General features: G+C 40.8%; 5 protein-coding genes across 8 annotated transcripts; 1 reads left to right on the forward strand and 4 right to left on the reverse strand.

The window, feature by feature from the left end:
• Nucleotides 1–8715: 8715 nt before the first annotated feature.
• LOC124286637 lies at nt 8716–25025 on the reverse strand. 3 transcript variants are annotated; one of them, XM_046723031.1, is made up of 6 exons: nt 24925–25025; nt 15671–16430; nt 13604–14089; nt 13127–13285; nt 12421–12497; nt 8716–8853 (listed from the first exon to the last, which is right to left on the reverse strand). In XM_046723031.1, the coding sequence occupies exons 3-6, from the start codon at nt 13800–13802 to the stop codon at nt 8761–8763; spliced, it is 528 nt and encodes a 175-aa protein (XP_046578987.1). In that variant the 5' UTR covers nt 13803–14089; nt 15671–16430; nt 24925–25025; the 3' UTR covers nt 8716–8760. The 3 variants fall into 3 exon arrangements, with proteins under 3 accessions (XP_046578987.1, XP_046578988.1, XP_046578986.1); XM_046723032.1 differs by lacking the exon at nt 24925–25025 and adding an exon at nt 19143–19184; XM_046723030.1 differs by lacking the exon at nt 24925–25025 and adding an exon at nt 18912–19111.
• Nucleotides 19174–44520, forward strand: LOC124286638 (probable 39S ribosomal protein L23, mitochondrial). Its single transcript, XM_046723034.1, has 5 exons — nt 19174–19262; nt 20809–20958; nt 33871–33953; nt 42531–42607; nt 44046–44520. Exons 1-5 carry the CDS (start codon nt 19228–19230, stop codon nt 44199–44201), a joined length of 501 nt encoding a protein of 166 aa, XP_046578990.1. The 5' UTR covers nt 19174–19227; the 3' UTR covers nt 44202–44520.
• Nucleotides 44521–53329: 8809 nt separating this feature from the next.
• LOC124286639 (DDB1- and CUL4-associated factor 6-like) lies at nt 53330–86520 on the reverse strand. The gene is made up of 18 exons (XM_046723035.1): nt 86328–86520; nt 84932–84993; nt 81454–81546; nt 79035–79112; nt 78133–78237; nt 76249–76362; nt 75756–75891; nt 75509–75666; nt 74556–74600; nt 73840–73993; nt 71830–73473; nt 71279–71295; nt 70019–70163; nt 69010–69137; nt 62110–62266; nt 61875–61963; nt 61411–61519; nt 53330–53730 (listed from the first exon to the last, which is right to left on the reverse strand). Exons 1-18 carry the CDS (start codon nt 86395–86397, stop codon nt 53672–53674), a joined length of 3363 nt encoding a protein of 1120 aa, XP_046578991.1. The 5' UTR covers nt 86398–86520; the 3' UTR covers nt 53330–53671.
• Nucleotides 86521–90669: 4149 nt separating this feature from the next.
• LOC124286641 lies at nt 90670–98270 on the reverse strand. Its single transcript, XM_046723038.1, has 7 exons — nt 97851–98270; nt 95010–95222; nt 94760–94853; nt 93810–93909; nt 93263–93385; nt 92680–92809; nt 90670–92217 (listed from the first exon to the last, which is right to left on the reverse strand). The coding sequence occupies exons 1-6, from the start codon at nt 98148–98150 to the stop codon at nt 92800–92802; spliced, it is 840 nt and encodes a 279-aa protein (XP_046578994.1). The 5' UTR covers nt 98151–98270; the 3' UTR covers nt 90670–92217; nt 92680–92799.
• A 28753-nt stretch (nt 98271–127023) lies between these two features.
• On the reverse strand, nt 127024–133072 carry LOC124286640 (carbohydrate-responsive element-binding protein-like). Of its 2 annotated transcripts, none has more exons than XM_046723036.1 (7): nt 131744–133072; nt 130601–130894; nt 129629–129707; nt 129381–129480; nt 128836–128965; nt 128404–128533; nt 127024–128152 (listed from the first exon to the last, which is right to left on the reverse strand). In XM_046723036.1, the coding sequence occupies exons 1-7, from the start codon at nt 131834–131836 to the stop codon at nt 128046–128048; spliced, it is 933 nt and encodes a 310-aa protein (XP_046578992.1). In that variant the 5' UTR covers nt 131837–133072; the 3' UTR covers nt 127024–128045. The 2 variants fall into 2 exon arrangements, with proteins under 2 accessions (XP_046578992.1, XP_046578993.1); XM_046723037.1 differs by lacking the exon at nt 131744–133072 and adding an exon at nt 131142–131276.
• Between the last annotated feature and the right edge of the window lie 11107 nt (nt 133073–144179).

The following is a 144179-nucleotide window of genomic DNA, read 5'->3' on the forward strand; positions in this document are numbered from 1 at the left end:
TGTAAAACTACCAGCTTACAACTGACATCACCCCCATTAGTTTGAGTGAGTGAGTGAGTGAGTGAGTGAGTGAGTATGCTTTTACGCCGCTTTTAGCAATATTCAAGCAATATCACGACAGGGGACACAGAAATAGGCTTCACACATTGTACCCAACTAGGGAATCGAACCCGGGTCTTCAGTGTGATGAGCGGACACTCTAACCATTAGGCTACCCCACCACCCATCATTATTTTGAAATCCTATAACGTTTCCTAACTTTCCTAGCAGTTGTTTTAGTCCTAACCTTTATTGTTTCTAGCACGTCAAGCAAGGACAAGCAGCACGAACCTAAATCTCTTCCCACTACCATAGTTATCATTGCAATTTAATTGTAACAGCAAATAGCAAAAACATCTGTGAACATAAAACTATTTACACATAAAATGTAATTTTGACATCAGACAAACATTCTGGTGATTAATGTGATCAATTCCGTAGGGGAAGTCATTTCCTCACTGATGATTCAGGAAGCAAGTTAATATTGTTTATTTATGTTCCGCAGTTGATTATTCCAGAGTAAGGAAACAAATACTTGCAACTGTACTACAATTTCCCAACAAACCAGGAAGTTGATGAGGAAATATAGCAAACTCATCAAAATCAGATATTTGGAAATGAAGATTGGAGGACACCTCTATAGGAGGATGTGTTGGGGGAATTTCTACACAGCCAACCAGCTATGAGGATTCTCTATTCTCAGCACAAGCAAATAAAACATTCCGAACAGCCTATCAAATTATCTGTACCCCGAGAGGGTTTTCTTATGTTGAAATTGAAATTTCTGCACTGATATGGAAAAGAACTGAAGTTCAATTATTTTGGAAAGCTGATTTGCTTCAGAATCCAGACATGCTTCATTCATATTGAGCTGTCAAAGGCCACTCTGATCTGATCTGATCTTGATGCATACAGGTATCACATCGAAGGAAAGACATCTGATCTTAATGAGATTTGGAAAACAGACGATTCAAATTACGGACCACGTTGGCCCCAGAAACGTCTGTCAGTACTGATGCCATTGAGAATGTTGACTGTAGATCAAAGCTGCAGTGGATCCCAGAGAAGTATAAAGCCTGAGATGTGTTGCCATGGAAACTGGTCCTTTCTCAATCAAGCTCTGAATCACTATCACTAACAATACTTTCCTGAAAGAAAGAATAGAGTGAATTGATACACACTCCACTCACATACTGGTACTAATAATTAATATCAATTCTTGTTATATTTGATGATTTTATGAAGTGAAAAATAATACAGATTGTACATGATGGACTGCTGGGATGGAGACAGGACAGTAGTGAACTTCTAGAAACTAGACCAAAATTTAGTTTAAATAGTCATTAATGACAGTCCTACCATATGGACATCAATACTGCAAGACATATAAAGTATTGGGCATTTACTGAATAATTAAGTCATGATGATACATTATATAAAATATGTCATTGTTGGAAATTTCAAATGTACGGTGTTCAAGGCCATCAATACACAGTTATGCCCCTTTAACTGTGCCTCCATCTTAGCTTTGTCCATCTGAGTACATCATACAGATTCTTGCCATTATCTTTGAATCAGTGTTATGTGGCAGTGTAGATTATTGTGAGATTGTTTGTAGTTGTTGTTGTAAGGGCCAGCAAATTACTGAAGTGCTGGTAAAATATGTGGTGATGGTAATTTACAGTTATTGGCCTGAAAATATTGCCCAAAAACAGACTAGAAGACCTACAAGTATTTGGCACAGACTTGATGATATGATTAAGTATATTCCTTCCTGATTTTACAAAAGAATCATTTTCCAATTCATTTTAAAAGAAGTCATTTTATGGTTACGTGGAGGTAACTTATATTTTACTCAATACAAGACCAATGAATAGGAAGAAGTTTTAATGCTTTGTTTTACCTATTGCATTGAATAATACCAGAAACTACAATGTTAAAATATCTCTGATTTCTTAAAAAATGTAATTTTCTCAATAAAATTGATATTTTTATACTTATCCTGACTCATGCTTAATTGCTTGTCTTCTTCCTCTTGTGAACATAGTGGAACACTTGTATCTCCTTATTGAAGCTCCCTTCAATAAAACGTACGTAAAATCACTAATCACTACTCACCAAGAGTTATCCCTCCTTCCTGTTTTGGAGGGAACTGGCGCCACTGTTCCCCCACATGCTTCACTCTCTCCTGAATATGAGCCCGACACTTGAATTTGCAGGGAAATCCAAAGTGTCTAGTGGGGAGGTTGGGAGGGCTTACCTCATGAGTCAGGATAAGTATAAAAATATCAATTTTATTCAGAAAATTACATATTTTTCCTTATCCTGACTCATGCTTAATTGCTTGTAGAATCCGACGGAAAAGGTGGTGGGAAAAGCACTTTAAGATTTATTTAGTGAATTTTACGTCAATATATACCCCCCTACGGGAACTTCATCATGGCACTGTATTACTGCTAAACTCTGCTGCTGTTTAGCAATCGTGTTCTTTCAGCTGCCTTTAGATGGGGGACCACAATTGTTAACTTTTGGTCCTACTTCTGTTAACATTACAATGTGGATTGAGCGACTCCATGTGGAGAAGCGACCCTTGCTGTATGAGTAAACTTACAAGTACTGGGTTTATCACTTATGCTAGTCTTGAGACGTGCATTGAGACTTAAGCAGAACTCTGCTGAGTGTAGGCTTGATAAGTCATGTGATAAGAAAGCGAGACTACGTCTCATCTTCTGTGGGGAACTGTCAACTGTTGTGCAAAAACCAGTGGGCCGAAATGGTGAATGCCTGAGACGTCCTCAATGGCGATATCTCTCAAGTAGTGGTTTGCAAACACCATGTCCGATTTCCAGAAGCAGCCCTCCATGATCGTGGTAAGCGAGCAATTCCCATGTAGAGCGAGTGTTGACGCCAGCACTCTAATTTCGTGTGGGTTGGAGGCTCTTGGAGGATCGAGTCCTGCTGCTTTGTAGGCCCGTAGTATGACAGTTCTTATCCAGATAGATATCGTAGTGCGGGAGACTTCCGTCGGTGTCGCTGTTGATATCGGGACGAAAAGTCGTTTAAACTTGCGTCTCCTCATTCTGGATCGATGTAGATAAACTTTCAATGCTCTCACTGGGCACAAGGATAAGTCAAGTGTATCATGTGGTCCGAGTACGGAGGATAATGCTGGGACGTGGAATTGTCTGTCCGGTTGACCTGGCAGTTGATTCTTAGTGATAAAATCCCATCGCAGTCCCATATGCACTGTGTTTTGATTTTCATCAAAGCGCGTTCTCTCGTAATCTAGAGCATGAATTTCCGACATCCTGGCTGCTGTTGCTAGGGCTAGCAGGAACAGCGTTTTCTGTGTCAAGAATTTGAAGGATGTCGTCTCTAATGGTTCGTAGACGTCACTTGTGAGATGTCTGAGAATGATATTGAGGTCCCATGACGGAGCTTGAAATCTCTGTTTTTGGTCCTCCAATTTATAAGAGCGTAACAAGGCCAGTAATTCTGGTACTTTCGTTAGCTTGGCACCCATCCTCATAGTGATAACTGAGCTCAATGCCGCTAGGTACGTTGAGAGTGTAGACCCTTTAAGTCGCTTTGTTTGCCGTAGGTGACAAAGATAGTCCGCCACTTGAGGATGTGTTGCTTTTCTAGCTGAAAATCCAGCTGCGCCACTTGTCGTCGTACAAGTTGCGTGTAGAATTGCGTAAAGCAAGCGTGACTGCTTTCGCCGCTCTGGCAGAGTACCCTCTTTTGTTTAAACATGCCTTGATACAGTCCACACGTGAAGTTGGAATGCCCTTGGGTTGCCGTGCGCCTGCTTTGTGTGAGGATGTACTAGTAGATTTGACCGCTCTGGTAGTTGCAGTATTGGTGGTCCGAGTTCTTGTATGAGAATGGGGAACCACATTCTCTCTGGCCAGTAGGGCTGACCAAAATCAGTTGGAGGTTCCTTGTCTGGCTGATTTTTGTAACACCCTCGGTAGTAGCGCTGGCGGTGGAAACGCTGCGACGCGCGTTTAGGCCTTCCCAGGATATGCTGAGAGCCTCCGCTGCCCACGCTCGTGGATCTGGGACTGGAGAGACGAATGTTGTTAGCTGATTGTTGAAGCGTGTGGCGAATAGGTCTATCAACGGAGCTCCTATTTCCTTGATGATCTGTGTGAAGATCCCTGGATGGAGCATCCATTCCGTCGGCGATGGTTGAGTTGGACGGGAGAGTGCGTCTGCTAAGACATTCTTGGCTCCTGGAATGTGACATGCTCTTACGTGGATGTTCAGATCATCGATTAGGTCGAACAGTTGAAAGCAGAGTTCCAGTAGGTTCAATGATCTGGTTGAGCCTTGCTTGTTTATATAAAACGCCACTGTAGAGTTGTCTGTGTGTACCATGAGATGCGCATTCTGTAGAATGGTGCTCCAATGGAGTATGGCGTTGATGACTGCTTTCATCTCCAGCATGTTGATGCGCAGACTTCTCTCTTCCTGGTTCCATATCCCGGCTGCCACCTAGTTGTCGAGATGTGCTCCCCAACCTTGGAGTGACGCGTCCACGTATAGATGGGTCTTGAACTCCGGCTCTGCTAAATAGATGCCTTCGCAAACATTCGACCTCCGGGTCCACCATAGTAGATGAGGTCTGAGGTAATTCGGGAGACCGAAGGGTTCTAGGTCGTCAAGATGAGCGTTGATGAGGACCTGTAACGGGCGTAGCTGTAGTCTGCCTCTGGCTGTCATGTCTTGTGCGGACGTGAGGAGACTCAACAGACTCTGCCAATGTCGTAGTGGCAACGGAGAGAGTAAGGCTTGAGGGATTGTCTGTTGAATCTTGAGCCATCGGTCCTCTGGCACGACAATACGGTTCTGTGTCGTGAGAAATCTGATGCCTAGAAACTGCAGGTCCTGTGTAGGTTCTAGGTCCAACTTGAGTAGATTCACTAACCATCCTAGCTGAGTGAGTAGATCGATGGTGAAATTCAACTGTAGTCTGAGACGCTCTGGATCTTGATCTACTTGAATCCCGTTGTCGAGGTAGAATGCACTGCGTAGCCCTCGATGATGTAGATATGTGACTATGGGTTTTGTTACTCTTGTAAACAACCATGGGGCCGTTGATATTCCAAATGGCAGGACCTTCCATTGGTAATGTAGCCCGTCCAGTGTAAATCTGAGGTACTTTCTCGAGTCGGGATGGATAGGGATATGCAGGTAGGCATCCTGTAGATCTATGCTGGCCATGGATTAGTTGAGGTAGATGTATCATGCGGAACGTGGGAGGTCTGCGTGAGATAATCCCTGTTGAACGTGCTCATATTGTAGATGAGTCGGAACTTTTCTTTGGAGTTTTTCTTTGGAACCAGGAAAACTGGGGAGTAGAAACCTGGTGTGATGTTGACTGGATCCACGATTTCTATGGCCCGCTTGGTTAGAAGAGATGAGACGGCCTCTCGTAACTGCTCTATCTGATGTGTCTTGAAGTCGAACTTGTGAGGGTTGACTGTAAGCGGTGGAGCGGCCCGTAGTTGAATGCGATATCTGTGTCTTAGGATGGATCTTGCAGTATTCCCCAGTTTTCCCAGTGTAGTTGTAGACGTCCACCCACTTGGGAAGGTTGTACAGGAACGGCTGGGGGTGGAAGACTCCAGTCGTTCCGAACCCGTCTTTCATCGTCGATAATCCCTGGAGCCTCTGGGTGCCCTGCCTCGTCCGGATCTTGCTCTGTAGTTGCCGGTAGGGCGGCGAAAAGAGTCCTTCCCGCCTCTGGAGCTAGCCACTTTCTTGTCCCGTGCCCTCTGTATTCCAGGAAACTTGGATCTTCCTGAGTAACGCTGGGATGTTTGCCTGATGACGCTGGCCAGAGTGTCTATGGACTTGATCATTAGGACTTCTCTTGAATCTTTGGTAACTTCCTTAGCAACCTTGTCGATTTCTCCAGCGAAGATGGAAGGAGTTGACCACGGGGCTGTGTAGAGTGACTTGGTAAACTGTTCACTCCAACTGCAGGAGGCGAGGAGACCTTGTCGACGAGCCAGTGTTAGCGCTGCGGAGATAGATGAGAGGTGGTCTGTCATGAACTGATGGTCCTTCTTCTGCATAAGGAGGGCCGAATAAATCATTCTATCTTCTTCCTCAGTGGAGTCTCGAAACTTGGCGATGAGCGTTTCGTTGACTGCCCGAGATCTGTTGAGGCCGAAGAACATCCGTCTGGTCATAGTTTCCACTTGAGCCAGCTTCCTGTCCTCAATCTTGTAAGACTTGGCCTTGGCATCGCTAATGACCTTGAAGTTCTCGTCTATGTCCTGAGCTTTAAGGAAAGGATCCATGTTATGGGAGGAGAACTTCCTGGCGTTGAACTGTGGTAGGTGCGGCGCCTGGGCTTTAGTGGCTGTCTTGAAGGCTGCGTCCAGGTTCTGTGGAACCGCTGCGATGGGATCAATCGGGGGCAGAGTGAGCGTGTCGACATCATCCTCTCTCATAAGATAGGTGTGAGCCGGATTATCGTCTTTCGATGGTGAAGCCAAGTCCAATCCATTAGCCATCCAGTAACGTATTTCAGAGTCAGAAAAGATGATGCCGCCATCATGCTCAGTGACAGGAGTGCTGAGTAAGGGACGTTGATACCCCTCCGATGGTGAACGAGGTGGAGTCCTACGTGACTGTGGTGACCTAGGTGGAGATCTGCGTGGAGACCTGCGCGGAGACTTGTGGGGCGAACGTCGTGGTGACCTTCGTGGAGACCTGCACGGAGACCTGCGTGGGGATCTGCGTGGAGATCGGCGTGGAGACCGGCGTGGTGAATGGCCCGGCGATCTGTGCCTGTAGCGTGACCTGCACGGAGATGAGCGAATGTGGGTTCGCGAAGGTCCTGGTGAATCCCTCGTCGCTCTGTGGGATGCAGATGTCTTGGATACTGTTGCTGAAGTCCTTCACGAAGGCCTTCGCGAACGCTGATCATCTGAATCCGCATCTGGGTATTGGTGACTGGTCCTTCGCGAACGCCTTCGCGAAGGCTTGTTGTCCAATCCAGAGTCCGGGGATGAGCGATTCCTCCTTCACGAAAGCCTTCGCGAACGTTGATCGTCCGAGTCCGAAGCAGGAGGGGATCTTGTTGGCCTTCGCGAACGCCTTCGCGGATACTGATCGTCCGAGTCCTCCGCAGGGGATGGTTGAGACGACCTTCGTGCAGGCTGGTCCGGGAGTGCAGTTCTGTTGGCAGAAGTCACGTTGATGGCAGGCCCCTCAGGGATGATGTCTGCGTTGGAGCCTTCGCGAAGGCTCGGGACCTGGGCTGGCTGTGACTTCTTTTCCAGGCCGTAACGTTCTTCCATCAGCTCCATGATCTGCTTGGAGAACTGCTGCATAAAGTCGCCCGGGTTGAAGGTCTGCGGTGGTACTGGCGCTGCCCTTCCTGCGGTGATGGCGACGGGGCCCACTGGACGGTATCTGTCGTCAGCGTTGATACCTCGGGTTGAGAAGAAATCTGTGCTGAAGTCACCGTAGCTGAGACCGGTCGTTTCTTGCGATGAACCTCTGGGATGATGATCGGCTGATCATCATACAGACCCTGTTCTGTCAAGGGAACAATCTCGGCCGAGAAAGTTCTGGTTGTCTGCGCTGACTTCCCCTTGGTGGTGGACGCTGCCTTGGGGGTGCGGAGTCTGCGCTGGGTGGTTGACGATCTTCGAGTCTTAGACTGTGACGACGGGATGTCTGGAGAAGCAGGTCTCTTCTTGGAGGTGGTGGACTTCGTCCCACACCTCTCCTCCGAGGGAAACTCCAGCGGAACACCAGACGGTAGGGGGTCGTCAGACAGCAGTTGACTGGTGAGGGACTCAGCTGAATTATCCATGACTGGATCAACCCTTCTCGACCTATCTGCAGCACGTCTCAGGACGCAAAAAAGGTATTTATTAAATGCACAAGTAGATAAATGCTTGCAATAATTGCAGCGTGAGCTGAAAGAACATTGTACCGTGCAGCTAGGGCATATTAGGTGCGGGTCAGCAGCAGAGAAACGTAACTTACATTTGGAACAGATTTTCATGAACGTAAACTACTGAACAAACACGGACTACACCGTGAATAAACAGTGCTAAATACGATAAAATATCAAATCATATTGATGAAGGATACTAGCTAAACCTCTATAATAAACTAATAGAGGTAACTAACTAAGTAATGAAAGGATATAGTGCCGTAAGGAGACACAGGCGCTCTCACAACCTGCTCACTGGGCGAAGAAGGAGAGAGTGAAGCATGTGGGGGAACAGTGGCGCCAGTTCCCGCCAAAACAGGAAGGAGGGATAACTCTTGGTGAGTAGTGATTAGTGATTTTACATACGTTTTATTGGAGGGAGCTTCAATAAGGAGATACAAGTGTTCCACTATGTTCGCAAGAGGAAGAAGACAAGCAATTAAGCATGAGTCAGGATAAGGAAAAATTATAATCTTTTAAAGAATCCCTGTTTTGAACAAAATACATTGTTTCCCAATATGCCAATGAAGGACACATGTTTTAGAATCCTGGATAAATCTCTGAGAGAGGAACCACGTGAATGTTTCGGCCTTACCCATCCTCCCTGGTCCACGATCCAGGACGCGCATCTCTCCGTCACATACTTCAGTGTCAGGTCCTTCAGCTGGTTTGCCATCTTGCTTCCCACACCAGCCACCTTCAACGCACTCTTTGTGGCATGGAACACCAGCGCCATCTGGTTCCAGTTGACTTCATCACCTACTGACTGCCGGAAGCGTTGTGCAAAACTTCTGGTACACTGTCTGCCTCACTGCACCATCGATGAATTCATTAGCGTGATCATCAATCTAGAGAAATGTGCAAAGTTTGTTTTCAGAAATAATCATTTTTAAGTTCAACATATACATACATGTACTGTAAACGTATTATATATCGCGCAGGTCTTATTTTCATGCAAAATATTTTACTACGAAAATTTATACACAGCGAATAAACCTTTCATCCATTCATTATTTTATTTGCAGGGATTAAGATTACCATGTGTACAGTACAACCAGAAATTATTGAGAATTTAAGATTGTAATTTTTTTTTTTCACTAATTACTCACATATTAAATGTGAATATTAGCAGAACATAACTCCAGATTCAAAGACAGATGAACAGTTAGTATTTTGTCAAGTCACCATGGGCAGCAATGCAGGCTTCAATGCGGTGGGGCATACTATTGATCAAAGAAGTTAGAATGTCGTGGTCCATGCTGTCCCAATATCGGACCACCTCTTCTTTCATTTCAGCAATATTTGTCAGATTTTTCTTATTGACACTTTCCTTCATAAGTCCCCAAACATTTTCTATTGGATTTAGGTCAGGGCTATAGCTTGGCCAATCTAATAATGTCATATTTTGGGTCCGAAACCAGGCCTGTGAATGCTTTGAACGATGTTTTGGGTCGTTGTCCTGCTGGAAAATCCAAAAATTTCCATAAAACACATGAGCAGATGGAAGTAAATGTCCCTCGAGAATATCTGTGTACCGCTCACTGTTCATATTCCCTTCAAATACACAGAGGGGTGTTGCCCCTAACACAGATATGCCACCCCATACGTTAAATTTTGGACTGTACTTTGGGCGCTGATAGAAAGGTTTTTCTGTTTGTTTGGTCCGGAATTTCTGTGTATTAGGAAACAGCCACACAGAACTTTCATCTGAGAAAATCACATTGTCCCAGTTAAAATTTCTATGCTGTAAGCACCAGTTCAACCTTCGCTCTTTTTGTTCAGGTTTCATGATCGGTGATGGAATTCCTCGACTTTTCTGCGAACCCATTGCATGCAGCTCAGTTCTAATTGTCTCCTTACAGACAGCCACAGTTCCTCTATCAATCATAACCAGCCTTAAGTTTTCTAAACTCCTTCATTTGTTTTTTAGAAACAAGAATACCAAGCCGCCTCCTGTCACCGACAGTCAATTTTCTGGGCCTACCTGTGCCTCCCTGGTGCTCAATGCCATATCCATTTGCAATATTTTTCCAAACACGATAAACAGTGGACAAAGGGATGCCTGTTCTACTTGAAATCACTTTAGCTGATCTGATGTCCTTGTTATAATACTCTAAAATCAACTTCCTCTTCTCTAAATCATCCATACTGAGGATCACTGAAAATGTTGTCTGCTAGCAAGTAAACAAAGGGGGATAACTCTTCACAAACTAATGAAAAAGGATTAACGGAGTTGTCTCTCTTGAATGAAACCAAGCACTTGATAGCTGGTCAAGGTTGTTTATACTAGGAATCCAATTACACATATTCCTAAAATTCTCAATAATTTCTGGTCATACTATATTTGAGCCAGAAATAGCAATCAGCTGTGCACACGTATCCCGGCGATCAAGTTCAAACATGCACAATAATATATCGGGACGAATATAGTATATATATATAGCTCATGGGGTATACTTGGGGACCTGTTGTATCTGTGATCCCCAAGGGGTGTCATGTTGCTAGGAGACAAGTTTGGGTTACTAAGGACCTGTTGTGTCTGTGATCCCCATGGGGTGTCATGTTGCTAGGAGACAAGCATGGAGTACTGGGGATTTGTTGTATCTGTGATCCCATGGGGTGTCATGTTGCTAGGAGACAAGCATGGTGTACTGGGGACCTGTTGTATCTGTGATCCCATGGGGTGTCATGTTGCTAGGAGACAAGCATGGTGTACTGGGGATCTGTTGTGTCTGTGATCCCCATGGGGTGTCATGTTGCCAGGAAACAAGCATGGAGTACTGGGGACCTGTTGTGTCTGTGATCCCATGGGGTGTCATGTTGCTAGGAGACAAGCTTGGTGTACTGGGGACCTGTTGTATCTGTGATCCCATGGGGTGTCATGTTGCTAGGAGACAAGCATGGTGTACTGGGGACCTGTTGTGTCTGTGATCCCTGTTGTGTCTGATCCCATGGGTTGTCATGTTGCCAGGAGACAAGCTTGGTGTACTGGGGATCTGTTGTATCTGTGATCCCATGGGGTGTCATGTTGCTAGGAGACAAGCTTGGTGTACTGGGGACCTGTTGTATCTGTGATCCCATGGGGTGTCATGTTGCTAGGAGACAAGCATGGTGTACTGGGGATCTGTTGTGTCTGTGATCCCATGGGGTGTCATGTTGCTAGGAGACAAGCTTGGTGTACTGGGGACCTGTTGTGTCTGTGATCCCATGGGGTGTCATGTTGCTAGGAGACAAGCTTGGTGTACTGGGGACCTGTTGTGTCTGTGATCTGTGATCCCATGGGGTGTCTGTGTTGTGTAGGAGACAAGCATGGTGTACTGGGGACCTGTTGTGTCTGTGATACCATGGGGTGTCATGTTGCTAGGAGACAAGCTTGGTGTACTGGGGACCTGTTGTGTCTGTGATCCCCATGGGGTGTCATGTTGCTAGGAGACTAGCTTGGTGTACTGGGGACCTGTTGTATCTGTGATCCCATGGGGTGTCATGTTGCTAGGAGACAAGCTTGGTGTACTGGGGACCTGTTGTATCTGTGATCCCATGGGGTGTCATGTTGCTAGGAGACAAGCTTGGTGTACTGGGGACCTGTTGTGTCTGTGATCCCATGGGGTGTCATGTTGCCAGGAGACAAGCATGGTGTACTGGGGACCTGTTGTGTCTGTGATCCCATGGGGTGTCATGTTGCTAGGAGACAAAGCATGAGATGTCATGCTAGGAGACAAGCTTGGTGGGGACCTGTTGTGTCTGTGATCCCATGGGGTGTCATGTTGCTAGGAGAGCTGTTGTGTGGGATCTGTTGTATCTGTGATCCCATGGGATGTCATGTTGCTAGGAGACAAGCTTGGTGTACTGGGGACCTGTTGTATCTGTGATCCCATGGGGTGTCATGTTGCTAGGAGACAAGCATGGTGTACTGGGGACCTGTTGTGTCTGTGATCCCATGGGGATGTCATGTTGCTAGGAGACAAGCTTGGTGTACTGGGGACCTGTTGTGTCTGTGATCCCATGGGGTGTCATGTTGCTAGGAGACAAGCATGGTGTACTGGGGATCTGTTGTGTCTGTGATCCCATGGGGTGTCATGTTGCTAGGAGACTAGCTTGGTGTACTGGGGACCTGTTGTGTCTGTGATCCCATGGGGTGTCATGTTGCTAGGAGACAAGCATGGTGTACTGGGGATCTGTTGTATCTGTGATCCCATGGGATGTCATGTTGCTAGGAGACAAGCTTGGTGTACTGGGGACCTGTTGTGTCTGTGATCCCATGGGGTGTCATGTTGCTAGGAGACAAGCTTGGTGTACTGGGGACCTGTTGTATCTGTGATCCCATGAGATGTCACGTTGCTAGGAGACAAGCTTGGTGTACTGGGGACCTGTTGTGTCTGTGATCCCATGGGGTGTCGTGTTGCTAGGAGACTCACGTTGTGTGACATCCGGTCTCCTCCTTCCCTCAGACACTCCAGGATCTGCCGCTCCAATGTTGACAGCCTCACGTCTCCTGTAACCACCATGACAACAGAAACTCTAAACAACTGGCCAAGGCACAAATACATCATCAGGATGGAACCCGATCAACCAATCTTTGGGTGCATATATGTGTTTGGTTACATTCAGTTTGCTGATATTCACATTAAATCCCATTAGAATCCTATTGTGACTTCATCAATTGTTAGCCGCCTCCGTGGTGTAGTGGTTAGTGCATCCGCCCTGAGAGTGGAAGGTCACAGGTTTGATTCCCACCTGGCGCTCGGCATGAATGGGTGCAACAAGGACTGGTCTGCTCGGAGTCTGAGTATACTGTGTCTGAGTGGGGTATTCAACAACTCTTATGATCTTCATTACCTAATACAGATCAGCTTCATAACAAAATACAGCACAGCATGGCCAGGATATTTGTCACTATTTTGAAAGAAGCAGCTGAACAGTTAAAACTTCAACATATATGTTTCAGGTCATCAAGCATCCGACAGTCATCTTTTTGTTTCTCATAAATAAAGAGGTAAATTAATTTTTAGGGTATTTTTTAACAATTTTTTTTTTTTTAAAAGAACCCCTAGATGATCAACTTGTCGGTCCCCAAAAGTGGGGTTGCACACTAAAAACAAAAAAACTCCACAAAAGCCTCACCTCTGCCTGGTGCACCCCCTACAGCACCCTCTGCTTCTTGTGACCGATGAGACTCGCTCTCTGATGACAAGTTGTCACCAATCTCTATCAGCTTCTTCACAATCTTGTCTATAGCCTCATCCTTGTCAGCGGGCGAGTCAGTCGGAGAGTCAACATCGTCTGAAACAATATCACAAAAACTGATACTTCTCTTCAATTCACCAATACCCAAACTAGGCTAAAGCTATGGAAAATAGTTTACACTGATATGATTTTTCTGTACACACATATAAATTGTTGGTACATGGTCATCACTGTGTGTCCATCAGTCCATTATCATGTCGTCACAATAACAAATACTGGTCCACTTTATTGAAATTTTGTGCCTTTGCCTAAACTTCCACCATAACAAAATTAGTGACACTTCAATTTTCAAAACAAATTTCAAACCCCGTACATCCTTGTACACCAGAAGAAGCTATACAGATGGATTCTCACCCATTTCATCTTGCGGGCCCGCGTTACCGTCAATTTCAATAGAAGTTTGTGGCAGAATCTTCATCTTTTCATGGGTGTGTGTAGTCACATGACACTCCCACAATCCATCATCGGCGATTGTCACACATTTCCTATCTATGTCAACACTGGATTCAATTACGGCACCTTCTAAACATGAAGGTGGATTTGGAGGTGCCATATTTGGGAATAAACCTTTGTCACCGTGGGCACCATAAACACGGATTGTTCTTGGTGCCGAGTGATCTGTACTCTGCGATACCAAATAATCAGTCCTTGTTTGTCGCTGACCTGCAGAGTCTCCATGCTTGATGCCATGAGCTTTCTTGTCTTTTGATTCCGGTGTTTTTGAACTGCTTCTTGACCTATGGCCTCCCTCCGCTGCCAGGTTTCTGTCTGGTGTTGATATGCTCCGTGAGTAGGACCGCTCTCGTTCACTGGAATCTACTGGTTCAGCAGACTTTGATTCTGGTAAAGAGATACGCATCGTAGAGACATGATACTTGTTATCATTGTTAAACAGGTCCTGAAAGTATCACAAAGTAAATCTGACGTATAAACACATTCTAAGATTTACAAAAGTCTAGAAAAAGAATCTTACCATGATCTCAACCTTTGCTGATTGATGCACGTCAAAATATATAAGAAACAGACACATTTGTGCATGCTAGAATGTAAACAAACATGAATAAAGGAAAAAATAATTTGTTCTCTAGGCTTATGAGAATATCCATCTACAAATTTTGAAATGTACTTCTTGGGGCAAGCAGGCAGAGGGGTAGCCTAGTGGTTAAAGCGTTTGCTTGTCATGCTGAAGGCCTGGGTTCGATTCTCCACATGGGTACAATGGGTGAAGCCCATTTCTGGTGTCGCCCGCCGTGATATTGCTGGAATATTGCTAAAAGCAGCATAAAACCAACTCACTCACTGTCCTGGGGCAAGTGTGTCCACTAACTGGTACCAAGTCTAATTTTCACTCTAGCCATTTCATGTCCATGTCTATGCCAAATAGTCACAGTCCAAACACAGAACATTTTACAACATCATCATGGTTCTGATAACATGGTTGCTGCTATGGTCGGAGCATTGTCTGTAAAATTTACAGAGAAATTATTTTTAAAATGAAGTCATAATTTGGTACTCTCCTGATTCAGGAAGATGCTTGTCATGTCGCTGATCCTCTGAAAATATTTTACTTGAAGTAAATAAACAATGACCCAATATCCTGGTGTGCTGAGCCAACTATAATGAGCTACATGAGGGCAGTCCGTGAAGGATCACGTCAACACGATCAAGGCTGAGACAAACCAGCGGTTGATAACATGAGCATCCATCAACACCACTGGTATAACAAGTGTTTGTCACTAATATGGCAATGTCCCCCGTCGCTAAAGAATGGAATATTTATAACATATTTACTACTTTATATTTTTTGGTCACATACAAGATGCCTGAAATGACTGGTGTCTCCATAATCACTCAATGTTGGCCGTTGACAAAAATGAAGACATTGGGTGCAATATTTTATGAGATATCATGTTAACAAGAATCGGGACGTACGGATGCCGTTGAATGCATAGTCCCCCATTCTGCGTTGGGGTGGGGGACAACAACACAGAAACAAGTGAGTGAGCATGGTTTTACAACGCTTTTAGCAATATTCCAGCAATATCACAGTGGGGGACACCAGAAATGGGCTTCACACATTTTACCCATGTGGGGAATCGAACCCCGGCCTTTGGCATGATGATCAAATACTTTAACCACTAGGCTACCCCACTGCCCCTACAGAAACAAAACAAGGTGACCAGTTCTTAATTAATATGTCTTTAACAACAAGAATGTGATACAGGTCCATACTTCTGATAAAGAAAAGTACATCCTGGTGCATTGTAAGTCGGGTTTAGATAAAATAATTACGTTCTAATAAACACCTATATTTGGAACAAAAAGTTTTGGAGGTCAGCAAGTTAGAAAAATAAATTGGTACAACTGTAATTCCTTTTAACTTGAAATATATAATAATTGTGAAGCATAATATTCGCGTACCTGTTATATAACTCTTCTTCGTCTTCCTAAAAGACTTCGTATGGAATCAAAGAATTTTTTCCCTGCTGAATTTCTTCTAGAAGAGGATGAATGGCTGTCATGATGTGAAGACTTATCATCTGGAATATCCAACGTGTCACCTTTAGCACGCCGATCACTGGTAGATGATATGTGTGAGTCAATATGTATGTGAGTGTTTTTCTCATGTGAAATGTTCATATCAGGTGAATCGTGCACTTCCTTTTTATTCTTTCTTTTAATCTTCTTCCTTTTGTCCTGTCTTTGACTCATAAATATTTACATCTTCATCTCCGGATCTACGGTCCCGATGGATTGCATGCATTAATCTTTCTGTGGCTCGTTTGAAAAAACTTTTCTTTTTTCGTTGTTGGGAACTGTCATCATGGGGTTCATCCAAATCTGTGTCAGGAGAGGAATACCCATGACCGATTTTTTTCGTTCCTCTTTTATTTTTGTTTTGTGAGTCCTTTTCTACTTTGAAACTAGAAGGCATGGTTTTGGAACGTCCAATGCCATTCCGAGAACCATGCAAGTCATCCTGATTTTCATCCTCATCCTCACCTGCCTTTGAAGCAGCCTTGTAGCTCTCACTTCTCCCATACTTCGAGTGATTCGGTTCTGTGTCTTTCAACTTCCTCTTCAGGTATTCTTCCAGGATTCTCTTGGCATCCTGGTACACCTCCTCACTTGTGGGTTTTGTATGGCGATGACTGTGATCCGACATTCTGTGTCTTTTTTCCTACAAATACACACAAAGCAACACTGAAAGGGTGATTGATAGCCTTTTTGAATCATCTGATGTCAAAAGATGGAAGTATTTCTGTAATCATAATAACACAAATAAGATTCTGTCCAACAAATCCTCAGGATCCACAGGATGGTAGAGCTCGGACAAATGGGGTCCTGCTTTATACATTTGCTATGCATAAGACTGATACTAGAATGGTAACAAAAATTAGTTCACTGAGTTAACATCTAGTCCTGCTTGAATGACTTGAATTAAATTTGAAAGCATGGAGTACTGAAGAATTCTAGCACTCAAATGTTACTTATCATTAAGGACTGCCAGTACGGGATCTTTCATTGCCCTCAGCAGAATTCAGTAGTCATAGGCCAGTGGACAAGCAATAGTTTGGAGGACTGCGGTATCATCTCCTCATTTAATAATTTATAGCAAATATCTCTGCCAGATGAATATATTGTCTTGCTGAAGTGACTTCAAAGATTTTTAATTATTGATTATATACTACAAAAAATATTTGGATTAAATACAAATATCTTAAATTTTGGAATAAGATTTAGAAAAACTGAAAAGTGTTGAAACTACTGTAAATAATACACTCACCAGTAAATGCCATACAATATTATTGGTAAAGTACACACAACATAGGTACCACTGTACTCTCTACTTTTGTTGATTCTTTTTTAAATCAAGAACGATTCCCATCAAAGCCATATTCACTCTTTACTATGATAACATTTCGCCAAACTAATTCAACAGCTTGTTTTCCAGATATGACTGACAATCTCAGTCACATTGAAATTCTTTGTTATCTCTCACAAAAGACTTCATTTGTCCATGAATTATTAACTCAAACGGTTGGAGAAGCAGATAAACAATAACTATTAATATAGTCCCAGAAATAACATAGGTAGCACCAACTCCGCAGGATTGGAAAGATCATAACACTGTCTATAGAATGTCTATATTATGGACCGCCCCCGTGGTGTAGTGGTTAGAGAGTCCGCCCGGAGAGCGGAAGGTTGCTGGTGCGATCCCCGACCGCATCATACCAAAAGACGTTAAAATATGGTACTTGTTGGTCCCGGCCTGGCGCTCGGCATTAATGGGTACAACAAGCACTGGTCGGCTCGGAGTCAGTATAATGTGTCTGAGTGGGGTATTCATGCTTCACTGCGGCATGGTATCTCAGTGGGCTAGCACTATAAAACCAGCTTCAGTCTGGCCACACATACACATACACACGCATGCACTTCGTCATATGAGTGAAATATTCTCATGCAATTTCACCTCACCTATGTTATGTGAGCCATCCAACATGTCCAAGCAACATAAAGTGGGGACGGAGACTGTATAGACTTACCTTTGTGTATGAGTGGTTAAAGATTAAAATATACACCTCTTTCTTTCAATAACTGAAATGTGACAAAAGCCATTTATAACACCAAACAAGTACCCAGTGAGAAAATGATGTGCAAATGTGTGTATTATATGAATCTTGGTACCATCCCATTTGTTTTGACACTCTTCATTGTTTAAAACATTTGCTGATCTGTCTAGAAAAATCAACCTTTAGCATTGTACTTACTTCATTCATTTTATGATATGGTGAGCACAAATTGATTGTATCTTGTTGACATATTAGACTGTGACAGTGACAGAAACAATAGTTTCAAAGTTGTCAGGGAATGTGGTGATACTGAAGTACAAGTGAACCCCTACATGTCTAAACCTCTGACTGACAATAAGTTGGAGGATCCTTTCACAGAATTGCAATTTAATGTAATCCAAACCACAACATCCAGTTGCAGTCTTGAAATAGTACTAGAAAAATACATCAATGTGTCACAGACTCTGTCAATTCATGTCACTTGTTAATTTGTTACAATTCATAATACAAACAGCTCAGTGATTTATGATACCTGGACTGACTGCTGGTCACCCTTATACATTAACCTACTGCAGGTGCACATAGTGTTTATTGATGATGGCACAGGTAAGACAAATACTGTTCTTGTTAATTGGTACTAATTGGCAAAAAGATCAAATCAATGTAATCTTTATAACAGTAAAAGTCAAGGATGGAGAAGGTTTCTAACACTAAAAAAGGTAAATCGTTTACAATGTTAAAGATATCTAACTGATGTTAACAGGCGACAAATTGAGGTCAGTTCCCAAGCCCGTAAAAAAACTAATTTTCTGGATCTGTCACAGGCAAACAAACCTCTAGATTTACTTATCATTTACTTTAAATCATTGCAACCCTTACAAAGGCTAAAATAGTGAAAACACTCTTCATCGTGTTCAAAATTGTTGGATTGATTCAGGTAATCACCATAGACATTATTTTACATGTAATTTCAGATACACAGGCTCATGGGACATGGATTTAGTTTCCACTTGAATTGTGAATTGAATTGAACTGTCAAAGATAAGAGACTATTACAGTAAACTAACCCTCTGTTGTTATAACCTTACCGGTCTCAGTCATTCAGTGATCAGTGATGATAAAACATCTAAGTACTGTACAATTACAGTCAAGATATTTTTGCTCATTATTGACTCATTAAATAATAATTTCAAATGCATTAACAATGTCCTTTGCTCGCATTCTTCTATCAGACAAGAACTAAATCGGCGACAACATACAATGCCATCATCGTCATGATAATCATCATTCAAAATATACAAATCTACGTCGTGACTCACATAACGGGGGAAATCCTTCTAAATCAGGAAATGACATGTGACCTTCACCTAGGAACTTATTTATCTCCAGAACGGAAAACCCAAAATGGCGTCGTCCATAAGAGGGGTAGGACGATTAATGTAAGTCGATGAAACAACACCCATTTTCTTCTTTTAGTCTATTAATAGCGTACTGATTTTCTGACACGTAATTTCCCCTACGTATTAGAACATGAAGGAGTCTATGACTGTTGTCGGGCTGTCTTGGTAACTACAGATAAGATTCCACGTGATGACACAACACTAACACGCGTTTGGGGGGTAGGGGTATTCTTTGAGGTTCAATGACATACGCGTATTCCGTCACGTATGCTGAGTCTATATCTAGGTTCTACATCAGATCTTAGTTTATTCTGAAAGTTTATCCTCTATGCCATGGACCTATCGAACTGTGTAACCCGTGATAGCAAATGTCAAAACATAAACATCTGATAAACAATGTTAAGTTGTTTACTCAATTTTAGTGAGTAAATATTCCAACTTTTAAATGGAAGTCTCATGAGTGTCTACACTAGATACAAACTGCATTCAATGTGATGATACTAGATGCAAGGCCTATCGCAGCCAAGTAAAATAAATTATGCATTCCATGTGAATGATAACTGGTCAGATAAAATCTGTGAAGGGCATTTAGAAGTGGAATGCAAATTTTATGGATTTCAGCTTCTTTATTGTGAATAACACAATGTTTCAGAATGTATGCTTGCTCCTTCATCAGGGGAGGTCAGATAACTTGCGATTGCAAGATCCACGTGAATGGATTCAGGAGCTAGTGTAGGTTTACCAAATGAAATACCTGAAAATATAGGGCATATAATTATAAGGACCACCACAATCCCCTGAATTTTAAACACTGGTTTTTGACAAAGACCTCTTGACTTTCATGATATAATAGAATATATATGTATATACTGTTGATCATGAAATAAACATATGAGCATCCCATGCATTAGTGAAGGGATGCATTATTATATCGACATAAGTGTATCAGAGTATACCATGGTGTAACAGATTTTGTGCTTTTCATGAAGTTTTGCATCAAGCGTGGTCAGTTTGTGTACACGTGTTATGGCAGTCATCATTTGCATATGACATTAAAAATGATCTCATAATTACAAGCAAAATGCTGGTCACCATGGGGTGAAACTGTCCTATAAACATCAGTTTGCAAAATCATTTGGAACCTGGACAATCATTTTTGCAACCCCTAAATTGCCCCTGCCCCAGCTGTTTAAATATATATCGTTTGAAGTAATGTTAATAAACTACATTTTTTATTTCAATTTTTAGTGGATTTCTATATATTTTGCTCAGACAGCACCATGCTACATCATGATTACTTAGGCATGATAGAGTGTTACGTCTGTGAGGTCGCTCTATGCAATAAACAAGAAGTTGTTATCCATAAAGATGTATGCTTCGTTACTGAATCACCAACTTCCAAAATGTGATCAAACAATTAGTCATGTGATAGTTTTGAATCAGGGTAACTGATATAGATTTATAAGAAGAAATAACATAAGGAAAATATAAAAGATCTTATCTTCTCGACCTAGTTGCTCAATTTTGAAAAAACATTCATTATCTTTTTGATTGCCATTTGTGGTGATATGACTTCTTCTTCTAGACCATTATGGAAGAGGCGCATACCTCGGACACCTGTTTACTGGAAAGGAAATCCTCAGCATAGAGTGTTTCTACCTCAGTTCTGGATGAAGCTCATCAATCCAGAACGGAAGACACCCCCACACCTGGCACAGTTTGAAGTGCATCCACAGTAAGTCAGTTCCCATGAAGTCTGTAGATCATGTTATCAGCAAGACACATTGAGTTTACTTAAGAACAATTAACTTGTGTCTTGAAATATTAATATACATATTCCTTCTTAGTGGAAATTCAGTGGTTCATAGTACCCTGAGGTTTGCTGTATTTGAAACTAGGGACTCCCAAGTCTTAGACCTTAAACCATGGGGTTACGACAACCATCCTTTTACTTTCACATTTGATTTAAATCACTTCATTTACATGGAAAGCATGATGCACCAACCTGTGAAAATAATAGTGGTCACCTGAAAATATTGAACAAAGGATACATTTTACACGGGGCAATGTTTCCTTGCGTCCTTGCACATATATGGAGGTCAGTAATTGAAGGAGGGGCACACTTGTCACATAAGATCCAAACAAGTATTTGAGTAAGTTATTTTATAGATTAACATGATTAAGAACACAGAAGTGATGTGATTCAAGTGAAGTGAATGACCTATATGATTTTTCTAAATACATGTTGAGTGTTCCAATGCTTCTCAGAATCAGACATTTCTTTTTTCCAGGGTCTGTCAGGGCTTAATTTAGGCATATAAAACATGAACCAGTTCAGCCTAATACCATGATTACTTACAAGTGCAACTTACTATTTATGTTTCCATACATAATTTTGTGTTTGACTAACACTTACTTGTTCCATACAGCATGCATGTGATATGTGCATGTGATATGTGTAATTGCTAATGCTTTCTTTGGGTTTAACATGATCAAACTGTGGGTACTTCAGTATTATGTGCACATGGTCCTATTATGTTTTACGGAAGTCTTAGTGTATTTCAGCAAACAGCCTAGGTTCCTAGTTTGTGTTGATGCTTCATCCATCTCATATGTAAGGGATTGAAATGATGGCGCTTTTGGCACCCATGTCAAAAATAAGCAGTTGTCAATAAAGATACTTTTAACAATTCCGACAAAGAGTTTAGTTAGAGATACATCAGGCCTAAAAAAAATGTTGTGGTTCTGATTACCCGCCTGACTCTTGAATTCTGGTGCCGACCCTATTTTTTTTAAGCGTAATGAATAAAATAAGCTTTCAGATACCATTGGTTTTTCCCAGCACCAACAGACATCAGTCATTCTGATAGAGAAAGTCAATATGATGGCCACAAGCTTATGTGAATAAACAATTACACATTGATAAATGTTTTGTTATTTTGTACTTTACTTCTAAAAAATAAAAAATTTTAAATTCATAGGTACCCTAAATTTCAAAGAACCACAACATTTTTTTTATTTGGCCACATGTGAAAGTCATAACTCCACGGGTAGTAGCAGTTGCCTGGTTTGTGGAGTAATGCTTGTGACCTAGATAATTAGGAGAGTTCTAGAATTACACAAACTGAAACTAGGAAATAGTACAGCTGGATAATGTAGTAGCCTTTAGGATGACCAAGACACAAGGGAAACCTCCTACAAATCTAGAGACAAAGTTGAAGAGCAGTCTTCGAGCAGTAGTGATCATATTCATAAGTGATGACACCGAGTTGTGATTAAGTGCTGTTCTCGTGCGTCATCTGTGAATGAATTTTGCCCCTGTATCAGGGTATTCAGATCATCCAACTAATGATAGATGTACTGTAATATGTGATTGTTGTCACTCATGGCAGTGTCACAGAAGTACTGTGGACGTTAATACTAACTGCATTGCAAATGAAGACTTTCATCTGAGATCTGATATTAATATTTATTAGGGCATGGCCCCTTGATTCAGGCTTGACACATTTACAGGACCAGGGTGCGACCTGGTTTGGGCTGGTGACTCAGACAATCTACAGCACTGTTAGTAATACAGTACCACATATTCATCAAATGTACATAATGCATCTGGTTTACAGTGGTATCAGATTATTCTAGATCTCTGTCAACACCAGACCAAGTTGCCATCCTGAATTTATTGGTTCTATTAAATGTTAAAATGACATTGTAGTAGTTTGTGCTTGTGTAACAATATTATTACTATTGTTGAAGTCATGAGTCATTAAGAATGGGTTGCACATTTGATCAAATATTAAATATACTTCTGTCAATGAATAGGTAAATATTATTGATATTAAGAACTACTTTTTGTATTATTGGAAAGAAATATCTTCTGTCATCCATGTACATATAATGACACCATTAGACACGACTACTGCTGTACTTTCATAACTCACGACCACTGTCGATACCAGATGAAACAGTCAGTCCTATACTAATCGTTTATTATATCACCCATGTACATATTGTGACATCATAGGTCACAATTACTGCATTATTTCATAACTCAGGACCACTGTCTATACCAGACTAAACGTTTAGTCATATACTATCCAGTTTATACACATTTCTCTCTGTATCTATGTTCCCTATCTAGAGGGTGTATGAGTCACATGACTGACCAATGACCGGTGGTAATGGCCATCAGTAATGACCCCAGAGCTGATATTTACCTAAGCCTGTTATGAATGCTAAGTCCCTCAAGCTGAAGCTTATGACCCCAGAGAGAGTGTTACATGCTTGAAGAATTGTTAAGTGGGTCTGGAGGGCTTGCAACAACACTGGGAGCAGGCTCACAAGTATTTGGTTATTTCATTACATACAGCTTAACCTTGTTCAGTCAAAATGTCCATCAGTATGCTTGTACATCTATAGAGGAGGGCTGGCCATGGTGTGTTGTGGAAGTAGTATAACTGACTGACTGACTGAGTTTGGTTTTACGCCGCTTTTAGCAATATTCCAGCAATATCACGGCGGTGGACACCAGAAATGGGCTTCACTCATTGTACCCATGTGGGGATTCGAACCCAGGTCTTCGGGGTGACGAGCCAACGCTTTAACCACTAGACTCCCCCACCGCCCCAGTAGTATAACTACTTCTGTTGCAAATTTCGGACTGGGAATCTGGTGTGAGAAATTGTTTGCAGAACTCAACTGACAGTTGTGAAGAAAATATATTCTGTTGGTTTGAGATGGATTTCATGACAGAATAAGTTTCAAACATATTGACTGTTTGCTAACAAATATCTATTATTGTCTTTTCTTATAAACTTAAGTACATGAATCACAGGGTATGGAGGCAATTATTCATCTGTGGCAGAGACCAGGCCCCATAATGGGCATAACAATGTAGAAGGTATTTGGTTCAAGTTCATTAAAATTGATTGAGGGTTTGCTGGTGACATACTTATTTTATGCAGTTTAAGAGTAGTTTGAAATCTTTCATCTTCAGAGCCAAATTGACCTTTGCTAGATTTGATGCTATGAAAACCATGAGATATACAAACCATTTAACATGATGCTGACCTGGCACTAGAATGATAAGTTTATGTCGTAATTGGTGCAGCCACTATCTTTTGATATATCAATAAACAGGGTTATGATGATTTGTTGGGACATAACTGTAGAATCTAGCGGCTCCCAGGTTTAGGCCAAGGGTTAAGTGATGTAACTGTAGAATCCGTCTGTAAAATATTGTCCTTTTCAGGGGTGGAAATAACTTTAAAATTGCTAGTGTACTCCGGTATAGTGGCACATGTAAAATCACTTGCCCTGAAAATTTTTTTCCACTATACCGGCCGTTTTCTTGTTGATTTTTAAAATAAACAACATAATTAACATTGGAATATCAACTGGACACAGGTACAGTGTGATATACAAATATGCTTGCCCGACAGAAAAAAACACTGGACTCAGGCGTCGGGCAATGGGTTATTTCCATCCCTGCTTTTTCCTTTTATATTTGACATACTTTTGTATAAGTGAGATGCAAATATAAAGGTTGAGTCAATAATTGTCAGTCATACAAAATGTGACCATGAATTTCCATACCAGTTTTACAAAAGTGTAGTAACTTCAAGTTTGTAAATAGGATGCCAGCATACTTCATCCTTTAAGATTCATATAACCATGGTAACTAAGATATTGAAGAGAACAGTACCTTTGTGGTATCAGCAGCCATGTCTGTTGAATGAGGTTATCACGATATCTTTCAATCCTTGTTTCTCTGTGTAATGTTTATTAATATACCTGTAGCAACCTTACATGTTTAGCTGTTCCACCTAGGTCTACATGTGGAGGGCTATTTATAGATCCAGTTTCCCCAAACCTATCCCAGACACACATGATGATTCCTGCATCAAAATAACAATGAGATTATGAGGAAGTATTTACATAGAGGAACGGCCTCCTTGGAATATACAATATATCACTGAAATGTCTGACCTTGACTGTATGCTAATACGTTACCTACTTGCCTTAGTCACTCTATTATGGCTTAACTCAAGAAAAGTGTAAAAAAATAATTCAATCACTGATAGTCCATAATTTCTTTCAACTCAGTTATTCTGTTTATGTGTTAAATGTCATCTGTCATCTACCCATGGATCCATATACACACCCATTCAACTACCAAACCATCTGGCCTTTCTTTTTGAGGCATGGTTGCCAAATCATCTCATGTGCTGTAAGTCCGTGCAGAGTTCCCTCCCTTGGACACACCAGACACCTAAGATGCATGTTTCAGTCCCAGTTTGCTGTTGTTACATTTCTGGGGTTGTCAGCATCATACATATTCTTCAGATTTCCATTACTTTGGGCCTTCCTTCCATATGATTAGGCTGATGTGCTGAGATATAACTGTAATACTGACCAGTGTGGTGTTAAACCCTGCCCAACCTATCCATTATACCACGCATGCATCTACCCATCCTCTAAGCCACCCATGCATCTACCCATCCACTCAAACACGTGTGTATCTACCCATCCACTCAACCACCTGTGTATCTACCCATCCACTTTACCACCCGTGTATCTATCCATCCACTCAACCACCTGTGTATCTACCCATCCACTCAACCACCTGTGTATCTACCCATCCACTCAACCACCCATGTATCTACCCATCCACTCAACCACCCATGAATCTACCCAACAACTCAACCACCCATGTATCTACCCATCCACTCAACCACCTGTGTATCTACCCATCCACTCAACCACCCATTTATCTACCCATCCACTCAACCACCCATGTATCTACCCATCCACTCAACCACCAATTTATCTACCCATCCACTCAACCACCCATGTATCTACCCAACAACTCAACCACCCATGTATCTACCCATCCACTCAACCACCTGTGTATCTACCCATCCACTCAACCACCCATTTATCTACCCATCCACTCAACCACCCATGTATCTACCCATCCACTCAACCACCCGTGTATCTACCCATCCACTCAACCACCCGTGTATCTACCCATCCACTCAACCACCCATGTATCTACCCATCCACTCAACCACCCATGCATCTACCCATCCACTCAACCACCCATTTATCTACCCATCCACTCAACCACCCATGTATCTACCCATCCACTCAACCACCTGTGTACCTACCCATCCACTCAACCACCCATGTATCTACCCATCCACTCAACCACCCATGTATCTACCCCTCCACTCAACCACCTGTGTATCTACCCATCCACTCAACCACCCATTTATCTACCCATCCACTCAACCACCCATGTATCTATACCCATCCACTCAACCACCCATTTATCTACCCATCCACTCAATCACCCATGTATATGTACCCATCCACTCAACCACCTGTTTATCTACCCGTCCACTCAACCACCTGTGTATCTACCCATCCACTCAACCACCCATGTATCTACCCATCCACTCAACCACCTGTGTATCTACCCATCCACTCAACCACCCGTGTATCTACCCCTCCACTCAACCACCCATGTATCTACCCATCCACTCAACCACTTGTTTATGTACCCATCCACTCAACCACCTGTGTATCTACCCATTAACTCAACCACCTGTGTATCTACCCCTCCACTCAACCACCCATGCATCTACGCATCCACTCAACCACCTGTGTACCTACCCATCCACTCAACCACCCATGTATCTACCCATCCACTCAACCACCCATGTATCTACCCATCCACTCAACCACCCATTTATCTACCCATCCACTCAACCACCCATGTATCTATACCCATCCACTCAACCACCCATGCATCTACCCATCCACTCAACCACCTGTGTATCTACCCATCCACTCAACCACCCATTTATCTACCCATCCACTCAACCACCCATGTATATGTACCCATCCACTCAACCACCTGTTTATCTACCCATCCACTCAACCACCTGTGTATCTACCCATCCACTCAACCACCCATGCATCTACCCATCCACTCAACCACCCATGTATCTACCCATCCACTCAACCACCTGTTTATCTACCCCTCCAGTCAACCACCTGTGTATCTACCCATTCACTCAACCACCTGTGTATCTACCCCTCCAGTCAACCACCCATGTATCTACCCATCCACTCAACCACCTGTTTATCTACCCATCCAGTCAACCACCTGTGTATCTACCCATTCACTCAACCACCTGTGTATCTACACATTCACTCAACCACCCGTGTATCTACCCATCCACTCAACCACCCATGTATCTACCCAACAACTCAACCACCCATGTATCTACCCATCCACTCAACCTTCCATGTATCTACCCATCCACTCAACCAACCATGTATCTACCCATCCACTCAACCACCCATGTATCTACCCATCTACTCACCCACCCATGTATCAACCCATCTATCCCACATTCTTAGTCTTCATTGAGCCATCCATCTACCCACCCATTCAACCTTTGATCCATTAAATTAAGAGATTAAATATCAACCATAAGTACATTAGTAACTCAGAGCTCAGAAGAGTATGTGTAACGTTTCATTGCACGTTGAAATCATCTTTGTTATCTGAAATATGTTGATCTAGTTTCTGCATCAGGTGCCGTATGACTCAGCATCTGTGCGTGCAGCATGTTCCTGGTGTCCATCCCTGTCCACTGTGTTCCCTGTCTACAGCCTTGTTCATGTGTCACCACCAGTGCTGTATACAGCTATCTCTTGTTTAGGGTGTGATCTAAGCTTCCTTTGAATATGTTTGTTTTTTCAAATACAAGGTGGAAGTGCATGTATGTTTTGTTTACTCATAAGTGAGTTAACTAATTTCAGTAGTTTATACTGACTGACTGACTGATTGAGTTTGGTTTTACGCCGCTTTTAGCAATATTCCAGCAACATCACAGCGGGGAACACCAGAAATGGGCTTCACACATTGTACCCATGTGGGGAATCGAACCCGGGTCTTTGGCGTGACGAGCCAACACTTTAACCACTGGGCTACCCCACTGCCCCTAGTTTATACACCCTAATGTAGGACAATATAGACAGGGACAGCTTAACTTGTCTGTGAGTGAGTATGGTTTTATGCTGCTTTTAGTAATATTCCAGCAAATATCATGGCGAGGGACACCAGAAATGAACTTGTCTGTGAACATGTTGAAGATACAGATGTTATAGTTTAAGCCAGTATATATCTGGCATGTTTAAGTGGATAAGCCCTTTTTCAACTTAAGTGTTTTGTTTCAAATGTTAAATTATACAACTATTTTTTATTGTTGATCTGAGCATGATAATGTCAATAATGTTATTAATTATGTCAATTAGAAATGAAAAGAGAAAAATGTTAAGATGATGAAAATAATATCAACTGATATACAATGTACAGTATAGATAAACACAAACTGTTTGGATGAACAACTTCTTTATTCAGGTGATGTGACGTGTTGATGCAGATTCTAGTCTTGTTGTCAATAACGTATGTATCGAAACATCACATCACCTGAATAAAGATGTTGTTCATCCATAGTTTGTCCTCATCTGACTCTCCAACTTCTGAAAATGCCACTCAAAGAAATGTACAGTCTACATAATAATGATAATTGATAATAGTTGTTTGACTAGAAGGCATTATAGGCTGAACCAGCTTTAATGCGACAGGAGACTATACAGTACATTTGAACTAACATTATCTAAGCAGGTAGTGGTTACTGCAGTTTGTGAGTTTTGTTTCATATCTATATCTCATCATTCAAAACAAAGTTGTGTGCATGTTTTTATTGCCTGATTTTGTGTTGGGGTTGGTTGAGTCTGTATATCGGCAAATACAAAGTTATCACCATGGTGACATAATTTGATTATTAATTACCAAATATGTGGGAAAGTTGCTAGTCTAGTAACACAGATCCTTGGAATAAGGTGGTTTGACTATGTCACTGTCAATCCAGATATATTATTCAAATTAGTTGATTTATATTCCTCCTGTATAGAAGGATGTTGTTGATACTTGACAGTACCTGTGAGATACCACATGCCACACCCATATCTGGAGTGAGTATTACAGCTGATGACAGCTTGGTGTTGAGCTAGGCCTATACTTAGTGGCCATATCATTACTCATGTTTACATGACTGTGTACAAGTAGAGCTGGACGTCAACCGTGTGAAGTCATCCTGTATTTAAGTTCCTCCATCTAGTTGTGAATTTCGTAGGAGTAACTACTAGTAACTAGTGTTGTCAAGGATAAATAGGAAGGAATTCCAAGTCATCATGACTAAGATGAAAGCTCTAACATGTTTTCCTGTCCATGCCACTATGCAGGGATAGAAATGTAATACATTTTAAATGTAACCTAGATAATGAACCATTTCTAATCTTTAATGTTTGTTCTCACAATATCACTATCATTTTATATTTGTAAATCTCAGGTATATTAAGTCATACTGTGAATGAGATGTATTCATTTGTTTACTCGCCATGTTTGTCCAGTTAACTGTGGGAAAGAACATTTTTGACTCACTTAATGCACATAGAATGAGAAACACTGTCAAAGTACTTGTTCTAACAGATTATAGGATTTCTGAATGAGTTATTTAGCTATCAGTGACTAAGTTTAACCTCTCTATTATGATTTTAGCTATTGACACTTTTATACAAGTATTTGAGAACTCAGCTATGTTTAAGATGATTTAAATACAAATAGGACTATAAGCATAACTAACTTCACAATAAGTTTATGTAAGTTGAGCCAACACATCTGGTCAGTTTTTAATTTGTTGGTCAATAAACTGAATTACATCAATCAGCATAAACGTCACAGTAAAAAGGGCAGCTATTTACAACTGATGTAATCTTGATATTGTCTACTCTTCTACATGATTTATATCTTGAGATATGAATTTACAAAAAATTCTAATTCAACATCCTAAAAAAACAGTGTACAATATGAAAGAAATATGTTATGGTTAATGAAGACTTTTAGAATAAAAGAAAAGTTTCATTGTTAATAGTGGTCCTCAGTTGAAAGAAATGTATCATGGTGATTAAAGGTTCACAGTTTAAAAGAATATATCTTGATTAAAAAAAGCCCTTGGTATAAATCTCGACATTTGCCACTTAACGTTACCTTCTTGTAGTTGATGACCATTGTGTAATGCTTGTTCTGGGAAGTAGCCACAGTCTGACTTCGATTCCGTGACGCATCTTCATTCATCATTGTCAGCCTTCTTCGATTCTTTATGGCAGAGATATCCAAACAACTCAAAGAAAATCCAAGCTCTGAAGCTAACACTGCTAGGACAAATCCAGATACGTTTTACTGTTGTCTGTAACGTTCGACGACGGCACCTGTAATGTCCATACCTGGAGGTGTCTGCAATGTTAACCGACTTTTAGTGCCAACGTCAATGCCAGTGATTCCGGCCAGTTCAGGTCACCACCCTGGAAAATACCATGTTCGAGAAATTGACACAAATTATCATGCCTCTGACATACAGTTTCTTTGTGTTCTGTACAATCCCAGTTTTAGTGATAACCCGTTCAAGCTGATATAATCCCCCTGACTACTATGTAATTACATTACTGGGCAGTTTGGGCTTATGTAATGGAGTTTTGCCACATGCACGGACCATTGATTGGTGATGGGAGTTCTCTGCCCTTATTCTGACCTCTCCATAGTTAAAGGTAGAGATGTCTTGCATGAATTCCAGGATCTCATCTCGTGTGGTTGGAACTGGTGTTAGGTGGTAACAGCTGGTGTTAGGTTCGGATTAGTAATGAAATCCAATTATCACATGTCATTGTGTCCTGACTCGAGGAAATGAAACCACGGAGAAAGCATTTCATGCAATTAACTTCGTTTCTGTTACATGCCTGGAAGTATCAGAATTAATGTCATACATCTTATGAAATAACCAATCATGGATGTCCCTGTTCAACTGATGCTGTATGACGGACAAATGTCTGACAGCTTTAATCAGGACAGTTTATGTTTTACACTTGTTCAGCATGATCTGTGTATGGACTTAATGTAACTTAGTTTTGGCTTCAGGCTGTATGGTTGTGGTTAATGGTGGCAAGCTAATTCAATCCAAATGTTATCATAACAGTTAATATGGTCTGGGTGTTTTGTTTGGCATCTTTGTCATATTTGATGAACATTCATGGGCGGATCCAGAGGGGGTAGCAGGGGTGCGCAGCTCCCATTTTGTCCTGAAAGTTTATTAAATGACCATTGAAACTCGGATGAAAATGAAGTGTGCACCCCCCTTTTCTCAGGACTGTGCCCCCCCCCTTTTTTTTTTTCCGAAAAAGCTGTAATAGCCCCTGACATTGCTCTTAAAAGCTATTTACTAAAGCTTAGATTAGATACATTATCATCATTTGTTTTAGGCAGTTTTCTTGTGTAACATAGGAATTGGAGTTCTATTGGTGGCTTAAGCTGGAAACATTATTAATATACTTGACTGGTTTGTCATACTCATTGTCTGCATAGGACAAGGGTGGCCTTGTGGATTAGGCTTTGAGGTTTGTTGTACAGAGTTGTGTCCCTTAGTTGTGGCATGATCTGCTTGTAAAGAGCATGACTATTTACTATGGTCTGTGGTCTGAGAGAACTATGATCTGTGAGTTCAATAAATATTGATCGCTTCTGAAAGATGTATCACATACACTTTAAGATGCCCCCTCCTCCAATAATCACTAAGTCCAGAGAGTTCTTGGACATGAAACTGTGAATACAGGTATTAAAACTTACTTTTGAAAATTTCTTGATGATTACAGAAAATATTTTGTTTGCTTGGGTGAATAAAGAATAAAAGAGTTTTGTACTGGTTTTCTTCTTTTGGTGTCAGGTAAGATGCAAATGTTTAAATTTATTCAATTATCAGCTTAAGTTAATAGACATATTTGGAAAAGAGCCCTTCTGAAAAAAAAATTCACAGTTTTTACTACATCTCTATCACTCTCTACTCATAGCTGACCTAGATATTAATGCTTGATCCTTGCAGAACGAACAGAATTATTTTTCATTGTAGGTTTATTTCCTACTGTTTTATAATGTAAGATGACAGTGTATAAATCTGACAACCATTGAGTTGTTATGAGGACCCGAGCTCAGTACTAGTGCTTCTTATTAGCAGCTCAGGTGCGACAGTGAAGGCATCATTAACACCTGGTCAGGTAATTTGTTAACGAAGTAGGAAGCGCATCAGGTGTGTAATGGGAACTGGGAGTCAGGTTGCAGCATTGGAGGATCATTGTCTAGGTGTCAGAAGAAATATGTTGGGCTTTCATTTTGCGTTCAATTGTTTGAATAACAGTTGTTATGTTGTCTTCTCTGGTAACTTTTCTGATAAATCACATAATTTATTAGCATCTGTATAGATAAAAGTATTTATGTAGCAGCAGGGGCATAAGATTGGTTGGGCTTAAAAGCTGGAAGTGGTGAGAGTTTCTTTCAACAAAGAAAGAAATGTATCTTATGTTGCCTTCTCTGGGAACATTGATGGTTATGGTGGATCAGTGGTATTTTCAGTTTACCGATTTGTCAAAACCTGGTTATCAACCACTTAACATTGATAATATAATGCTAATCATGTACTTTATTATCATCTATATTGGTAAAAATATTTATTCTTTAGCAGCTGGGGTAAAAGATTGGTTATGCTTAAAAACTGAATGAGGTGAGAATTTCTTTTAAACGGAAGAATGTATCTACTTTCTCTGCTTCCAAACTGATAAAGGAGTGGAAATTCCAGGTCTCCAGTAAGCAGGTTGTGAGAAGTGACTCAGTGAGATCGGCTAGAGAGGCTCAGTGCTCACATCGTTGCTTACAATACCAATGCTATTATTTACAGGCCGCTGGTGTTAATCCACACACGCACACACACACACCTGCACACAAATTCATGCATTCACACATACAATAAAGAAGTCAAGAATTGCAAGTATGGCATTGTACAAGACGAAGAAGAAACTCACTATTTATTAACATAGGATTACATTGTCTGCTTAATTAGCAATGTAAATAGGGTAATTTAATCTGAAATGCCCTTCTATAAACTTACAAGGCTGATAAATTGCTAGTATGTAGAGATCCTATCAAACACGCACTGTGTCAACTGTGTCAGTTTACAGAGCCAGTGAAGGATTGCTTTGTTTGTTTGTGTGTTAAATAATCTGGGCCACCCAGTCTAGTGACTGACATCATGAGCATTGAACTATGAAATTAGGATACAATGACATGTGTCAACCAAGTCGGCAAGCCTGACCACCCAATCCTGTTATCACTTCTTTTGACAAGCATGTGTTGCTGAAGACAAATTCCGACCTGGGTACCGATCCACAAAGCGTTCGTAACGTTACGACCTGACGTAACTCTATAGTATATCATAGGCTTACGAATGTCGTAGCGCTACGAACGTTTTTGTGGATCGGGACCCAGGATCTTTATGGGTTGTCTGTGTAAGAATGCTCACTAAACAGTATTGTACTATAGAGGGCAGATAATGCTTATATAGGGTGGGATACATTACATATGATGTTAGATCCCAGCGTGCTATACTGTGTCAGGAGATATATATTTGTCCTGTGTTTCGTCATGAGATAATCTGATAACATGTTGACCAGTTGATCTGTGCCATTTCAGGATGAGTATTCTGGACATCAAGCAGTACCTGGAGAAGATCTACAATGTCCCTGTGATGTGTGTTAGAACAGCAGTCAAACAAGGTGAGTCGAGTTCATTTAAGGATAAGCGGATAGCGCCAAGTTGAGATGAAAAGTGTTTTGCATGCCACATTTCATTTTGATAAATTAGATGCCATTTGCCTACTGAGGCTTGCTGCTTGGCTTTTCTTCAAGACCCAGGTAGCCTTGTGGTTGAAGTTTCTGTCTGTGGCGACAGGTGTGGTGCAGTGGTGCGCATGTGCTTATAGTGGAAGGTTGGTGCTTTGATAGTACTTGTTGGTACCCTGCCTGGTGCTTGACAGTAAGGGAATATAGCCAGGACTGGTCAGTACTTGTTGGTACCCTGCCTGGTGCTTGACAGTAAGGGAATATAGCCAGGACTGGTCAGTACTTGTTGGTACCCTGCCTGGTGCTTGACAGTAAGGGAATATAGCCAGGACTGGTCAGTACTTGTTGGTACCCTGCCTGGTGCTTGACTGTAAGGGAATATAGCCAGGACTGGTCAGTACTTGTTGGTACCCTGCCTGGTGCTTGATTGTAAGGGAATATAGCCAGGACTGGTCAGTACTTGTTGGTACCCTGCCTGGTGCTTGACAGTAAGGGAATATAGCCAGGACTGGTCAGTACTTGTTGGTACCCTGCCTGGTGCTTGACTGTAAGGGAATATAGCCAGGACTGGTCAGTACTTGTTGGTACCCTGCCTGGTGCTTGACTGTAAGGGAATATAGCCAGGACTGGTCAGTACTTGTTGGTACCCTGCCTGGTGCTTGACAGTAAGGGAATATAGCCAGGACTGGTCAGTACTTGTTGGTACCCTGCCTGGTGCTTGACAGTAAGGGGAATATAGCCAGGACTGGTCAGTACTTGTTGGTACCCTGCCTGGTGCTTGACAGTAAGGGAATATAGCCAGGACTGGTCAGTACTTGTTGGTACCCTGCCTGGTGCTTGACTGTAAGGGAATATAGCCAGGACTGGTCAGTACTTGTTGGTACCCTGCCTGGTGCTTGACAGTAAGGGAATATAGCCAGGACTGGTCAGTACTTGTTGGTACCCTGCCTGGTGCTTGACAGTAAGGGAATATAGCCAGGACTGGTCAGTACTTGTTGGTACCTTGCCTGGTGCTTGACAGTAAGGGAATATAGCCAGGACTGGTCAGTACTTGTTGGTACCCTGCCTGGTGCTTGACAGTAAGGGAATATAGCCAGGACTGGTCAGTACTTGTTGGTACCCTGCCTGGTGCTTGACAGTAAGGGAATATAGCCAGGACTGGTCAGTACTTGTTGGTACCCTGCCTGGTGCTTGACAGTAAGGGAATATAGCCAGGACTGGTCAGTACTTGTTGGTACCCTGCCTGGTGCTTGACAGTAAGGGAGTATAGCCAGGCCTGGTCAGCTCTGAGTCGGTATGCTTTGGAGGGAGGGTATGGGGTGGACTGCAGACATGTGGCTGCAGCAATAATATGACATTGCTGCTGTAAATATTCTGCTTAAAATGGCAAAAGAATAATGCTGTTGTGATATGACTGGAAAGTTGCTAGCTTAAAGGTCACATAAACCCTAGAGGGGTACAAATACATAAATCACTAACTGTCATCGTTATAAATGAAACCCGTCATTAAAACTACTCATTTCGACCTTTAATTGACTTAAATCGACCTTTTTTGACAACAGTGCACAGTTCTCACCCATGAGCGAAATTTCAACCAATCAAAGGTAGCCTCTGTGGCGTCATATGAGGAATAGTTTTGAGAGCCGATGCAGAATTCATCTACATTTTTAGGGGTAAATTATCGTGTTTACAGGCTTGTATAAACCTGAAATCGTGACAATTGTTGTGGAAAATGAAAGCTATATGTTCTCACAATCTACTGTCATTTAATTTTGTCTCCTGCTTTGCCTAGTTTCCGAGTTACAACTTGTTTTCATAGGCGATTCTGTCAAAATCGATTGGTGTCGATTAGGCCCTATTTGTATAATGACTGATCCAAATTGATCCCATTTCTGTGTTGTTTTACCTCGATATTTAATCATGTCATGTAAAATCTGTTTGTATTCTCAAAACAGTGTCGGCCCATAAGTTTTCACATGCAATACAGCAATTAATACTCCCTCGTTGTAACCCGTGTTAGGTGGTATAAACCTACACATGTTATTTGTCATCATTCACTTGATGGTCAGTTAATGAATATATAACAGGTATAATTAGTGGTAACACACTTAGATTACCCGACAAAGGTTCCCATTTGGCATTTCTTGTGTCTGGAGTAAATATTCAACATTATAAACATCGATCAAAGGATTAACCGATAACCGCTGATTGATTAATTACTTTTATCTTACACAGCGGAATTGTCAAAGGTAGTGTTTATGTATGTAGATTTACTAATCTATACTGAATACACTCTGTCGTGTCGGGTGTCTGCGTAAAAACAACGTCCTTCTTTCAAAGGATTAACTGGCAATACATTGATTGATTGCCCATTATTGGCTAACTAAATTACTGTTTTTAAAGAAAGGCAGACATTATGCAATTAGTTGCCAGGTGTGCTATCTTGGGTGACCAATGAGACTATACACCAATACCTGAAAAGATTTATCACTTTTTCAGTATATTAAACTGTTAAAAGACATTTGGAACAGTTTGTGGATATTGATGGATACATTCCTCGAACAAGGTAATGGCCTGATATTGTTCCTATAACTTTAATCTGTTTTAATTTTAATATTTGCATTTTGTATTTATTCATTTGTCGTAGCATTCAACAGAATCATTGTTTTAGCCCGTGAAGTGTAATAGGACAGACAACATGCACTAGGGTGTGTGTCGCGAATTATGATTCACATTGGCAAACTATAAAATGTCTAGATATTACAGTTCTGTTATAAATTCACTATAAGTATCAGCAGATCGTCTGCTTTTAATTTAGTTTCAAAATGCATACAAGTGTGATAATAAACTAATTAGGATTATAAGACCAAATATAAAGGCGCACATTGACTAGTATCTACATACTGGTGAGTGGACATTAACCATGTGAATGTAGCAAAGAAATTTATCGGCGCAGTATTGTGACTTCAAGCCCCCACCTGCGGCTTCCGTGGAAGAAATCGTTATGTTATAAGTTGTGTCATTGCAAAATCCGTTTGGTTATGATTCCAATACATATTTAACAACGGTAGAAAGTAGTCTTGATTTTCTAGCAGTGAAAACAAACTATAATCTCATTAATTCTAACAGATTCTTTTATTTTTAAAAATGGTGAAACCCTGTCGGGAACATCCGCCAGTCTGAGGATAAATGGTATTTAGGTTTGTTTTCACCGAGGTTACAAAATCAAAACTACTTTCTACTGAGTAATAAAATATGTATTTTATTGATGGCCAATAGGATTTTTGCATGACTTATAAGCATATATCATAACAATTTCTCTCGTGGCAGCGAGGTGGGTGTCAATATAATACTACTTACAATATTATTGTTGCCGACCACAACCTCACTTCCGGGGAAGAAATCGTTATGTTACAAGTTGTGTCATAGAAAATCTTTATGGTCATCAATCATATGCATATTTTACTAAAACTAGTAAGTAGTTTTGATTCTTTAACTTCCGTGAAGCGATCTGAACACAAGTAAGATATCGTTTCAGGCTTCCACAGCTAAAGCACTCACAAACATAACCCATTTAGCTTACGAACTGCGGGGTCCTGTGGAAATCTGTGCATGGGGACACCATCGCCCGACCCTAGGAGACAATTGGCGACAAAGCAGCGATTCGGCATGTAAGTGCGTTGATGTCGAGAAATCATCAAAATGATGGCGTGCTACACATTTTCTATACAACTAACTGAAAATCGTTCCTCATATGGCGTCACTGCAGTGCTCTGGCGACAGAGTTAGCGTAACCTGTCTGTGGTTTAAGTTGGAGCGAGAGGGAAGCGAGGCGACTTTTGGCCACTTTTAATCGCTCGGTATTAATTAACCACAAGTTTTTAAAGAATAAATTTGGTGTTCCGCATAAGACTAACCACAAATCTTTCATATGTAATAGTTAAAAGAGTAACAAAAACAAAGTTTAGTGGTTCTAGCTTAATATGATATTGCTTCAGTGATATAGCTAGAATATTGCTTCAGTGATATAGCTAGAATATTGCTTCAGTGATATGGCTAGAATATTGCTTCAGTGATATGGCTAGAATATTGCTTCAGTGATATGGCTAGAATATTGCTTCAGTGATATAGCTAGAATATTGCTTCAGTGATATAGCTAGAATATTGCTTCAGTGATATAGCTAGAATATTGCTTCAGTGATATAGCTAGAATATTGCTTCAGTAATATAGCTAGAATATTGCTATATTCCAAATTTTATCACAAAAACAGATATTCATATTTCAATTTCTGTTCTTCTTATGTGGAATCACCTATCTGTAGACCATGTAATACCAGCCCACCTGATGCCATTCAGACCAACTTGCTCTGTGTTCTTCCTCACTCTGCATCAGCCAATCGATGGCTGGTTATGTAAGGATGGCAGCGAGTCCAGTCTGGTCAATACGCTGTATAATTCACTACGAGCTGGGACCTAAGTAGGTGAAAGATGGACTGATTCACCTGGAACCTATATATTGATCTCAGTGGCAGGAGAAAGTGCAATCACTGGTTGTGTGGTCACAGGTGATGAGATCTCAGTGAGTGCGGCATTGATGGAGGTTCACAACAATAGATGCAGGACAGTACACACCGCTACAGAGAATGGCTTGTGTAAACCTCAGATTCTAGTCAATATGTTTTAGATTACGAACAAGAGGATTCACTATATGTTATTTGTCAGGGGATAGATACATTTGTTTGGAACAACTGCTGAGTGGTGTCATCGAGTTTGAAAATAGAAAATTATGATTGTGTCACGTTTTATCATGTGATATTGTAGGTTATTGATTATGAGCATGATATGTAATGTGTTATGAAACGTAATGCACTGAAAGATCAGTGAATAATGATACATACGTATGCTATTGACAGGTTAGTGTGGTTTGTTAGAAGCTTCAGGGATGTACTAACACAGGCATGGAAACAGATCCCTCACTTCCTCACTTGCCAAAACTTGTAAAAAGACTCAGGTGGCTATGTCCAATGGACACTGATTTTCAGTATCTATTGTTGACTTATTGTTTCAAAAATGATAACAATTACCTCTAGTTTCTCCAGATTCTGTATTGAAGTCGGACCTGATTGTCAGTTGACATGGGTGAAGCCATGTTTGTTTGTGAACACTGAAAGTCGTGCCCACTTGTGCACCTTAATGAGTATATGACCCCAACAGGTGCTGTTTTCATCTCATGGTTTACCCTGCTGAGAAACCTAATTAAATAATATATGTTTACTAGCAATATTCAAGCTACATTGAGTAAAAAATGTGAGGCTAAGTGCTTGAACAGCATGGACATTCAGTGACCAGGGGGTTGATAACATGGGCATATAGTCACCAGGGGGTTGATAACATGGGCATACAGTCACCAGGGGGTTGATTACATGGACATTCAGTGACCAGGGGGTTGATAACATGGACATTCAGTGACCAGGGGTTGATAACATGGACATTCAGTCACCAGGGGGTTGATAACATGGGCATTCAGTCACCAGGGGGTTGATAACATGGACATTCAGTGACCAGGGGGTTGATAACATGGACATTCAGTGACCAGGGGGTTGATAACATGGACATTCAGTGACCAGGGGGTTGATAACATGGACATTCAGTGACCAGGGGGTTGATAACATGGACATTCAGTGACCAGGGGGTTGATAACATGGACATTCAGTGACCAGGGGGTTGATAACATGGACATTCAGTGACCAGGGGGTTGATAACATGGACATTCAGTGACCAGGGGGTTGATAACATGGACATTCAGTCACCAGGGGGTTGATAACATGGACATTCAGTCACCAGGGGGTTGATAACATGGGCATTCAGTCACCAGGGGGATTGATTCAACATGGATAACATTCAGTGACCAGGGGTTGATAACATGGACATTCAGTCACCAGGGGGTTGATAACATGGACATTCAGTCACCAGGGGGTTGATAACATGGACATTCAGTGACCAGGGGGTTGATAACATGGACATTCAGTGACCAGGGGGTTGATAACATGGGCATTCAGTCACCAGGGGGTTGATAACATGGACATTCAGTGACCAGGGGTTGATAACATGGACATTCAGTCACCAGGGGGTTGATAACATGGGCATTCAGTCACCTGGGGGTTGATAACATGGACATTCAGTCACCAGGGGTTGATAACATGGACATTCAGTGACCAGGGGGTTGATAACATGGGCATTCAGTCACCTGGGGGTTGATAACATGGACATTCAGTCACCAGGGGGTTGATAACATGGGCATTCAGTCACCTGGGGGTTGATAACATGGACATTCAGTGACCAGGGGGTTGATAACATGGACATTCAGTGACCAGGGGGTTGATAACATGGGACATTCAGTGACCAGGGGGTTGATAACATGGACATTCAGTGACCAGGGGGTGACCAGGGTTGATAACATGGACATTCAGTCACCAGGGTTGATAACATGGACATTCAGTCACCAGGGGGTTGATAACATGGACATACAGTCACCAGGGGTTGATAACATGGGCATTCAGTCACCAGGGGTTGATAACATGGACATTCAGTCACCAGGGGTTGATAACATGGACATTCAGTCACCAGGGGTTGATAACATGGGACATTCAGTCACCAGGGGGTTGATAACATGGACATTCAGTCACCAGGGGGTTGATAACATGGACATTCAGTGACCAGGGGTTGATAACATGGACATTCAGTGACCAGGGGGTTGATAACATGGACATTCAGTCACCAGGGGGTTGATAACATGGACATTCAGTGACCAGGGGTTGATAACATGGACATTCAGTCACCAGAATTTGGGGGTTGATAACATGGACATTCAGTGACCAGGGGTTGATAACATGGGCATTCAGTCACCAGACCAGGGGTTGATAACATGGACATTCAGTCACCAGTTGGGGTTGGGATAACATGGACATTCAGTCACCAGGGGTTGATAACATGGACATTCAGTCACCAGGGGTTGATAACATGGACATTCAGTCACCAGGGGTTGATAACATGGACACAGGGTTGATACCAGGCATTCAGGTTGATAACATGGACATTCAGTCACCAGGGGTTGATAACATGGACATTCAGTCACCAGGGGTTGATAACATGGACATTCAGTCACCAGGGGTTGATAACATGGACATTCAGTCACCAGGGGGTTGATAACATGGACATTCAGTCACCAGGGGTTGATAACATGGACATTCAGTGACCAGGGGTTGATAACATGGACATTCAGTCACCAGGGGGTTGATAACATGGACATTCAGTCACCTGGGGGTTGATAACATGGACATTCAGTCACCAGGGGGTTGATAACATGGACATTCAGTCACCAGGGGGTTGATAACATGGACATACAGTCACCAGGGGTTGATAACACATTCAGTCACCAGGGGTTGATAACATGGACATTCAGTCACCAGGGGTTGATAACATGGACATTCAGTCACCAGGGGTTGATAACATGGGCATTCAGTCACCAGGGGTTGATAACATGGACATTCAGTGCGACCAGGGGTTGATAACATGGACATTCAGTCACCAGGGGTTGATAACATGGACATACAGTCACCAGGGGTTGATAACATGGACATACAGTCACCAGGGGGTTGACATACATAACATGGACATTCAGTCACCAGGGGTTGATAACATGGACATTCAGCACCATGATAACATTGACATACACCTGACATTCAGGGGTTGATCATGGACCAGATACATGCACCACCAGGGGGTTGATAACATGGACATTCAGTCACCAGGGGGTTGATAACATGGTCACCAGGGGTTGATAACATGGACATTCCAGTCACCAGGGGTTGATAACATGGTCACCAGGGGGTTGATAACATGATAACATGGACATTCAGTCACCATTCAGTCACCAGGGGTTGATAACATGGACATTCAGTCACCAGGGGTTGATAACATGGACATTCAGTCACCAAGGGGTTGATAACATGGACATTCAGTCACCAGGGGGTTGATAACATCACCAGGGGTTGATAACATGGACATTCAGTCACCAGGGGTTGATAACATCACCAGGGGGACATTCAGTCACCAGGAGGGTTGATAACATGGGCACACCCAGGGGTTGATAACATGGACATTCAGTCACCAGGGGTTGATAACATGGACAATACAGTCACCAGTCAGGGTTGATAACATGGAACATACAGTCACCAGGGGTTGATAGTCATGATATTATGGACATACAGTCACCAGGAGGGTTGATAACATGAACATAGTCACCAGAGGGTTGATAGCATGAACATACAGTCACCAGGGTGTTGATAACATGAACATAGTGTCAAGAGAGGGTTGATAGTATGGAAATACAGTCACCAGAGGGTTGACAGCATGAACATACAGTCACCAGAGGGTTGATAACATGAACATAGTCACCAGATGGTTGATAGCATGAACATACAGTCACCAGGGTGTTTTCTTGTACTACAGGAGAGGACATCAAGCACCCATCCAAGGGCAATGTTGTGGCTCGCGAGGATGACACCAAGGTAGCATATGTACAGCTGGTGAGTGAAGATCTTACAAGTCACACCAGATTAATAGATAACTGGTTTACACTGATTTCTTCAGATCATAAAGCATAAAAACATTGAATATGATAAAAAATAAACTTAAAGTCATTGGTTTTATTTTGCCAATGCAGTAAACCTTTTGAACATGGTACATATAACTGGTTTAGTTATTTATACTGTAACTTACAATAGGTAACACAAAGAGACAAGTTATTCTGGCATCATATTTAGCCACAGTTTTGAAAAACAAAACAATAATCTGAAAGTCCTCTTATTGACCACACATCATCGGTTCCCAATTGCGCAGATCGATGCTCATGCTGTTGATCACTGAATTGTCTGGTTCAAACTCGATTATTTACAGACCGCCGCCATATAGCTGGATTATTGCTGACTGCGGCGTAAAACTGAAAACTCACTCACTCACTCTTACTGACCACATTTTTGTAAAACAGTGTTATTAACTGTTGCATGGATTACCAAGGATGTCAACATCTACATAGAATCCAGCAGCGTAACATAGTGCATATTCACAACTAAAAGTACATAATTTCAATATTTTGTCATATTTCCTTGGCTGAAATGCCTGAACAGGTCCCCATGCATGTTAAATCTTATCAACCAGGAATGAAGTCATTCCATGATCTGGGTCATCATAGTTATTGTCAGTTTTAAAAAGTGCAATAGACATGATAGAGGCTGCACACAAGTCACAACTTTGATCTTCCTGATGGTAGACTCAGGTTTACACATTAACAAGACAATGATCCCAGGGCATTTCAGGCAAGGCCATCTTGGTTGTGGTGTTATAGCACTGGAGCTAAGTAGAGTGCTGTAATGAAGTCCATTGTCGTCCTGGTGGGTGTAATTACACTAACATTGTTTGTATGGTTGACCAGTGGGAGGAGTGATGGCTGATACTGCCGTCTGTGTCCTCAGTATCCTGTAGGGACCATCTACACAGTGATCAGGCCGATCCATTGTATTCCATACTGCTGAGTAAGGGATAATTTAATTACATTTCCTTACTTTGGTGGGTGCTCAACGTTTATATGCTGCTGCTATTTTGAGATAGATATTCTCTGGTAGTGGTACACAAAACTAATTTATAAGTACTGAACAACAACAATTAGGGATCATGAGTATATTGTTGATATGTTTATGAAGTTGTGTGTTCAATCTTCATGGCAAATATATCCCCAGAAAAAATCGAAATGATTCCATCAGTTTTTGTATAGTGAATGTACCATATTTTCTACCCACGGATAAGGCATATCATCCCTGACAGAGATTCAGTATTCAGTATTTATAGTTATTTTGTGCATTAAAAATTTTGCATATTCCTTCAGCTCACTCAGGTATATGAACAGGTGATAACAAACTTAATGTTTTGATCACATTTTTCAATTTTCCGTAATTTTGTGTCTTACAGGGAGATGGTTACACATTTGAGTTCCCAGACCTCTTTGTCGATTCGAAACCTCCAACAGAGAAAGAAGTGGATGAATTCAAGCAGACAAAACGAGACCAAGAAGTAATGGAACGGAAGTACTGGGACAGAGCCAGTTTACCCCCTTGGTTCAGATAACAACATGAACCGGATGTATGTGTGTGTGTGTTCATAGATGACTGTGTAGTGAGCGGAGACTGAACCCAGATCTGTCCTGTGATCGCAGGGTTCAGATGGCAAGGACTGAACGAGGTCAGCGGCTCCTATCTCAGGACTGAATGCTCGGTTCAGATCTGCCAGAATGAACCAGAATGAACCAGAATAGCTGGACATTCATGTGACAAATGTGTTGGCATGGTTCATCACGAGCTGCATATATCCAGTCTCTGCAGCAGGTGCACCTGATGTTGTCTCCTGCATGTATCATTCATGTAAATAATACATTCTGTAAACAGTGCCATGGTGTTGTTATTGTGTACAGTGAAACTTGGTGAAGTCATCTTAATAATTTCAGGTTTAGCCACAACAAAATATCTTCTTTTTAAAGTAATAGGGAAGCTTTTAAATATTGTATTTAAAGTGCACAAACTGTTCAAGACATGTGGAAAATACAGTCTATGGATATGATTCACATAAAGCATGGATGTTGGGTTGCTCTCAGTATAGAGTGTACTTCATCAAGTAAAGAAAGGACCATGCATGTTAATTGTTTTGGTCCTAGGTACTTGGCAACGGGAAAATTATGAAAGGCCGGGTCTTTGATAGTGTTCAGGCTGGATGAGTGAGTGAGTGAGTTTTTATGCTGCTTTCAGCAAAATTCAAACAATATCATGATCGGGGACACCAGAAATGGGCTTCACACGTTGTACCCATATGGGGAATTGAACCCGGGTCTTCTGCATGATGAGCAAACGCTTTAACCACTAAAGCTAACCCATCGCCCTGTTCTGGTATTAAAACCCTTCCGATACTAATAGTGCCGTAAAGGAACTACTTGTATTGTTTCTCTACAGTTGTCTGACCGCCTCCGTGGTGTAGTGGTTAGAGTGTCCCCTCGAGCGGAAGGTCACGGGCTCAATCCCCGACCGCGTCATATTAAAAGACGTTAAAATATGGTACTTGTTGGTCCCTGCCTGACGCTCGGCATTAATGGGTACAACAAGGACTGGTCGGCTCGGAGTCAGTATATAATGTGTCTGAGTGGGGTATTCATGCTTCACTGCCGCATGGTATCTCAGTGGGCTAGCACTATAAAACCAGCTTCAGTCTGGGCTAGTACAAGCAGCCGCACATACACATACACATGCATGCACGTCGTCATATGAGCGAAATATTCTCAAGTACGACGTAAAACCCAATTTCACCTCACCTACAGTTGTCTTTGTCATCTTTGTAAAATAGTGGATAAAGTTATTGACAACATAACCATTATTGTGCCATCAGTGTTTAAGCTAGCAACATATATAACTTGAAATATACTGATATTGGATTATAAATGCAGAATTTGCCACAACAAGAGTCTGAAACTACTGATATTCAAAAATACAATGACTTCAAGATGGACTGAACTGTGAAACTCAACAGGTACTGTATCACAAGACAAGATGTTCAGTTTCTCACTGTGGAATAACTTGGCTGAGAAACAAGTTGACCCAAGCAACTAGCATGTCAGATGGTGGTGAGACATTGTCAAAACTTTACTGTTTTGTACATACTATAATCCTCCATCAACCATGCATACACATGGCTCCGTTGAATTATGTCTATTTTCTGATTAGGCTAATTGATGAGGTCATGTACAAATCAAAGGCATCCAGTGCCAGCAAGGTCTGAGTACAGGGCTCCCACAGGTCAGGGAAAAGTCAGGGAAATTTGGCTTTTCTCTGAAAGTCAGGGAAAAGTCAGGGAATTTTTATATGTTTTCAAAAGTCAGGGAATAGTCAGGAAATTTGGGGTTTAAGTCAGGGAAATTTAGGGTTTTGGTCAGGGAAAAATAAGACTCAGAATGTCGCTAATCAGGTATGGTAGTAGTCAAAGTCAAAGATGCTTATTGTACTTAAGGCCCCCGGCCCATATACAGGCAATACAAGTATACATACAGCACATGTTACAGACATTTCATGAAATAAATTACAGTTCAGATAAAGCCCTAGATAAAGTTACATAAAGCCCTAGATTACATATTACATTTTCATTTTTGGAGGATAGAATGGAAACGAAGTCACTTGAAGGATATTTTTAAAGATAATCATGTGGCATGTATTGTTTTCTTAAATCATCATAATGTGAATTTCATCTTCTACAGCCGGGTTACATAACAGACATATTCTTCCATGAAGCACAATCGGTTGGATTTGTGAATCAAACAATATGAAACATATTTTCTGGGTTAAAATTCCAAAATTCTGGAAAACTGACATAAATTTAATAAGAGCCTTCTTAGCATGTGATTTCAGATTTATAACACTCTTTTTATCCCCCGGCATGTAATGCAGGCGAGGGGGATATAGTCAATGCCTTGTCCGTCTCTCTGTCCGTCCGTAATCATTTTGTTTCCGGAGCATAACTCGAAAATGGTTCAATATTTTCAACAAACCATGCAGATATATCAAACAGAACCTAAAGTGGTGCCATTTGCTATTTACAGATTTTTGGAATTTTTTATTTTTCTTGGTTGCCATGGCAATGTTTTGGACTGAGTCTCAAAAGGGAGTGGATACCTTTCAACAAAACTTGGCAGATATATCAAACAGAACCTAAAGTGGTGCCTGTTGCTGTTTACAGATTTTTGTCATATCTATTTTTCTTGGTTTCCATGGAAACGTTTTGGACTTTGTCTAAAAAAATGAAGTTCAACTTTAAGTAACTGTCAGATGATTTGCTCTTTCATATTTGTAGGGACCCGGGGGGATTTGTCATCTTCTGATGACTCTTGTTTAGTATGGGAAAACACTAGTCCGAGATAGGCATAGTGATTAACAATAGATAATTGTTTGCCATTCAAAAAACATGTTTCTTTATAGGCAACGGATCCACCTCTTCTTAAGTTATCTGTGTTAATAGATAATTTTCCATTCATTTGTATACCGTTCCAAAATATTATAAATAGTATGATGGCTGATGGTGGTTTCTTGCAAATTGTGAAAGCCCATTTTGGCCAAAAATACCCATATAAGTTTCATTGTTAAAGTTTCATTGTTAAACAGCATAGGTTTATAATATGACCTATGTTCTGACATTTGCTGTTTATTCACAAAATTGAAAGTGGTTTAATGGTGTTCATAATCTAGTTGTCATGGTTGTACTGAATGTAAAGTTACATCTTGCATGTATATTCTTTCCAAATATGCCTTTGATAATTACAACATTTTGTGATAATGAAGAAATGTGTTGACTTTGAATGAAACAATTCAATTAAATCATTAGTTTCACATTTATGTTCTTTGTCAAAAACCTTTAATATAAAATACAAAGTTTTCAGATGATATATTACTGACTTCACCTTAGAATATATATTTGATGGTCACGCTCAAATGTATCTAATAGTATTATGTGACATTGTGGCAGGAGAGTCAAGGAAAAATTTCTTCATCACAAATATCAATGTTTTGGTTAATGTAATATAAATTAAAAAGTATTGTGTGTATTTATGATATGTGTGAAGGAAATATCTTAACAGGGTGGTTAGGACTGACTGAAAGGGAGGAAGGAGGCCAGTTTTTACACTTAAATGGTCAGGGAAAAATCTATACTTGTCAGGGAAAAGTCAGGGTAAGTCATCAAACTTTGGCCTGCCATGCCTGTGGGAACCCTGGAGTATACACCTTACCATTTCCCTGACATTGGAGCAATGTAGATGCCAGAAGAGAAACACATGTTGCATGAGGAATATTGCTGATGTGGTCAGAGTGCTCATTTGTCGGTGCACTGTTTCCCTGTTGCTGGAACTAGGCTGTAGTTATACATAATGATGGCACCACAAAGTTCAATATGTATTCATGGATTGATTTTCTTGGTTTTGTTTTATTTGTTTTTAGGCCAGACCAATTTTATTTCTTGTTTTACGGATCCACAGGTTGTATTTTTTCAAGAATAAGAAAAAAAAATACAAATTTTTTTCCCCGCTCAAGAAATAAAATGCTAATGTTTTTATTGGACAAAAATGTAAACATACAAGAAAATTTGTCTTTCATTTTTTTTGCCCCATGTACACTTGACAAAAATTTGTAAAACAAAAAATAAAATTGGTCTGACCTTAACGCTGCAAAAGCATTAATTCAACTATATTCCAGCTATATAGCAGTGGTCTGTAAATAATTAAATCTGGACCAGGCAATCCAGTGATCAACACCTTGACCATTGATCTACGCAATTGGGATATGATGACGTTTCAACCAAGTCAGCGTGTATGACCATAAAAATCCAATTTGTCGCCTCTTACAAAAAAGCATGGGTTGCTGATGACCAATTCTAACCCACATCATCTTAGGTTTCCCGGAAATGAAGAACACTTGTGACGTACTGATGATGGTGGTGGGAAGATTTCCCACAAACAAGGGCAGAGTAAGTAAGAGAAGATAACGTTTCCAACATGACAACACAACTGACTTTCATGATGTTTATATTTAATGTCATCAACATTATCACACAAAAATAGCTGGTATTATTCGGCTCATGATGTAGCATCTGTATCATGCATAAACCAAATGTTTTATTTTGCATAAAATCACAGTATATTTACAAAATAAATAATGTACAAAAGGATCCTACACACGACAGTCGCCAGTACCGTCTTCAGTTAGTGTCTTATATGTCACGTCCATGTACTTCACACATGCTGGGATAGCTGGAGATGAGGCCAAACCTACATACATCATTTTCCATTTAAAAGAAAAACTGAGATATTAATCACATACTTTCAGAGAACCCGGAGTTCCCTTTGCAGTCACTCAATATTGATCTGTGGTCTATCATCATAAAATTGTTTGGTTGATGAACACTTCTATCAAATATTTATCTTTTTCCTTTCACATACATAATAACAACTAAATACTGTCCAATGTTGAAAGCCAACTCCATTCCAAAGAGTAAATTTGATAAAATAAGATCAAAACATTTGTTAATAGACATTTCACCCATATTTTACAACCCTATTGGTGTCAGTTCTGTGAATGCTTCCAAAGGCATCTGAACTGTTCAAACTGTAGTATTCTTGAGTGGGATGACAGAACAGATAGGCATTTGTAAGATCAAAAGCAACAACAACTGAGCTTTCATTTTATTCATGGTTTCATTAAGATCAAGCATTGGTTGTGTTAAGCACTGGGACCTGCCCATTCTTGTTATTGCTGCAATATGAAACATCTCTTCAAATGTCTAAAAGTATACATTTTTTGCTTCAACACCCTACACAGGGATTTATCTTAGTGTTCCTGGAGGCCAAAATTATGTCACAAATCTAAAAGCTCTGTAAAACTCCCAAATTATACTCTTTCAGCTCAAGTTATCAATCATATGTTATGATATTTTGTATGTTTGCAAATGTCACATGGCCAACAAAGGTGTCATAACATATTACATAATCACTTGTGAGGAAATACTGAAATGTACATCTCCATTTGAACTTGAATACTTCCCTTTTACCAATTTACTACATTGGAAACTTGACTAAAAATTCTAGATACATCCCTGATCATCAATTAAAATGAATCTCCTACCCTATGCCAGATTGCAAATAGAATCTATTGAAGTATGTTTTAAGTGCAGCTAGTATCAAGCCACAACAGTTTATATTTGAGACCTCATCTTCACCTGCCACACACGTTGTTAATACACACTACAGAGCTGACATCATTCCATAGACAGGTGAGAAATCTACAAAAATAAATACAAATGATAATCCCAAACTCCACAGAAACTCTAACTGAAAGACTCTCCTCTGGGTCTACCAATGATTGTAAGCTTTATCATTGTAATTCAAGGCAATAAATATTGGCATATTTAATACATCACAAAAGCAAAATCTCCATTTTGAAATACAGTTTGCATTTACAAAAGTGAAAAGTGTTTTTTAAACTATGAAAATGGACTATGAACTATGATGACATCAGCTGATTTGATCGAACTGTAATCGTAAATGCATTTGGTAACTAGAATTCCTGTTTGTAAGATACAGACTTGTTGTTAAACATCAGCTTAAGCATTGAAGGCTGTTTAACCTTTGTGGTAGTGTGCAATCTCCTTATAATCAGATCTTTGTCTTTGGTTTTGCTACGAACTGCATGAAGAACTAAGGGGCACCTATTTAGGAGGTTGCATCAGGGAACCTTAAGTGAACTTTCACAGCCTAATTTTAACAAACGATTCATTGTTTCTTGGGTCAATTAAAAGACAACTTTCTAAAATGACTCCGCATTTCTTGGCCACCTCAATTTGGAAATTTTGATTTGTGGCATAATAATGAAACCGTGCATGCCATGACAATTCTACATAGTACTCTCTCTTGGGAGGGTGTGCCATGACAATTCTACATAGTACTCTCTCTTGGGAGGGTGTGCCATGGAGCACAGAAACACCTGGTCTGAAGAATGTCCACAACAATAGAATGGATGGCCATTGTGCCAGATTAGGCATTTGTAGCTTCAGCTCATTGTCAAGATACAGAAATTGTATATACTGGTCTGAATGCTTCACTCCCTCCTGAGGAGAATTTAGCCTTGTTGCTGGCTGCAGGACAAGAAAGTTCACCTGACACAGTCTGTTGTGGAGGTGTCCCTAGGTCTTTGCTGAGACAGGTTGAGTAAAATATCTGATTTAATGAAATTGTGGCAGTGAGTTAAATCCCACACACTGTGTATAACCCATTACAAAGTCACAATGTGCTTTGAGATGTACCTTTGTCAATAACATTCATGAAACAAGGAATATAAGGTCAAAACACACTTTAACAATCTAACCAAGCAACTTAAGTTTGGCAATTGATTCCGTTGTCAAACCTATAAAATATAATGTCACACCTTTGAAACAAAAATAACAATGACTACAGCATACACAGACACTAATCCACATAAGGGATTATTTTCCTGATAATATTAAGAACATGTCGAGTAAACAATCCACATCTTAAAGTAAGAAAATTAGCAGGTGAAGAAAACATTATCAAGACTTTCCTTGTGAACAACTGGTTTCTAAGGGGATCAAAATAAAACTGGTTAAAAAATTCATTGAAATGTAAAGATGGTGCTGATTTTAACCCAAGAGTTACCTGTCCTTGTCCAGTTTGCTGCGATACTACCTTATGAGGAAATACAAACCTAGCAACCTGATTGGCTAGAAGCTCATGACAAACATTCTTTTCATGGCCTTAATTTCAGCACCTTTTGTTGAAGACTTAAAGAATTGAGAGCCATTTTATCAAATAATGAGAACTGCATGGTACATATCCAATACATTTTGGCAATCCCTATTTAAAAATAACATTCCAATTTTGTCATAAACCTTACAGTGTAATTAACTTGATACTGCACCAACACAGGATTATCATCATTATAAAGCTAACCTAAACATGCAGTATTAATACCAGGATATATGCAAATATTATTCCACACAACAACACCTTGTCTATTACCTAACACTGTTATCTGAAACTATGATACCTATCTTAAATAAATACTTTGCAACACAGCATAATGTTCACAGTGTGGCCACCGATTAATGCCTTAGTGTTTATTTCACCTTCAAGAAGTGCAGAAAGTTTCAAAAATGTCAAACTGACGATGTAGTGCCTAGACCTCAGTTTACACATCTTTGTTTAATACCGCACTCAGCAATATTCAAATGATGTCAGATCATAAATCTTTGAGGCTGGACCAGACAACCACGTCATCGATACTGTAAGCAACGATCCCAGTCACAGAGTATGATGACATACTATCGGCCAAATGACCCAGTCTAACAATCCATTTGGTCACCTCTTGTGACCAGCATAGATTGTTGAGGGTCTGGTCTAAGGAAGTGAGTGAGTTGTGTTTTATGCCGCTTTTAGCAACATTCCAGCAAAATCACGGCAGGGGACACCAAAAATGGGCTTCACACATTGTACCCATGTGGGGAATGGAACCCAGGCTTTCGGCATAACGAGCAAAAGCTTTAACAAATAGGCTACCCCACTGCCCCTGTTCTAAGGAAGAATACTTGAGGGTGAACAATAATTAATTCAAGGATCCAACCAGACTAGCATCGGTTTGTTTAGCAAATTTCAGTATTTCATACTGACACTGAACAACGAAAATGCCCACTTCAACAGTTGGGATCCATTGAAAATATGTTGTACATGGTATGGTTCATTAGGATTATGAGACATCCATACAACATTCTTAATCAATAGTATTACCTGCTAGTTTCATGACAAACAGTTTTGTATTTCACTTTGTAAGAATTTGTTCTTTAATGAAAATCATAACAAAGTTTTAAATAACTGCAAAATAACAACACAACCCTTCATTATATACAGACTACTCGTCAAAGAGACTGACTGGATATCAACAGTTGTCTGCACATGCTACATATATAGGAAATGGGTTTCATGCACTAACATGGTTTCCCTATTGCACAACTTGTGGAGATCATATGTTCTAGTCTTTATTTGTGTTACAATAATATTGCGTATCACGGAAAACATAAAGTAAAGTTTCACAGAACAAAGTCTACAGCGATTTCACAGTTTTAAGCACAGAGAGAAACATGCAGTTAAAGTCTCTTCTACTGTTCGATCTGAAACCTTTAAAACATAAATAATTTGATATACATCCTGCAACAGTATAATATATTTTCAAACATATCTACATCCCTTTATACTGTTTAAAAAATATCAGTCTCAGATTGATGTATGGTCAATTTCAGTCCAAGACATTCTTTTGTTTCTGAAAATGTTTGACCTTTGTTTGGCATTGAGAAAATACCATTCACATTATCACCATTATAAGACCTACAAAAACAAACAAAGGTATTTTTCTGACGTCTGTCAGTACCAGACTAAATTTGCAGTATCTATTTACTATGTAAATTTACCAGCAAGTAAATGTATCAGGACCGTTCTCTAAACCAGATTATAATTTCGGTCCATGAGTCCAGTTCAGAAGATCCCAGTGAACAGCAGTCTGAGAGGAAAAGACCCCATCATGAATTACATATGAGCTACCCTGGTCTGTCATGAAACTCAGTTGCTGTCAAGCAGTATTGTCCATCATATTATCACTGATTTTTGGTTATCAATATTCACCATTACTTCATCCATTGAGTGCATGTCACTTCTATCATGTGTCTGTCATATTAACCAACTGACAAACAGTTGATGACTGAACTTACAGACTGATGTGTATTTTAGATCTCTAGCATATTTACACAACATTAGAATGAACATGATGAAATATGATTTTGGCAACATACTGTCCTCCAATAAAAATAGAGGGCATGCTACTCTGGAAGAGGCTCTCACAGGAAGAAATAAATATCTGATGGGAAAAAAATGATAAAAAAAGAAATAGAGCATCAGGAATATTTGTTTTAAAGTGTTGCTTGGTGCTTAATAAAAGAGGCAGCTCCTTTGTCTAATCACTGTCACTTGAACTCTCTCTGTTAGCAGCATCGCGGTTACCTCCCCTGTTTCCTGCAACCAAGCAAGTTGAATGTCTTGAATGATGGTATGTATTACCGAATGCAACAGTAAACACAAAACTAACAAACTAAAAAGATGTAATATTTTTAGTAGAATTGTTATTTTATACTTATCCTGACTCATGATCTTTGCTTATCTCCCTTTTCCATGCGAATGGTAGTGGAATACTTGAATCCTTTGTAGTTCCCTGAAGCGGATGTAAAAATACACTCACCCACGAGTTACCTCCCTTTTCCCGCGCAAACAGTCATGTGACCAGCCTTACTTGTCACTCTCTCCTGATTTTCTGCCCATTCACCTGGATCTACTGTGAAATCCGAAGTGTTTCCAGCGGGGAAGTTGGGAGGGCTTTTCCTCATGAGTCAGGATAAGTATAAAATATCAATTTTTCTTAAAAAATTACATATTTTTCCTTATCCTGACTCATGATCTTTTGCTTATAGAATCCTACGGATTGGTGGTGGTTTAAGCCACTTCCTGGATTCAACAGCTGTCCATAGATACGTCCTGTATCCCCCCCATGGGAACTGCGTAACGGCATTTCCTAGATCCTTTTCTTCAAACTTCCGTTATAACTCGGGGGGCCACAATCTTGTCTTACTTCTCTCTCAAACAAGTGAATCTTGTAGATTCATGTGGCTTAAGATATACTAGTTTCTTCTTTTTACTAGTTATCTATAACAACCCATAGATTATGATAAGATCGTTACCATAAATGAGTTGCGACCCCTTTACGTACAGGTAAGATCTTTACCCGTACAGAGTCTTAATCACTCATGCTAGCCTAGTCTAGACTGTGCGCATGGACTTTCAAACTAGAACATTTTCCATAGTAAAAGTTATCAACAAGTCAACGTGATAAAGGGGGAGATTTCAACTCAGCCTTTGAGGAACTGTTAGTTGCTGTTCTACAACAAGAGGCCCAAACTGGTGAATGCTGGAGACGTGTTCGGTGGCTATGTCTTGGAGGTAGTGGTTGGCAAACACTGTATCTGACTTCCAGAAGCAGCCCTCCATAATTGATGATATAGAGCAATTTCCATGTAGAGCGAGTGTTGAAGCCAGTGCTCTGACTTCGTGTGGGTTGGAAGCTCATGGAGATTCTAATCCTGCTGCTTTGTAGGCTCTCATCCAAAACGATATTGTCGTTCTTGAGACCTCCACTCATGTCTCCGTCGACAAGGGGATGAATAGGCGTTTGAACTTTCTTCTCCTTGTTTTAGTCTTTTGAAGATATATCTTCAAGGCTCTGACAGGACACAAGGATAAGTCCTGGGTGTCCTCTGGTCAAAGGATCATAGATAGCGCTGGCACATGGGACTGTCTATCTGGTTGACCAGGTCGTTGATTCTTTGCAATAAAGTCCCATCTAAGTCCTAGATGTACTGCAGCATGGTGCCCCATGTTGAATCTAGTTTGTTCAAAGTCCAGCGCATGTATCTCAGACATACAAGCTGCCGTGGCTAGGGCAAGTAGGAACAGAGTTTTCTGTGTGAGTAGCTCGAAGGTAGTCTGTTCTAGAGGTTCGTAGGCATCGCTCATGAGATGACGTAGAATTACATTCAGATCCCAGGCTGGTGCTCTGAATTTCTTTTGCTGGTCCTCCAGTTTAAAACATCGCAGCAGAGCTAGTAATTCTGGTACTTTCGTCAATTTGATGCCTGACTTCATAGTGACGACTGTGCTGATGGCTGCCAGATATGTGGATAATGTCGAACCTTTCAGATGTCTTGTATATCTAAGGTGACATAGATATTCCGCCACTTGAGGATGAGAAGCTTTCATAGCTGTGAAGCCCTTCCGCCTTGCATATTGTTCAAATTTCTGCCATTTGTCATCATACAAATTGCGAGTAGATCTGCGTAACGCAAAAGTTACTGCTTTCGCTGCTCTGGCGGAGTATCCTCTATTCTTCAGACAGGTTTTGATACGGTCCACACGTGTAGCTGGAACAATGTTGGGTTCCTGTGGACTTGCTTGGTGTGCGGATGTCTGAGTAGGTTCGGCCATTCTGGTAGTTTGAGGGTTGGACTTCCGAGATCTTCTGTTAGGTCTAGGAACCAGACTCTCGCTGGTCAATAGGGGGCGCGACCAAAGTCAGTTGTAGCGCTTGTGTCTGTTTGATCTTCAACAGTACTTTCGGTAGATCACAGGTGGAAACGCGTATGCGTTTAGTCCTTCCCATGTATGCTCAGTGCATCTGTTGCCCAGGCTTGGGGGTCTGGTACTGGTGAGACAAACGTATGTAGTTGTTTGTTGAACCTCGTGGCAAACAGGTCTATGCATGGGGATCCTATTTCCCTTATAATGAGCCGGAACGCTTCTGGATGGAGCATCCATTCCGTGGGTGACGGATGAAGTGGTTGGGAAAGAGCGTCTGCTAGTACGTTCTTGGCTCCCGGTATGTGACACGCCTTTATCCACATGTTTGCATCCTCTGTGATGTTGAACAACTGGAATGTGAGCTTCAGTAGGCTTGACCTTGTTGATCCTTGCCCATTTATGGAGAATGCCACTGTAGAGTTGTCCGTGTGGACCATCAGCATTCTGTTGCTCAGCGAACTCAACCATAGTTGTACGGCGTTGATCACAGCTTTCATTTCCAGCAGATTGATGTGAAGATGCTGTTCTGCTTTTGACCACTTCCCTGACGCAACTTGGTTGTTGACATGTGCACCCCATCCCTGTTGCGATGCATCTGCGTAAAGATGTGTGTCGAAGGCCAGCTCTTGAAAATAGGTCCCTCCGCAGATGTTACATTTTGAGATTTTCTGGTAACGAGATAGGGTCGACGCTGTCCAGATATTTTGCCAGGAATCATTGCAATGGACGTAGTTGTAACCTTCCTGTGTGAGTCAAGTCCTCTGCTGAGGTTAGTAGACCGAGCAGACATTGCCATGTTCGTAGTGTTAACGGAGAGATGACTGCTTGAGGAATCATGGATTGTATTTTGACCCAATGATCTTCTGGGGTCACAATTCGATTCTGTGTTGTGATGAATCTTATCACCAGGAATTGCAGATCTTGTGTTGGTTCCAACTCTGACTTCATCAGGTTCACTAGCCATCCTAGTTGAGTGAGCAACTTGATTGTGAAGTTCAGCCGATATCTGAGTTGATTGGCACTTTGATGAACCTGTATGCCGTCGTCCAGGTAAAAGGCATTGCGTAGACCTCGATGATGTAGGTAGGCGACTATGGGCTTGGTTATTTGTGTGAATAACCATGGAGCGGACGATATTCCAAACGGTAGGACGTTCCATTGGAAGTGCTGACCTCTCATAAGGAATCGTAGATATTTTCTTGATTCCGGATGCATGGGGATGTGTAGATATGCATCCTGGAGGTCTATGCTGGCCATATAATCTGCTGAACGAATTAGTTGAGGTAGGTGGATCATTCTGAACCTTTCCGGTTTGAGTAGATAGTCTTGGTTGAATTTCCACATGTTGTAAATTAACCTGAATTTCTCTTTGGAATTCTTTTTGGGTACTAGGTAAATTAGTAGAAGCCTGGCGTGAGATGATGTTGATCTATTCTCTCTACCGCATTCTTGGTTAGAAGCGAGTTGATGGCTTCTTGTAGCTTGTCTGCTTGCTCGTCTGCATAGTTGAAGACCATCGGTCTGAAGGTTAACGGTGGTGCGGCCTTGAGCTGTACCCTTCTCGCAGTACTTGTCAGACGTAGTCGTCCTCAAGTATTCCCCAATTTTCCCAGTACCTTTGTAGATGTCCACTCACTGTCGATGGTTGTACAGGAACGGCTGGGGGTGGAAGCATCCAGTCGTTCCGAACCCCAATTTCAACGTCTAGCTCCTCTGAAACCTCTGGGAGTACGTCCTCTCCCTGAGTTTCCTCTGAAGTTTCTGGATGGGCGACGAAAAGAGCTTTTCCCGCCTCTGAAGCTGGAGTATTTCTTCTCCTTAGCCTTCTGGATAGCGGAATATTTTGACTTGCTGTTGTACTTCTGTGAAGTATGATGAATGATGTAGGCTAGAGTATCTATAGACTTGATCATCATGACTTCCCTTGAGTCCTGAGTAGCTTCCTTAGCTGCATCATCTACTGTAAACGTACTTATTTTCGCGTGGTGCAATTTTCGCGGAATTGACAGTTTAGACTACATCGTGCGGTCAATTATTCGCGCAATCAGTAATTGCCGGAACTGCCAGCTGTCTCTTTGGCCGCCACTAAAAGCAGTGAAAACAAACAGAGTGGCTTAACCTGTCAGGCGGCGTTTATTGCTTACTCACAGGAAATCCCTATCTGTGCGATATACTAGTACACAGTAATCCGTTTACTCACGGAAGAGATGAAAAACACATCAGTCTTATGTTCCGAATTCTGACGATCTGACGAATTAACTTCTACTGAATATGAAGCTCTTTGTGATTTCAAACAAACCGGGTTGTTGTGAATGAGATGATTGAGTGTTAAGTGACTATTCGCTTCATGATGTACTGGTAAATAAAACCTTAATGAATAAATAAAATACTGCTGTATTATTTCTTTCCGAGTCGTTTCATGGTAATCTGTTTTGTATCAAACCATCTGTCATGTGACCAATTTCCATGGCGGCCACAACACACATTGCTGTTTTCGCTAATTCGGCGATGGGATTTGACTCATTATCTAATTAATTATTTGGGAAATCCATTAGTTAAGTATGATCCTTTATGCTACTATCAGTCGTCATTTTAAGATTTCCGTAGATTTCTGTCTTCAAACTTGATGTGTTATGGTAACAACTCAGGGGCGAGCATGGCTAGACTGAATGAATGACAGGTTTATTCGCAGTGTATAAATTTTCGCGCTAAAATGTTTTGAGCGAAAATAAAACCTGCGCGAAATATAATACGTTTACAGAATCTCACCTCCGAACATGGTAGGCGCCGCCCAAGGAGCTCTAAGTAGCGGTTGGATAAATCTGTCACTCAAGGAACACAATGCCAGTAGACCCTGTCCCTGTCACAAGGTGAGACCCGCCGACGTTGAGGCCAAATGATCCGATATGAAGTATTGGTCCTTCTTCTGAGTGAACAGAGCAGATAATATCATTCTATCTTCTTCCGAGTGGGGTTCTGGAACTTGTTAATCAATGCCTCATTGATTGCTCTGGACCTCGCTAATCTGAAGAAGGATCTCCTCGTCGCGTTATCAAGTTGGGCCAACTTTTTATCCTCCACCTTGTAAAACTTGTTCCAAGAGTCGTTGACCAGTTATAAATTCTCATCTAAGTCCGGCGCTCTCATGAAGGGGTCCATGTGATGTAAGGGGAATTTCCTCGCATTAAATGCTGGCAGATGTTGATTCTGGAATCTAGTAGCTTTGGCAAAAGATATGCGTAGGTTCGAAGGCATCTTGGATATTGGCTCAATAGTAGGAATAGTCACCCAGTCGAAGTCGTCCTTGCACATCTTGTATGTGTAAGCTATCAGATAGTTCTTGTTCCGTAGAACTATGCCTTCGCAAATCCTCCTTCTGCGAACCTTCCTTTTGCGAATCTATCTTCTGCGAACCTCTATCTCGTGATCCATCCTTTCACGAACGTCTGTCTCGTGATCAATCCCTTTGCGAGCCTCTGTCTCGTGATCCATCCCTTCGCGAACTTATCTCTCGCGAACCTAGCCTTCACGAACTTCCTTCTCATGAACCTTCGTGAACCTTCTGTTCGTGTGAGAGCTGCGGGATGTAGATCTGGAACGGCTGGCTCTTGGAGATGGATTCCTAGGCGTTCTCAAACGTTGAGGGTTCGCAGACGAAGTTCTCTTAGAGTTAGTAGCCTTCGCGAACCTTCCATCCTGTTCCATGATGACAGGGTCGTCCAATTGTGATGACCTTCTCGAACGTACACGTTCGCCAATGTTGTTTGCAGATGTAGATCTGTGAGGCGTATCAGGTTCGCGCAGGTCTGAGGGTTTGCGAACGTTGTCGGTTGATGTGAGATTCTGTCGTGCCTTCGCTTCCTCATCAAACTGTCGTTCCATCATGGCCATCAATTTGGGTAGTAAATTGCCTCATGAAATCGCCTGGATTGAAGTTCTGAGTTGACTGGAACTGATTCGTTATTGATGAAGCGGACGCGAACGCTGATGTGTTGTGTGCTTCAACTTCACTGCGTTGAGAAGTTGGTGGTTGGTCGTCAAACAGCTGGCCCACTGTTGTAGTTGCAGGAGATGATCTAGTAGTCGTGGAGGTTGACTGCGTCGCCGATCTAGTAGGTACTTCAGGCAGAAGTAACGGTGGTTCATCAAACACGTCTGCCTCATGCGGTAGGATGATCTCCTCATTAAACGACCTCTGATGAGTTGACTTGCTAGGTCGTGTTGATTTCGACGCTGACCTAGTTATAGATGCCCTTTTCTGCATTCTGGCGTAGTCTTTTTCTTACTCTGAGAGGGCATCAACTCCGTCGTAGCAGACCTCTTTTTCGCCCCCGTAACAGACGACTGCCCCTGCAACGTACTCAACATAGCACCAGAATTATGTATTTCTGCAGTAGCAAACAACCTACGGATACCGGCTTGATCTCCAAGTTTATCAACCGTGACTTGTGATGACTTCCTCACCCGATCCATGGCACGTCTATAGGTATAAGACAAATATTGATTAAATTGCAAACTTGATAAACCAATGCAATATGTACAATGTAAGGTGGAAGAAAATGGCTTAATGCACTATGGGCTTTGGGGGTGAGGGTCAGCCACTGATAGCCGGTGCCTGCAAACAAAGCAATATCATGAAATGTAAACAAGTTACATTACGATGAAAAATGTGTCACAAATTACAATAATTTCTTCAAATTGTATACAAATAATACATGATAGTTATAGCCAAATACCATACACAGCGTAATTTTGATAAATAGGATCTAAATATAAAGGCCTCCAGTGCTCGCCCAACCATCTGCTTGGGCGAAAAGGGAGAGAGTGACAAGTAAGGTTGGTCACATGACTGTTTGCGCAGGAAAAGGGAGGTAACTCGTGGGTGAGTGTATTCTTACGTCCGCTTCAGGGAACGACAAAGGATTCAAGTGTTCCACTACCATTCGCATGGAAAAGGAAGATAAGCAAAGATCATGGGTCAGGATAAGGAAAAATACTTAATTTAAGACTATGGACTGCAGATCCTTCATGGGGTATGAATATACTCCAGCACAGCCAGGACCTTGAGATGTGCAATACAGCAATTATTGTTATTAACAAAATACTGTAATCTTATGAGTCTCACATTAATAAATAGGAAGGTTACAGACAACCCAAAGTGAATATTCAGTTAACAAAATTAGAATTTTTTTAAAGCCCCATTCAAGCTCTCAATGCTGGGACATAATTTCCAGAATTCTTGAATTACCTGCTTAAATCTGAAAACAAGTTAGTGAAAGATGTAACTATATTTGAGAAAAAACCCTTTGCTCTAATGTCAACTGTCGAGTACTAAAGCACACTTTTGCCATTAACTATAATAGATAAAGTACAAGGATTCTTGCAGACAGATCAAAGGGAAGGTAATTTGAAAAGTAATGACGAAGAACCCAAACTGTACATTATGTAAGATGAAGTACTGTCGGCCCCTTTGATCTTTAAGAGAACCATCTTGGAATTAAGAGTAAACAAAAACTTTCTATGCACGTGTGAGACAATTTTTTCCCTGAGTAAATATTGGACACCGACCTCCTGCTCGGATCTGGTTAAGAGACGCTAGAACACGGAGCATGAAGGCAGCAGGAACGGTGATGGTGTCTCGTGTCTCCTCCAGCATGATCTCATTGCGTCTCTGGATCTGTCGTATGAATACATATGTTCATTGCAGACTAATAATGACAATATCAGGTGTTCCTTGACCTCTTTTGAGTAGTATAGATGATAGTATAGAAAGGTTCTTTGTCTGAACAGCCATTATGTGAGGATCACCCAGTAATTGGTGGTGGACAAGAGAAAATGATCCACATATCAAACCAAGACCATATTACTTGGATCATCACATTGTTGTCACGTTCAGTCTTACTACAACACATCCTGCATCATCATGCTCATATAAAATGTATTTATTCACTTTTCACAGATCTGTCACCCAAGGAAAGACGTATATACCCAGTTGAAAATGTTATCTGATGATTTCAAGGATGATTCCCTACCTCATGAGCCTTTTCCTCATCAAACGCTGGCTCTGTTTCCATTGGAGACCAAACCTTCACATCATAGTCTATTCCACTTGATGCCAGAACTAGGAAGGAATAGAACAGTTAAATATTACCAAAGAGAAATCATAGTCAGAAAGAACATAATAAGATGGCAAGTTCACTTCCATGAGAATATTCCTGTTTTGTTTATCAGTTTGTTTCTCACTATCTAAACGATGTGATAACATACTTGGATCATACGGATGAGGCTGCAAGCAGTTGACAACATGGCGATCTGCCTCCAGGAGCATCACAAGAGCCGACGTGTGTCGGTCCCACACAAATATGTGTCCACAGTCCGACCCACTCATCACAAAGTCCTCACCCCAGAAGTTAGCTTCCTTGATCTGTAAGGAAACCAATCACATTACACAGCATCCCTCCCGTTGACTATGTGTTCCCTAAGTGATTTTGTATTTTCACTCAAAGATTTGAGTGGAATTCATAATCAAAAGAAGGGAAAACAACAATCAAACTTACTTTTGTTTCCCTATGGCTGTAACCTTTTTTAGACAAAAGAAATGCAATTATGTAGATAGAATCACAATATAATCAACATGTACCGGTAACTTTTTAAGTAAAATTTATATTTTATACTTATCCTGACTCATGATCTTTTGCTTATCTCCCTTTCCCTTGCGAATGGTAGTGGAACACTTGAATCCTTTGTAGTTCCCTGAAGCGGACGTAAAAATACACTCACCCATGAGTTACTTCCCTTTTCCGTGCAAACAGTCATGTGACCAGCCTTACTTGTCACTCTCTCCTGATTTTTCTGCCATGCACCTGGATCTACTGTGAAATCCGAAGTGTTTTCAGCAGGGAGGTTGGGAGGGCTTCTCCTCATGAGTCAGGATAAGTATAAAATATCAATTTTACTTAAAAACTTAGATATTTTTCCTTATCCTGACTCATGACCTTTTGCTAATAGAATCCTACGGATTGGTGGTGGGTCAAGCCACTTCCTGGATTCATCAGCTGTCCATAGATACGTCCTGTATCTCCCCCCATGGAAACTGCGTAACGACATTTCCTAGATCCTATTCTTCAAACTTCCGGGGGGACCACTACCTTGTCTTACTTCTCTCTCAGACAAGTGAATCTTGTAGATTCATGTGGCTTAAGATATACTAGTATCTTCTTTTTACTAGTTATCTATAACAACCCATAGATTATGATAAGATCGTTATCATAAATGAGTTGCGACCCCTTTACGTACAGGTAAGATCTTTACCCGTACAGAGTCTTAATCACTCATGCTAGCCTAGTCTAGGATGTGCCCATGGACTTTCAAACTAGAACATTTTCCATAGTAAAAGTTATCAACAAGTCAACGTGATAAAGGGGGAGATTTCAACTCAGCGCCTTTGAGGAACTGTTAGTTGTTGTTCTACAACAAGAGGCCCAAACTGGTGAATGCCGGAGACGTCTTCAGTGGCTATGTCTTGGAGGTAGTGGTTGGCAAACACCGTATCTGACTTCCAGAAGCAGCCCTCCATAATCGATGATATAGAGCAATTTCCATGCAGAGCCAGTGTTGAAGCTAGTGCTCTGACTTCGTGTGTGTTGGAAGCTCTTGTAGGTTCTAATCCTGCTGCTTTGTAGCTCTTAGTATAACGGCTCTCATCCAAAACGATATTGTCGTTCTTGAGACTTCCACTGATGTCTCCGTCGACAAGGGGATGAATAGGCGCTTGAATTTTCTTCTCCTTGTTTTAGTCTTTTGAAGATATATCTTCAAGGCTCTGACAGGACACAAGGATAAGTCCTGGGTGTCCTCTGGTCCGAGGATCATAGATAGCACTGGCACATGGAACTGTCTAGCTGGCTGACCAGGTAGTTGTATCTCAGACATACAAGCTGACGTGGCTAGGGCAAGTAGGAACAGAGTTTTCTGTGTGAGTAGCTCGAAGGTAGTCTGTTCTAGAGGTTCATAGGCATCGCTCATGAGATGACGTAGAATTACATTCAGATCCCAGGCTGGTGTATCTTAATTTCTTTTGCTGGTCCTCCAGTTTAAAACATCGCAGCAGAGCTAGTAATTCTGGTACTTTCGTCAATTTGATGCCTGACTTCATAGTGATGACTGTGCGGATGGCTGCCAGATATGTGGATAATGTCGGACCTTTCAGATGTCTTGTATATCTCAGGTGACATAGATATTCTGCCACTTGAGGATGAGAAGCTTTCATAGCTGTGAAGCCCTTCCGCCTTGCATATTGTTCAAATTTCTTCCATTTGTCACCATACAAATTGTGAGTACATCTGCGTAACGTTAAGGTTACTGCTTTCGCTGCTCTGGCGGAGTATCCTCTTTTCTTCAGCCAGGTTTTGATACGGTCCACACGTGTAGCTGGAACAATGTTGGGTTCCTGTGGACTTGCTTGGTGTGCGGATGTCTGAGTAGGTTCGGCCATTCTGGTAGTTTGAGGGTTGGACTTCCGAGATCTTCTATTAGGTCTAGGAACCAGACTCTCGCTGGCCAATAGGGCGCGACCAAAGTCAGTTGTAGCGCTTGTGTCTGTTTGATCTTCAACAGTACTTTCGGTAGTAAGATCGGAGGTGGAAACGCGTAAGCGTTTAGTCCTTCCAATGATATGCTCACCTTACGGATAGACGCCGTTCTTGTGATAAAAGCCTTAAGATTCGTACGGACATTTAAGACGTGTATCACATCGTAGAGAGGTACCGGACAAAGGAGGCTGAGTAAAAGCCGGAGATCGATAGGCCTGCGAACCTAGAGCTACAAGAGTCTGGCAACCTAATGCTGACCCTATCCCTGTGAAAGACAGTCAGCTCAGGATCCGCTGACATTGCGTGAATGTCGCTGACTCATCTGCCAGACTTTACCGTCACAAGGAAAGCTGCCTTCCAATTTAACAGCTGGAGAGGGAGCCGACAAATCGAAAAAGAGAGGGCCGGGGCATCCAATTAAGAACGATTGACAAGTCCCACTGGGGACTAATCAGGCGGACAGCCGGTCGGATTCTGACGCTGCACAATGGGGGTGGTACCCTGAGAGTACACCATCGGCAGGTGTGTGAAAAGCAGAAATAGACGTGGAGTAGCATCTGATAGAAGAAGCGGCAAAGCCGGCTTCTCATCTAGATTGCAAAAACCCAATACTCTGACTAAATCTGTAGAAAAAGGGATCGAGAATCCCTCTGCCGACACACAAGCATGCACAACAGGCCCATCTGCCCCCACACTGAACATTTGTCGAATCCCTCCGCGAAGCCAGAAATTGTCTGCAACTAGTGCAGGAATTCTGTTCGCTTGGAGGCGATTCCGGACAGTGGCCAAGCCACCCACTGAATCCTGGGATTCGGGTGGGGCGCTCCGCTTGGGATAGCAGATTCGGTTCAAAGGGTCATCGAACAGGAGGCTGAGTCAGCAACCTGATGATTACCGTAAACCGGATTTGCGCTGACCAAAGAAGTACAAGGAGTACAAGTAGTCGAGCTGCGAGAGAACCCTGGGAATCAGGTGTGTCGGTGGAAACACCCACAGAACCCTCTCCGCCCAATCAAGCTTCGGATCCGGAATCTGGGAGCAAAGACCGGTATTTGGTTTCTCACCCCAGAGTCAAACAGATCCACCCGTAACAACCCGTATAACCGGGAGGCAAACCTGAATATTCCCCATTCCAGCATCCACTCGTGATGGGCTAGTACACACCGTGAGAGTGCATCTGCACGAACATTGTCTACCCCCAGGAGATAAACAGTGAGTTTGATTTTACGCCGCTTTAAGCAATGTACCAGTAACATCACAGCGGGGGGACACCAGATATGGGTTTCATACATGGTACCCATGTTGGGAATCGAACCCGGGTCTTCAGTGTGACGAGCGGACGCTGTAACCACTAGGCTATCCCACGGCCCCTAGGAGAGCATATGGCAAACTGGACTCACCAGAGCAGAAACTGTCATGCCTCCTGCAGGAGAGACAGCGTACCGTCCTGCCTCAGGCCATTGCCATCTGATTGTCTATATATAGACGAACCACACGGCTTCAAACCTGGTCCACAAAGTGTTCGAATACCAGCCTGACTGCTCCCAATTTCAGAAAGTGAGGTCGCCCAGAACCCTGCCCCAGCTCTAGAGGCATCCCATCCGTTTGACTCATGATCAATGGCGTCGGGTCTCCCGGGGAACCCCCTGGGTAGATTCCCCCGGCGTGTGTCCACTTCAAGTGAGGAACCAACCACTCTGAATGTGGAAAACGCTCTCGCAACTCTCCGAGTGAGACCACAGCTGTGCTAACGCCTACTGTAAAGGTCGCATCCTCGGACATGCACGCCAGATAATGACCACTGTCGCCATGTTGCCTAGCAACTGGAGCCATGTCCGTGTCGATGCCACGGGGAACTCAAGAGATTGCAAAGCAACCCTTCTGAACCCTGGTAAGGCGGTTTGGAGACGGGGATACCATGCTACGCCATGTCCCGAATCTCTCTCCCAAGAAAACCAGTCTGTGTAGACACCAGTTCTGATTTCTTGAGATTGATAATCCAATCCAATCCCGCTTGGTGAGAACACTCATCACGGAAAGGATTGCGTGGCAAGCGCTCTGAGTAGCCAGTCGACTAGATACAGTGACAACACTTGCCCTGTGCCCCGGCGACCTGCGTTATAATAACATGAGTTTGGTGAACGCCCTTGGTGATGCCGAAGGGGAGCACACAAACCTGATAACACTTCCTGTCGAAGGAAAAAACCTGAGGTATTTCCTGAACTCGGGGAGCATCGGGTTATGACGGTACACGTCCTTGAGGTCGATTGAGCCTCTACAGATGAGATCACTGATCTTAGTGTCTCCATCTTGAAAGACGGAACCTCTATCATGTCGTTCTGCCCTAAGATTAGTATAGGTTTGAACTCTCCATCCTTCTTGGTACCCAGGAAATAGGTGGAGTAAAACCCCGCATTTTCCTGCCCCATAGGAACACCTGGATGGCTGCCTCGTCCAGCAACGACTGGAATTCGGCACAGAGTGTATCAGAACCCAGGGATTTGCTGTGACTTTCTCCCACTCCCTTAGGAATGTGGAAAGCCAACCGCCGACAGGGACGCCGGTCAGAAGGCAGTGGATCCCAACGGTCAGCAGTGTGTCGACTGCTTGCGCTGGGTCCCCTGCGGGATGGCTCGAATTGGAGGATTGCTCCAACAAGGGCGTCGAGTCCTTGAAGGTGCCTACTGCCTCGCGGCCTCTCGTACCACTGTCAATGCCCCAGGAAACAACAGGGTAGAACCCATCCGGTAGTGCAGTGACATGACGCATGTTGCGTAACCAGCGAAAACTGAGCAATAGGCAGTCAGAGTCGGCACTCGCTATCTGGCTAACACATGAACCTGATAGCACCATGCGCCAGATGTGAGTGGACATCCGTCAGTTGCCACACTGGTGTGGCGTATGACGTGTCATCCGGTGGGCAGTGACATGGGTGCCTGTTTTCGTAACCAGCGAAAACTGAGCAACAGGCAGCAGCCAGAGTCGGCGCTCATCCTTGCCTAGTCGAAACTAGGAAGTGCCCCGACGAACCTGACCGCACAGATGCAGTTAACTACCACGGGGGGTCCGTAAACCCCTCCTCCCCCATCAGGTACCAGTGATTGAGCTCTGGGAGGTCAAATCAAGTCCGATTACTTAAGAGGAGAGGGGCACCAGGTCGGGGCACCAGGCGAACTCAGGTCGAGACCCGAGTCGCCGGGAACCTGTGCCGGACCTGAACCAGAGGCCAGGCCCGCATGAGGTCCCCCAGACAACCCATCACCGGAGCCGTAGCTCGGATCAGAGTGCCCAGGGGGAGGAGCAATCCCCGAGCCTAGCCTGCGTACTGTATAGAGAATGAGCAAAACAAAGGTGATACGAAACGACCACGATTACGAACTCACTCAATGATGACTTACCGTAATTTCGCTGAAAACGAGACTATTAGGGCAAGCCTACTATATAATATGAAAACATTATATAGAAACTCCCTACCATAGAGTAAGCCTAGAGCTAACAATAATATAGGAAGGGAGAAGAAGCGTGTGGTCCGCCATCTTGCCTGTCACATGGCAGGAAAACAGACGACCCACCAGCAAAGTTACAACAATTCATGAATGAAAATACCTACATATGAATTCCATCTAACGCCCGTGAGTAAATAAAGGAACCATACATACAGTATTTGATTCTTATCACTCATCTTCGTAGGGACAGGGAAAGATTCCTGAGAAAGAACACACGCACGTCTTTCCTGAGAAACGACAGCATGAAAAGTGAGGTACGAAGTAGATGGCGAACGCCATTTTTTGTTTTGTAAATATTTATTATTTAAATATTGTTACAAATGTCGTAGGATTTTAAAATGGACATCCGCTAAATATAAAGGATATCTACGGTATACAGGACTCCAGTGCTCGCCTAACCATCCGCTAGGCTTGGGCGAAAAGGGAGAGAGTGACTAGTAAGGCTGGTCACATGACTGTTTGCGCGGGAAAAGGGAGATAACTTGTGGGTGAGTGTATTTTTACGTCCGCTTTGGGAACTACAAGGGATTCAAGTGTTCCACTACCATTCGCAAGGGAAAGGGAGAAAAGCAAAAGATCATGAGTCAGGATAAGGAAAAATTTGAACATTTTTAGTGAGTGAATATCGTTTAACTTCACTTTTAGCAATATTCCAGCATATCATGGCGAGGGACACCAGAAATGGGCATCACACATTAAACCCAGGTCTTCAGTGTGACGAACAGACACTCTAACCATTAGGCCATCCCACTGCCCCTGAACATTTTTATGAATAATTATTCAAAATTTCACAAAGAGTGCAAAGAAATCGCAGCAGTAAATAAAAGTACAGAACATATAAAATCTGAAACTTAGTAAACAATCTGCACTTTCACAGGTTTGTAATTACTTCGTCCCATTCAACTGACAGACCAAACAACAAGATGTAAAATACTGAACAAAATTTACATCAACATCAACTGACCAAAGGCAACTGATTAGAAAAGATCTATAAAGAAGTAAATAGAAAAGCCTGTGGAAGAAATACGTGTTGGACACTTCCACATTACATTGAACAGTGAAAATGGTACCATTGTTCTGGCGTTTCTGTGTCCGCGGAACTTGATCTTCGTCTTGGGCTGGAAGACATGCTTCATCTCCTGCTGCTCCTTCTCCTCCTGCCTCTTCGCCCGTCTGCATGGCGCGCTCATCATCGTCTCTGCAACACACAATACCTGTGAGCACCTTTCAATCCTGCAGGTGGACATGCCACTTCTGGTAGCTTAAGTCTGAAGTGGCTCAAATTTGCTCATCAAGAATGAACTGTCTCTTAAACTCAAACATAGTACACAATACCTGTGAGCACCTTTCAATCCATTTCAGCTGTTTCAAATTGTAGCTGTAGGTGGACATGCCACTTCTGGTCCCTGTTCTATACCATTCTATCTAACTCTATCCTATCTAATTATCTCACTTTTTAATGTAAGGGTGTGCACACGACACCCAGGTGAGCACATGCTGCAGTTTGTAGTGTAAGTTGGGTCCATTAGGCATACTAAACACCTGTGAATGAAGGATCTAATTCCACATTTGGACCTAAAATGTTTCGAGGCTTTTCAAGACCATACCAGTACTTGTGGGTTTCAACTGTCTGTGTATATGTCCATACACACCAAAACTGTATTTTGGCTTTGTCTATATTCCATAAAATCTCAACTTGAATCTACTGCTATCTTAACTCTGTCAATATTCCATCTCGACTTGAATTCTTCCTTGGCTCTGTCTATACTCTCATCTCAACTTGAACCAATCCTAGGCTTCATCCATACAGTAATTCAACATAACCTACTCCTACATAACCATTACCCTACTCCTACATAACCATTACCCTACTCCTACATACCACTACCCTACTCCTACATAACCACTCCTATATTACCCTACTCCTACATAACCAGTACCCTACTCCTACATAACCATTACCCTACTCCTACTCCTACATAACAATTACCCTACTCCTACATAACCACTACTCCTACATAACCATTACCCTACTCCTACATAACCATTACCCTACTGTTAATGTCAATGATGATGTACCTGAGCAGCCTGGCCCTGCTCCTGTTGGGGAAGGGCCGTGGGTGGATGTCATCCTCCTCGCTGCTGGAGTCCAGATGTAGCCAGTCATCCTCCCGTGACCCGGTTCTCTGCTGACCTCGGCCAGATGCTGAACCACCACGACCAACTGACAAAAACAGAACCATTAATACTAGAACAAAGCATTATTACTGCAACAAGTGTTTACATTAATGGCTCTCATTTTCAAGGTTATGTACCGGTAACATCTTTCTATTTTCAAATTCATCATGTACCCGAATTTGACTCATGTCCCTATTCCATGTGTCATGCCTCCCCTCCCCTCTCAACCAGCCTTCCACCAACACAACTCTACCACCCCTACCTGCCAGATACACCAACCTGACTACCATCCCTACCTGCCTACCTCCCTTAGCTGTCTGACACCCACACCAGTCCTCCACCCCTACCTGCCTGACACCCCTACCAGTCCACCACCCCTACCTGCCTGACACCCCTACCAGTCCACCACCCCTACCTGCCTGACACCCCTACCAGTCCACCACCCCTACCTGCCTGACACCCCTACCAGTCCACCACCCCTACCTGCCTGACACCCACACCAATCCACCACCCCTACCTGCCTGACAACCCTACCTGCCGGATACACCAACCTGACTACCACCCCTACCAGTCCACCACCCCTACCTACCTGACACCCTACCTGCCTTACACCCCTACCTGCCTGACACCCCTACCAGTCTACTGTGCCTTCCTGCCTGATACCCCTACCAGTCCTACTGTGCCTTCCTGCCTGATACCCCTACCAATCCACCACACTCTACCTGCCTGACACCCCTACCAGTCCACCACCCCTACCTGCCTGACACCCCTACCAGTCTACCACCCCACCCCTACCTGCCTGACACCCCCTACCAGTCCACCATCACTACCTGCCTGACCCCTACCTGCCTGACACCCCCACCAGTCTACCACCCCTACCTGCCTGATACCCCTGTTTACTGTGCCCTACCTGCCTGATACCCCCTCCACCACCCCCTACCACCCACACCAAATCCACCCCTACCTGCCTGACACCTTCCAGTCTACCTGCCTGACACCCCTACCAGTCCACCATCACCTACCTGCCTGACACCCCTACCAGTCCACCACCCCACCTACCTGCCTGACACCCCTACCAGTCCACCACCCCTACCTGCCTGACACCCCTACCAGTCCACCACCCCTACCTGCCTGACACCCACACCAATCCACCACCCCTACCTGCCTGACAACCCTACCTGCCGGATACACCAACCTGACTACCACCCCTACCAGTCCACCACCCCTACCTGCCTGACACCTCTACCTGCCTTACAACCCTACCTGCCTGACACCCCTACCAGTCTACTGTGCCTTCCTGCCTGATACCCTTACCAATCCACCACACCCCTACCTGCCTGACACCCCTACCAGTCCACCACCCCTACCAGTCCACCACCCCTACCTGCCCACCACCCCTACCTGTCTACCATCCCTACCAGCCTGACACACCCCTACCTGCCTGCCTGATACCCCTACCAGTCCACCACCCCTACCTGCCTGACACCCCTTCCAGTCTACCATGCTTTTCTGCCTGACACCCCTACCAGTCCACCATCCCTACCTGCCCGATACCCCTACCAGTCCACCACCCCTACCAGTCCACCACCCCTACCTGCCTGACACCCCTACCAGTCCACGACCCCTACCTGCCTGACACCCCTACCAGTCCACCACCCCTACCTGCCTGACACCCCTACCAGTCCACCACCCCTACTAGTGTTCCACCCTACCTGCTGGCTGCCTGCCTGCAGATTCAACATGCTCCGCCCTGTCCGATCCCTGCCGGTCCTCACCGCTCTCACTCTCTGTGTAGGTGACCATCTCCTCACTCCCTCCACAGTCCACTATATCGTCCTGGTTACCACTGCTCTCATCCTTATCCTCTGACCCAGATTTACTCCCAACTTTACGCCGTGATTCAGCTCTGTCTTCCCCAGCACAAGCCCCTTCTGCTGCAGTCTCGGTTGGCACATCTGAAGATTCAGTCGCTTCAGCCTGGTGTTGCCGCTCCACGGACCTGCGGTCAAGTTCCGGGAGTAGAGATTGTGTGTTTGAGATGTCATCCTCATGACAAACTTCTGTAATATCAGATCTGGTATTCCGGGAGGAAGGGTCGATTTCCATTGCTTCTACTTGTTTGTTTAAAGATGAAGAACTAGAGTCATCAAGATCTATTCTGGATTCTGCATCTGAAGACGTTTTCAGTTCATCACGAATTGTTGAGGTAACTTCTAATACTGTAGCATCTATAGAATCTTGAGAGTTATCAACCCCTGATTCGGCTGGTGAGCTCCCATAGTTATCTCCCCCTGTTTGTCGAGTAATGGCTGATTCTCCAGTGCTTAGCCTATCGAATGGGGCAAATCCCACACGAATGGTACTGGCTGCCATTCCTTGGCTAGAATACTGAAGGCTTATGACAGGCTCAAGGAGTGTCTGGACGGATGAGGGAACTCCAGACCCCGAAATGTGGTCACTGTCAGATTGCCTTGTCGATGAAAGACTATTGGTGGGTATTGCACTTAGTGTTTGCTGCCTGATAGTGGCATGTGACTGAGATGTGAGGTCTGTTTGTTTGCTTGAACAGTCTGAAACTACACTGGAGGAATCACTCCTCACTGCTTGGGAGTTTGGTTCGTCTTCTGCTTGTTCCTTCAACTCAGCTGTCATGGATTCAGATTTGGAAGACAGAGATGCCGGATCACAGTCTGAGCTTCTCCGAAATATTTTAGAATCAACGTCTGCCCCTCCTGACGACCTGTCTGGTTCAATGCCTGCTGAAGAACCAGACCTGACAGAAGAAGAAAGGGTATCTGTTGTGGAAGAGGACCTCTCTGAAGGAGTGGACATGGGTTCGTCAGTGCTAGGACTAGAGTACATGCTGGTTGTGCTCGACTCCTCAACACTGTTTAAACGTTTTGGCCTCACTTTTATAGAAGAGTCTATGAGATCTGGGATACTAGGGCAGCTTTCTTGACTAGAAGATGGTTTTCTTGAACCCGGGTCCTCACTCTCACCCCCAGAGGCTCCCTCCACACCTGAATTAGTCCTTGAGGAAGTATTGACTTCTAGAGGACCTGACGAGGAAATACTCTGAGAGGATACTCGTTCACTTTCTGCCGCCTGGGACACAGACAAAGATTCCCCATCACTACTTTCTTGTGCCCCTGACACAGTTGATTCAGCTGCCTGTCCTTCACCTTGCTGTGACCTTGACATTCCTGGCTGAACTTGACCTTCTAATGGTTGACCTTGACCTGCTTCCTGTCCCCCTTCTGCCTGATCGTCATCACTGTTCCTCAATGTTCCATCCAACCACCTTGTCAGCATCTCAGACATCCTCTGCATGAGAGTGGCATGTGGACTTTGACGACCTGCAAATGACAGCATTATTATAAGACGGCAGTCTGTAAATAATCAAGTCTGAACCAGTGATTGACATCACCAGCATTGATCTACTCAAAAGGGAAATGATGACATGTATCAACATGCAGTAAGCCAGCGCAAGAGTCAATCAGCTGCCTCTTACTACAAGCATTGATTACTGAATCTTCCTATGCACTGACAGCAGTGAATGACATACATCAGTTTTATGCGAATATGGCCAATCTGAAAGACTGAACTTTTCCAACAATTCAGCTGTGAACAATCAACTAATGATGATAATGTGAAACTTTGTTTACTATGATACTACATGCAACCTTGCCCTTGGTGAAGACCTAGGGGGAATAACTCTGTACCAGTCTCATCCTGTATCCTCTCCCTCTCCGGCCTGGCGTTGGGTCCTGTGTCTGACCAGTCTCCCCTCAGTCTCAGTCTCTTGATGGGAGGCTGGCGGCTGGTTGTGTCACTTGATGTGGACTCAGACATGCCTCCTGAGGCTGACGAATCACCCTGAGAGGGCAGAAAGTAGATTGGTTAATTTTGACCTGATGTGTAGCAATGATGCTTTTGCGTATGATTTGCTCATCAACCTCCTGTGCATACATACAGCAACTTTGAGATGAGATGTGTCTATTGTATATGGCTGAAATATTGCTGACTAGTATAATTCAGAGTGAGTGAGTGAGTGAGTGAGTTTAGTTTTAACTCCGCACTCAGCAATATTCCAGCTATATGGTGGAGGTCTGTAAATAATTGAGTCTGGACCAGATAATCCAGTGATCAACAGCATGAGCATCGATCTAGGCAATAGGGATACCATGACATGTGTCAACCAAGTCAGCGAGCCTGACCGCCGGATACGCCTCATACGACAAGCATGGGTTATTGAAGGTCAATTCTAACCCAGATCTTCACAGGTCATAAATCATGATAAGACATTTAATTAACCAAGACACCAAACCAGACCACCCAATCCACTAATTTGCCTCCTACAACTAGCACTACTTAATCCCAAATTCCCATAGATTTTAAAAGATGGATGAAGCTTGTGAAGCATATAGTGAAGCTGTACCTGAGCAGACGCCAGTTTGGACAGCTCCTGTCTCCTCCTCTCATCCTGTGGAATACATTCATACAACTGTACTACTACAATTATGACAGTCATACTCATTCAGTTGAAATATATACTCTTTTGGACAGTCAGTTTTGTCTGAAATGATGTAAATATCAGTATAAACAGTGGTTTAGTATTGATGACGACGACAGACAATGCATGGTACAGTGTAACGAAGTACAACATCTACCCTTCCACTCAGCATGAGATAACCTGGATTCAAATACAACCATTTCAAACTGAATGGTATTGATGAGTGTGCTATCATGTTTATTGCAAGTATGAGGATCTCCATCATATTGATCCTCCAGGATGTGAATTACATCTCTTTTAGTTTTGATATCTGAAATGTGCTTAGTTGTTCATAATTATCTCCCCTTGACTATGCCCCAAATCTTTCCTGTAGCTTGGATGTTAATAATCATACATGTTTGTGAAGAACAACGTGAACATGGCAACAGTAAGCAAGGAATCAAAGGCCCACTTAGTTTGTTGATCATGATAAAGCGTATTATTAAATAGAGAGGTCCAACTGGTAAATAATTGCTTAGCGTCATTTACCAAATTTTCCTGGTTCTTTTGTAAATTTCTTGGAGTCTTTAAGATAAATTCAATCATGACTTGGAACGAGCTTATAGTGCTTATGAAATGAACCAGACAAAACCAACTTTGTGAAAAATATTGTTAATGAAAACAAGTGTTCCAGAATTATTTGTGTTCGATTATGAGAAAACATGATCGATTGCTTGGTCGTTTAGTCACTGCGACCATTCTTCAATTATTTCAATTAATCGGACCACCACTAACAAGCAAACATACATATCATATGCTTGAAAACAGGACAACAACAAAAATCAAACAATTCTCCATTTTTATTATCAATAAGTCTTTTTTTTATGTGTCATGCCTACCTGAGTGCTGAACAGGTAGATGTTCTCGGAGGAGTAGCTAACAAGGATGTCTTGACCAGCAGGGCTGTAGTTCAGGGATGTGATGCGGTATGCCTTGTGTTCTAGTGGGGCCATGAATCGACAGATCATCCCCGTTATACCGCGGCCAGTGTAGTTCCCTGAAACAAACACATTACTTCAGCTGTTGTTTCATCTAACCAGACAAACATGCAGTTGGTCAACAAGAGGTCTGTCATGTTCTACGTACCTGATGCTCTGGTTCCCATCATCCTCCTGTCAAACACTCGGACAGAGCTGTCAGAACAAGCCACTGCTAGGTGGTACGGAATAACGGGGTCAACAGCAAGGGAGGTAACTGCCTGCTTACAGTTGATGAGGATATCCTACAACCAGAGAGCATTTGGTTAAATCTAACAAAACTCTGTGTGCAAAATACAGAGGAGGTACCGGTAATCTGAATGGTTGAAGAGGATTATAAGGCTGTAATTGTTCTCAATCATCCTCTTGCTCTATTGTATCGGTATACTTCCAAAGTAGCATTGAACTGAGCTAACAGTCACACTGTTATTCAACCAGAAAGATATGTCATGTGTTTGTACATGCTTGCCCTTATATGGAGTCATTTAAAATAACAAACTGATGTAGACAGTTCTTACTGAGGACACAAACACTATATGTTTTAACATTTACAGGTGCAACTGGGCATTAGAAACTCTAAGGTTTTCATTTAAAGGACCCACATCTTTACAGCTTTCCTTGCTGCAGCTTGTCTTCATGCGGAGATCGAACCACCGCACCGTGCCGTCTTCACCACATGTCAGGAAGGTGGCCGCCTCGTTTGGCACCACCATCACCTGGACGAAACAAAACATCTCACTTTGATGACCTCCACCAACTGAACAGCAGGGAAACTGTTTTTAAGAATTTAAGATGTAACTTCTTACTTTTTATATAAATGTTGTTTAGTCCACCTACACCCCATATAAATACACAATGAGATTTAGAAAGTTGTCAAATGTAGCATATGATATATGTGGTAACTCTTTCTCAGTAAAATACGGATTCTAGTACTTTTATTAGGTTGATTCCCAACGATTATTCAAACCCACACTCTCAGTGTCATGTTTAATCCCAAATATAACATATGTTACACCACAGATATCTTTTGACAACTGCAGAAGTCAAAGTTGTCTTTAATCCAGCTGACATATTACTTGTAAATCAGACCATGGTATATCACTTTCAGAGGCTCTTGGCTTCCAATCACTGAATTCTCAATGAATCATTCTTCCAAATAAAAGCCATCTCTCACTGGTATATATTTTAGTCTGATCTGTTTTCTGTTATAAACATGTTAAAAATCAAAACTGAAATGTTTGTGTTTACATGAGGTGTCTGTCAAATATGTCGAAGTCATCTGATGAATAAAGAATTCCTTGGTTGGCAATTCATTCTTATTTTCCCTGACGCAATGTTTACATCCTGTTACTGACATACATTGCTGAACTGTACCAAAACCATCAACTCATTATGAAAACAAAATGAACTGTGATATGAATTATTCTATAACAATTCTCTGATCTTTGACAATATTTTCACACAGAAATTATCTCCCAGTCAATCTCAGACACTCTTCATCTCTTGCCTCTTTCCAATCTGAGCTAAAGACCTACTTATTTAATAGTGCCTTTCTAGAATGACTCTTAATACACACATATATGTGCGCTTAGAGCATGCATTGAGCATGGATTAATGCGCTATATAAATTCACTATTATTATTATTATTATTATCAAAATTATATTAAAAGAGAACAAGACCCACCTTCTGGGGGTCATTTACCATCCAAGGTCAAAAGGTCGACTTAACAACATTTGGACCATAATGACCTGTGATTAGGGCTATCATTATCGCTAGATCAAAAGAGTGAGTGAATGAGAGAGTTTAGTATTACGCCGCTTTTAGTTTGAGCAATATTCCAGCAATATCACGGCAGGGGGACACCAGAAATGGGCTTCACACATTGTACCCATGTGGGGAATCAAACCTGGGCCTTCTGTATGATGAGCAAGCGCTGTAACCACTAGGCTACCCCACTGCCCCTAGATCAAATGAATAAAATATCGGGGAAGAAATTATTGATAAAAAGTTCTGTACAACATGAGTGCCAACTAGCCCCAGCCAGATCCTTCCTTATTCAAGAAGATCAAAATGAAAGTGTCAAGAGTATGGTAAAGAAAATATCACTTGATGCATACTTCAATGAAATCTTATAAATAGATAGCATGTCATAAATGACTTTCAAAGTGTCACTTCATTAATATTTAAACAAATAAAACAGAAAACAGGGCAAACTTTATGCATACTCTGGTCTCTGCTAGCCTGGTAAACATGGTAAAGGTCATCATATCAGCTCTTACTTCCTTTGTCTGGATCTTATCTCAGATTATCTCCCCTTGACCATAACCTAATGCAATACACCCTGTGCTAACACAAGGAGAGAACTTTGCACTTGTATATCAGCTTATGATCAGCTTATGTAATGATAAAGGTCCTTTGACCCTCCAGACAGCAAATCAAAGTGGAACTTCTGACATCACGATATGTAAAGATCATTGAACTAACCTCGTATGTGGTTCCATTGTGACAGTCGAAGCGGTTCTTTCCATATGTGTCCTCCCGGTCGACCTCGGTAAAGAATACCCTCCCCACACCGGAGCAGGACACCACCTGGGAACACACACATGCATCTTAGGATAAATACAAACAGATATTAAACATGTCAAGCATCCACTGAACTGTGGTATTGATCCAAGGCTCTTATGTTTCAGTTAGCTAGTAAGTGAGTGAGTGAGTGAGTTTAGTTTTACACCGCACTCTGCAATATTCCAGCTATATGATGGCGGTCTGTAAATAATCGAGTCTGGACCAGACAATCCAGTGATCAAAGGCAAGCTAGTAAGTGAATGTTTTCAAGCCAAGGTCAATAAACCTACATCAGCAGAACTGAAGTGACCGAAAAGTCCATGCTGAAGTGACACGAAACCAGTGAGTGTCCATGATGTCACTTGAGGTAAGGACACAGTCAGCTGGGTGACTTGAGGGTATATAAGGATACACAGTCAGCTGGGTGACTTGAGGTATAAGGATACACAGTCATAGATAATGATGGGCACCTGAAATAGGCTTTAATGGGGCTTGATGGTTTCAAGAATATTTCACTTCTGTACATGATGTAACAGCAATGGATTCATGTGTATGTGACTGCTTGCATTTATCTGCTCTTACAGTTTTATAGTTCTAGCTCACTGAGGTACCATGTTGCAGTTTATGTGGATACCCCAGTCAGACACAGTATACTGACTCCGAGTCAGCCAGCCCTTGAACAAAATGCCAAACATCAGGCAGGGCATCAACAAGTACCATCTTTTTAAGTCTTGGTATGATGTGACCGGTGATACAACCACTGACATTCTACTCTCCAAGTGATTCTGTTAGTAATGATAAACTCTACATGCAATCCTCACATGTCGGTCCCTGGAGTTGGGCAGGAATTTGGCACTGAAAATGTTTGATCTGTGGCCTGACCGTATAGATACCACCGTCTGAAATACAGATACACACAGCCATGAGGGAAAACAATCTAAGCATTAGATCAAAAGGTGAGGTGAGGTGAAATTGGGTGAGGTGTGGTGAGGTGAAATTGAGAATACGTCATGGGCTTCATATTTGACGACATATGCACGGCATGTGTGTGTGTGTATGTGTAGGTGCGGCTGCTTGTACTAGCCCAGACTGAAGCTGGTTTTATAGTGCTAGCCCACTGAGATACCACGCCGCAGTGAAGCATGAATACCCCACTCAGACACATTATACTGACTCTGAGCCGACCAGTCCTTGTTGTACCCATTAATGCCGAACGCCAGGCAGGGACCAACAAGTACCATATTTTAACGTCTTTTGGTATGACGCGGTCTGGGATCGAACCCGCGACCTTCCACTCTTCAGGTGGACTCTCTAACCACTACATCACGGAGGCGGTCTTAGATCAAAAGACATCATATTATGGACTTAGTGTTTGTTGTCACAATCAGTCATTCTCAATGTTCTCTCTTCTCCTTGTTATACATATACATTGTATTCTTGCAACATACAGTTTTCTGGCATCATGTGTACATAAACAAGCCAACAATTCCTTTTGACACAGACTACAATATTACAAGCAGACGTCAAGTAATCGAGTGTTTACCACACAAACCAGTGGTAGACAGCATCAGTGAGGACAATCAGTTGGGAAACAAACAAGGAAAGAGGAGACGGCAGTGAAATCTCCACAGTGAAGACTACATACAAGACTTTGATTCCCAACATACATGTAACCTGACACAAATAACAATGACCTGGCTACAGGTGCTCCAGACCAGTGAAGGATATCGATTCAATGGAACATTGTCTTGTATCTCATCTTATGTAATGTATCTAGTGAAAACTGAGCCCATAAGGCAGTCCTCACCCTATAATGATAATAAGCCTATCAACCTCTACCCTACAATGATAATAAGCCTATCAACCTCTACCCTACAATGATAATAAGCCTATCAACCTCTACCCTACAATGATAATAAGCCTATCAACCGCTACCCTACAATGATAATAAGCCTATCAACCCCTACCCTACAATGATAATAAGCCTATCAACCTCTACCCTACAATGATAATAAGCCTATCAACTGCTACCCTACAATGATAATAAGCCTATCAACCTCTACCCTACAATGATAATAAGCCTATCAACCTCTACCCTACAATGATAATAAGCCTATCAACTGCTACCCTACAATGATAATAAGCCTATCAACCTCTACCCTACAATGATAATAAGCCTATCAACCTCTACCCTACAATGATAATAAGCCTATCAACCTCTACCCTACAATGATAATAAGCCTATCAACCTCTACCCTACAATGATAATAAGCCTATCAACCTCTACCCTACAATGATAATAAGCCTATCAACCTCTACCCTACAATGATAATAAGCCTATCAACTGCTACCCTACAATGATAATAAGCCTATCAACCTCTACCCTACAATGATAATAAGCCTATCATCAACCTCTACCCTACAATGATAATAAGCCTATCAACAACCTCACCCTACAATGATAATAAGCCTATCAACCTCTACCCTACAATGATAATAAGCCTATCAACCTCTACCCTACAATGATAATAAGCCTATCAACCTCTACCCTACAATGATAATAAGCCTATCAACCTCTACCCTACAATGATAATAAGCCTATCAACCTCTACCCTACAATGATAATAAGCCTATCAACCTCTACCCTACAATGATAACAAGCCTATCAACAATGATAATCTACCCTACAATGATAATAAGCCTATCAACCTCTACCCTACAATGATAATAAGCCTATCAACCTCTACCCTATAATGATAATAAGCCTATCAACCTCTACCCTACAATGATAATAAGCCTATCAACCTCTACCCTACAATGATAATAAGCCTATCAACCTCTACCCTACAATGATAATAAGCCTATCAACCTCTACCCTACAATGATAATAAGCCTATCAACCTCTACCCTATAATGATAGTTAGCATACATTCATGTATGGGGGTATAACAACATTAGTACTAAGATAATTTTGTGAAAAAGGAACCAGTGTCCCAATCCACAAAACGTTCATAGCGCTACGGCATTCGTAAGCCTATGATAAACTACTGATTACTACAGGTCGTAACATTACAAACGCCTTTGGATCGGGACCTGACTGTCAAGTTTACCATGGTTACAGCCCTTGGTCCACTTATACAAAACAATTTTAGTGCTACAATGATTGTAACTCCTATACTATAACCCAGATATACAACAGTGGCAGCACTAAGGTCATGTAGAGTACACCAGTTATCTCACCCTCTGTGTGAAGGGGTTGGTGATGACAAGATGCTGGTCATCTGACCCAGAGAGGAGATATTGACCCTGGTCATTCCAACAGATTGTATTAACCTGAAACAAACAGGCAAATAATATAAAATCAAACAAGAACATTTCATTAACATTTCAAACATGTGAACTAAATAGTGAGGAATGTTGCTTTGTGTCACAGTGAGCAGTTTTTCACACTCTCGGGTATACTAGTAGTTGAGAAAAAGACACAGACATGGGGTTTATTGACATGATATATCATGTTCATCTGGCTTTGACAACATGAACAACAAAATAGCCAAAAAATGTGAGTCAGGTATAAATTTTGACTGACTAAATGTCCATTTTTTGTGCCCTTCAGCCTCCTCTTGGCCACCATATTCATAACAAACACTTCCAAACGTAATGGATCTGTTTGATAGAGAGAAGGCAGGCATTGTTGGTAATTCAAATGTGAGTCAGCAATAAACAGTCAAGAGTGGATTAAGGTATATTTGTTTTCTCTGTAATCATGGTACAAGTATCAGAAACATATATATTACTTGACAAACACATCCCAAACAAAGGCACTATTCATTATTTAACAGACATTTGTAAGAATATTCCTGTTACTGGTATATATAACAGCAGCATTAAATAATCCAGTATGGACTACACAATCCAGTGATTAATATTATGAGCAATGATCCCTGCCATCAGGATGTGAATGACACACACTCAACTAGGTCACTCAGCAGGACCACCTGATCCACTTAGTCGCTGCTTACGGCCAGCATAGTTTCCTGTTCTATTATATAATCCTATAGGTGCACGTTGTACAGTGCCAGGAGCCATTGCAAGACATTCCCTGTTGTCATATTGGGTAACGTTGCTAAGTAACAATGTGTGCGTGTGTGTGTCTCTCTCTCTCTCTCTCTCTCTCTCTCTGTGCGTCTCTGTGTGTGCATGTGTGTGTGCACGTCTCTCTGTCTGTCTGTGTGTGTGTGTGCGTGCATCTGTGTGTGTGTGTGCGTGCGTGCGTCCGCGTGTGTGTGTTCGAACCCCCTGAACCCCTCTAGGGTCCGCCAAAGCTACTGCAGCTAAAACCCATCACTTCTCATCATATACCACATTACTTCAACCTTAAACCATGCAACACTTGTCTAGTTATAGGTTGTGGGCAAGTGGTGGAGGTCATCGCTACCACCCCCAGGGACCAAGTGGCACGATATTTTAATGTAGATTAGCCAACCAGTGAAACATTTGGATATAATAGACACATTGGACGGGCAGGGATTTTTTTTAATGGCTCATGGTATCCATGTACCCAGAAGTGATCAAAACTGTGCCAAAATGTGCATTGTAAATGGACATAATTCAGCACCTGATGACTGAAGGGCTGCATAACTCAGTGTACACATGTTACTATTTATATTACCATCATGTCATCTAATATCTATATCATATCATTTATATTGTGTATACCATATGTATATCATGTATCATTTATATCATGTATCATTTACATCATGTATGTCAACCATCCATGTCATCTATATCATGTGGGGTTTCAAGTGTGTATCATGTATATCATGTGGGTTTCATATATGTCATGTGTATCATTTATATCATGTCATGTCATCTTAATCATCATGTGTATCATGTACATCATATCATGTATCTATATTTGTATGATGTTTCTATCATTTATATCATGCAACCAGCATGCCATCTATATCATGTGGGTTTCAAGTGTGTACCATATATGTATAACATTCCATCATGTCATCTATATCATGTGGGTTTTAAGTGTGTATCATGTATATCATGTGTATCATTTATACCATGCAACCATCATGTCATCTATATCATGTGGGTTTCAAGTGTGTATCATGTATAACATGTGTATCATGTATATCATGTGCATATAGCTTGTATCATTTAAATCATGTGTACATGATACATGTATCATTTGTATGATTTCTATCAAGTGTATATTGTGTGTGTATCAAGTGTATAACATTATAGCATGTATACTGAGTCAAAAAAGAAACTTCACATTCTTTCTTCAGGGCACTATAAAAGAACAAGAGATGGTAAGATGGTTAAATTGTTATTATTTCATTGCTGAGATCTGTGTGATGTACTCGATACACTGACAGTGCCATAATCAGTTCCATTAGGCTACACGGCCGTTCCAAAACATGGGTATACAGAATGTCAAATCTAAGGGTAAACCTGGATTCATCGCTAAAACGACTTCGATTCCAGTCTCTCTGGGTAAGCGTTGGCGTTGATGAAAGCATCAATATTGCCCACCGATATGGACGTCGAGAATGGAGATTGGCAGCCATAACCGATTTGAATGGTCTGTGAGGACAGTCGACCTCTAAACATCTCAGCCCTGGTTCGTGTAGCCGGCAGAAAAAATCCTGCATGTTTCACGAAATAAATGCCTACATTCACGCACAATATTTTACCAGCGTGCGTTCATGTTGCACATTTGACAATCGTGGTTGTTTTTAATTCTTGCACCGATCGCGAGCATGTGATCGACTTTTGGTGTTCTGAGTCGAAAGATAGGGGGAACAAGTATCATCAACATTATTTTTCAAAACATTTTGTGAAGTTTCTTTTTGACTCAGTATATATTTCCCCAGAAAACTATAAATTATAAAGGAAACAATAATTCATAAAATAAAGTTTCTCTCAGCTAATTTGACTTCCAGCTAATTTGACTTGCGAATGATGATAACATGCTCTGAAATGCAAGGAAATTACATCTAAATTTCAAATTTTTACGGAGAGACCTTGCCACTTTCTGGCTCGGGCATGCACACGCATCTTCTGGCTATGTGTTTTAGGAACGCAAAGCTGTTATCGTAGCGCGAACACTGTATAATGATATAACAAGCTCAAAGGGACCACTAATTTTAGTTCATTATAACCGTAGCTCAGTATACACATTTCAAATAAAATGATACAGCAATTGGATGTGGCCCAAAACAAAAGTTCACATCTGTTATATCATTATAAGCATGTTCTTATGAACATAGTTCACTGTAAATTGAGTGGATATTGTGTGTATACCATCTATACCATCACTTGGTGTTTGGAAATTGTGCGCTATAAAAGATGACTTATTATTATTATTATTATTATCTATCCCAGTAGAATAGAGCAGAATCCTAGTGAGGAGATACCAGTGCTGGTTGGTCTACATATACTATATTATAGTCTCAATTTTTCAGTGTAAAACCAATCTGTACATGCTTAGCTTTAATTATTATGTTTGACTTAACAGCATTATTTGAAGAATTCAAACATAATTCTAAAAGCAAAAATCGAAACCTTGGCATCATTTTCATTTTATTCTGGATTTCAGACCTGTTTCACAAACCAATTGTATTGCAATGACTGTATTTAAGTTCTTAGTGCCATAACTACTTTGTGAAGCAGGGTCCTGTTTGTTTATATGAATACTTACACATCCACTGTGAACTTCTAGTCTTCTGTCCAACTTCAACCTTTGGATGAATTCCCGACTCCCTGTGGAAATACCAAAAACGAAGTAACAGACATTTTCAGCTGGAGATAGTATCATATCATATAATCAGTTAAAGACATCACTGCATTGCAACATTGTCGGGTATTGTCTTGGAACTGTATGTCAATAAAGAAATGCAGCTGCATGTGAAAACTTTATGGAAACATGTACCGATTAATGAGAAGAAACTTACATCTTATTCTTAACTTCAGAAATTACACAATGACCTGTAGAAAATATGTTTTTCTCTTTGATGAACATTTTAAATTTTAAGTGTATCATAATGCTAACATTCAATATGTAGTTAGATCATTGATAGAATTAAATGCTAACAATTTGACCTTTCTGCAAATCTGTTCACACTTTGAGTAATTTCCCTATCTGAGTGTATCATTTCTACAGTAGAGTGCATATCTGGATAATTTAATAGTGTCCAGCACAACACTCAACCACAAACTTAAAACAGCTTTACTATACAAAACAGCAGACATCCTTCAGAAGTAAATATTTCATTTGCATCTGACATATTTTAGTAATTCTTTGACAGGTTTAATGCTACTTTCATTGACATGTATAAACCATGATAGACTTGTGGTTGCGTACAAACATACATGAAATAACAAAGAACATTTACAGCTATTTTTTTAGTATACATGGTATAAGACAAAATATTATGGTTGTCAACTTCTTCTTCTTTATTGTAAACAAAACGTTTCTGGGCTTTTTCTTGCCCCTTCGTCAGGTGAAAAAGGGCATGAAATACCAACTTCTATATGCCTCTCAAGAACCTTATTTCACTGACCCTGGTCAACAGGGTTTATATACCTGATAAGTGTCTCATGAGTTTGGGATTGATGAAAATGAGCCCCCGTAACTATCATATATCATGAATGTGGATTCATTATTCCAAATCTGTTCAAAGTGTTAATCAACATCTAGATGATAATTCTTTGAAAACTAATAAACAGATTACAACATTCTTATGTCCACACAGATGGAAATATCATAAACACTATTCTCAACTTTGGCAGGAACATGGCACTTGGCATTTCAAAGGCCTATAAGATAACGCCTCACTGGCAACCTCCAACATTTACCCCATGGGAGGCACCAGCAAAGATAAACAAATGTCAAATTGGGAACATATTCTAACACCGCCAATATTGCCTGTAGTTGGGATAAAATCACACGACATATATGATGTTAAATTATTTACGAAATAGTCGTTGATATCAACTTAATATTACTACTGCAAACTTGAAAGTTAAAAGTTGCCACGATCAGCTGATCGAATGCGCATATGCCCTATTTGGGGGAAATGTCAATTTCGCCAAACCTCTTGCGACGTCGTAGAGTTTTGCTCTTGGTTCAAATCCATATGGTCTTCTCTGCAGTGATGGAAACATTCCAGCCGAAATTATTAGAAGTTGACTCGATATCCCTATCTCTCTTAACTGAGCAGTAAAAGGTCAAGTTCTTTTGTTAGCCAAAGATTCCAAATGAAAACATAGCGGCAGCCATTTTGAGGAAATTATCAAGGGCGGGTAACTCTGTCAAAACCAGAATCCTCGTTCCACTGTTAGCAATTTTACCAAACATCCTAAGGCAAGAAATATGAATGTAAATATACTCTCTCGTAGACTCAGCTTATGGTTTTGTATGCGTTAATTATTTACCGACCGCCCACCTATTTCCAGGGAACCCCACAAGTTAGAAATTAATTCTACATATATTATTGCAAGTGGGTATAACTAACATTTTATGACGCTTTTATCAATGACAGCACGATCTCTGTCAATGGATGACTTCCCCTTACTTCAGTATTGTTTGGTGGTTTGTCGAATACCAAATGTTTCTTGAAGGGACATTGTCGCCCTCACAATAGAAGCAAAAAGTGTCAAATTAACCAAAGTGCGACAACGTACCTTCTACGTTCCATAACTTATACGGAGGATAATATCTATATGTAAACAAAAGCATGTTATATCAGGGAGACTATATAAGGTTGTAGAGTATCCCTGGTTATATTCACCATTCAAGTTCTCTTGAAGGAAACCTAACAAAATTTAACTTTAGTTTTAACAATTCACGGATAATAAATTAAATGGGCATTTAAATTATTGTACAAATATATGACAGGGTTGTTTCGTAAAGGGATGGCATCCTCGATGGAAACCACCGATAGGTAAACCTACAACGGTGAGCTAATATCACTGTTTATATAAAGGGGTTCATGAGTGAGTTGAGTTTTACGCCGCTTTAGCAATATTCCAGCAATATCACTGCGGGGGACAACAGAAATGGGCTTCACACATTGTACCCATCTGGGGAATCGAACCCGCGTCGACGACTCATGAGGGCTCGTGAGAACACAGCTATAATTAACCTGACACGAAATTAAATTTAATACACAGTAAGTTCGTATTATGTGCAAGTAAACGTCATAAACAGTGGTTTCATATGCTTCATTTACTATGGCCAAATATCGTATGAATGCGCATTTGAAAATATAGAAAAATACGGAAAAGACAAAGCAGGTTATCATTTTTGCCTTTTCGTGTTTACATATCACATATTTAAATATATCTAAGAATGTGTATTAATAATTCATAAACTGATTATTCATAAAGGGTCTCGTGCCTTACGACTGTTCAGAAACCAGCGTGTCAGATTAACTTCGAATTTGGATGACCTCATCAGTTTGTGATATCGTAGACTGACTGACTGACTGAGTTGAGTTTTTACGCCGCTTTTAGCAATATTCCAGCAACATCACGGCGGGGGACACCAGAAATGGGCTTCACACATTGTGCCCATGTGGGGATTCGAACCCGGGTCATCGGCGTGACGAGCCAACGCTTTAACCATTAGGCTACCCCACCGCCCCCTGATATCGTAGAAGACAGGGACGATTCGTGATTATACGTGATATGACCTTTGGGTCCCATAGTACCTAACACGGTGTCTACCGTCAATATCCACACAATGTGACAATTTGCTATCGGATGCGTTAGATAAACTTTGTGCGAAGATGGTAAAAGAATTAAATTTATCATCAGGTTGGACATGTGAACAAAGTATATCATGTTGACTTTGTACAGACTTATCTTGAAGCAATCGTTCCATGCTGATTAATCGTCGTCTCGTTAAATAAAAATTCAAATAATCATCAGACGCGCACCTGCTTCTCATGCATGTAGAGCGTGCGCCTACTGGGTGAGTGAGTTGGGTTTTACGCCGCTTTCACCAATATTCTAGCAATATTACGGCAAGGTACCTAGGAAATGGACGCCACACGTTGTAACCATGTAAGGAATCGAACCCGGCCTTCATCGTGACCCACGACACATAACCACAAGGCTACACCACGAACCATTGAGCGAATGAGTGCTTTGAGTGAAAGGCGTACTCCCCAGTCTAGTGCCTAAACTCACTAACTCACTGATGCCTACATCCACTATAGATCATGACGTTGAAGTAAATGCCTTGTGTGCCACTATTGATTGGGAATACATAATTAATATAGTGAGCAGAGAAAGGCTCATTTCATAACTTGCTTGATAACGGTGTTAGCATCTACACAGAAACGTCGCCTATATTGTAATAAAGGACCTGTATATCCATAGAACTATCCCCTTGTTCAAAGACATATTTGTTAAACAACCCGTACAAAATTTGTCAGGACTTCCAATCTGACCGTGCGTATTACCTCGTTATTTAGGGGAGCGTTGGGGATAGCCTAATGGCTAAAGCCTCCGCTCGTCACGCTGAAGACCCGGGTTCAATTCCCCACATGGGTACGACATGTGAAGCCCATTTCTGGTGTCCTCCGCTGTGATATTGCTGGAATATTGCTAAAAGCGGCGTAAAACCATACTCACTCACTCCTTATTCAGGGCATATGTGAGTGAGTGAGTTTTGTTTTACGCCGCAATCAGCAATATTCCAGCTATATGGCGGCGGTCTGTAAATAAATAAGTCTGGACCAGACAATCCAGTGATCAACAGCATGATCATCGATCTACGCAATTGGGATACGATGACATGTGTCAACCAAGTCAGCGAGCCTGACCACCCGATTCCGTTAGTCGCCTCTTACGACAAGCATGGGTTGCTGAAGATCAATTCTAACCCGGATCTTCACGGGTTCATGGCATATGAACTGTATATATGCATACTATCATAATGTATAGTAAGAGACTAGAATATGTTTCATGCTATTTAGATTAACCATTGTCCATTACTTTTAATATTACTTATCGATATCTTGTCTCGTGGGTCTCATTTGCCTCATTCATTTTACATCTGTAAAAATCGTCAAAACTATGATGTTCGTAACAATAGCAGTGTTTATGCTTGCCATCGTTGTATCCATTGTGTTGCCTTATCAGTGATGTCTAAGTCAACTTCGAGGACTCATTGTCCTGTCACAACTGACTTCCCTGCTATAACGCGGTTGTCCCACCGTAACCGGTTATACCGCGTTAGGCATTACAGACTTAATGTCTCAAAACTTTGGGTCCTAAACATTAACAAGATTTCACACTTTAATCCAACTCATGGAGAAGCATGTACAATGTGAATGACCCCCTAAAATGTACGTACAAAGTAAGTGCCCCCTGCATATCATGTACAACATCAATCACTCCTTGTTTGAGTGGCATTTTTAGAAAGCATAGAACAAGTTTTTTGATAAAACCCATGTACCGTTGTCAAGCAAGAGTGATACATGATACATGACTACCTCCCCATAAGAACATAAATGATATCCTCATGGTGATCCCCTTTCCCCAGAAAAATGACCCCCTTAAAATTTCTCTCTTCTCTCCCCCAAAAAAAAGTCATAAATTATGAAAGGTCCCAAACTGAGAACATGTTCAGACCCTGAACCAACAGGGTACTTCGCGACATGGAAGCAGTACATATGATTGGTGCATGGCACTAAAGGCTAAAACTATCAAGAGAAGACTGTAACCCTTGACAATTGTGTGTTGTACATTACCAATGACGACCGCATGACGACTTAATGTTTCTAAGCAGCCAGTACAAAATGTCATAAATGTCGAAAGTAAAGGACACATTTACAACCCATCTAGAACAAAACAACCTTGACAAATACAATTCCCCCCCCCCCCCCCCCAAGGGGATTGTGACGCTAAAATAGCATCACGTTATCTAATGTCACAAAAGGTAAATATATCTTGTGTAGCTTTATATAGTGTTATCACCCAAGTAGTGACTGTTTATTCCCCTGTGCTATCTATTGGCTGGCTGACAAGCGGCGGACCCATATAATAGTACACATGTCCCCTAAGTATAGTGGTTATCACTGGCGGATCCAGAGGGGGTCGAACACCCCCCTTCCTCCTTGAAAATGACTAAAGACCACATAATGTTTTGCAATGGCGGAGCCAAGGTGGCGTTCAGGGGGTTCAACCCCCTGAATCCCCCCCTTTGAAAATGTCTGGATCCGCCTATGGTTATCATGTACTTTTACGTAACTGTTTGCTTCATTATGTATTTTTAACTGAGCTCTTTTTTTCCATAACTTAGATGATTTCTCGAGCATGATAATGTTAATCTTTATGATTCGGGACCACTCGTGTCCTTCCGGAAATCAGTCGTGACGCAATCATGTTACGGGAAAGACCGAGTAGCGACGAACGCCAACAAGTGGAAATTCTTACATCGATTTATTATTTTTCATCAACAAAAAATAAATATACATAACATATGACACTGTATGTGATCTGTGATGGACATGGAGTACTATGTACACATGTATAACAATCAGTGACGACATGATCAAATACACATCACCGTAACACTAGGTAACATATTCAACGTTAGCACTTAGTACCAAGAATTATTATGCTGTTTTACATTCCCAAGTTACATAATCATCATTATCACATCTGGGTAACGGAATATATAAATATCATCGTAATTATCAGCACCTATATCACAAGAATTCCATCATTTCCGTGAATACTAACGCAAAGCTCTTCAGCATAAGCGAGTCATAATAAATATTTGGGCACTGTCGCAGCCATTTATGGCGAAGCGGAATGTCTGTACGGGATGGTGAGAGAGTGTCTTCGGATTGGCGCTGCTTGGAACAATACTTCTGTTGTACCAATTCGTGCCAGCTGAACGTGGGTGGTTGTAAAATATATGTTATTTTGGTAGTATCCGCTGCCGGTCGTTCATAGACCAATGTCCAGCATGATCCAGTCGAGACACGGATTCTGACCAATGCCCTGCCGATGTCTGAAGCCATCATGCGTATATCTCAGCCATATTGAGCAAAACAAAATGGCTAAAGTCGGGGTATAATATAACAACATTAATGTATTTATAAGAATATCCAGCACTTTAGTTTCTTGAGGAACGGGTACACTGGCAGCTGTGATGGTATGACAATCACGGCATGACAAGAGACAAGGTCATAATGTCTTTGAGATCAGTCCTTATATGGCCCTAGATCAGTTATTCTATGGTTAACGATCAGTCATTCTATGGCCAAAGATCAGTCATTCTATGGCCAAAGATCAGTTATTCTATGGCCAAAGATCAGTTATTCTATGGCCAAAGATCAGTCATTCTATGGCCAAAGATCAGTTATTCTATGGCACAAGATCAGTCCTTATTTGGCCCAAGATCAGTCCTTATACGGCCTATGTTATTCTATGGTCCGATGTCAGTGACTTTATCACTGTCTGTGTAAACGTTGGTTCAGTTCCACTGTTGACACCACAGTTTACACACTGAATGTCTATTGCCAAGTATATGTTGAGGCTGCGCACAATATAATACTATGTGTAATAACATGGTCAACCTCTGTTCTTGATCACTCTAGTTCTTCCGTGACTGGTTAAGGCGTAGAACTAGAGGAATGGTGGTGGAACAAAGCCTTCAAGGTTTCGTGCTTCGTTGTGCAATTTGTTTACCATTTGTTTCCTGACAGTCAGTAAATGGTCTCATTATCAAGAACATTGATAATGCCATGTATGACCATACCGTGACCGGCCGAGGTCAAGCTCTGACCGCCATTGAAAGACTTATGTAGAGAACGCTTGTCACGGGGACACAACTCTTGTCGGACTACTGAGCGGATTTGTCGCGAAGCAATTCGTTGACTCTCTGCTGTGCTTCTTCGGGGAGTTTTTCTGGTTCCGTGAGAATGCAGGAGTTGAGACTTATGTGCCGCAGTGCTGATAAAACACCTGGGAAAAGAAAATCTAGATATAATTAATTCTGTGAAATACGACAACTGAAAAAGGAGTTGTTAAGTGAACTCAATACAAGCAAAACATAGATATATATCTAGTGTATTATATCTACCCTCATTCAGATAAATACCTAGCCAGATTGACGTACAACGAGATGACCAATCAAATTACACGAGACAAGTTCTGCTGAAACACGGCCATGACTAAGCTGGCCGCATGGAACCGTCGGAGTTACCAATATGGCAGATGGTGACAGTAACACTATAGGCAAGTCTTTGGATGGAGATCGGGTATTTATGACGATAAGTGAGTGAGTGAGTTAATTTAAGTCACCTCGGCAGTATTTCAGCCATATTGTGACTTGATCAAAATATACAGTTATCACGATAAAATGGAGAGGGGAGTCTTCCGGTAGAACTAGAAAACAAGATGCGACATTGTGAAGCAGGTACTTACATGGCCGGAGATTGACGAGAGTGAGATGTTCTTGTGCCCAGTCACGCACGGTCTGGAGGAAGGAAGTAGGTGTGGCGCTGGTCACAACACGGGTGTAGGACTCAAACAGCGGACGTAGTATTACACTAAACTGTCACGGGTTAAGGAAAATAAACTGCTTTCATTGGATAAAATACTCACGTAGAGAATGAACGTCTTTGAGAGGCGTTTAGAAGTAGCAGTATTAAGTAAGTTTAAGATATATTATGGAGGAACAACGTCTTTGGGAAAATTAGGATCGGAGTAGGTTCAAATACCATTATTAAGCAAGTGAAGTGCAGCAGAGAAGGGTTGAGAAGCTTATATACGAACACATTCATGCATATATCGTATCCATACAGGGTCCCAAATACTGGCGTAGGCTAACTGGCTCCAAAATATTGACGGACACTTCCGTGCATGGTGTTATAGAATTCAATATTCTTGACGTTAAACCCCATATCGCCTTGAAATAGCATGTTTGTAACAACTCTTTCTTATAAAACACTTAAACACTTAAAGGCGACAATTTGTGTTCGAGCGACACGTTTCATTGAAAGGATACGATCCAGAACTTCCAGTTTTCTTGTGTTCTTGACTTGAGATAGTCTCGAACATGGTCTCCAGGTGACAGAGTGGCTTCTCAACAACCGCAATACCCGTGGCCGGAAGTTGTTGGTGAAACGTCCTGGAAACATGAGAACATGCATGAACACTGGCAACAGCTATACAACTGACACACACACAGAACAACTCGGCATAAACAATTGTTGCACAGTAGGACATACACTGACTCCACTGCAACAATCCCCACAGATCAGAGTTAGAACTGATCTTCAGCAACCAATACTTGTTAGAGGTGATCATGCTCAATGACTTGGTCATCGTATCCCATGGCCGATGGCCATAAAATCAATCATTGTTTACAGATTATTTACAGACCGCAGTCAAATATATGGAATATTAATTAGTGCGGCTTTAAAGAACACAAAACTATTACAAGAAAAAGTTAAGTACATAAAAATTGTGTCTATGAATGGCACATTTGGCTATACTTGGGCCTTACTATTCCTGATACAGATAGCTTCAAATATAAAGAAAAGTCCACGTACTGGATTTGTGAGTTTAAGTCTGCTATTTCCTGTCTGAGCGCTTGTAGTTCCTCTTGTTGACTCTTCAGATCGAACTTGAGCCCACGAACATGTTCTGCAGCTGCCGTGAAAAATAAGGACTTCAATAAAAAAACACGTAAAGTCACGTATCTTACATAAAACAAATTAAAGGACACCAGATTTTGTCCATAAGACTATAGTTAATCTGTCGTCTATTGAGCAGCAGTAAATGGGTACCCGGTAGGAAGAGATGGAAATGTGTCTGTTAACCCAGTACCCCACTAAACAGCTTTGGTTGCATAGTCTCCACAGAGGTTGTACCGGTTGACATAGTTGTAAGTTTCTAGCTCATGCAGTAAGTTATCTTTCCATGCGTATATGTAATAAGGGAGTGTGGGTTTACATCGATATCAGATATAATTGCAGCAGCTTCACGGCAGGGAATACAAAGAATGTGCTCATTGGGAGCAAGAGTTGTCTAGCGGTTAAACGTTGGAGTTTATATTCGTGTTCTACAACAACAACAACAACAACAACAACAACAACGCGTGTATGGCGCTGAACCCCATACACGCATAACCGAAGTTGGTCGGTTTGTTGTTTAACGCCGCATTCAGCAATATTCCAGCTATATGGCGCAGGCGGCGGTCTGTTCATAATCGGGTCTGGACCAGACAATCCAGTGATCAACAGCATGAAAATCGATCTACGCAACTGGGATACGATGACATGTGTCAAGTCTGACCACCCGATCCTGAAAGTGCCACACGTTGCTGTAATGGCGGCGTACCCATCCGGAGGGACGAATCCGAGACTTCAGTGTGGGGAATCGAATCCGTGCCTTCATCGCAATGAACGCGAAATTTCCTGGAATAGAATCGAACCTGGTCTTTGGAGGTTACCCCACCGCCCCTCATACATTGATACATGAGTAACAAGAGATTTAATACCTTTGTGTAACTTTGCCGATTTACTTTCTTTGGTTGAGACGCTTTTGTCCTCTGCGAGGGCAGGCACCAATTCTTTTAAGGTTTCAAACCCCGTCTGAAATTGAAAATATAATTATGACAATATAACAAAGTAAATACAAGTATATATAGATGTGTAAGTACATTTGCAAGCTCATATGTAAATTATGATAATCAACTTAAAATTTAGAGTATATATTTTACTGTGGGTAAATGCGGCCTCTGAACATACCTGTATTTTATTTCTCCTTCGGTACTCGGCGTTAATATGAGAAGACCTCTTGTGGCGGGGGACGGGATTGACAAGCCTGCCACCTCGGGGACTTGGTGACACGGGGCTGTCGGAGGGTACATGCGGCGGCGGGGAGGGGCTGGAACCAGGGGGACATTCTGGTAACGGTGGGACCGAAAACAACGAGTGTGCGGTAGTTGATTCTGGTTGTAACTGTAATGAAAAAACCCTGATTAATTTAAATTATTTAAAATCAATAAATATGTCTGGAAAATGTATCGCCTCAATTTCTGGATGACTGAAAAATCCTTGAAGTCACTATTTTGTTGAAGCGTTGGAAGAGTGTTGGTGTTGTCCAGCTTGAAACTTCAATGACCTTGAAACTTGAGACCAATAACGATTGTGTTAATTAAACACAAACATCCAAACTCAGATCAAATAAAGATGGCAGGACGTGTAGTAGACAGTTCCAAAACGAATAATACAAAAAACACTCAACCGTTCTAATACAAAACAAGTTTAAACTTAATTCTTTAAGTTTAAGAAGAACAACAGGTGTCTGTATATATGTGCCTGCAAAGTGTTAAAGGACCTGTTGGGGCAGGAGAAGGTAGTTACGAACGAGTCTCATTGTATCCATCACCAGACTGAATATGGTTAGAGAGTTTCTCTTTTACTTTAACACGAATTTGAAAGTGCTTCACTATATGCAACGGAAACTCTGTCACGTGCATTATCTGGCTTCACTACATACCCCACGCCCCCACCACGACGCCATCTGATTGGCTGACGGCTGTGTGTCTCCATCAATCATTGGTTAGCATAAAAAGGCACGAAATCAATACCACGTGCGTATGTTCACACATTCTGTGAGTTAATTCAGTGAATGATATATATCAACGCCATTCGAAAAAAACATAGTTCCGGATAAAAGTTATCAATGACTGACACAACGCTGCAAATAGCTAATCATTAAAACACAATCATTTATATTGACATTAATGCTAAAATGAAGTGAAACAAAATATAATCATCAAAAATATTGCGGAAATAACCGAGGAATTCCAAATGAAGTACCTGTAACTTTCCTAAAAACTCGTCACCAAAATTGAGAAAATCATCCTCCAGTGTGAGCCACATAACATCAGTGGTGTTCTGATGGTTCGACATTCTGCCTCTGTGTATTACTTGTAATACTGAGAGTGGCGTTCACTTGTGGGCCTTATATCATATCCCACAATGCATCACCTTATTCAAAAGCTGTGGCATCGGTTCACAGGGAAGAATGTTTTCGTAATATCAGAGACCTTATGTTTCCGGATGACCAAATGCCAAAATATGTGAATTACCAAACACAAACATTGCAATTTTCACAAAAGGATTAACTGGAACTTATACTCCTCTAACAAGTCGCAAAAACAGTCCTGGGTTATTATTTTTTTCATTTTTCATTTTGATTCCGAAATAAAGGGGGGGGCTGGGAATTGGAATGAGCAAAAGAATACAGTTGAAGGGAATGGAATATTTGGGGATAATACGAACATATGAATTTCTTGTATTTTCATTTTATGTATTTGTCGAATGTGATACAAATTATATAAGGTCATACAAGAAACGCGATGTCCATTGTTTAAATGCCAATGATCTATTAATTATTTCCTCATCAACAAATATTCATAATATCAAGCAGCTATTTTGATTACAATTTATTCCCAAATTCCGAGAGCATAAAATCGAAAAAGCATATATATATATATATATCCCTGGAGAGTAAAGAACAAAACATGTTGGAGAAACATGTGTTTTATATATATATATAAACATGTATATATCTCCCAGCAACTTCCCTGTAACGCTGCTCGTGCATGTTGATATCCAGCCAGGAGTCTCTGTAGAAACTCACTATAGTCTCGGTTTCAGTGCATTGCTCTCCCTGCTGAAAGCGGACGCATTGCTCTACTGATAAGGTAAGTACTCTGAAAACCAAGGTTCGACTCGCAAAGAGGTGACCGTTTATCAGTTATTTCACAAAGCCTAAGAGCCCTTTGGATATACAAACAACGTTAGAAGGAACTCAGTCTCTGTCTCGTGCTGAAAAACACTGACGCGCCATAAAATATAACTCACTCATACACATGTATGTTTAACTGCAACCTATTGACACATGCAGGATTCATTTGCATGTTTGGTGACGAATGGACATTGCAGAAATATGTATATATCACAGCTATCGTATATTGTACATAGACAAGGTTTATGAATATCACACGGGCGTATAAGCAGATTTGGGTTCAATACTGTTTTATTCCCCAACGAGAGATCAGAGAATGACGTCATTTTTCACGTGGCAGCGTCATCTCAACCACCGGGTGCTATATGACGTCACTATCTGACTATATGAAAATGTTCAATATTTTATGTGCTTTATTTATCATACAAAGGAACCGGCCGCGATTACTTTTGAATATTACAAACGAGTATTGAAATATCTGTACGAGAAAGGTATTCCGAGAGATTAAGAGGATCAAGACTTGACAAATTTGTCCCCTGAAACCACCCGAGAAATGCTTTCCGTTCGCACAATTGGCAAAATTTATAACAGTTTGTGAATGTATTATCTATCTAAGCGTATTCGTGCACGTGAACGTATATAACTAATTTTATTTTAATATATTATTGTGAATCATTTGCAACTGTACGAGCTTGACAAAAAACTGCATTCTTTCTTTCAAAAGTAGAGAAACCGTTGCCACACCACAACAGAAATGCGTTCACTCATGCTAGGTCACATGACTTAGGAGGATATCACGTGATATCGCGGAAAAACAAATGCCCCCTTACCTTCTCGCTTGATAACTCATCACGATGTTTTTGCAACCATATTTTCCTAGGATCCCTCTTATGACTGCCAAGCCGTTTCGGGAATACTCTGGCTTTTCGACTTCGCTTACATGGCCTTACGTTTCCTTCTGTCGCTTCGTGTCTCAATCGTTGAACTCCGGCGCCGATCACATCCGAACGGCATGTTTTAGAAAACGCAGTTGGGATAATTGTTCTATGTGTCCGAGTCAGTCTGGCTGGCAACATAAATTTAGTTGATGTCACTTTCACTATGATTTTGATTTCGCCTTTGAAAGCCATAACTATATAGCGTCTGTTCTCTTCGAAGGATATTGTGGCTAAGAACTTGACGAACAAGCCCGTCCCGGTTTTATAACTGCGCTTTGACAGCCTGATTCACATGCGCCCGCGTCGATACATCACGTGTGCAAAGGCTCGTCACTCATGAAAAGTCACATGTGACGGTATGTGAAACAACACTCACCCACGCGTGATCCACGTCATGGATTGGTTCAATTTGTAAAAAATAACTGCACAAGCATGATGCGTCGCCAAGGGAGGCTTTTGTCGAGTTATTTTTGTCGTGTAAGCAGAAGTAATACCCGAACACGTGGAAACCGGCCGGCGACCTCATGTTGTATTCGCGTATGATTTAGTTACGTGGCATGACGTACGTCTAAATCATAAAGTTGATGACCGTTTGATGATACTTAAAAGGATGTTTTATTAAATGAAGCCACCGTCTTTTTGGTCTCTTTGTGTAAAACCTCGCTTTGTCAGGAAAAAAATAAGCGCTATTTTACAGCGTCCAAAGAATACAGTTTGGTATTTGTATTTATTAAAAGACCCAAATCGTCCCTGAAAATGAAATGATTGATTCCTGTTAGTACACAATATGTGTCTTTATTTTCTGTGAACACTTACTTTATTCCATTTTATTCCTTATCAGAATGGTTACATCGTCAGATCCAGAAAGGCAACATTTTTGAATACCGAAAATATTAAACAGTTCAGAAATGTACGCGTGTTACCTAGAACAACGTTAGACCGTTTCGATGGTGGTCTGGTGGTTCGATCCTCTGTCGCCTTACACCAAACATTGTTCTGTTTGTTACCTTGTCTGGGGCTCGTCATTAATGAAATACGCTGTTAACATGCGGCATGGTATATTCCAGTGCATTAATCATTACTTTGTATCATAATTTCGAGATTACATTACGAGGAAGATGTTCCCGTGAAGTCCTTAATTGTACTGCCCGCTTATCTGGGATAGAATAACTAATAGTTCATGGACGTGTCATCAGTACAACCTTGGAGTAAGGCTAGACTGGTAGAGTTACTACACAGCTATGGACGTGTCATTCAGTACAACCTTCGAGTAAGGCTAGACTGGTAGAATTACTACACAGCTATGGACGTGTCATCAGTACAGCCTTGGAGTAAGGCTAGACTGGTAGAGTTACTACACAGCTATGGACGTGTCATCAGTACAACCTTGGAGTAAGGCTAGACTGGTAGAGTTACTACACAGCTATGGACGTGTCATCAGTACAGCCTTGGAGTAAGGCTAGACTGGTAGAGTTACTACACAGCTATGGACGTGTCATCAGTACAGCCTTGGAGTAAGGCTAGACTGGTAGAGTTACTACACAGCTATGGACGTGTCATCAGTACAGCCTTGGAGTAAGGCTAGACTGGTAGAGTTACTACACAGCTATGGACGTGTCATCAGTACAACCTTCGAGTAAGGCTAGACTGGTAGAGTTACTACACAGCTATGGACGTGTCATCAGTACAACCTAAGGCTAGAGTAAGGCTAGACTGGTAGGAGTTACTACACAGCTATGGACGTGTCATCAGTACAGCCTTGGAGTAAGGCTAGACTGGTAGAGTTACTACACAGCTATGGACGTGTCATCAGTACAACCTTCGAGTAAGGCTAGACTGGTAGAGTTACTACACAGCTATGGACGTGTCATCAGTACAACCTTCGAGTAAGGCTAGACTGGTAGAGTTACTACACAGCTATGGACGTGTCATCAGTACAACCTTCGAGTAAGGCTAGACTGGTAGAGTTACTACACAGCTATGGACGTGTCATTCAGTACAACCTTCGAGTAAGGCTAGACTGGTAGAGTTACTACACAGCTATGGACGTGTCATCAGTACAGCCTTGGAGTAAGGCTAGACTGGTAGGGTTACTACACAGCTATGGACGTGTCATCAGTACAGCCTTGGAGTAAGGCTAGACTAGTAGGGTTACTACACAGCTATGGACGTGTCATCAGTACAGCCTTGGAGTAAGGCTAGACTAGTAGGGTTACTACACAGCTATGGACGTGTCATCAGTACAGCCTTGGAGTAAGGCTAGACTAGTAGGGTTACTACACAGCTATGGACGTGTCATCAGTACAGCCTTGGAGTAAGGCTAGACTGGTAGAGTTACTACACAGCTATGGATGTGTCATCAGTACAGCCTTGGAGTAAGGCTAGACTGGTAGAGTTACTACACAGCTATGGACGTGTCATCAGTACAGCCTTGGAGTAAGGCTAGACTGGTAGAATTAATACACAGCTATGGACGTGTCATCAGTACAGCCTTGGAGTAAGGCTAGACTGGTAGAATTACCACACAGCTATGGATGTGTCATTCAGTACAACCTTGGAGCAAGGCTAGACTGGTAGAATTAATACACATACATGGATGTGTCATCAGTACAGCCTTGGAGTAAGGCTAGACTGGTAGAATTACCACACAGCTATGGACGTGTCATCAGTACAGCCTTGGAGTAAGGCTAGACTGGTAGAATTACCACACAGCTATGGATGTGTCATTCAGTACAACCTTGGAGCAAGGCTAGACTGGTAGAATTAATACACATACATGGATGTGTCATCAGTACAGCCTTGGAGCAAGGCTAGACTGGTAGAATTAATACACAGCTATGGACGTGTCATCAGTACAACCTTCGAGTAAGGCTAGACTGGTAGAATTACTACACAGCTATGGATGTGTCATCAGTACAGCCTTGGAGCAAGGCTAGACTGGTAGAATTAATACACATACATGGACGTGGCATTCACAGTGTGAAGTAAGCCTATATCTGGTGTCCACCGCCGTGATATTGTTGGAATATTGCTAAAAGCGGCGTAAAACTAAACCCACTCACTCACACATTCAACACGGCTTTGGAGCAAGGCTAGACTATTATAATTTGTACTCATCCATGGACTACTTCAAAGCTTTCGGCCGTGGGAGCCGTGTCAATTTACACTTATCAGAGGGGTACACAAAGTCTGCAGTCTAGACTACCAGTTGTCCGACTTCCATTTTTGTGGAAGCCGCGGTGGTTGAGCGGGTTAGGCGGCTGACTTTGTGTGGTTTAGGTGCCTAACTCTGACGGTGTAGGTTCGAATCTCGGATGGGACTCAACCCAACAATAGTACTAGAATCTGTACTTTACCAAGAAAGTGTAATCCCAAATATACCACATGGTTAAATTCATGGACTTCAGTACAGCCTTGGAGCAAGGCTAGACTGGCACTGGCTAAAGTCCGGATCAGTGCACTCAACCACACACACATGTGCAATCATCGTGAACACTACGCTAAACCCCATTTCACCTGACCTCACCTCTACTAGGACAGCAAACATCCTTTCTATATGTGATTCAAGAATCATGGAAACCTTAGATTAATGCGATCATTAGACTTGCACAGTCTCCAGTGTAAATGTAATTTCTAAATATAAATAATATTAACACATTGTCCCCCTAACAGACTGGCGTTCATAGCTTGTACTGTCCGCGTATCTAGATTGCCTCTTAAAGGATAGAAACACTACTGTACATCCCTGGGTTTAGCATTCAGTACAGCCTTGGAGCAAGGCTATGTGATCATGTACAGTGTAGGGCAAGGCATAGACTAACAACTAGTATCTGAAATGAACATATTTTACTGAAAAACAAGTTTATAGTAAAAAATATATATATATAATGAAAAGGAGCCCTGAGACTTTCTTCATTTTCAGAGTGGAAATCTAGACTTGCCACATTTTCTAGACTTGCGTGGGCTTTCTTTGATATATTTGCTTCAGGGTCTGTACGAGAGACTAGGCAAGGCACAGTTTCACCACAGACCGGATAAATGTGTCGGCCCATTGTGTAACTTGACACCAACACTGAGACAGATATATGGGTTATCACCAGTTTCATGACTTCCATACATGCAGGAAGCAATACCAGTACCATATGATTACAGGGTTATTGTGACATAGACCAGAGGATGACAGAAATAGCAATGTGTCACGCTCTAACCAGTCAATAGTCATAGTCGTCTCATGAGAAATGCGGAGTGTACTGGGAACATAAGATATGCGTATAAACAGGTCATGTAAGGTGGCATGAGTGGTTCAACCAGTGTGTATATACAGGTCATGTAAGGCGACGGGCGGTTCAACCAGGGTGCATATACAGGTCATGTAAGATGACAGGGGTGGTTCAACCAGGGTGTATATGCAGGTCATGTAAGATGACAGGGGTGGTTCAACCAGGGTGCATATACAGGACATGTAAGATGACAGGGTGGTTCAACCAGGGTGCACATACAGGACATGTAAGATGACAGGGGTGGTTCAACCAGGGTGCATATACAGGTCATGTAAGATGACAGGAGGTGGTTCAACCAGTGTGTATATGCAGGTCATGTAAGATTACACAGGGTGGTTCAACCAGGGTGCATATACAGGTCATGTAAGATTACACGGGGTGGTTCAACCAGGGTGTATATGCAGGTCATGTAAGATTACACAGGGTGGTTCAACCAGGGTGCATATACAGGTCATGTAAGTAAGATGACAGGGGCGGTTCAACCAAGGTGGCATGAGTGGTTCAACCAGTTTGTACAAACCAGTGGCCATGTAAGATGACAGGGGGTGGTTCAACCAGGGTGTATATAAAGGTCATGTAAGATGACAGGGGGTGGTTCAACCAGGGTGTATATAAAGGTCATGTAAGACTACACGGGGTGGTTCAACCAGGGTGCATATACAGGTCATGTAAGGTGGCATGAGTGGTTCAACCAGTTTGTATAAACAGGTCATGTAAAGTGGCATGAGTGGTTCAACCAGTGTGTATAAACAGGTCATGTAAAGTGGCATGAGTGGTTCAACCAGTGTGTATAAACAGGTCATGTAAGATGACAGGGTGGTTCAACCAGTGTGTATAAACAAGTCATGTAAGGCGACAGGGGTGGTTCAACCAGTTTGTATAAACAGGTCATGTAAGGTGGCATGAGTGGTTCAACCAGTTTGTACAAACAGGTCATGTAAAGAGGGTGGCACCAGGGTGCATATACAGGAGTGGTTCAACCAGTGTGTATAAACAGGTCATGTAAGATGACAGGGTGGTTCAACCAGTGTGTATAAACAAGTCATGTAAGGCGACAGGGGTGGTTCAACCAGTTTGTATAAACAGGTCATGTAAGGTGGCATGAGTGGTTCAACCAGTTTGTATAAACAGGTCATGTAAAGTGGCATGAGTGGTTCAACCAGTGTGTATAAACAGGTCATGTAAGATGACAGGGTGGTTCAACCAGTGTGTATAAACAGGTCATGTAAGATGACAGGGTGGTTCAACCAGTGTGTATAAACAGGTCATGTAAGATGACAGGGTGGTTCAACCAGTGTGTATTAACAGGTCATGTAAGATGACAGGGGTGGTTCAACCAACCAGTGTGTATAAACAGGTCATATAAGATGACAGGGTGGTTCAACCAGTGTGTATAAACAGGTCATGTAAGATGACAGGGGTGGTTCAACCAACCAGTGTGTATAAACAGGTCATGTAAGATGACAGGGTGGTTCAACCAGTGTGTATAAACAGGTCATGTAAGATGACAGGGTGGTTCAACCAGTGTGTATAAACAGGTCATGTAAGATGACAGGGTGGTTCAACCAGTGTGTATTAACAGGTCATGTAAGATGACAGGGGTGGTTCAACCAACCAGTGTGTATAAACAGGTCATGTAAGATGACAGGGTGGTTCAACCAGTGTGTATACACAGGTCATGTAAGATGACAGGGTGGTTCAACCAGTGTGTATACACAGGTCATGTAAGATGACAGGGTGGTTCAACCAGTGTGCATACACAGGTCATGTAAGATGACAGGGTGGTTCAACCAGTGTGTATACACAGGTCATGTAAGATGACAGGGGGTGATTCAGCCATTGTGTATAAACAAGTCATTAACAGTGTGGTTCAACATATAGTACGGCCAGAAATTATTGAGAATTTTAGGAATATGTTTAATTGGATTCTTATTATAAACAACTTTGACCAGCTATCAAGTGCTTGTTTCCTTCAAGAGAGACAACTCCGTTAATCCTTTTTCATTAGTTTGTGAAGAGTTACCCCCCTTTGTTTACTTGCTAGCAGACGAGATTTTCAGTGATCCTCAGTATGGATGATTAAGAGAAGAGGAAGTTGATTTTAGAGTATTATAACAAGGACATCAGATCAGCTAAAGTGATTTCAAGTAGAACAGGCATCCCTTTGTCCACTGTTTATCGTGTTTGGAAAAATATTGCAAATGGATATGGCATTGAGCACCAGGGAGGCGCAGGTAGGCCCAGAAAATTGACTGTCGGTGACAGGAGGCGGCTTGGTATTCTTGTTTCTAAAAACAAACGAAGGAGTTTAGAAAACTTAAGGCTGGATATGATTGATAGAGGAACTGTGGCTGTCTGTAAGAAGACAGTTAGAACTGAGCTGCATGCAATGGGTTGGCAGAAAAGTCGAGGAATTCCATCACCGATCATGAAACCTGAATAAAAGGAGCGAAGGTTGAACTGGTTCTGACAACATAGAAAGTTTAACTGGCACAATGTGATTTTCTCAGATGAAAGTTCTGTGTGGCTGTTTCCTAATAAACTGAAATTCTGGACCAAACAAACTGAAAAACCTTTCTATCAGCGCCCAAAGTACAGTCCAAAATTTAACGTGTGGGGTGGCATATCTGTGTTAGGGGCAACACCCCTCTGTGTATTGAAAGGGAATATGAACAGTGAGCGGTACACAGATATTCTCCAGGGATATTTTGCTCACGTGTTCTGTGGAAATGTTTGGATTTTCCAGCAGGACAACGACCCAAAACATCGTTCAAAGCATTCACAGGCCTGGTTTCGGACCCAAAATATGACATTATTTGATTGGCCAAGCTATAGCCCTGACCTAAATTCAATAGAAAATGTTTGGGGACTTATGAAGGAAAGTGTCAATAAAAAAAAATCTGATAAATATTGCTGAAATGAAAGAAAAGGTGGTCCGATATTGGGACAGCATGGACCACGACTTTCTAACTTCTTTGATCAGTAGTATGCCCCGCCGCATTGAAGCCTGCATTGCTGCCCATGGTGACTTGACAAAATACTAACTGTTCACCTGTCTTTGTATCTGGAGTTATGTTCTGCTAATATTCACATTTAATACGTGAGTAATGAGTGAATTTTTTTTTTTAAATTTACAATCTTTAAATTCTCAATAATTTCTTGTTGTACTGTATATTACCATCCTACTGGGTATCCATTCACACGGGCATATTCAAACAAATCAGTTGCCTGAATGCCCCAGAATGTTTACAATCACATTACAATCTCCACCTACCGGGTACCCACCCACTGCCGGGTGAACAGAAGTATATTTCGAGGGCACTTGATCAAAGAGACACCACATATGTGCGGGCCAGGGCTGAAGCATGAGAACCTGTCATGCGCAAAGCCGCTGTCGAACACGGTCACCTATGCAACTACTTTCCGCGCGACTACTGTAACGACCCGAGTTGTACATTTGATTATTTACACCAACAGAAGTTCTTCGTCGTGTGTTCTATGATGAGGTCAGATAAGCAGGGTGTGTGTGTTCATGCATGCTTGCCCTCGGTAATTCAAACACAGACAAGGCTGAGAGTGCACACTGTCGAACTGCTGCATATTTTTAATGGTGAAGGAATGAGTGAGTCTAGTTTTATGCCACAGTCAGCAATATTCCAGCTATATGGCTGCGGTATGTAATAATCGAGTCTTGACCAGACAATCCAGTGATCAACAGTAAGAGCATCGATCTACGCAATTGGGAATCGATGACATGTGTCAACCCAGTCAGCGAGCCTGACCACCCGATCCCGTTATTCGCCTCTTATACGACAAGCATGGATTACTGAAGACCAATTCTAACCCGGACCTTCACGGGTTAATGGTGAAGGACATTTAACTAGACATGTCATGAAAAACATGTACGAGGAACATAAAATGGCAGAAAAACTCAGAAGTTAATTTGAAAATAGGGATTGGAATTTTTCACCCATTTCAAATGTGAAAACACCACAAAAGTATTCAGGCAGAATTTGATTATGTTTTAACTTCCAAATTTTAAAAAACAAACCCAAAGCAAAAACTCCCTAATAAACAAATCAAACAATAGTAGTCTTGAAATCTTCAAAGGTTTAAAAAAAGACAAATAAACAAAACAATCAATGGCACTCTATAAATCTTTGAATATAAATTTTGCAAGATTGACTTCTTGGCCAATCGTTTAAACTACTCCCAGTATGAACAATCAGGGTGGGTCGGAGGCATGCGTCAGCTGTACACCTTAAAGGAATGTGTCTTATCTTCTGTTGTCTCCAATGTCGAACTCAAGTCTGGAATGATTGGGTCTACAAGTCCAGACTATCCCAGTTAAGAAATGAAGCAAATTCTCGTCTCCATTTAGATATTGTTTTTCCCCATTTATTTACGTATTAATATTATATTTTGCAGATATGTGTTTTCAGTAGCTTTATTTCTGGCAGTACATGTCAGTCTGTGTCTCGTGCTGATGACGTCTTTCGAGCCGTCCTATTCGTAGTCTGTTTCACAGTCCCTGAACCACACTATTTTCTCTACTGCCAAGTAATCCCTGCAATGCTAAAGCCCCTAATGAAGCAAGTCTTCTGAATCTCTGGTCTCCCTGGGGCTCCTTTTCAATTTATATGAGTTTGTTTGTTACTATCAAAATTATATATATTCAGAGACTAAGTGTTAGTCTATCCTATTCTAAGTAGGTATATGTATGTGTTGGCGTACATGATAGGATATCTCCACAGCAGGCTTCAAGCTGATAGAGCCTCTGCATACAATGCACTGCACTTGATACTGTACATGCAGTGGAGCTTCACTCGTGTGTCATCACATGGAACACGCATGGCTGGTCGCGGTGTGCATACCATAATGTGTCTTGGCTCGATGACAACTGAACATATGTTAAAAGTACATGGATAGTGGGGATGTTTACATTATGTACACGATCTTGTTCAAAATATCTTTTAGAATTACATTTCCGTTCATAATGGTCATTATTTATAGAGAGATTAATATCAAGTTTAATTAGTCTTAAAATAGTAATTTTCTGGAGTGAATTAAAGACAATATGTAACACCGTGAGTACTTACACGTTTGATAAATGAACATACCATATATCCAGAAACCTGGGTCGCTAATTTCAATAAAGGAAGACTTATTGTTCTTCAAAATAGCAGATGGATACCAGCATATTCAGAGCAACAGCCATGCCGATTATTTGGAAGATAGAGAGACGGACAGACAAAGAGCAGCCAACTGGCCTCTGGTCATCCATCATATAGTGTGGTCCTGGATGTGCATAGCGCCCAGGGTGCCGTTGTACAAAACAACCTTAGCGGTAAGACTACCTTAGGTCTATGTTAAGGTATGGGAGTTACGGTCACCTTAGCGCTAAGATCGCTTTGTACAACGGCACATAATCCACACGACACAACACAATAACCCACACAACACAACACAATAATCCACACCACACAACACAATAATCCACACTACACCACACCACAAAACACAATAACCCACACCACACAACACAACACAATAACCCACACAACACAACACAATAACCCACACTACACCACACAACACAGCACAATAACCCACACAACACAACACAATAACACACACCACAAAACACAATAACACACACCACACAACACAACACAATAACCCACACAACACAACACAATAACACACACCACAAAACACAATAACACACACCACACAACACAACACAATAACCCACACCACACAACACAATTCAATAACCCACACAACACAATAACCCACACCACACAACACAATAACCCACCCCACACAACACAATAACACACAGCACAACTCACAACACAATAACCCACACCACACCACAAAACACAATAACCCAAACCACACCACACAACACAATAACCCACACCACACCACAAAACACAATAACCCACACCACACCACACAACACAATAACCCACACCACACCACAAAACACAATAACCCACACCACACCACAAAACACAATAACCCACACCACACCACAAAACACAATAACCCATACACACCACAATAACCCACACAACACCACACAGCACAATAACCCACACCACACCACAAAACACAATAACCCACACCACACCACACAACACAACACAATAACCCACACCACACCACACCACAAATCACAATAATCCACACCACACAACACAACACAATAACCCACGCCTCACCACAAAACACAATAACCCAGACCACACCACACCACAAAACACAATAACCCACACCACACCACACCACACCACAAAACACAATAACCCACACCACACAACACAATAACCCACACCACACCACACCACACCACAAAACACAATAACCCACACCACACAACACAATAACCACACCACACCACAAAACACAATAACCCACACCACACAACACAACACAACACAATAACCCACACCACACCACACCACACCACACCACAAATCACAATAACCCACACCACACAACACAACGCAATAACCCACGCCTCACCACAAAACACAATAACCCAGACCACACCAAACCACACAACACGATAACCCAAACCACACACTACAACACAATAACCCAAACCACACCACACAACACAATAATCCACACCACACCACAAAACACAACACAATAACCCACACCACACAACACCACAGAGCACAATAACCCACACCACACCACACCACACAACACAATACCCCACACCACACCACACAACATTAATAACCCACACACACCACAAAACACACACACACCACACACCACACACACAACACAATAACCCACACCACACCACACCACAAACACACATTACACCACACAACACACAATAACCACACCACACACACAAAACACAATAACCCACACCACACCACACAACACTACAAAACACAATAACAATCAACACCACATTACACAACACAACACACAATAACCCACAACACAACACAAAACACAATAACCCACGCCACACCACAAAACACAATAACCCACACCACACCATTAACCACACCACACCACACAGCACAATAACCACCACCACAGCGCACCCAATCACACAACACAACACACCCACACCACACCACACCAACACAACACAACACAACACCTCACCGCACCACACACCACCTTATCCCTTCCTATTTCACATTAAGAAATATTACTAAAATAATCGATCGGTATATACGTTTGATCAACTGATGTCAGCAAAACATATTACAGCTCAGAGACAATTGGGAAATTATGTACATGAACCATTCCAACTAACAGAAAGACAACTTACTACAAAATATGTATGTGTATCCTCGCCATCCAGGTACATATTGAAATATAGTAATAATGAGAATATTTCTAACGCGCTTTTCCAGGCTAGATTATCCTGCTCAAAGCGCACAATCTGATCATTATTACCCCGGATAAACCAAGCTGCCTGTGTACTGGTGTTGCGTTGTGTGGGTTTGTGTTGTGTTGTGTGCGCATTTCTGTGGAAAATAGGATTTTTCTAAATATTCATATTTTGGTCTTTTCAATATCTGGAAATGCGAATAAGTCTTGGCCAGTTGTGGTTTCCTATTGTTGACTTTAGCTGCTATCAGTAGGTTCCGAAAAACGGAGGCTAAACTATAATGCTATCTCGCAACGCGATACGTACCAAGAGAGACGTCTAGATACGTTCTCGAGAGACTTACTCAGGTGACCTCAAGAGAAATGAAATCTAAATCAGATAACCGTACCTATTTCAAAACACCCAAACTTGAATGTTGTAAAAAAAATAATTTATTATTATTATTATAGTATATTTATATAGCGCACGTATCCACGCAACTGGTGCATGCTCAAGGCGCTGGTATTTTTCCCTCGATCATTGGATGTCAATCTCAACGGAACATCGTATCATCAATCTCAACTCCCTGGGGAGTATACAACTCTTGCTGCCACTAGGCGCACCGAGTCATTGTGGCTTTCTCATCCTAACGAGGTACCCATTCACAGTTAGAACTGGGACACATAGTCACAGTACTTTGTGATATTTTGATACATCAATCTTGCAGCATTCTGTTTTTAACAAACATACATTGAATGATAGTTCAGTTTACATTGGATATTACAAACATACATTGAATGATAGTGTTTACTGGATGTTGTGGAGTATTGACTGCTTGTAACAAGGTGAAATATCCAAGCATGTATACAAAACCAGTGAGATGTTGTTCATAAGTCTAAACATATCATTTTAATCATGACGACCCTAAACCTTGAGTAAACCCACTCCAAAGGTATAGTGAATGAACTGTTTGCCCTCTATACGAATCTACATTTATCCCTTAATGTCAAGAATCACGTGTTGTATAAATTATCCCAAAACTACAGTGAGAGACGCGTGATCTTTTCCAGGTCACTTATGGAAGCTGCATGGAACATGTTGTTCCCATATTTCACATAAAGTCTCGCTTTTCCTGCGATGTGCTGAGAAGGCGTGACGAACCATAAGCTTAACTGCTGAGTACTTGTGCACTTACGACCTCACATTTACCGTTGTCGACAAGCCAACGTGCTTTTCAGTTCAAGATTTAGGGGAACAACCTGTCAGTTTATTTGAAAGCATGGTTATTATTCTGTAGATATTCATGGTGGGGAAATGGTGAAGGTAAGACAGATTTTGTTTCCGTGTCTTGGGGGTTTGGGATAAATGTTTTGTGCTTGAAAAGCATGTACGTTCAGTCTAATGCATGATCTCTTTGAGTTTAAAGTTTCTTCTCTTTTCGTGAACTTCGGCCATAATTGTTTAATCTGAAAGAAAGGGATTCTCTTCCCATTCACTACAGTTTACTCCAAAGGCATCTAAGAGTCTATAGGTTTGTTGATCTGGTAATGGTTACCTGTTCTGGTTGGAGTCAAACGGGGCTGAACAAGCAAGGGGTACTGGGTACCTGTTCTGGTTGGAGTCAAACGGGGCTGAACAAGCAAGGGGTACTGGGTACCTGTTCTGGTTGGAGTCAAACGGGGCTGAACAAGCAAGGGGTACTGGGTACCTGTTCTGGTTGGAGTCAAACGGGGCTGAACAAGCAAGGGGTGCTGGAGACCTGTTCTGTTTGGAGTCAGGTCGGAGAGAAAATCATCGGGCACTGGGACCAACTTGTCAATGCGTCTAAGAAATAGTAATACCCTTCTATAAACGTATTTTCAACGAGATTCTGAACACTGGTAATTTTCCAGATTCTTGGAACCTTGGTCTTATCGTTCCGTGACATTAAGCGGTAGATAGAGACGATCCCAATATTTATAAAACTTTGGGCTTCAAAACAGGATATAATTTCTGAGTCTCAAGCAGGGTTTAGAGAAGACAACAGTACTATATATTGACCAAATATTTGTATTAAATTCGATTATCCACAAGTACATAAGGAAGAAACGTGGACAATTTTATTGTATTTTCGTTGATTTTAAAAAAGCTTTCGATACCGCCGACAGAAACAAACTCCTGTGTATACTTCTCAACAATTATATTTATTATGTACATTGATGAATTAATTGACGACATTGTAAACATCGACTATAGTGGCGCTTTTATTGATGAGACTATAAATGCACTGTCAATTCTTCTGTTTGCGGATGATGTCGATATATTTGGAGACAGCGTTGTGAACCTACAGAAAAAGATTGATATCTTAGAATAGCATTGTACAACATGGGTATTGTCAATCAATACAAATAAGACAAAGGTTATAGTTTTTAAAAAGGTGTCAGAATAGCGGAAAGAAGAAAATAGTCTATTGGAATAAAGAAACTAGAAAGTATTATAAGTGTCTGGGATTAACGTTATCTTGTAGAAATGTATTCACAAAAAATGTTTTGTGTAAGCAAGCAGAGAAAGCCTTATTCCCTATTAAGAAATTCATGTACAAATATAAAACAATTCCGTTCGATATATTTTTCAAAATCTTTGATTGTAAAATCCAATATGGAGCAAACATTTGGGGAACTGTTATCCGCCATGGAATAGAACAAGTACACTCAAACTTTTGTAAAAAACATTATAAACGTTGGTTATCGTACAAGGTAGTTTTAGCCTAATGTGGGAGATACACGAGTTGTTTCGTTATAGATACGTCTGCCTCGGCAACCAAACACACGTTACCCACGTCGCTCCTATGATATGTTGAAACGTTTAGACGATAATGGAGATGTTAACTGGGCTTCGGCAGCGATTAATGTTATTTCAACATGGCTTTGCTTATGTATGGATATATCAAAATGTTGGAAACTGTGAATTGTTTTTAATCTTTTTAAACAACGTTGTAAAGACATGTACTACCAAGAATGGACGCAAGATATACGAAACTCAAAATCATTGCACATGTATTCTGCTTAATATATATCTGATATTGTTCAGAATTGCTTTTGATTGCACTCTCTTCGTTACATCTGCGCAGAATTTTAACAAAATTTAGATGCGTCTCCACCAATGTGAAAATAGTTTCGTATAGAAGATCTACAGAGAATGACATTTGTGTAGCTATGTGTGATTATTGTAAATGCGCTCTGTAAAAACATAATCCAAGTTGTCATTTTGTGCTATTGGCCTCATGGCCACATTTATGAAATAAACCTGTCTGTCTGTCTGTAATACCCTGTTCTCCATGTCTACGTTATAAAACGGACGAGTTTGATTTGAGGTCATAATTGTGCTGTAGTTTTAACACGACAGCCAGAGTTAACTCCCTTTGAATGTACATAGAGGCTTCTCATGACAAGATGAATCCTCGCCTTCTATTTTCGGGAATCTGAGAGTACTGGGGCAAACTAGACAATTGGCGAAAAAAAACCTTAATAGAATAAGTTCAAGTAACAGTAATACTCCATTCATCATTTGTATGTCATAACAACGAACAACGAATGTGAAATTGTTTTCATTTATGCTGCACGTTTTACTTTTCTCTATGACCAGACACATGCCAGACAGAGTTACCTCCCTTGAATATGAACGCCTTCCAATAACAAGATGTCTTTGTCATCGGGTACTGAAACACGGGCCAAACAATCTATTTCGCTATATGCGGGTCTTTATTCATCACCAATTCCAGGATCCGCTAATCGCGAGTTCGAATCTCAGATTCGACCTGTTTGATGCATGTTTTGTCTGTACATACCCGTCAGTGCTGCTGAAGGGATCGTTGTCGGCATCAGATGTGTACTCCCAGATACGTTTCTGTATACAGAAATCAGAATACAGAAACGTACCCGGTACTCTAAACGACAGACGAGTTCATATTCCTCAACCCAAAACCGAAGCCAGTTCATGTTAGAGTTCCCGTTCGACTGATACTGTGCATCACGACAACCTCTCCATTATGTATACCCGTTTCTTGTGTAATGTATCTCTCAAACAATAGTATGAAAGTTCCCATCAAGAAAACGGTGCGGAATGGACTCGATTCTGCATTCTAATTTTGGCTAGGGTAAGTTTCTGTATACAGAGGCGTAGCTGGGGTACATATCTGTAGTACCAATGCCGACAACGACATCTTCAGCGTCAGAGCTTGTAGGTTTCGTCAAGTAACCACCGTTTATGACTCACTTGGATACAAAATGATATAACTGTAATATCGACCACGCTGTTCTTTAGTTGAGTAGCCCTTTCCTTCTCTCGGTGCGTACAATACAGAAGAAACCGACAAACCCAGACCGTAAATGTAAGGTGTATGGATGAAACGGGGTTCAGATTTATCGATCAGGCGACAACATCGATCTCCTGAAGTCACGTGTTCTCAAGATTGGAAGCAGAGTAATTAATATTTATCGAAGTGTCTTCTTAATTCAGGTGCCATATGACGCATGGGCTCGGATATATACAAATCCACTTCAGCATGAGGACTAAGCAGTACATTTGAACTATAAAACCACGCCGACAAGTTCTCTATTCGGGTGAAAGGGAATAGCTTACTAAACGTTGTCATACAGACATTCAGACAGAAATACAGATCGACTGGGACATTTAGTCTGTTTGTACTTCGACACACAGACTGGATTCACAGGCCCTCATGTCTTTGCGAGGATTAAAGATGTTAAGAAAACATAAAACATTTGAGATGACCCCCGAATCGAAATGCTTCACAGTACAATACAGTATGTCATAATGTATTGTACTGTGTAGCATTTCGAGTCGGGGGTCATCTACAAAAAATATATATTATTTTTAATCTTTAATCTTCGCAAAGACACGAGGGCCTATGACTGGATTCGGTGTTCAAACAATCAACTAGACGGGTGGAAATAGAGACTCGATCCTAGGCACACAAACTGGCATACAGCATTCAAGTTATTCATCTCATTAAAGGTCGAGATTACACGAGGACATTTTGTTGAAAACCGAGCATGAACATAATTCTGTTTAATTTATATCATATATTCAAGTTTGATTTCTATTACTGAGAGCAGGTCATATTGTACATTTTGATAACCTTTGTGCGACTATGACTAAACAAACAAACAAACAAGAAGTGGAAAAGGTTAGTGAGACTTGAATGAACATTATATCTATCTAAAACAATAAACTTTCCGCATAATAATAATTTAGAAGATTGTTGGGTGATAGATAAAATCTCAATCTTTATACATGAAACGTGGCAAAGGCTGGGAATGTTCCTGTTTCATCTGAATCGTGCTGGTATAATTGATGTCAATCTTATCTGATTATGTAAAAGCAAAATATATGACCATAAAGTTTGTATGATTTAATTTTAAGGCAACGTATATTTTGTTCTATATTACATTCAAAACACGATCATATATCCCAGCGCATGCGCCTTCATTCATTCAGCGCCACGATCATTCTGTTGGAAGCGCTCGTTAAATCTCGACAAGATGAGGGTTTTGCGTATAATGTGATTCAAATCTCATATATATACCTATTTATTATTCTCAATGAACATGTCTGATTCTTCTGTTACTTGAGCCAATCTTTGTTCCCATTATTAAGAATATGGCTCAAGAACGGAATCTTTCACAACGAAAAGAACAAAAAGACCACCGAAGAACAGCAGGTATAAACCCATGTTTCATGGTGAATGGTGTATTCCATGCTGATGTATGTGATATAGGTAACATAGTAGGGTGTGGAACCCAGGTTCACAGTCTTTCGGCACCTTTACTTCCCCCTAGTAAATTCTGATAATGTTGTAAAGTTTGGTTAAATCACGAACCTAAATATTGATTTCGTCCGTGGTCAAATCCATCATTGAAAATCATACCCTTTTTCACTCGGCAGTTCCCTACATTTAATATGTATGCTTCTTGACTATATTGGAGTGTTTTAATCTGTCTTTATTTCATAAAATATGTTTTCCTGTCATATTAATATCAACGCTTTCCTGTAGATTTTAATGTATCAAGACTGCCATACTTATTGTATACAGCAACCCAATTTTATATTGCTTAATATTTTAAAAAGTATTTTATTACTATACTGTTTAATATCACTTGAGTTCATTTGTGATGCCAAGACAGCGCCACTATAGTTTTATGAAAGAATGAGCCTTCTCGTTCTAGCGCACGATATGGAAAATTAATGACTCAACCTATGTGTAATGTATAAAAGAACACTCCACATTGTCTTCCAGGCGTAGCTAATTAATAGACGGACGTACAGAGTAGGTATGAGTGACTCTTGTTTTCATTTTAGACGCCACCATTGTCACGGTAATGGTTCCCTTTGCCGGTGACGTTAGAGCTGACCAGACTGAGGGGGGCCAGAGTGTGACTCGGTTGTGTGTCGTCGACCCATACAACATTACTCAAGCTACTCACAAGCTCAGACACGTCTCCAGTGAAGACGCTGTGCCTACAGGTACTTGGAAACAGTTCCACGTTATATTGAATATTTCGCGAAACGTTTCTTTCCCAGAAAAAGAATATCTCAGCTTAAGATGCGTATGATGCAGTATTTAAGTAAATAAATAATGTTAATAATTTTTCCTATGTGTAATATTGCATTTATTATTAAAATATTATCTATCAGATCTACTGCTATACTTCTTATGTAGTACTTGGCACTCGGATAATTTTGTAACTAAAGTTTGTTGTTTTGTTTAAAAACGTCGTCGATTTTGTTTCAATTTGATATTTGCACCAAAGCATGCACTGCTGGTATCTGTAAGTTAGAATACGTTTTGTCTACTATTTCTATTTGTCTACTATTTGTCTACTACCTTTTTCTCTTTGTGTTATACGCTGCATGTTTTACACAGCAACAATAGTGGCATCGGACATGTCCAGTGAACATTTTAATTTTATTTGCACTATTGAGCTTTGTTAACACACACAACTGGCCTTGTTTACCTTGCCAAGACATCGCTAACGTGGACAAATAAAAATAACATAAAATAAGCAGATATTCCACAAGAATAATGGTTAAGAACACATAATTATAAGCAAAAATTAAAAGGTTGATTTAAGTTGATATTCGCTTTTAATTGTAATAATAAAATTTAAAATATTTCGAAATTGTGGTCCTTGTAAAATAGTGAGAGGAAAGTGCGAGACAACGACACTCCTAAGTTATAGATAATCTTTACAGTTCCTAGATATTTACAGATGTTACAAACATAAACTGGTTCATACATGTAATAGTTTATAAATTTACATTAATTTCACAGTTGAAATAAAAATATGGCTATTCATACGAAATAATGTGTAATCATACGTGACTATGTTAAACACATGACTACAACAACTTCATACATCGCAGGATATCTGGATTTTATAACCGCCAGAAACTCTTCCAAGTTTGACAAAAGTATAACGAGTTATTTAACGACTTGCTGATGATCACCGTCTCAATCGGCTGATCGGTTTATCGATATCCAAGGTGTGAAAAGGATATAAACATATTGGACCTGCTCCTTACACACACTACAACTTCACCATGAACACAATAACATGTACAATTGCCCCTTTAAGTCAATGGGTCTATATAGTGACATTCGTGGCAGCCGTCAAGAGGCGATACAAACAGGTTGTACATACACCTTCAGTTACACCATCATATTCTACAATCAATACTTCCGATAGATAAATGATTGATATTAAACCGGACATACCATAACTTAACAAGATAATCAACAGTTAAAATACTGTTGAAAATATACATTTTGTTTGTAACATGTTACATTTGGGATTACAATTTCTTAGTGGCATTGTGTATTCACATTTTGTTTGGCTGGGGTGGAACAAATTTATTTAGAAAAAGGAGTTCCTTGAGCCTTGAACAACAAGATGAGGTCGTAGTACCCACAATCCTTTGCAACATATGACAAGTCATTATAACAGAAATATATATATTCTTATGAAATTCATCCCAAGTTTCACAAAACATTTATAATACCTTTATCATTTTACAAAGATTGACGATACCACCACCACAGCAAGAACTAACATCGAGGTGAATATATCTTGAGTCACCAGTCCTTTTATAAACAATGGTTTGACAAAGGTGTTCGATGTATCAACGATTTACTTGACGTAAATGACAATATATACTGCTTTGAAAACTTTGAAAAACATTTTAATCAGAACACTGATATTCTAACACTTACTGCTCTCATTATATCAGTAAATAATAATATGTGAAAACACTTAACATACATACATACATACATACATACATACATACATACATACATACATACATACATACATACATACATATGATTTTAAGATTTTGTCAAAACTAGCTTACCCGATTTTACCAGCAAATATTAAACGGCTCCTTAGGGATGCAAATATGACACAACATTTTTTACAAAACATTATGTCAGAAGTTACAACAACAAAATTTACATTGTAAAAAATGGGAGCAAACTATTTCTAACAACGAAGATTTATCTGATGACTGGAACAATTATAACAAAATGCCATATAGATGTACCAATGATAGTAAACTACAGTGGTTCCAATATAGAATATTACATCACATCTTACTGACAAATAAAATGTTATTTAAGATTGGATATATAGATAATTCAAAATGCAGCTTTTGCCAAGACGAAATTGAGACACCTGATCACATGTTCTGGTCTTGCAGCAAAGTGGCAAAAACTTGAAATCTGGATAAATCGGAAAACTCAAATCAATATTAAATTAACTAAAAGACAAGTATTGCTTGTGTTTGCAGACAAAAACAACGACCCTCTCAATATTATCATCATCATCTTAAAAACTCATTTTTGGAAGCAGATTAAAATCAGTGTGCCACCTTTTCATGCTTTCCAGAATGAACTAAACATTACAATATGGTAACTACATGTTCTTCTTTAATAGAGTGTAATATCAGCGCCTTTTATAAATTTAAAAAAAATAATAATAAAAATTATAAAAAGAAATCTTGATTGACTGACTCAACGTCGCTACATGGTTGACGAATGTAATGAATACTACTGGACACAAAGTACACCCCTGTTGAAAATTACACACCTTGAGAGTAAACAGATATTTTTCAAGACACTTTACATTTCACCACGGAAGAGAATCTAGAGATTCAATTTCTTAAATTCTTAACTCATAATATCCATCCTTGTTTTCATCCATATATAAATTCAGCCAACATATCCAGGACTAACGAAACCAGGCCTACAATACAAACGGTGAACAAATCCTCAAACTGTACTCATATACACCAAATACGAAAATGCAGCTGATACGCGAGTTTTGTTTCCATTCTAAACGATTAGTTTTCAATTACAGTTGCGTTTTTTTCGGTTTTAGAGGATATTGTTGCAGTTTTGGAAGTATATTTTCCTATTTGGGTGATTGTTGTTCTGTTTTGGTGTATATGACTTCAGTTTTGAGGATTTGTTCACCGTTTGTGTGGAAGGCCTGGAAACACACATCAGATTTAAATCACTTCTGCATCCAGGAACTAGCTTTCATCTGCATCCCTCATCCTTCATCCAAATATCATGTATGTAGATTTATTAATACAAACAGATCCAGGTCCAAAAACATTTCGAAATTCTGGTTTACTTACTGGAAAATACGTGTATAACATATACTAATATAAGACATTAAAAGCAGCGTTAAAAACACGTTCTATCTCAGTGTTGTGTATTTGTGCACACGTCTTTTTCTGTATGCATTTCTGTGAGATGCATCTTAAAACATCGTCTCAAAATTCGTTGATTGTTATTTCTTAATAGATTAAAATTTATGAAGCAAACCCAGTTATTTGTCATACAACATCTATGAAACAATAAATACATGTAACAATCAATATCTAACATTAGTCAGTTTGTAAAATAATGGGAACAATGTACAAATTGTTTGAAACGCTGAGTCACAAACAAATTACCTGAAAATGAGGTTCCTGTTTGTCAAGGACTGACTCTGACAGTACAGGTGGTATCTAAGTAAAACAAATGATCGCACATAGGGAAGGGTAGCCTCACCTGCTTCGACGACAAATGCACGCTAAAAATTAACTCTTGTAAATACGTGGAAACATTGGTCATTCAAATGCACACTCAGTTCTTAACACCTAATATGTCAACTGCAAATTCAGAATCGGGTGTTGGTGTACCCAGGTGATCACAGCGTTCATCACGTCACGCCGAAGACCTGGGTTCGATTCCACACATGGAAACAATGCGTCAAGCCAACTCTGTGGCTGCCACTGTAAGCACTGAGTCACGTGTGCTAATTGAAACTGTACATTCATCGAGGTATAAAACGTTGTGTAAAAACCGTACCATTTGACTTTCACTTTGTGTGAGTTTATTGGAGTACGTACCTTCATAAAGTGACCACAGCCCTATGAATGTCTGAGTGTGCGGTTCATACTCAAATGACCTCACACAAAGTGTAAATCACTTCTTATAGGGTCGTTCTTTCCTGAAACATTACTTGTCAGCATTTATAGTCGAAAGTATAAATTTATTTATATTATAGCTTTAGAAGGAATTCAACATCACCTATACAAAGTACAGAAACATTACCTGTCAAAATTTATATTCGAAAGCATAAATTAGTATATATTATAATTTTAGAATAATATTCAACATGACGTACCAAGTACAGAAACGTTACTTGTATAGAGCATATTCGAAAGTATCAATTAGTTTATACTATTATTTCAGAAAAAGAATTTTAACCATTTAAAACATTTTGGGTCCATCCTCAGACTAATTAATACCAATACACATGATATGTTCAATGGACGAGAGGTGAGCACAGCCTCATTTGCCTTATGTGATCGCAGTTACATTTGATTTCTGACATGCGAGTGCTGCAACATGTTTGGTTTATATTAACACAGCCTGATTGACATGCGAGGGAAAGGGGCAACATGAAGTGGTTTCAGATAGGGTATTCAGATACCCAGCATCTACATGTCTGAGTGACCTCGCTTCTGATGCGCCTGCACATCTATATTTGATCTTGGTGAACCGACAATATCCAGCAATAATGGTCACGTCAGGAAATGTTCACCACTATGCAATATAAGGACAGCGAAGGACCCATAAAGCTAATATCCTTGACCCCTTCCTCAGAGTGTGTCATTATGCTGGTTTGTTATTTACAAATGTCATACAGACAACTACCTGAAATGTGGAGGCAATATAGTCTTTGAGGTGTTCAAAGTAACGGATAAAGACCTTTACGTCAATCAATATAATAAAGTTTATACCTTACTTTGAATATCGTAAACAATAATGTGTTTTGTTATGTGATTAAACCACAAATACGTTATAACAAGTGTTATTCCACTACAACACTATTCAGAATTTTGAAAATACATTTTGAAATAAATATCAAAATATATCCCCATCGAAAACGCATGTTCATACATACAAGTTCATGTTAAATGCTTTGTAACAAATTCTGCCCGTGGACACTTTGCATAACAATGTATATTACGTCATTGTATTGCTGTTGTATAACACCACATCACCTTAAGCCTCATATGTATGCTGCAGTTAAGCTTTTACATTTCGAATCTGTTATTAAATCATGAAAGTTCTGTTGTAACCCAAATCAATCAATGTCTACACAGTTCATCAATGGTGCATCTTTTTAAAACATTCTTCCCGTCTGTCATATAATTGTTAATTATACCAATTTGGGAAAGCCTTAAAAAAGCAGCTTAAAATAATGCGTGCTGTAACGTGTAAGTGTATTTCGATCCCGTAACCAGGAATTAGGTAATATATGTTTTACGGAAATACTGAAACCACGATCTAATTTCAACATCAAACTCCAGGTGGACAATGTCCATGTCGTAATGTCGTTTAAATCTAAATCTAGATACCCTATTATATAATTTTCTAATTATGATCAAAATTATGTTCGGTCCTCAAAGCATTGTTACATTGACTGACAATCACTGGCGCAACACTCGTGTATTCAATGCAAATCACACGTGTTTCGATCAAACTGTATATTTACATCACCTAATTAGCACGAAATGGTGAAATGAAAAATGACCAAGTATCGTAATTTAATACTTACATTCCTATGAAGTCCTGTCATGGTATAAAATGACATGTTTCGGGAACACCGAGATCAGTGCCTGCTACCTCCATGTATTCATATTTTTTACTATCAAGAGGTTACCTTGGCAGAGTGACCTCCCTTGAATTGTTCACTCTAGGTTCGGAATTAAAAATAGAGACGTATAGTTGGGTTGTCCAAACTCCACCAGACATTGTATATCATTGCCATTGAATCCCCTTGAAAAGGGTGAGGTTCAGATATGTGGTAGACTCTTTATGTTCTAAAGCAACAAATTCAGACGAAAGCGGAAAGCACACCTGAGAGATTACATCAGTACGTGTTTGTGTTTATCAACTATATGCATATATGTTGACAAATGTTCGTTAAGCATTATATGTGGAAATCGATATTTGGGTTCTTAGCTAACAGTATATAATTTAGTATCTTCATCGCCGTGTGTAAAATGCCTTGCACGTGAGAGTATATGATTTGTGACCGTGATTTAACAAAACATTGAGATGATTTATAGTCCTAGCCCATTCTTTCTATATTAAAGCACGTACTAGTCTGTCGCACAATCTCTGAACCGAATTATTTTCCATTCTACCCAGCCCTTTATGTATGGCTAAAGCCCTAAGTTTATTACAAGATCATTGAAACTCGGGTGAAAATGAAGTGTGCACCCTCCCTTTTCTCAATAGTGTGCACCACCCCCCACCCCCCTTTTCTCAAAAAGCTGTATCCGCCCCTGTGGGGTGTGGTCCTCTGCATAGAGCTCAGGTCACGAATCATTACATTACATTTTTAAATTTATATACATTTAAATAGCGATAATATCCAGTCTTAAGAAGACTGCTCAAGAGCGCTGCTGAGCTCCGTATGCAATGCTGAACAAATGGGGTTTTAATCTGGATTTGAATGTGCTGAAAGTTTCTACTGATCGAAGAGAGTCCACCAAGTTGGGACGACAAACTGAAAAGACCTTTCACCAAATGTTTTGGTCCGGCTGACTACTGTGTGGCACACGTGTTGTTGTGATGACCTCAGATGACGTATTGGTTGATATTATCAGTTGAAGTTAAGCAATGCTGAGCGCGGAGAGTCTTTGGATGGGTTGGCAGGACCTCAGTCTTGCCCCACATGAGGGGTCTCATCTGGGGCAGGCGAGTTTGTTCAAATTGCCTCTGTTCACTTAGCAGAAAATGGGTACCCGGTAGGATAAGTCATGTGAGTATTAACCTTCTAGTGCCTCACAGGCAGCTTGGGTTATTCGAAGTAATAATTCAGCGCTTCTGAGCAGTGCTACATTGGAAATCAACGCTATACAAATGAATAACATTATCATTATAACGTTGTTAATGTATAATAGCGCGGTACACAATCAGGTTTGTAAGTGTTCTTCATTTCTTTGAAGGACTATGAAGTATTAGCCTAGTGGTTAAAGCTATCTCTCGTCACACCGAAGAGCCGGGTTCGATTCGCCACATGGGTACAGTGCGTGAGGCCCGTTTCTGGTGACCCCCGCCGAGATATTGCTTAAAGCTTTAACAGCTTATCTGTACGACGACAGCCGAAATCAAAAGGAAGTCTTGTCTGTTGGTTCGCATACTTTCATGAGAATAGACGAAGACTACATGCATATCAGACAGATGAGGCATCATAACGGCAGCCCCGATGCATTAACGCCGCCATTCAGGGAAATCTGATTCAAATCAGGAGTTCCCGCCGCAGGATGGTCCACTTTATAAAGATATCACATCATCCCTATATCACTGACTGGCACCGGAAACACTTGGTAGGCTGGGCTCAATCTCTCACCAAATTGTGTTTCCGATGCTGCCTTTTAACTTTCACATTTTGTACATAGATAATATATAAGTCCTAGATATATGTTAGTCCAATACTCATAGATCTTTTTTGACGGCTGTGGAGTCATTGACAGGACATGCAAGTGAAGAACAGTCGCAGCTCAGTCGATAATCATAAATCACGAAAATATCAAAACAATGAGACAAAAATACGTCCATAACCCTACACCTGGATAATACTAGGCTATGTTTAGATGTGATTCTAAGATGCCTAGCGGTTAAAACAATCCAAAAAAAATACGTTATCAGACAATTAACCCCCTTGATGCCGAGTATTTTTTCAGGCGCACATTTTCATGCAGTTTGAAAAGTGAACGTTGTGCGAGAATTGCGCTCGCGTGGTCCTGGATCTACGTACGGCTATAAAATTACACAGAAATGTAGAATATTAAATTTCCTATCCGTTGGTATAAATATAAGTGCAACTATCTTGGCGGTTTGAGAAATAGACACTGCTAAATGTTGTCCAAAGTTTGTTATGCGTTAAAAAACAGTAAATTTATCCGCTTTTTATCGCGCACCGATAAAAGCACTGTGCTACGATTTTTTTAATGTGGCATCTTTACGGAAAGTGTGAGCGAAGAAAATACAGCCTGATATATGAACGACATAAGTGTATATGAATTGGGTTTATGTGCTTGTGCATAACGTTATACGCTCAACATTAAAAATGACTCGCATGTCAAAAATGAATTTTCTTCTATGACGTCAAACGACGACAGAGAGGTCATACACGTATAATGATAAGGGGGCATAACTCCGTTATGCGTAACACTAGGTCAATGTAACTCAGATCACTTGGAGAGAATTTGTTGTAGATACGGACGCTATATTGTCGTTATTTTATGTTCATGGTGAACCAAACTATTCCAATTCAAAGTTCCCCAATGTGAGCGGATGCAGTTTGGTAGTTTCACAATTTACAAGACAAATGACGACGTATTACATGTGAAAGCACCTAATAGCGATTTCGATGGCCCTATCCGATATATAAGTTAGTTCTTAGATTCCGATATTCTCCTGTTTGTGTAGATGTAATTTGACTAATTTTGCATCGTTATTACCAGAATACTAGCCATATCTTCAAATGTAATGAAATTGCTGAAAATGATACAACATTTTAGTTGACGTCATTGCTTGTTTTATGCATTTTGCGACGTCGGAAAAAGACGACATTGGTATGCTGATTAGTATATATATCCCCTAATGTCCATTAATTGTATAAAAGGTCTCGGCTTTTACGTCAGAATTTAACACTCTTTAGACAAAACATAAAATGACTGCTTTTTCCATTTAATTAGTGTCCTGAATATATCAACAATTAGACGGTTTGATAGCGTATCTTATTGTGAACAACACGCGCACCTGTTTGGCATCAACTTAACGTAAATAAAAATAATATTTCAAAACACCCGAATATTTTGTTTGGGATAAGAATTTTGTTTGTTTATGATTATGTAGCTATTTCTCTTCATACGTATGCAATGAAAGATGCAAAAAAGATAGCTTTTTATATATGGAACTATATATTAGAATATGGATGTAAGATTTGTCCGAATTAACACATGAAATGGTATATATATTTTTCAACAATTTTCCTATAAATGTAGTTAGAGTTTGATATCCTGTCATCACAATATTATTTAATCGAATATGAATTGATTATATTATCGAAAACAATGATAGAGAATCATAAAACGTTTCCAACAAACGCGCACCTGGCCGATCAATATGCATCATTCTTTTGTCTATAAAACGACACAAAATTATGCAATGAACAAGACAATTCCTTTAAATATGTGTGCATACCATATATAAATCATTTTCATTAATATTATCAGTTGTGTCCCTTGGTTTGTGATGCTCGGGCTGATGATGGATAAAGACTACTTAAACATATGAGAGATACTGAACAATATAACTGACAAATCATATGTTGGGTTGGAATGTGAGATAAACAGGGAGATTTGGTTCCAGTTTCTAGAAAGTAATGGTTCCAAAGCTGCAGATTAGTTGTCATACACCTTATTTATAGTTTCTTTTGGGTAGTCAGTATAGTTTTTTGATGACGTAACAATTAAATGACGTTATCCCGTCACTGCGCCATTTTAGTGTGCCCCCTCGTAATCGAACAATTTTACATTACGTCACAATGTAAGCGACGTCACGATGCATGTCAGTTGTCATCGCCTCGTACGGCCTCCTACAGTAAACTACTCTGTTGCATCCCGTTTCTTGGTTTGCAGTTGCTTCACGCAGCTAACTTCACTGGTCGAAACATTACGTTTATGTTTAACGACGTTTAAAATGTCTCAATTCGACTCACAAGTTTTCAGCGACACGGTAACGTTCGCAATGTTTACATTCCCACAATGCAATCGTGGAATGTCGCTTGACTACTCAGCTTCATTTGGATGTACTGATCTAAACTTACGTTGGTAGTAGAAAAGCGACGTTCATATTGCCCAATATGGTTTACGTTAATGCCAGAAGTAATTAAAATAATTCAGAGAAGATATTTAATACGAACGTAAACCGTCATCAAACTGTTCTCATTTGTGTTTTTTTCTGGTAAAAGCGTCCTCGTACTTTAACTATAATAGTTCAGGGCGAAAGTGTGCTTTATTACACTATACATGGTGGTAGAGCGAACTGTATTTCTTAAATAGAAACATTCGCCTAAATACTTTCATTGATATGCTTCAGTCGAAACCTTAAGCAGTTTTTACACGACTCAAATATCTTTCTGTCCATGCTTCAGGGGCGGTAGGGTAGCCCGGAAAGGCCCGGGTTCGACCAGTCCTGTGGTATACCCTGTATGTCCAGCGGCAGGCAGAGTACATCAAGTTCCACCGTTACAAGCGGCCCGGTGGTGGTGTGTGTGTGTGTGTGTGTGTGTGTGTGTGTGTGTGTGTGTGTGTGTGTGTGTGTGTGTGTGTGTGTGCGTGTGCGCGTGTGTGTGTGTGTGTTTGTTTTAGGGTTAGCCTAATGGTTAAAGCGTTGGCTCGTCACGCCGAAGACCCGAATCCCCACATGGGCACATTGTGTGAAGCCCATTTCTGGTGTCCCGCCGTGATGTTGCTGGAATATTGCTAAAAGAGGCGTAAAACCAAACTCAGGCAGTCAGTCAGTACAAGCGGCCGGGGATCGAACCGCTGAGATACAGATGACACACCACCCACTACACCATGTAGACAGTCTCGCGACCAGAGTACGGCGTCAGTAAATCAGCCATTATATTGAGTTATATAATCCCGCCAGTTTCCCCAGATAGGTTCTAGCATTGGGCATTTCGTGCCCTGTAAGTAATTTACATGTCACCGTCCTACATAATTTCCAAATGCTACCTTAACGACTTCGGGAAGAAATCTTATAATCTAATGAAAACGAAACATCTTCTTTATTTGAATACTTGTCTTTATTCAGACAAACAGACTAGTAATACACATCAACACTGTACATCAGACAGACAACACAACATTAAAGCTCGTCCTTGTAACGGTACAATGCTCATCAACCAGCCAAGTTGAGCAGTGTTCTGATATTTGTATCACTTCATGATATCTCTTTCAGAAAATATTAACAGGCATGTCTCTAACGGTCTTGTCATGGGACTATAAAAATATTCTTTGCTATGTAAACAATCCTCTAACGAGTAAAATACAATTTCTTCATTAAAATGGCTTCTTGTAAATGAAAATATACGATCACTAGTTTAAGTCCAAACTGATAAAATCTGAAAAATATATTTTAAATCTTTGAATAGAAAGAATATTTATTTGGGATTAAAGACAATATAGTTTCTTGACTCTGAATATCCACGAGACTTGAGTATTTACAGTTCATACACAAATTGATAATATACCAATACGTGTGCTTCATAGACATTTCCAAGCTCCTCGAGATGTAACTATTGGTTTATACTTAACATCCAAAAACAGATGATGGAATCTACTGCCACAATCTATCTATGTAATCAGGATAACATGCCATGACATGTATCCGCATCTAAAAAATGTACAAAAGTTCATTTGAGAATTTGCCTGGACGTTTACCCTTATAATATGGCCATTGAAAAAAAAACGCTTCTCAAAATTAACAAGTTTTGCTTCAGAAACGAAAAAGTAAAATCCAGATAACTTATTCATTTGCATAACTAACTCTAAAACCGGATTGTCTTTACCAGGCTAGGTGACAAGATGGTTAGCCTATTAGTGTGACAAGACATAATATACAGCATGCGATACGGCAAGATTCTCGGTTTTTAAATGCAAAATTGTGATTCTGTATGAGAAAATGATGGGTGATGTGGTGAGAATATGACTTGAGTATTTGCTGCCTCTCGAAGTCCTTAGGATACAATTACATATTTACAAATTAGTATTTACAGTTCTCGAGAAGTGTCTCGAGGAAGAATGATACTATGAAATGGAGCTCTCAGTTGATTGTGCAGCTTCCTGTTGGAGCGACCCTGGTTTTGTGAGTATGCTAGTTTCTTTGCTGACACGTAGAACACCACGTGTTATCACTGAAATAAAATAAAAACAAACATTAAATTGTACGTAAATATTATCTGAATTGCACAATATATCAATGCAATCGCTTTTCGCCATTACCGGTTACATCAAAAAGTGCAACTTCTAAATAGAAAATATGTTTAATCCCGGAACCGATGTTACATACGCACAATAGCCAGAATCAGAATAGGGAGGTGATGGAAGAATACAAATTTGTTTAGTTTATTAAAAAAAAATAAACGAAAAGAGAATGTGTACCTACCAGATCTGAGATTGGCGAGTCCGAGGGTGTCATCTGTCCATTGACGGACCGATGACAGAAAGGATTCAATGGTTGAGGTGGACACACCGGTAGTATAAGTCTCAAACAATGGTCGCATCATGAAACTGAACTAAGTAGGGTTAAGGAAAGAAATCCTTCAAAATATAATTTTCTGCTTGAAAAACATGATTCGTTACCAATACAAGATCTTTCTACGAATATTGCCGAGTGCGGCGTAAAACTAAACTCACTCTTTCTACGATTAACAAAATTCCTTAGAGGATTAGAACAAGTAAATATGTGAAAACAGAGTATGAACAAAGAAAAATATACAAAAATAGTAAAATGAAGGAATTCGCAAATGATCTAACATAAACATTTAAGCCAATATATTTTCATCAAGTATAAGTGCATTTCGTTTGTGAAGGATACAATCCAGAATTTCCAGTTTCCCCTCGTGCGATCCTCAATGTATTCCTTATACATGTTATCCATTGACTTTGTCTTGACGATACAACCATCAGCCTTCAGACCCATCGCCGGAAGGTCCTTTTGGAACGAGCTGTAACACAGAAGAGAAGAACATCACTAGCATGTACAACTTGACATCAAGAATAACAAGATGTATACAAATGCATCCTAACACTGCTGTACTAACATCATAATGTTTACCAACCAAATAGAGATGCTTTTTCATGAAACGACCCTTAATAATATTTTAGATAAAAAACCCATGTAACTATAGAGTTGAAAATCTTTTGAATACTCAATTATTTTTTTACTAATTTGTCTTCAGAACTGCAATTTCGTTTCACTGTTCTAAAACATCACTCACCTTTGTCATGTTCGATAGACGTGGCTACCTGCCCTTGACGGAATAGAGAGCTTCCCTTTAATCGTCAAAAGCAAGTAACCAGTCTAGCGACTGGTCCCTGAAACAGAACGTCATGGTTACGGACATGCATGATGCCACTTACTCAATCTCGGCTGTCAAGGCGGTTATCTCAGCGCGAAGTTTCGACTTCTCCTCCTCGACACGAGCTCTCTCGGCCTTCAACTGGCGACAATGGTCGGCCGCTACAAGAGTGGGAGAGGCGTCAGAATACTCAACCGAACACACTGGCTAACTACTTGTTAAGCACAATTCGCCCTAGTCTGCCAGTAGGATACAATTATATGTCACTTGGCTTGGGGTTAACGGGAGGAATAAGAAAATCAAACTTACCTCTTGAAAGAATTAGTGACTCGCTTTTCCGTTGATTGTGGATTGGAGGGAGCAGGTCACGGAGGTCATCTAAGTTGGTCTGCACAAATAAGAAAATGGCAAAATGCTAAACAAGGGAGGCAACTCGTACTGCCTTCTTTCTCTTACATTATCAACAAAGCTTTCCTTCCAAATATTGGAAATGATTAAACGGGCAGCATCAAAGTAATTAGATTGAAGCAAATATTAAGATATTTTTTTCCAGATGTTCCTAAATATAGCTTAATAGACGAAATAGGTAAACTAACCGATTGTGTAGGCATTACAAACGGCTTACTTGAACAAATACAGACGGGTACAACTGCCGTCGGTGTATCTCTTACATATTGCCATTAAAATATACAAACAGTGAAACAAGTGAACATTTAAATCGTTTATAGGGAGTAACACGAAAATACATTTACCGAAGGTCTATACAGATACAAGGTACAACTACGCTATCAAAAGATCAGTCCTATTTGACGAAAAACATTTTCTTTTCTTGTAAACAGTACCAACACTTCCGCGAAAAATATCTCATCCAACTTGGAAATGTATGCAAGGGCCCACTCTCACTCCATAATATTTTATGCTCTAAAATTCCACGTATTATATACATTACTGCTTTATTTATACACCAAATACTCTCTTGCAGGTATAAAGCTACCATGTAGTTAATGAGAATGACCACTGTCCATCTGTACCTTATATTATGTAACTGTATTATGGGCCATTAGGCCGACATTACAAAATAAACTCTGTCTGTCATATATACGTTCATATATTCGTCGAAGCTATTTTTCTATTAGGACATTAAGCATGGTATGATGAACCAAGATCCCTCAGGAAAAAAAACAAAAAAAAAACATACAAAATGCGTCATAGTAACCTCCACCCACCCTAACTGATTGGAAGGTCCCCACTTAACAATCTTTGCCAGATCAAGACAAATACCTTTATCTTCCCGCGCCGTTTCACCTCTGCCCGTTTATGGGCGGGTCTCTTGTGACGGGGCACAAGGTTTTCCTCCTTAGACTCATCTTGAGGTTTCGGGGTGGATGGAGGGGTGGAATCAAACACAGAGGTGGGGATTATAGTCGACGGTTCCTCTGGCAAGAGAACATCGCTTTCACTTGGGGGTGGGGTCGAGGCGTTGTCCCCCGCTAGTGATCGGAGCAGATCATCTACAGCATCGACAGATAAGTCCTGGTATGGTTCATCGATCAGAGTCTTTGGGAACAGGGTGTTCTGGAAACAGAAACAAAATGTCCAATACTCAAAAGTAATCTGCGGAATAAGTAATCAACCATTCACAAGGCAGAACAATTAAAGAAATACAAGTAAAATTCCAACGATGAAGATAATCATCAAAAGTTAGGGCGTGAACATATTAGAAAATGGGGACGAGATATATTGTTTTTGAAAAAAACATCTTTTATAAACGTGGATGTTATTGTGATTAAATATATCAGTAAACGGCACATATAATCCATACGTGATTTGCTAACATCGTATTCCACTGAGAGTGCGATGCTGACATTTATTAGAAATCCAACAGAGCCTGTGCAACTTATGAAAGCAGAAATCTGACAGAAAATCAGACTTGGCTTCTTTCCAAACAAATATAGAACAACCCTAGTACGTTATACGGTAATATCACTCGTGATTCTGTACCACGTGACCAAAGAGCCCACGTGTCTACGCTTGGCAAGGTCATGTGATCACCAACAGAACAGTCCGATTGGTCCTGAGCCCTGTGTGACGTCACCGACTGAGCAGTACGCGTATAAAAGCAGAGGTTCCATAACCGAGAAACTTTTACGGCGAGCTGCAGTTCGAGGCGGGCAAAGAGTTACTGACGAGTCTTGTAGTACGAGGCTCACTAAGTCGGTTTTTCTGAGCTTGTTGAGAATCAAAGCTTTGCTGAAATAATAGTTGTCGCATTTCGCTACGCGTTCCGTTACCATATGTCAAACAATCGCGTACATCAACGCTGTCCGAAATTGTCGCGAAATTCCAATCTGACTCCGTGTTTGGGAGTCCAAACAACAGACCGAAGAAAAGTGATTTTTTCATGGAATAATTGGAAATACGTACCTCGCAGTCCGTCTGTGGATTGATGTAAGTTGTCAGATCTAGATCCGACTGGTTGAGAAAGGCGGCCCAAACCCCAGACTCAACAGCAAGCATTCCTGTATTTCTACTATTGTCAATTGAAGAAGTTCTCTGTACGGCTGTCCACCATAGACTGTGAAGCTGCCGGCGGGAGAGTTGCCTTTTATACTACGTCCCAGAATGCACCGCGCGGTGATCTATTTTTAGCACCAGGCGCTTTCATGTTTGAACAACGCATTTCTATTCGGATTTAATATACTAAAATAATTAAGATTTCAGGTAAGTATCAGTGTTATGAATAAATAATTGTAATTCATTTAAAAAGAAAATGGAAAATGCGTAAATTCGAAAAATAGTCATCTGGTAACACCTCAGTGAAACGAAATTATATTGAGAAGTTAACTTTATAATCTTTTTAGTCATTTGACAATATGCGTTGTAATTATGTACACCCTTGTTCAAGAGATGATTTTATAACAATCAACACTGACATGGTTCAGTTTAAAGGTTTGCATTCTTCCACAACAACAAGAGTGACGTCATTATTGATTGTCACTATTATTAGCTTGCATTTACATCTCTAAATGTTTTTATTATATTGTTGTTTAGCCAAATAATATTACTTCTTGCAATCGAACAGCTATTTTGGGAGTTTGTGGTATTTGCAACATAGTTGTTTACAATATTTAGTTTGCAGATAGCAGTACTGTGTGTGTATGCCAGCCTTAGTTTCGTATCCGCCATTTTGTTCCCTTGATACAACTATATTTTGTCCTGTATTCACCATTGTCTTTCATTTCTGGATATCAGTATGAGCAGATTCGAATGTATCTGAATCCACACACAGATTGATATACATACATAATATAAAGCAGGCCCACCTGAAACAATACGGGGTAATTCTAGAAATACCCGTGTTTATACTGAATAGGACATGGCTAGTGTTATTTAACCATTCATATTTTATACGTTATGTTGTTCGTGTAGATTCATTTCAACATTTGGTGTTTGTCCACAATATTAAATTTTCAAATATTTTCAGTATTTGTTAAAACTTCTGTACCTATGGTAGTTATATTGTTGCCATATCGTCATCCTTGTACTGTTATCCATTGGTGAACTTTTATAGTATATGTATGAATCATAAAAACATTTTTCATGTTCTCTATTAGCGACATATTAATAATTGTTTTCATGTAATAGATAATATAGAATTATCCGTAATTTTGGTTAAAACCCCCCAGACATTTGACTAGAACTGTTGATGAGCCAGCTTGAATTTACATTCTACCTGTAAAACACCTTTCGCTACAAATACGACTTACAGCGTCCGGACTGTGAAGCAATTTACTGTTTATTTTACTGATTGGTGACAGCTACTTACCGTCCGGTTCCGGAAACCGAATTTCCGGATTATCGAGGCAAATTATATTGGCATAGATTGGTAACAAGCTGAAATCGTCCGGGAGGCGAGACATCCGGATTATCGGAGTCCGGACTAACGGGGCTTCACTGTAATTGTACATGGTGATATCGTTTGCTTATTTGTTATTTGTGTATATTCGTTTGTCACACAGAGTCAGTTTGTGTTAGGTAGAGGGAATGGCGTCTGTATGCTTCTAACCAAATATACAAGGTTCGGTGTTTATGTTTGGGTACACTATTGTGTTATTTAAACAATCGCATATCAAAACAACTGACAAGTATATTTAATAAACTATCTCTTTAACAGTATATCATTTGGTTGTTTATATGAACACGAGGTGCAAAATGGCGACCATTGCGACCGAACTGGATTGGACTGGTTTAGTTGGGAAAGCTGTCAAGGTGAGATGCACACTTTACACACAAGGTCATAGCTAGCATTAGTCGGAGTGGGTTCAACCAGCCCCCGTACAGTTAATTGACGCTACTCAATTTCTTTATCACCATTCCCATAAATCATTCGTTTGCAACTGATTTGAATATGAGTAAAATGATTCCTCACTACAAGTTTATCGACCGGAATTAGCTCACGTTCAGTGTTCCGTACAACATTTACATAACATTGGGATTTATCTGTGCTGTTAAAACGTGACACTGGTATCAATCAGACGAACAAGTGACAAATTTGTGCGAGTATCGTTCCACAAGCCTCCAGGTTTACCACGTGCCATCGTCTGATTCCAAGGTCATCGCGACTTTTCTGCTGCTTGATACGTTGCCATGCCAACCAGTATTCTTAATCCGATTTACTCATCGGTTTATTTGTAGTTGAAATAAAACTTTCAGATTGACATATTTGCATAGCGTGAAAAACAGGACTGCAGACCCTCAACCTCCCCTCCGTCCCGGTTTTATGTAAGCGTTCCTTAGTTATTTATAGCTGCCAGTGAGGAAACATTCATCTGGTGCGTGATACGTCTTAATGCAGATAAACCAATCTAGACTTGCTAGGGCTCCTAGACGTTGTCTTAACTGAGTGTATGATGTACAAATAGGGACTGCAATGTCGTTGTATTGATTGTCCGAGGGGGACATTAAAGAACCACCCGTGCATTTCGTGAAGTTATGTTTTAATTTATAAATCTAATTTCAGCTCTCCATAAACGTGTAAAACGACAGCTGGATAGCCATGCAGTTTTGATTGATAAGTAATAATCTCCATCAGCAAACTTGCACACAAGGCCGCATGGATGCCCAGTACAGCTGAGGCTACGCGCTGATGCCGCCATTGCTGTAGTGTTCTCATCTCAATCTGGGCCTGTTGACCTACTTTGCCAAGGTCACCTGACCGGTCTGTGTTGCATAGAGAAAGATATGTTCTCCGAAAATGAACACATGTAGGTACTTTATTGCCACCCCTCACTAAAACCAATAAATCAACATCTCCGCCTTCGGTTTGCTTGAAGAGAATACTAGTATTAGTTATGCGGTCCTTTGCTTTGGACTTGTCTAGTAATGTGGGTCATCAAAATATATGGCTTGTTGGTACTTCAATAATGTTTACAGCGTTCCTTGATGTGTAGTACTGGACGGCGTCAGTCTCTAGCGGCAATACTAACCTCAACCCTGGGAATAAATGTAAAACAATTGTAAAATCATCCCATTCCTATGTCATCAGACCCCTGGTTTGTTTTCGCACCCATAGAGTTAATCTGTGATGTCATTTCGTGGGCTCGTCACCGGGGGCAACCTCTTCCTATGCATTCTGTTACGGAGAAGAAGGTGCATTTCATACCTTTGATTTTATGAAATCAACAACAGAGGAAATAAATGTGGAAGCGTGAAATATATACTATAGAAACAGTTTCAAATAGGTTCCCCATGACCCCAATTACATCGTTTGGGAAGGTTCTTTTGAATTTCCATTGCCTTGCGATACAAACAGCGAACCAGCTGTAAGCGTGTAACGTTACCTATGTAAAGACAATTATGATGACTGAACTCTTACAGATTTGCTAAATGGAATTATCCAAATGAGAAAATCAAAGAAACAGTACTACTAAAACGCAGTATAGCTGCAAGAGTAGACAGTTTACCATCTGAAATGTATATAATCTGAAGATTTTCTCATTCTGTGCTTACTATTCTTCACTAACACCCTTGATACTGCTAGGTTTCCGGAACGTCGGAGAGCAGGCAGTGTCATCTCGATCAGTCGTAGCTGGGAAGAGGTTGTCACGTGGACACGCCAGAAAACCATCGTGGTTTCGAATTTCGATTTGCTGCCCTTATGTTTTAAAGGACAGTGCTACTTCCTTGCTCATTGTTTTCACTAAAGTGGTGAGGATCTGCGATTACATCCCTGTGGGTTTTCCTCATCCACCGCCATTTAGCTGACACGCCGTGGTATAAGTGAAATCAGAGACCATGTAACTATTATATTAAAGCACTCTGACGCAAGCGTCCTCGTACTTTAACTATAATAGTTCAGGGCGAAAGTGTGCTTTATTACACTTTACATGGTGGTAGAGCGAACTGTATTTCTTTTCTAAGATGCCAAATTTAATACTTTCTAAGGATAATTACGATTAATCTAAGGCAGAAAACAAACGACGGTGTCGGTGACCTAAATTAAGAATCCTCGCACAGGGCTAACTGGCGCGCTGTTCTATTGATGTGTCTGCCCCCCTACGTTAAGACGAACGTTACCAGAAAAACCAAATGATAAACAGTTTGATGACGGTTTACGTTCGGATTAAACATCTTCTCTAAATTATTTTAATTACATCTGTGATCAACGTAAACCATATGGGGCAATATGAACGTCGCATTTCTACTATCAACGTAAGAATAGATCATTACATCCAAATGAAGCTGAGTAGTCAAGCGACATTCCACGATTGCATTGTGGGAATGTAAACATTGCGAACATTACCGTGTCGCTGAAAACTTGTGAGTCGAATTGACACATTTTAAACGTCGCAAAACATAAACGTAATCTTTCCACCAGTAATGTTAGCTGAGTGAAGCAACTGCCAACCAAGAAACGGGATGCGACGGAGTAGTTTACTGTAGGAGGCTGTACGAGGCGATGACAACTGACATGCATCGTGACGTCGCTTACATTGTGACGCAATGCAAAATTGTTCGATTACGAGGGGGCAGAAGTGACATTAGATAAAATGGCATTACATCTTGAATGACGTACCCCTACATGCCACTATGTTTAACTGTTAAGTGTACATTATCGTCTTAAGAGACAGCTATAAGTATGATTTTAATGTGATATCATTTGTCATCATCAAGATTTTAATAAGGAATAAGTTGTCATCATGATTAATTTCACATTAACGAATGTACATCTTAGAATAGATTATGATACCCATAGTACCCTGTTGGTCCTTTAAATAGAAATATGATTTTTGTCTTAATTCCGTGTATTTATTGCATGTAAAGAAATAATGACAGCATTTTCGACTTCAAACACTATCCAATTTGTTAAAATTGTTCTACAATATTTTGAATTTCCGAACTTAGGGATTTCCACAGTTTTATTGTACTAGATGGTTTATCTTTCATCATGAAACTAATCAACTTTTAGCTGATCCCAAATTTCCTTGACACAAAACACTATCCAATTTGTAAAATTGTTCTACTCACTAGAGGTTTATCTTTCATCATGAAACTAATCAACTTTTAGCTGATCCAAAATTTCCTTGACACAAAACACTATCCAATTTGTAAAATTGTTCTACTCACTAGAGGTTTATCTTTCATCATGAAACTAATCAACTTTTAGCTGATCCCAAATTTCCTTGACACAAAACACTAAACAACAGCTTAATCCCTCCCTTGATCTCATCTGTATGCTCTATGCACTAATCCCTCCCTTGATCTCATCTGTATACTCTATGCACTAATCTCTCCTTGGGTCAGTCCATTATGCCAGACAGGTAAATGCCGTGTGTTGTTTTAACTAATTGTAGGGGTACTGGGGTGTAGGGGTAATGGCATGTAGGGGTTATGGGGTACAACCGTCTCTGGTGGAATACTGTTATAGAAGCGCCTCGTCACGATATGGCTACAATATTGCCGATGTGACGTTAAAGTTTACCTCACTCACTATAGAAGCGACGTTAAACCAGCTCACTCACTCACCCTTTATATATAATGTTGCAGGTACTATAAAAATAGAATAAAACGGTGGGGGTGTCATGTCACAAGAAACCGAAGATATCATGTCATTTGATGATGACGTTGTCTTCGATGATACAGCTTATGGCATGGAATATCCATCGGGAGAGTTAACTCCCTATGGAGAGACAACATGGCGCCGACAAATGTGTGATTTTGCATCAGACTATTGTCTCCTGTTTCATGAAGAAGGTAACTTTTCTAACCCCAGCTTTCATTTGAAACTGGAAATCTGGTAAATGAATTAAATCAAATTAAATGATAACAACCTGGAGTATTATTTATGTATCCATATGGAGTCTCAGAACATACCAAAGAAAAGTGATAAGACATTAGCTTTTGCTACGACTTTTTTGTGTGTAAGTGTATATCTATAGACGACTCGTTTGTGAAAGGGATTTTCATATACAAATATTTAATTGAAATAGTTGCAATGATTGTATTTATCTACGCCTAAGCTCACCGACTCCTTTCAAACCAAATGTTTGTTTTTAACCGCGTTATAGATTCAAATATTTTGTATTTGAACATTCTTTGTCCTGCTTATTGCTTTGTCGTATTTGAAGCAATGCAAGAAATCCTATGATCGCTTTTCAAAATTATTACGCTTATAAAGATGTAAAGGAAGGGTTTTCTTCATATATATTTGCCACTTTTTAAAACTGATTTTGTCATGATTGAGTCACATGTTGCGGGAAAAGTATGGTCTTCAAACGTCAGGTGTTTGCGTCCTCCTGGATGACCTGCCATATCATTACTCGTGTACTCTTAAGTAATGACCTGCGATTATTCGAGTATTTTTTCCCTTCCTGTTAAAACTCCAGTTGTAACCAATACTGTTTATTGCACGTTTTGATATATCGATCACTCTGTACTATTAAAAGGAAAAGGTCAGCTCCCAGAGCTAGTTTTCTAATCTTACTGATAGCCAATCAAATATATTCGAATCCAAACCAAGTCTACATTTATCTAATCGTTGCTGTGACGTGGGTTGGTAACGGGTGCCCTATATCGTCATTTTCGGGAAAAGTAGAGCAACGTTTGTTTAACAATGTTATCAGAATTAATATCCAACACCCATAAATAAGGTTTTTGTTTGTGTGTGTCAAGGGTTAGATAATCCAAAAATGCCCCCAAAGTGTTGCAAGAGTCCAGGCCCCGATTTCTCGAAACAAACTTAAGTCTGATTTTTGACTTAAGTTAGAGTTTTTACTCAAATATGAGAAAACGCATTTCCCAGAATGAGCTGAAATCTATATTTAATTCAAACATAGTAGATAATTTAAGTTTGGTGAATAGAATACTGAAGTTGTTTGGGCTTTTTGTATTTTAAAAATGCAGCTGAGTTAAAATTCAGCTGTTTCAAATAGTCAAACTCAGTTTGAAATTTGAGTAAAAACTTAAGTTTGTTTCGAGAAATCGGGGCCAGGACGTTAACCTATCCAAGCACAGCCCCACCGACCTTGGTTGTTCATACGAATGCCACGATGGTCGCCATGATGATTGAGATATTACGTTATAGTTTTTCAATCCAATCACATTAAATCTGAGGTATCGTATGGGACTAATTTGATGTAAATTTAAATTCCATTTTATCTTACATTAAAGTGTATCAAAATGGGTAAAAAACTAAGGAACTATTCATAGTGGCAAGTTGATGACGATTGTTGCCCAACATTAATGAGTGAGTGAGTGAGAATATGACATCCATCTAAAATACATACATGTGGAGAATTATGAATATCTTGACAAGTCGATTTGTTACGAGGGCACATAACTCATTTACACGAAATATTCCTCCCGAAAACGCAGACAAAATTTTACCCTCCTGCTCACTGTATGGTTCTTCGAATTTTTAAAAATCCTCTAAAATAGTAATTTTAGTCATTTGATTTTACAATGCATAAAATGAATGTATTTCAGTAAGGAAAATAATTATGCAAGCACTCCTTCGGTAAAAACTTATACTGAGATACTCAGGGACACAACGAGAGCTCGGCAGTCATTCATACCACCCAGGATTCGCCTCTACAATTCAGCTGTACTAGAATACTAATATATTAATTATGTCAACCCTTATTACGTCTGTAACATAGGGGCGGTGGGGTAGCCTAATGGTTAAAGCGTTGGCTCGTCACGCCGAAGACCCGGGTTCGAATCCCCACATGGGTACAATGTGTGAAGCCCATTTCTGGTGTTCCCCGCCGTGATGTTGCTGGAATATTGCTAAAAACGGCGTAAAACCAAACTCAGTCAGTCAGTCTGTAACATAACATTACTTGGCAGCTGCAAATGATTCTTTTATCCCAGTGTGATACCTGTTCATGTTCCGCCTGTCTGATGATGTATATTTTAGTCATATGTATATGATATATGTTTTCGTTATTTCTCTATATAATTTTATTCATGTTAGTAAAGTAAGTGTGTGAGTGTGAGTGAGTGAGTGAGAGAGACTAACTCCTGTAATAAGCTGTGTTGTTGGTGTAATTGATTTTTGTAACTGAGATCTTGTCTCTTTCTTTGGAACTGGGCGCTTTTTGGCAGTAAACGAAATTTCCCACGACATTATAGCATTATCTCACCTTATCTTATGCCGATGGAGTACAGCCGGCACTGTGGTAGTATTCGGGCGAAATGTAGCCGAGTAGGAACGTGTTCGTGTCTGTTTTACATGTTTTAGCTTTCGTTACAATCATGCAACTCGTGTTGCGTGTTTGCAAACCGAAACATGAGTCTCATGAACCAATTCAGACAATGACCTACTTTTCATCCGATCCGAATTTTCTCGTCTTCAGGAAAGTGAAAAGAGACGCTACAAACAACTATGGTTACACGAAATTCCAATTCCTTGTTTCATAAGAAAATGTTGTTTACAAATGAATTTTAATTTTAAACCTTAAATTTTGTTTTCGTATTTCTACATTTTATGACGATGTTTAGGCATCATGATTTTAACTAAGACGTCACAGACTGTCTCTGTTTGAAGAGGTCGCAAAATGATTCACAATTCATCTGGCTGACTGGTTACACCTGTTACGTGTTCTTTGCACTTATTAAATGTATTCTTGTAACGTACAATGTGATTGATATAATATCAAGGTCGTACCAGACCGCCAAACATTTCTTGCGGCCGAGTCTCGTTTTGAGATTTCCACTATTTCCAGATTTCCGTTTGTCAGAGCACGCTGTACGCTGCACGACATGTTTGCAAGCATTAGAAGGAGCGTAGTTTTGCAATATACGAGTGATTAGATGTATCAAATAATACTGAATAATATTTAGATATCAAGTTGAATGAATTGGTCTCAAAATTCTGGACTGGTTATTGTACTAAGTTGCGTATTAGGACGGAACCCAGTCAACAGGAAATGAGAATGTTGTGTAGTCAATGTTTTGACTTTGTATTTTGGGCAGTGTCCCACCGAATAAGCTTTATTTTTTTTCACACTATGATGGCTACGATGAAATAATATAAATAACAAGAATACATGGAAATGATACAAAACATAACGTTCAAGAAATGACAGATATCCTGTAGTTGATGAATGAAGCAAGTATTTTTATACTCTTTTGAGTAGTGTGATGTTGGGCTAAGTGAGAAATACGACATTTTGACGGTGTAGGATAACCGTAGGTAACGGAAATAACTAGGACTGTAACGATGCATCGAACTATCGATCAATTGCAATTGCTGAGTTTCCGATAGCAATTAATCGATGGTAGAAACGAAAAACTATCGATGCATCGGTAGTATGTGTGATAGTTTAGTAATTGACTTCCGTTGATAAATGCACAGCGCAAAATACAGGAAGTATACCCGATTCTTTCACTTTGATTTAGAGTTATCTGCCCCTGTTACCTCTTAAACAAACTTGATCTGGGTTTCAAGTTTCTTGTCAGTTATTTAAAGAGACTGAAATTACGTCAGCTTGTTTTTATTTCCTATAAACTGTACATTTATTTGGGAAATGACTTCAAATGAGACAATTCAAGAAAAAACAAACCTCATTGCAATAGTATAGCAATAGTTGGTCGCAATAGTATGTTGCAATAGACTATCGCTATCGCAATAGTTTTTTCCCCCTCAATGGTCACACCAAGAAATAACGGAAGATAATGTAAAACATGACCGGGTCGCCTGGGTCCCGATCCACAAAACGTTCGTAGCGCTACGACATTTTTAAGTCTATGATAAACTACAGAGTTACGACAGGTCGTGACGTTACGAACGCTTTGTGGATCGGGAGCCTGGTGGTTGAAATTATTTCTAAACCCACAAACAAATGTGGATCCGGATTAGGTAAGGACAGATAACTCTGTCGTTAAATCCCGCATGCCATATTGATATGAAAACCCGACGTTTCTATCAAATTATCAAACGAAAACGACCCAAACGATTTGAGAAACATCCTCTAAACCATTACTGGATGACGGGTACACCTGGGGAGGCGAATCCGATAAACATGCCATGCACACATGCCCTCGTGTTCAGGGACCGCAACGTCACGGATGCTGCAGTCTGGGAACATACGCAGATAATCCATGTCAACGCGACATGAACTTTTGCCAAACCGCAAGGTCAGTTGTTTATCTAAATAACACATTCACCTGTGCTTGAGAGGGTTAGTCTGACCCTGTGTTGACAGAAGGCAGTTGTTTCGCCATTTAACCTTGTATTGTGGCGGGTCAGTTCGACATGAACGGCATAATGAGTTCTCCGTAAATCTACCCACGGGCAAAGAATTATAGGGTGCCAGTGGTTCGTGGTGATATTTATTGTGACTAGTGATTAGAAAGTAAATCAGGTAAATCGCGCTTCGAGCTATGGTACAGACATCGACGAGTGAAAAACTGAAGCGCCATCGGTAACATGAATGTCGTAAAGGAAGAAGCTATACTTGATCGCTTATACTTGATATATTAGGAGAAACGGTGAATATCAACAGAATATGTCACATTGGGACAGATCAGAACATTGTTTCTAAATAACAAATGGCCATTTTTTTTTAATTCCATGTACATACGGAATCAAACACGTATTTCCGCATCATCGGGTTCCGTTATTTTATTCCGTCAGTATCAACAGATGTTATTTTGAATGACTTGATCACGATGAACAGTAAAGAAAATCTGATTAAAAGTTTCACGTGAGTTTGAAGATGCGTAAGGTGTGGGGCGAGTATTCATATATTCGGATCCGAAGTTACGACAAAATAACCGCATTGAGACGTATTTATACACATAGAGTTGTCACGCCTCAGACTAAAAAGGATCAACGTTATCATCGACGATGCATAATCTGTTTCAGAATGCGCATGGCATTTACTTTGAATGATATTGATAATTGTTATTGTGACATCAAACAGACTTCCTGTCCTGTGTAGTTATAGATCACGTGTAAGGGACTGTGACATTGTTACGTAGGTTGCTGTTGATAAAAACTCATGACCGTCATGTTGTTTATAGACTGGAGTGAGTGAGTGAATGGGTATGGTTTTATGCCGCTTTTAGCAATATTCCAGAATATCACGTCGTGGGACACCAGAAATGGGCTTCTCACATTGTACCCATGTGGGAATCGAACTCAGGTCTTCGGCGTGACGAACGAACGCTTTGACCACTAGACTACCCCACCGCCCGTTATAGATTAGACTTATACAACAGTGAATTGTGATCCTTATAGTTAGAATATTTACAGCAGAATCGAGTATTTTGAATATGTAAGCCACCACAATTTTAGGTTTGGTATTTACTATCCAGTATGTGGACATACCACTGGAAGTACTGAAACACACTCGTTGCAGTCTCCCCCTTTCTCGCTCTTGCCTCATTTTGACAACAGTCGGGAAAGAGTTTCCTTGACTGATGATGGTGCTGGACAATAAACTACCAAACCAACGACAACTGTACCGGACTGTTTGATGTGGCTCAAATTATACAAACAATGAAAGATTATTCGATGGTCATTTTATACGAGTATCAGAGATGTGTTTTGGACCTCACGTTTCGGCGACTCTTATAATCTCAGTACGTTTTGTGTACATTCATACTTTTAATATCACATGCAGTTTACTGTATCCTTTCCTTTGCCCTGAAGTTTAATTAGCAAAGACACTGCATATACATGTATGTTCGAGTGTCTGTTCTACTTGTGAAATGTGTTTTTGTTCCGTATTTTTCAATAAAAGTTATAATTTATGTATATTTAGATTGGTACAAACTGTTAAATATTTTAATATGGCCACCTTCACAACACTAGTGCAACAAGGTTAAATGTGAAATTCTGGGTCATTTCTTTGATGGGTATTTTAGAAGTTGAGGTGATGAAGAATGATGATTTTATGGATATGCAACTTCTTTATTCTGTGAAAGGCGACGTTTCGACATAGATTCTAATGCCGTTGTCAAGCAAAGTGATTTAACGTCGCCTTTCACAGAATAAAGAAGTTGTATATGCATAAAATTATCAACATTCTGGGTCATAATTATACCACGGAGTACCGTATTGTTATGATCGCTGCTGTTTATCCTGAACCCCTTTCAGTGTCCGACACTTTGTTATGGCCAGCAATACAGAAAATCTAAACATTTGATTTACTGTTATGTAAACACGAGAGTAATTACGTCATGTGTTGTACCACGAGTGAAACGATCGCGGGATTTTCCACGCACGGGTGTACATTTCAAGTGACACGTCATGCGTGACAGAGCTCAGTCCTTGTGTCGGTGTGTATTGCCGTGAAATCCCCAGTAAATGAAACCATTGCGTACAGGTTATTACCAACTTATTTACAGCTGC

This window comes from Haliotis rubra, unplaced genomic scaffold (genome assembly GCF_003918875.1).
Source record: "Haliotis rubra isolate DU_JTF1 unplaced genomic scaffold, ASM391887v1 Scf389, whole genome shotgun sequence".
In the NCBI taxonomy this organism is placed as follows: domain Eukaryota; kingdom Metazoa; phylum Mollusca; class Gastropoda; order Lepetellida; family Haliotidae; genus Haliotis; species Haliotis rubra.

Excerpts from the sequence above, each read along its gene's own strand:
- LOC124286638 (XM_046723034.1), top strand. The coding sequence starts at position 19,228 with ATGGCGTCGTCCATAAGAGGGGTAGGACGATTAAT. Across the intron at positions 19,263-20,808 it reads AGAGGGGTAGGACGATTAAT|ACCATTATGGAAGAGGCGCA; the intron begins GTAAGTCGATGA and ends TTCTTCTTCTAG. Across the intron at positions 20,959-33,870 it reads CAGTTTGAAGTGCATCCACA|GATGAGTATTCTGGACATCA; the intron begins GTAAGTCAGTTC and ends GTGCCATTTCAG.
- LOC124286640 (XM_046723036.1), bottom strand. The coding sequence starts at position 131,836 with ATGCTTGCTGTTGAGTCTGGGGTTTGGGCCGCCTTTCTCAACCAGTCG. Across the intron at positions 128,534-128,835 it reads GAAACTGGAAATTCTGGATT|TTCAGTTTCATGATGCGACC; the intron begins GTATCCTTCACA and ends AACCCTACTTAG. Across the intron at positions 128,153-128,403 it reads ACTCGCCAATCTCAGATCTG|TGATAACACGTGGTGTTCTA; the intron begins GTAGGTACACAT and ends ATTTTATTTCAG.
- LOC124286637 (XM_046723031.1), bottom strand. The coding sequence starts at position 13,802 with ATGGCACCTCCAAATCCACCTTCATGTTTAGAAGGTGCCGTAATTGAA. Across the intron at positions 13,286-13,603 it reads GGGCCCGCAAGATGAAATGG|ACGATGTTGACTCTCCGACT; the intron begins GTGAGAATCCAT and ends ATATTGTTTCAG. Across the intron at positions 12,498-13,126 it reads AGGGGGTGCACCAGGCAGAG|GAGACGTGAGGCTGTCAACA; the intron begins GTGAGGCTTTTG and ends TGGTGGTTACAG.
- LOC124286639 (XM_046723035.1), bottom strand. The coding sequence starts at position 86,397 with ATGTTTCCATCACTGCAGAGAAGACCATATGGATTTGAACCAAGAGCA. Across the intron at positions 81,547-84,931 it reads TAGAAGTTCACAGTGGATGT|GTTAATACAATCTGTTGGAA; the intron begins GTAAGTATTCAT and ends TGTTTGTTTCAG. Across the intron at positions 75,892-76,248 it reads GCAAGGAAAGCTGTAAAGAT|GATATCCTCATCAACTGTAA; the intron begins GTGGGTCCTTTA and ends CTCTGGTTGTAG.
- LOC124286641 (XM_046723038.1), bottom strand. The coding sequence starts at position 98,150 with ATGGCTTTCAAAGGCGAAATCAAAATCATAGTGAAAGTGACATCAACT. Across the intron at positions 94,854-95,009 it reads GAAGGAGAAATAAAATACAG|ACGGGGTTTGAAACCTTAAA; the intron begins GTATGTTCAGAG and ends TTTCAATTTCAG. Across the intron at positions 93,910-94,759 it reads ATCGGCAAAGTTACACAAAG|CTGCAGAACATGTTCGTGGG; the intron begins GTATTAAATCTC and ends TTTTCACGGCAG.